This window comes from Azolla caroliniana, unplaced genomic scaffold (genome assembly GCF_043228905.1).
Source record: "Azolla caroliniana isolate FFs.n. ecotype wild unplaced genomic scaffold, voAzoCaro1.0.p SCAF_48, whole genome shotgun sequence".
Classification (NCBI taxonomy): Eukaryota; Viridiplantae; Streptophyta; class Polypodiopsida; order Salviniales; family Salviniaceae; genus Azolla; species Azolla caroliniana.
This window is the reverse complement of record NW_028230483.1, coordinates 14717-146951: the sequence shown is the minus strand read 5'-3', so window position 1 is coordinate 146951 and position 132235 is coordinate 14717. Positions and strand designations below refer to the sequence as shown.

The 132235-nt window shown below is 37.9% G+C and overlaps 11 protein-coding genes, 1 long non-coding RNA gene and 1 other non-coding gene across 14 annotated transcripts; 8 read left to right on the top strand and 5 right to left on the bottom strand.

Moving 5' to 3' along the window:
• Nucleotides 1–9719: 9719 nt before the first annotated feature.
• LOC147849501 (uncharacterized) lies at nt 9720–13855 on the bottom strand. The gene is made up of 2 exons (XM_087337476.1): nt 13443–13855; nt 9720–13241 (listed from the first exon to the last, which is right to left on the bottom strand). Exons 1-2 carry the CDS (start codon nt 13719–13721, stop codon nt 10761–10763), a joined length of 2760 nt encoding a protein of 919 aa, XP_087193602.1. The 5' UTR covers nt 13722–13855; the 3' UTR covers nt 9720–10760.
• Nucleotides 13856–24815: 10960 nt separating this feature from the next.
• Nucleotides 24816–26084, top strand: LOC147849500 (uncharacterized). Its single transcript, XM_087337466.1, has 2 exons — nt 24816–24842; nt 24929–26084. Exons 1-2 carry the CDS (start codon nt 24838–24840, stop codon nt 25665–25667), a joined length of 744 nt encoding a protein of 247 aa, XP_087193592.1. The 5' UTR covers nt 24816–24837; the 3' UTR covers nt 25668–26084.
• Nucleotides 26085–27940: 1856 nt separating this feature from the next.
• On the bottom strand, nt 27941–33194 carry LOC147849499 (pentatricopeptide repeat-containing protein At1g74600, chloroplastic-like). Its single transcript, XM_087337468.1, has one exon. It carries the CDS (start codon nt 32313–32315, stop codon nt 27969–27971), a length of 4347 nt encoding a protein of 1448 aa, XP_087193594.1. The 5' UTR covers nt 32316–33194; the 3' UTR covers nt 27941–27968.
• A 4246-nt stretch (nt 33195–37440) lies between these two features.
• On the top strand, nt 37441–50848 carry LOC147849497 (uncharacterized). Its single transcript, XM_087337475.1, has 22 exons — nt 37441–37945; nt 38609–38962; nt 39364–39496; nt 39583–39758; nt 40706–40779; nt 40867–40902; nt 40980–41070; nt 43823–43882; nt 44184–44427; nt 45379–45569; nt 45674–45775; nt 45891–46001; nt 46898–46963; nt 47052–47150; nt 47541–47831; nt 47910–48224; nt 48327–48511; nt 48785–48887; nt 48992–49137; nt 49231–49310; nt 49403–49581; nt 49670–50848. The coding sequence occupies exons 1-22, from the start codon at nt 37451–37453 to the stop codon at nt 49814–49816; spliced, it is 3678 nt and encodes a 1225-aa protein (XP_087193601.1). The 5' UTR covers nt 37441–37450; the 3' UTR covers nt 49817–50848.
• Nucleotides 42066–43442, top strand: LOC147849498 (uncharacterized). Its single transcript, XM_087337470.1, has 2 exons — nt 42066–42686; nt 43380–43442. The coding sequence occupies exons 1-2, from the start codon at nt 42081–42083 to the stop codon at nt 43440–43442; spliced, it is 669 nt and encodes a 222-aa protein (XP_087193596.1). The 5' UTR covers nt 42066–42080.
• A 911-nt stretch (nt 50849–51759) lies between the features above and the next one.
• Nucleotides 51760–57170, bottom strand: LOC147849496 (uncharacterized). The gene is made up of 4 exons (XM_087337477.1): nt 56881–57170; nt 53651–54192; nt 53393–53568; nt 51760–52387 (listed from the first exon to the last, which is right to left on the bottom strand). The coding sequence occupies exons 1-4, from the start codon at nt 57092–57094 to the stop codon at nt 51847–51849; spliced, it is 1473 nt and encodes a 490-aa protein (XP_087193603.1). The 5' UTR covers nt 57095–57170; the 3' UTR covers nt 51760–51846.
• Nucleotides 57171–58966: 1796 nt separating this feature from the next.
• On the bottom strand, nt 58967–62582 carry LOC147849495 (pentatricopeptide repeat-containing protein At2g39620-like). Its single transcript, XM_087337465.1, has one exon. The coding sequence runs from the start codon at nt 62580–62582 to the stop codon at nt 59991–59993; it is 2592 nt and encodes an 863-aa protein (XP_087193591.1). The 3' UTR covers nt 58967–59990.
• Nucleotides 62583–67762: 5180 nt separating this feature from the next.
• LOC147849494 (FH protein interacting protein FIP2-like) lies at nt 67763–74720 on the top strand. Of its 2 annotated transcripts, XM_087337480.1 has the most exons (12): nt 67763–67958; nt 69875–69981; nt 70296–70430; nt 70538–70690; nt 71669–71752; nt 71848–71894; nt 72183–72256; nt 72964–73022; nt 73119–73178; nt 73494–73574; nt 74299–74387; nt 74480–74720. In XM_087337480.1, exons 1-11 carry the CDS (start codon nt 67910–67912, stop codon nt 74350–74352), a joined length of 903 nt encoding a protein of 300 aa, XP_087193606.1. In that variant the 5' UTR covers nt 67763–67909; the 3' UTR covers nt 74353–74387; nt 74480–74720. The 2 variants fall into 2 exon arrangements, with proteins under 2 accessions (XP_087193606.1, XP_087193604.1); XM_087337478.1 differs by having other exon boundaries at nt 74299–74720.
• Nucleotides 74721–86445: 11725 nt separating this feature from the next.
• LOC147849493 (uncharacterized) lies at nt 86446–89890 on the bottom strand. The gene is made up of 5 exons (XM_087337473.1): nt 89785–89890; nt 88657–89590; nt 87579–88351; nt 87034–87367; nt 86446–86963 (listed from the first exon to the last, which is right to left on the bottom strand). Exons 2-5 carry the CDS (start codon nt 89442–89444, stop codon nt 86786–86788), a joined length of 2073 nt encoding a protein of 690 aa, XP_087193599.1. The 5' UTR covers nt 89445–89590; nt 89785–89890; the 3' UTR covers nt 86446–86785.
• Nucleotides 89891–92403: 2513 nt separating this feature from the next.
• TRNAK-CUU (transfer RNA lysine (anticodon CUU)) lies at nt 92404–92476 on the top strand. The gene has a single exon. It is a non-coding gene; the product is annotated as a tRNA-Lys (tRNA).
• An 11692-nt stretch (nt 92477–104168) lies between these two features.
• LOC147849491 (putative 1-deoxy-D-xylulose-5-phosphate synthase, chloroplastic) lies at nt 104169–110026 on the top strand. Its single transcript, XM_087337467.1, has 10 exons — nt 104169–104396; nt 104955–105068; nt 105222–105386; nt 106009–106159; nt 106623–106894; nt 106993–107266; nt 107350–107657; nt 108295–108576; nt 108690–108974; nt 109377–110026. The coding sequence occupies exons 1-10, from the start codon at nt 104229–104231 to the stop codon at nt 109524–109526; spliced, it is 2169 nt and encodes a 722-aa protein (XP_087193593.1). The 5' UTR covers nt 104169–104228; the 3' UTR covers nt 109527–110026.
• A 1770-nt stretch (nt 110027–111796) lies between these two features.
• Nucleotides 111797–126333, top strand: LOC147849489 (ribose-phosphate pyrophosphokinase 1). The gene is made up of 8 exons (XM_087337471.1): nt 111797–112057; nt 119112–119297; nt 122618–122866; nt 124208–124351; nt 124485–124652; nt 124949–125018; nt 125115–125196; nt 125817–126333. Exons 1-8 carry the CDS (start codon nt 111899–111901, stop codon nt 125995–125997), a joined length of 1239 nt encoding a protein of 412 aa, XP_087193597.1. The 5' UTR covers nt 111797–111898; the 3' UTR covers nt 125998–126333.
• Nucleotides 113912–118546, top strand: LOC147849490 (uncharacterized). Its single transcript, XR_015531777.1, has 2 exons — nt 113912–114166; nt 118493–118546. It is a non-coding gene; the product is annotated as an uncharacterized LOC147849490 (long non-coding RNA).
• Nucleotides 126334–132235: the final 5902 nt, after the last annotated feature.

Below are 132235 nucleotides of genomic sequence, written 5' to 3'. Positions count from 1 at the left end.
GAAAGGGAAGAACCAACAAAGGGGGAGACAAGAGGAAAAAGGAAGCCGGGTCGACGAAGGAAGTCGGCACATCCGAACAAGTTAGAACGAGCGGAAGCGACGGCTGAGTCAAGAAGGATAGAGTCGACGGGAAGGAGAAGGCCAAGACCTAGACATGGTATGATGTGGTGAAGGGCCTAAAACCGGAAGACAAGTTGGAGAACACCAATTCGGACAAGAGTGGGAAGGAATCGGAGACCACCGATTTGCTTCAACAGTTGGATTCGGCGGAGCCGGATCAACTATAGGCCAAGCGGACACAGACGCAGCGGAAGTCGACGCCAACACGATGGAACCGACAAGTCGACAAGTGCCGGAGTCGCAACAACGAGGGAGCTGAAATGGTCCTGTTGAGCACACAAGCCGACTGAGGAGGTCGAGGTGCGTAGAACCAGAAGAGTCGCGGCAAATAGGACATGACCGGACGAGGAGCGCGAGCAAGGCGGAGCGATGCTAGAAGGAGCCAGGTAGCAGAACCGTCTGCCACAGACACGAACACCACGATCCGACCTCAAGTTGAGCTTGAGGGGGAGTGTTGAGCAAGCAAGCTCAACCGGATCCAGATCGGCATCCGAAAGGATGAGCCGGATCGGTATCCGGATGGTATCCGAAAACAACAGGCCGGATTGGGGAGACGTATCGGAGAGTCGGATTCGAGTGCGACTGGAAGCCTAGACTACTAGGTAACCATTGTCTCGTAGTTAGTGTCAGTCGCTCGTATGAGCATTGAAGTACACAGTACTTCTGTCAGTCGCTCGTATGAGCATTGAAGTACATAGTACTTCTGTCAGTCCTTTTGAGGACTTGTATAAATAGTGTTGTTTAGCACGTTGGATGTAAAGAGTTACAAAGTGTTTTGTGATTATTTTGAATCTACGTTCACGTTTTGCTCTCTCTCTGTCTCTCCCACGTATACTCTCTGTGTATTAAGCTTCTCCATTAAACTTATCTTATTCTCTGTTGCTATCCGACTGAGCCGGTTCTGTCTAACGTTTCCGCACGTTAACATTCACAAAGGTCAATAAGTAGCTATGGAGATAACAATTATTCAAACTACCTGAACTCAAACTTGAATATGTTATATAAACATGGGTGATAGGAGAATTTGTGTAACTGTGATAAATATGAGAGGTTGACCTTGGGAATATAACAATCATTATGGATACGCATTTTCTCCTCTTCATGGGTACTAACCTAATTTGTTAGAGATCAGTGTGCTCAAGCAAATTCCTTTTTTCATTCTTCCTAAAGTTATAAACACCTTACAAAATTGATTACATAAATATAAACATTTTGTTTGTGTTATGCATAATTGTTTTTTAGTTTCTCGGATCTAAGCTTACGTTATTCATCTTGAAATTTGTGTTGCTTACATTATTTGACTCGTCACACTCGCATTATTTTTTCATTTGGCTCATCATCATTAATCTTAAAACACCGTGTCATTTTAACTCGAATGCCTATCATAATAATATGCATCTTGTTTCGTTTTCTAAGATATAGTATTAGGTGTGTGCTTACTTGAGCCTTATACATTAAGTTTATGGTTTTATTGGTTTTTGTTTAGGTTGAAGGTCATTTTTACTCATAATAAAGGAAGCCAAAGAAAAACTTTAATACTTAGTCACATCAAATGTCATAGTATAATCTCTTTCAAGCTAGGAACATGTTGTAATGGAAAAAAAACAAAACAAAAAAGTGTATTAGTTAGTCCCATCAAATGTCATATATAATCTTTTCAACCTAGAAATATATATCTTCATAAACGTAACATATTAGGCATGGATTCTCCTTGAAAGACCTATTTCTTTAGTGTTGGCATAAAACTTAGGAGCACACATTTGATGGGTTGTCAATTAAAAGAGAGTGGCCTCGATTTTAACCAAAGACCTCCTTGTTATACTATCTAATAATGTCAAACAGTCATGGTAAGGTAGGCGATCCTAGAGTTATTCAAGATGATTGGGGAAAAGAGTCTATACGTGACTCATTAAGTCTCTTGTTAGTCGTCATATCATAGGGCTCAAGCTTAGAAAAGAACAAAAAAACACTAGGCTAGACAAGAATATCAAGCTAGATTATGGCAGGGGTAGAGGGAAATTTTGTTGGAGGTGGAAAGCGAAGAGATCGAAAAGAACAACAAAGGCACTTTGTTTTGGCCAATGCCAACACTTAGATGTGAAGGTTGGGAGATGAAATGAAATTAGATACCCCACTAGTCCTTTTTAGGGAGCGTTAATGCTTTTTCGGTATTGTGATCTTAAATTTATTGTTCTAAGCCTAGACACAACAAAATTGCATAATATAACTTATGGTATTCTTTTCCAAATAGTGAGGCACGACCAAGCCCATGAGATTACTTCCTTATGTTGGAGTAGGGTTCAGAGTAACTCTCTCCCAAAAGATGAAAATTGGAGTGGGTTTTGTTGTTTCCATTGTGCTTTCTAGAGCTTGAGAATACATGAATCCTCTTGAGAGGGAAGACGGCCTTTGATTAAATCCAATAATTTCTACATGGCTATTGTCAACTTGTGCCATATGGTTCTAGATTAAATCTGGCAAATATTGTGACCATTGTGTTTAGTTGCTACTACCAAGTTTAGAATCCAATAAGGAATACACATATGAAGAGAGTGTCTAATTGAGATCAATGGTGATAAATTGCATGCATGCATTTGGCTCCCCAATATGTATAAACGCTTCTATATTCACAAGGTTTGAACCTACTATATCACCACAAATTTTTGAGCTTGTTAAATTTGTTTGATTACTTCTCTACCTCTTTTGAATTTGTGAGTACTTGAATGGGGAAGATGAAGCCAACTTGTTTCTTTCTAGTTCGAACCATGGGCATTGCCTTCATGTTGAATGTGGGGATCAAAATTGTTGTTTTCCTTTGGAGCTTTGCATTCATTTCATTAGATGATATGTGATCCATAACCATGATTTAATGCCTATAGTGTGGTTACCATCTTCGTAGCATAATAGATGAGATCTAGCCCAAATCCCCTCTTACGCCTCTCTCCCTCTATCTCTCTCTCTACATCACTTACCATGGTCCACTCTCTCTCTTTCTCACCCACAAAGATGGAGTTCTCCTTGAGGATGTCCCACAAACAAAGTATAATAACTCTTTCACAAGCTCACTATACATATGACAAGTCACACAAGACTAGTATATGGTTATAGTAGGGGCTATATTGATTCTACAAGAGCAAATCGTTCATGCCTCTAACATATGTGCCATATTCTAACTTTAAATAACAAAACAAATTCTGAGCTTGAATGATACCCATTATCAGAAGGCTCTATAGAATATATTTCTTGCACACATTTTTCTCATTTCTAGACTACATTTTGCCTCTTGACAAATTACAATGACCATATCAATCTTAAACATCGTGGCTCTCTTGGGTCCACATAAGCCTAAGGTGGTTGAAGATTAAGTCCAAACCATCGGTTCAATAGGTTCATGTGAAAGAACAATTGCGTATTGGCTACATCTTAAATATTTACACACACATACCACATATTTTAATATGTAGGGCTATAAAAGTTGCTACCATGGAACAAAGGATTATGCATACTCATATTTGCATTGAAGTGAAGTTCTTCATCTTATTTCAACTAAACAGAAAGTTCGTCATTGAGCACAAAATGTAAACAATCATAAAATACTCACAACATAAAAACCAACGACCATCAATTTAGCATGCACCATCCATCTCCTCCGCACCTCCTTAATATGAACTTTTTAAATTTAATCACATAAAATATGACTATCTCGAGGAAATTCATGGAATTGTACATATGTTGAATTGTTATTTTGGGGATAAGTTAATCAATTACAAAACCAATGTCTAGTTCCTTTCTAATCATTAATTGTAATTTTGTGGCATATCCATAGGGTAATGCAATTATTAGTACAACTATGTTCTTAGTGCAAAAACTGGGATATCTATTTTCCTTTAGCAAGAGATTATGGTGTGACAACTATTTTCTGCTTGTTTTAAACGTTTGTACATATGTCTCGATTCTTTAATCTATGTTACTTCAAAGAATTGGTGATGAGCTTGATTTCCATCACTCTCGTGCATAGGAGAAACTCTATTGGTCAACCTTTGTTCCACATTGCGTAGTTGTTTTTGTGTTTATTGTCCATCCTCTCATCATCATCATGCTACCAAACACATAAAATTTAGGAATGGAGCAATCAGTACAAACTTAATGTCTAAAAGTTGCATTTCATGAACAAAATCAACTCTAGAATAAGTCCAGGTCAATGAACAATGTCCATCTTTCAAAGGACTGTACGTATACATATGTCGGGAACTCAAGGCTCCTTATACGCAACGCTCGGCCACAACTGAGCTTAGAATCATACACAGAAAAAAAACAGGAAAGAAAGCACGATGCGAAGAAGAGAAGAGTACACAGGATGTTTACGTGGAAAACCCAAACTAAGGGAAAAACCACGGCAGCCCACAGGCTGCAAACTATCACTATATTAGAATGTACAACAGCGAGTTCACGAAGGCAACGACCTCGTGCTCACAATCTTCGCCACAAGCGGTGGTTACAACTGAGGCAACGACCTATTCCTCTCTCTCACTCTCTCTGTACCCAGTTACGCACTCTGATCTCACGCAGACAAGAAAATAACAACAGTTACTAAAAGTTTGCCCTAAGTCATATTTATACTAATATGACTTTTCGGCTATTTACAAATATAGCCTCGATGGACTCTTAGAAACATATTTACGAATATGTCTCTTCATCCGGTGAGCATTCCTCACCGGGTCTGCACCATCCGGCTCTCCGTAGCCGGGTACTCCTCATCCGGTTCTCACCGGGTCTGCACCATCCGGCTCTCCGTAGCCGGGTACTCGTCATCCGGTCTTCACCGGGTCTGCACCATCCGGCTCTCCGTAGCCGGGTACTCGTCATCCGGTTTCGGCCTCGGCCAAGTTTGTTCATCGGCACTATTCTTCTCCCTTCCCATCCGGAGGGACCTGTCTCCCAACAACATATGCTCTTTTCATGGTATTTCATAAGATCTTTCATCACCCTTTGATTAACCAATCATCGAGCCCAATCTTTGTTTCTCCTCGATTCTTTTATTGATTAGTATAGAGTTTCTTAGGCATCAAATACATATGTTATCATCCATTTAAGGGTTGTTTAAGTAAATGTGACACATGTTTCATGAAACGGAACGCATTTATTTGTTTGATCAACAAATTCGGTACACTTATTATGAATCTACATGCAATTATTTGTTAGATCGTCTAGATGGGGACTTTCTATCATTTCTTATATGATTTATAAAGACAATGCTTTCACATTGTGCTTTTTGACAATGATTTCATGCAATATTTTTCAAATTGGGAGGATCTTAAATGGATACCATTCATTTTGATATCCCATCCAATCCCAACCTGTCACTTTACGTCGATCATACTCTTTTAATAGGAGAAATAGATTGATTGACATGAACCATCGAAGGGTAGGGGCTCATAAGTGTTCCCTATGTGACATTGACGTTTCAAGAAGCTCACAAACTTGAAAGAGTGATTGCCAATAGTTGTACATACGTTTTTTATGTAAAGACAATGAGGATTTGTTTAGGAGGCATCATATATATAATCGTAATATACAAAGCATCACGACTTTATAAAGATAGGCACAATATTTAGATATCCATAATGTTCAAAGCATCATATTTTAGTCTTAAAACTCAAAATTCCTAGATGAAGCAATTTTGTGCAGGCATTTCAATAGGCCCTTTCTTGTATTAAAAAAAGTTGTTGCCTGATTTCCAATCCAATTAAAGATGACATGTAATCATCTAGTGTCCACATCACTTAGATAGGTAAATCTCTACTAAAGTTTATGGCACAATTTACTCACATCCAAACCAATGCCTCCATATAAGGGGATGCGGAAAAAACGCATTTAATCAATTTTGGCCTAAAGACCCAATCTATTTCCAACAATTGAATAACAATAACAAAAAATTTGCCTAGTTATCTAAAGATCTCACATGATTGTTGCACGAATAGTATGTACAACCAAGTTACAATACTAGAGGATACCATTATTTCATTGTTTACTCCAAAATTCGATGGTGGATATGGATTCTTCCTCTGCATTGTATTATCATCATCATGATCTATACACATTCACAAAGAGAAACAAAGACATAATTAATATTATTGTAGGAGGAAGCGGTAGTCACTTTTCTTCAAGCTTGACTACTAATTTCGCTCTCCAAACAACATTTAAAGCATAAAAATATCATAGTATGTTATTTCGTTTGTCAATGTATGACTTTATGTCAATCTCAAATATGTAAAAGCAATTATTTTTTACAAAGGTGACGACACTCATATTTACAATAGATGACTAGTATATGCTAGAAGTGGTCATGACCTATTTCCGAATACACCACAATAGTTAATAGACCCATAACAGCTTCAGTTCTCATAATTCCCCTATTTATAGCAACTAGCATGCTATATACATCCATGGTTAGGTGATGCATCTACAATTTCTTGTTCATGTGATCTTACGCCATGTCAACTAGCACAATAACATGACAAGAATGTCTCCATGCATGCTTTACCATTTTATTGGTTTCTAGGTTCTGATTACAAGAAGTTTGAATATGTTTTACACCATAGAGGTGAGGATGCATACATTTTCCAATAGTCATAAACTATTAAGACTTAATTGTATGTTTTTGGGAACTATAATTGAGGTCCAAATGTTAGGTTGCATTTGCTTGAAGCTCAAGAGGTTGATGAGTGAGTTCATGCAAGCTAAGTCTATCGATATTGTGTGGCATTCAAAGGTCTCAACCTGATAATAGATGTAACTATGCAAAAAGGGTTCGACTTTGATTTATACCCCCTAAAGTGTCTATAATGTCAAATTGTGTTTGATATTCATAAATGCTACGAGGATTTCACTGTTATATTAGCTCATTTACTATTTTTGAATGTCGAAAAAGGTTTTGATTTCATAAATGTTGCTCGAATTTCACTATTGTATCTGTTGTATCACCTCTTTACATCATTGGTTCAAAAGTCATAAATACCATTACATTTTAGTGATACATTATTGTTGTTGTTTTGTAGTAAGGAAAAGTATGAGACTGTCTGAGTGTAAGTAGACCATACAAACTTGGACAAGTAGTCATGAAGGCAAAAATAATAATAACAATTCACCTATCTAACTTGGACTTGGAATGAAGTTCAAGTGGTGTGGCCAGTTGACTTGATGTATTGATGTTGTCTAATCCTAAATTTTCTCTTAAGCTATTGCTCGTTATGTAAGGAGTTCTCTAGCTCCTTAATTATATTGAGCAGCTTAGAAAATTGGTTTCATGTTCCATGTTCATTTGTATGCTCTTTGATTGCACTGATTGTTCTCATTTGTGAGTCCTTGGATGATTTTCTCGATAAAGGCTTTTGGAAACCATACGAACTTGGACAAGTAGTCATGAAGGCAAAAATAATAATAACAAGTCACCTATCTAACTTCAACTTGGAATGAAGTTCAAGTGGTGTGGATAGTTGATGTGATATATTGATGTTGTCTGATCCTAAATTTTCTCTTAAGCTATTGCTCGTTATGTAAGGAGTTCTCTAGCTCCTTAATTATGTTGACAAGATTAGAATTTTGGTTTCATGTTCCATGTTCATTTGTATGCTCTTTGATGACACTGATTGTTCTCATTTGTGAGTCCTTGGATGCTTTTCATGATAAGTCTGAGTACCGAGAAACAAGATTGTGAGAAAAGAGATTCAATATCTTACAAAGAAATTTGTCGTATAAGGGGTATTCCACTTGTAGCACACTAGTTGAGTTCTTGAATGAAATTCCACATTATTGTTAGTGTTCTTATCCTTATTATTCTTAAATATCAATAAACATTTTCATTGTACTACTAACTATGCATTGCTATACAATAATTGCATATGCATGATTGCATGCAGTTCATGAGCTTGTACTAAGTTCCTTTTTCTTAAGATCTAGACAAGATATGCAAGAAGTAGTATTTTAGTGTATTGCACACATGAATTGATGGCCAATATAGAATTAAGCCTTGACAAAAATTATTTCTCTCCTTAGGATTTCTATACCTTGAGATACTATACTTTCTATGCAAGTGTCCCTTATTTCGAACAATGAGGTAAGATTTTTTTACACAAATACCAAGGCAAAAAGTTTGGAGCAACACAAAAAGTTGGGTGTTTGAACAAAGAAAGTTCATGTCTTACCATATTACTCGGCCTTTGACGTTAGTAAGTGTAGATACACTCACAATCCTAGGAGGAATAGATTTTCCCTAGGCATGGGATATGATGCCGTGATAAAAGCAATCATTGCACAAAATGTGCTTCATCATACAGCATGTTCAATGCTTGAAAAGAACTAGTTTCTTTTGTTATGATGTCGATAAATATGATTGATTACCAGGACTGCCAATGCAACTCCAAGACTTTATGGAAATATTTGTGGTGTGAACAAAACTATTGTGAACACCGCTCTATCTAAAAGCCGACTAAAGGCAATGAATGCAATAGTGCAGCGTGGCCATCCCCTAAAAGTTGATGGTTTGAGACTTTGGACATAAGTCTACATTCAATTTTCCAATGATGTAACATTTTCTCAATCAATAAAAATACCTCATGCATTTTGTTTCAAGATTTGTGTTTCATTTATCAATCTTGTGGAAACATGAGTTCATATTTTCAAAGTATAAAAGAATCAAATAAAGGGATTTCAAATTGCCATGAATTTTGACTTGCTTGTGATTGATGAAGTACCAAAACATGAGAGCGAAATTTAGAATTTGGCCATGATCGAGGTCCCCAACATAAGCATCCCCATCCCCGAGAACTAAATGATCCCACCTATTGATCCTTTTGTTGAAACTATATGGGAAGACGAGACAAATCCCACGTCGAAAAGCTTTACCAATAAATCATAGGATAAATAAACCCAAAATGACACTCCAAACTATGGACACATGGAAATTGACGCCACTATAATCAAGGTATGCACTATTTAATGCAGAAGGTTGAGTCCCCAGCCTATTGCGTTGAGGTTGTGAACCAACAAAGCCATACAAAGCCTAAATATTGTGGAACGGCTGTGAAAACAAGTGGGTGGACACTTCTTGTTCTTTGCATTTAAATTGAAGTCAAGGCATGATTTACTTCTCAAAGATAGTGTCATGTGGCATCTAGGACATAGTCGAGGAATGTAAAGAGAGGGTCTTCATGATGGGGAGGTTATTTTTCCGTAAGGGTAGGAGGGATACCAAGCTAGAATTGACAGCAAAAGGCTATGCATCCAAAGGTTCAACTTGTGAGCCTTTTTAACTCAAACCATCGTGTAGCTTGATGTGAATCCCAACTCTTACTTTATTGCATCACATTTTGTGTGCATGCATTGATTCTAGGCTGTCTTTATCCTTGGTAGGCTAGTCAAGTAGAGACCTTGTGGCTCATGTAGTACCTTTGCATGACCTAAAGTGGTGCTTTATTGCACCTTCATGTTGCACGAACATCTTATTCTAATTGAAGTGCTCCAAACATGAAGATATTAAAGGATAAGAAAGCGGCTATGACAAAATCAATGTAGCTTGCACATTAGTAGTAATAAAGACATTGTAGGAAATACATGTACAAACCATCACACCACTAGGAGGTGTAGGTCAATATACTAAGACAATATGTTCTTACACATATGTCTAAGAAATAAAATTGACAAATTACTGAAAGGTGACCATTGCTTTTGGTAGTGTTGGCTTTGTCATATGATAGAGGAGCCATGGTATGTTAGCTGGGTTAGCACACTTACAATAGTTGCATCGAGGCATAACATGACAACAAGTTTTGGCTTGTTGATTGAGCATAGTCAACTTTCACATGGACAATAGTGCCAAGGGATAACTTTTAACACAGAGTCCAAGCTCCCCCGGGTGATTATCAAGGTTTGCCGAGCTCGAGATAACACAACGACCAAGGCTCTAGAAAATTGAACATAACACCGAAAGGATAATCGATCAGTAAACCTTTCGAGCATGCGGAAAAACGGTCAAGGTTCTTGCAGTCAGCAATATTTGTTAGGGTTCGCGGAATTAAGTCCTAAAAGTGGTAACACATGTATGGAGCTAGCTAGCTATACTATACACGGTGGCTTATATTTGTGAGGCGACCAGAGAACTGGGCCCATGCCCTCGAGTTCACTCACGTGGCCGGCACCATTAGTTAGTTTCTGTCCTAGTATCCAACAAGACCGGACGGACACACATGATCGCAGTTACTCATCACCGGACAGACGAGGCGGGTATGGAACATCAAGTGCTCATTTGCGAATCCGAGAGGGAGAAGATCGAAGGATGGAAGGAAACGTGATCCGAAGGCCCGCCCGTCTTTCTTCTTCTTCTTTTTCTTTATAAGTGTTGTAGATGAGGTCGGAACGAACAGCATGGTCCACGACCCGATGGGTCCACGAGCAATGGGTTCACGACCGATGGTGCACGACCAGAAATGTAAGTAAAAGGACAAGGTGCAAGGTTGGGCGGGAGGGCGGGTGGGGGCGGAGCGGCAAGAACAAGCGTGGTGGCAAGCTGTCACTGGGCGGGCGGGCGGACAGAGCAGAAGCTTGTCCGGGGACGGGCGGGGACGGGCATACGGGAAGAAGCTTTAGCCAAGCCGAGATGGGCCAGGCAGGGCCGAGGCGTCGTGGCCGCCTGAAAGGCGGGCACCCGGCCGACTTCTCCCTTCTTCTTCTTCTTCTTCTTCTTCTTCTTCTTCTTCTGCTCTGCGGCGGTGGATATGGCTGTTCACCGAGCTCCTCTGCATTCGCCTGCGGCTGCCCCTGCAAATGCTTTCCTGTACCCTCTCCAGCTCCGCTTCCATGGCCGCAGACAGCATCGCCCCTGACCTCTGTATCTTCTCCCTCGCCATCTCCAAGCGGTGCACAGCCCCAGCCATGTTCCTGGCGCCCGCCATAGCCATAGCTTCCGAGATGGCCCTTGCCGCTCGCAGCCTGTTCCTGTGCCGATCCACTTCGCTGACAGACATATGAATCTCATCACTCCCGCTTGTGTCGGGATCCTGCAGCCGATCAGACCACGCATGGATACCAGAGCTTTTCGTGGTATCGTTGTTCTTCCTAGCTGCGATCATCAGTTGGGAGGAGGGCCTGCGATGGAGGAGCACCTGCGTGGGAGCCGTCTGCAAGGAAGCTCCTGTGTTAGGATCTGTGTATCGACAGTAAACCGCCATTAAAGCTTCGCTGGTGCCAGAGGAAGCTACTTTCCGCGCCGCTATACTACCATTTCTAGGGTTCATCATCAGATCAGCGCGACCAGGTTCTGATGCTACAACAGGTAAGCGAACATGAAGAAGAAGCTCCCTCTCTTCGTGTGCGCACAGATCTCCTAAGCTTACTCGGATATGACGACCTGCGGTGATACTATGGCATGGTGATGTTGCCGAGCTATGGAAGCTCGAAGGATTAGCTCCTTCCTCGCCTATCTCGACGCCAAGAATCTCTGCACGAGAACTGCTGTGAGGATTCACCTTCACATCGATCTGCACTTGCACTGCCACCACGCTCAACAGGCTACCCAAGCTTTGTGCGAAAGATTGCTCATGCATACTGTTATTGCTGGTATTGGTAACAAGAAGCTCGCCATCGCTATCGCCATCGCCATGGCTCGCTTCCGTACTGTGCAGAGAGTTGACCACGTCGAAGGTGAAGGAAGAACCGCCAGATTCTTCAGAGATGGATTGTAGCAGCGTGCCATGGCGGCCATATTGGCATGGCGGACTATGATCTGATTGCGACTGTAAACTGAAGGTGTGTACAGGGATTTCAAACGGGACACGAGCTGCAGAGGTAGAAGAGGAAACTGAGGAAGAAGAAGAAGAAACAGACGAGGAGGAAGAAGAAGAAGAAGAAGAAGAAGGGTGGATAGGCGATGACATGGCTATGGCGGAGCTTCCTTTGGATATATGGCGAGATAATCTTCGAGCTTCATCAGCACGAGACGTAGGAGAGTTGGATCCATCTTGGCCATCGGACAGGAGCATAACGGTCGCCACAGGGTTCTTGAACCGCCTCTGCTTCAAAATCTCTGAACCTTTACGCAGACCTTCAGCTATGGCGGTCCCCCCTGTGCAGGCCAACGCATTTACAGCTTCCATGGCGACTCGCTTCCCGTCCTCTGTCATTCTCCGCAGCGCCATCACTCTCCTCGCTCTCGCAGAGAAGCTCACGATGCTCAGACGATCCGCACAGCCCAAGCTCCTCACCACCATCGCCATAGCTCGCTTCAGCAGTCCAAGCTTCGTCCCTTCCATGCTTCTGCTCACATCCAGCACAGCCACCAAGTCCACTGCTGAAGCTCGCCATCGCCTAGGCTGACCAGAATCGTATCCTCCTCGTCCCTGCAGTATCTTGGCGAGCTGTTTCTCTTCATCTCTCGCCCCTGCGCCTCTGAGGTGGATCAAGATCACCATGCTTTCTCTGGCTTCATCGCTACAGACCTCGCTCTCCTCTGCCAAGGCCGTGATTTTCATCGCTGGCTTCCTTCCACGTCCATCTCCACCATTCCCATCTCCTGCTCTCATCGACGGCAACAACGATGAACTTGCTTGATGGTCCGCCATCGCTACGCCAAGATGGCGATCTAGAGAACCTTCGAGAAGCTCTTCATCGTCATCGTATCTCCCTCCTTCTGTTTCTTCTGCTTTTATCTGCTTTTCTGTCTCCTGCGCAGCCTGAAAACGAGCGATGGATTCATCTAACCTTCTGAGGACAGGTTTAAGTGAATATCGACGAGGACGCTGTATATCATGCACTCTAATGAAAGAGGGAAGCTCGCCATAGCCATGACCATTTGGACTAGCAACAGGCTGCGGATGCGGAGTGGCGTTTCTGTAAGTACTGGAGGAGCTTCGGCTGCCAAGGCTATGTCCGTGACGGCGATGGCGATTTAGCAACAGAGCTTGGCATGGAACTTCTTTCCAGGTAGCCCGACACACAGGGCACACCAAGTTTCCATAGCTCACGTTCGAAGCAATGCAGGAGAAATGGAAGGTATGGGAGCATTCTGCTGTGAAAAGCGCGTGTCCATGTCCAGGTCGCATCGTCTCCAAGCAGATCGCACAGGCGCTCTACTCGTCATGATTAGCGAATATGAAGAAGAAGAAGAAGAAGAAGAAGAAGATCAATAGTAGCAGAGAGATTCATATTAATAGCATTTCCATGAGCAGAATCGAAAAATGATAATTGTCAAGCATCCGCCATTAAAACACGGCGAATCTCCATATTGCAGACAAAGAAAAGAAAAGAAAAAAAGCAAAGATTTTTCTTACCCTCAGTGAGGATTTGGAGGCGCGTATGCTGAACACTTTGGGAGCAAATCGTGGAGAGAGAAGATTCGCAGGTATGGAGGTATTACTGATCGAACAAGCAGGGATTGATATGGTGGATGAATTAATCCCATCGCCAGAATTAGACAGATCGTGGGAAATTGTATGAGTCTCGTCTTCAGGGAAGAAGCTTCCATCGCCTCCAGAGGAAGGAGAATGAGGGGAAACGCAGACATGGAGAGCTTGGTAGGCTTTTCTCCAACCAGAAAGGATTGCCATCATATATAGAAGGAACAGGATTATTATGCAAGAAACGAATGGGAGAAGGAGAAGATGGTGGCGATGGTGGGTATCAGACAGGAAATCACAGAAGATAAAGAAGAAGAAGAAGAAGAGGGTCGATATTCATGCAGAGAGAAACAGAGGTCGCCATAGCCACCCTTGAAGCCGCCCACTTCAGCCTGGGACCATAGCCATAGCTTATTTAAAAGAGAAAAGATATAGCTTATTAAACTAGGCTCCAAGTTTAGTAGAAATTCCAAAAGTAGCCTCCTTCCACCCATGGTTAAGTTTAAATTGGAGGTTAACAAGTCCCGAAAGGTTAGTATTTAACCATGGTTAGTTGTGATGTTAAGGTTAGTTGTCCCAAGGTTTTAGTGCTCCTTCTAAGGGCATGTTGTACATACTAACTACTAAGGTTGATTTCCCTCCCAGCCCAGGATTTTACCCTAGGATTATGCCTTAGTTCAACAACAATTACACGTCACGTGTTATACCGCCGCGGCCCTATCGTCTCTTCTATTGATCCAAATGTTGCAAATATGTATGTATGTATGTATGTATGTATACTTATGTGGGGGGTCGTACGTATTTCATGATATATTGAGATATGTGGGTGGTCATACGTATTTCATGATATATCGTCTCTTCTGTTGATCCAAATGTTGCAAATATGTATGTATGTATGTATACTTATGTGGGTGGTCGTACGTATTTCATGATATATCGAGATGTGTATTTATGTCTAGCGTGTACTACCTCATATTTGGCTTGTGCAATGTGAGTTCATCTTAGTGGGATGAGAGTGGATTGCAAGTGGTTCCAAAAAGTGCACAGGTAAAAAAGTGCATTTACGAAAGAGATTTTCACATGGAAATCCAAAAGCCACTCCCCAAAACCATAAACTAAATACATGTGTGTTTTAGCCTTATGTAGTAGTGTAGACAAACCCACCATCGACAACCTCAATCGTTTACGACAATTACCCCTCCCATTGATGAGACTTATATGTGATGTTATGTGTACATGTTTTAACGTACATGTTTGTGTCAATACATATAAGGTTGGGATGAACCCTTTTCAACACTAAGAATGTAAGGTTTCAACCGTATGTAGACAACCAACTCTATTTAAATGTGAGTTCCATTGAAGACTATATGTAGTAAACCTTGGGATGTGTTTATGAATGAGTATAACATGGGCACTCTCTATTGAATCAAGGAGTAAATCACACCCATTCTTCCTTGAGTCATTAAATAGCCCAAATTAGAAAATATACATATAAAGCATGTAAAATATGGACGAAACAAAACATAAATGCCTGTACCAACCGTCACGCATTTTATGTATAGTGTTCCAAATACTTGCAATGTCCTTTGCAGTGAATAAAGTTATGTATTTTGATCAATATGTTAAGTGCGTGCAATGTAGCACGAGGATATGTAGAGCACATGTTATGCGTATTTATATTTACACTTACAATACATGCAATCCCGAAGTGTATGCCATGTTTGCGACTTTGCCTTAATTGCACAACTTTACTACGTTCTTTTATAGCCTAGCATGTAGGTATCCCTAACAAGTGACAAACACCCACCTTGGAATTTTAACCAGCTCAATTCATAGTCCATTTATGTTCTTTTTCCCTCTTTAGAGATGTTAATACACTTGCGAGCCTTCTTCTCCTATTTTCCTTATGTCCCGTACCAAGGGTCACATTTCATCACCATCTCATTCCACTCTCATTTTTAAGCATAAAGGCCTTCCTGTTATACCATTACCAATCACAAAACATGTTGTTGGTTGTTCAATATTTTTTTATACAAATTGGCTACTTTGATTCGGTTGGCAAAAAGGTCATATTACGTGGCGGGGCCTCATTGATTACTTATCCTCCAATTGTTTCTGTAAACAAGCATCTTTGAAGATGACATGGGTCCATTAGAAGGATCTTGTACTAAACAACGATATAGGAAATACACAAGCACATTTCGTGCACAAGAAAGATAGGATAAAGGTAGTTTTCTCGAAGGCCACCAAACAAGCACCTAAAAAAATGATGTGGATTCACCAGATGGGTCTTGTTTTAACAAAATAACGCAAATATGCTAACAAGTTTGGTACTCAAGAAGAATGGAGTAAAGATTGTTTTCGTGAAAGTGATTAAAATCACAGGTATCACCTAGGAATCATACATTGAAAAGGTAAGAAAGAGATCCAATTGTGACCATGGACTTCTGATCCAAGAAGAAACACTTCTTTATCCAACATAAAAACCCACGATTACCCTTCATATGTGTGCATTAGCATCCCTTCTCGTACACTCGTACAACAAGTTGTTAGCTCAAACAACAATGTTATAAAATGTTTCTTGAAGTACCCAAATAGACAATACCTCCTAAAATAGATCTATTTTTTCATCATGAGTAGTTTATCACATGTCAAATAACAAACTAGCCTATACTTAGCTTAACATTAATATAAGTTCATCATTAACTAAGCAACTCTTATGGATGGGATAAAACAAGAGTTAAATGCGTCGAGAGAAACAAATATTATTTACATTAAGTTGCTGCCATCAATTCCTTATTTCAACCAAATGACACTGTGAGCTATCTAGTGAATGATGGTTTTGATAGTCAAACATGTTTCCTTTTTAATCTCACACGCATGTTGTTTATTCATTGCAACTTGTGTTGTATTTGCACCGTGTGCCAGTGTTTAACCATTAAAGTCGTAACAACTTTAATGCGAGACGTTGAGTGTCGAGTTATTTATGTCTATACATATCCTTGTACCCGCATGTTTTCTCGTCCCAAGACCGGATTCCTTGCCAATCTATACTTAAAAAAATGTATGATTGATAGTTTCCTTTGTTGCTTGCCCGTCACAATTTTCTTTTATAAATTGATTGAAACTTCAACTTCAATGCAATAAAGATATAAGATAACTTCTAAATATTTGAGCTTCAGATTTTATATCCAAAGTTAATCATTGCTGCATAATCACTTGGTATCTACACACACAAACATATAAACACTTTTAAAACTCAAAAAACATTTCGATCAAGAAGACGAGTCACGAGACTGAGAAAAGTCTACAATGATGTGTATGATACCAATTACTAATATATATATGTGTGTGTGTGTGTGTGTGTGTGTATGTATGTAGAGCGTCACTCTCAATTGACATGCATTTTGCTCAAAGGTCCACATCAAAGCGCGTTAGTAAGTAAACATAAAAAGCATCACTCTTCTTCTTTTTATTGATAAATTATTATCTCCATGTTAAACTTATCAATACACACATTTAGTGAATAATTTTTTTGCTTTGAATCTAGAGACCATATTCCAAGGAGCACTCAAGTTCCAAAGGAAACGCCTTGGAAGAGGTGATCTCATTACACCATTGTGTGTGTATTGATAGAGGCGTCTTCAGTTTAAATTGATTATAAATTGTCATGACACCATGATTTCATAGTTTAGTATTTCTCATGACACATGTGTATCTAGTGAACTTGAATACCTATATTATCACTTCAATCTCCAACAACACTTCACTTTGCTAACAAGTAATTGGCTAAGGATGATGTAGATGTAGATTTCCATGCATGATTCTCCCTTCCCAACACCAATTCTAACTAGAATGCCTAATTATGGAAATTCATAATGTGCCTTTGATTGATCAGGGTTTATACTCAACAATTAAGCTAACAATCTTTCCTAGGAGAATAAAATTTGAGAGGCATCAAAGTTGACAAATAATCCATATCTCATGGGCTTCATCTAGATCAACTCTAGGATGGGTTGGTTGTGCATGTCCTATATCCTAACATAATGTAGGCTCTATATATAATCTTCTTAGTACTTACATAGAAAAGTAAGGACAAATGTTGGAAATAGCAGAGCTATTCGTAAATTGCGTTAATGCATCAAAGGGTGTGGTGTGCAAGATTTAAGATCGTAACAAAAGGTTTAAGGTTAAATATAAGAATTCAAATGAAGTAGAGATTCGCCCTATTGTTCTTGTGTCATCCTTATAAGCCATGTGCTAAAGTTCAAATCATGTATTCACCCTTAGCAGCAACAAATAACTCCTTCAAATCTAAACATAAAACAACATTTAACGAAAGTATTGACTATGGGATTGGTTTTCGTAGAGGGTTGGTTAGAACATGATGAAGCAAAAAGTCTTGAGTCTTGACTATGGAATTGGATTTTGTTGAGGGTTGGTTAGAACACCATCAAACAAAATGTTTTAGGAGTCACAACAATTGTTTGTTGGTTACTTCAAGCTTAGAGGTTAGAGCATATATTAAACGACTACGTTTAACGTATTATTGACTATAAGTTCCATGAAGCAAAATGCTTCCTTCAACAATGGTTCTTTGCTTTCCAACCTTAACTCAATCTACTTCATGCTTATAACATATTTAAATGAAAACAATGTTCTGTTGTTCATGTTTCATATCTGAAAATCTAGGGTGTTCCATATGGAGTTGATATACCATTCATCAAGTACTAGATAATCTAGGCACGAGACATCATGATATTACTCTTTCTTTTGGGGTACAATGTGCAGAGTTTGTAAACAACCGAGTTTCACTTTGTACCATGATGGTAAAAGAAAAATAAAATACTGCTTACATTTCCATGTAATGTTTGCTTCTTACTCTAACAAGAACTTATGTATACGATAAAAGTCATTGCTAGAGTCAAACAAGAATTTGTGCTAGGGTGTTGCCTATAAAGGTTTTTCTACAAAATATGCAATGCAACTTGTCATCGTTGAAATACACACATTGAACTAATATGAATGCAAGTTGCACACTCCGTAGTAGATACATCAAGCTAGTTTTAAGGGAAAGTGTTCATGGATGCTCTTTCGGTTGTTTGAAGACGGATGTTATGGGAGTGTCATGATTGGTAGCATTTGCGCCTAGACAAAAAAAGTTTTTAGTGTCCAGTCAAGCATAAACACATTAAGTAGTAGTTTAGGGTTCCACAAAAGTTGATAAAGCTACAATATAACTATCTCAAGAATCATTTAGCTTACAATGTTACAAAAATTAACCTAGTTCAACATGGTGATGCAAAGAGACCATGTAGCCACCAAAAAGCATAACAAGAAACAAGGTTAATTGAATAATTGAATATACTTTTGCTCAACACATGTTTGAAAAACTTAATTGTGTGGAGATTCCCACCACAAAAACACACATAGATTTTCTTCTTTATCTAATGATATGCAAAGAGTGGAAATCAACCACTTGCCCAAGATAGCCTAGTTAAAAAATCCTCTTTCACACCAAACTATTCCTAAAGTATACCATGTTATTACATAATATGTGAATGATATCATTAAAATTGTGAGTGGGTATGATTCTATTTAGAAATTCAGTTTCATCAATACTAAGAAAGAGCATTCTATTGAGAGAAAGATAAACAGATGGATAGCCACCTACACGTATTTAGAGATAGATATACAAATATACTTTAGTATTGTTGATATGAGAATCCACGAGAAGTATGTGGAGGATACGAGCGGGACCACTAGAGTCTAGACCCTTGAAATAAGAAAGATGGGATTTGACATTGTTGTCTTCATAGTGTTTGCAGAACCTGCGTATAAGTTGACATGTGTGTGTGCTCTAGCTAATATTCCTTCTTGGTATGTGCACGTGATCCGACTTGTTTGTGGTTTCATAATGTTATATATATGCTTTTAACTTGTGTATACATGTGCTGGTACAAATGTGCTTTTAGAAATATTGTGAGTCTAAAGAAACAGAGAGTGTAGGTATTCTTGTGCATCGGAAGAAAACTGTCTATGTGTGTATGTGCAAGACAAAGAGAGAGAGAGAGAGAGAGAGAGAGAGAGAGAGAGAGAGAGAGAGATAGAGAACAAGAAGCTATATTAGAAAATATGAAATATACATCCAACAATAACTTGGTTACAAAAGAGTTGGTTTAAATACCAACTAACTTAGGGCAACTGCCCTTTCTATTATTTACAAAACTAGCATGGACCTAGTATGTCCGTTGCTAGTGTGAAATCCACTACATTAGGGAAGTTGGATTTGACTCTCAACATGCCCCTTCAAACACAACTTTCGGTCACTGGAAGGTCGTCTTGTTGTTTGGTTCATTTTGGCTTTCTGAATTACTCAACTCTATGTCCGTATGGTTGGCTTCGACTGGTCGATTGGTATATGTTCTCCTTTGTCCGACTACTTTGTGCTCCTTGTTCGAGTAGCCTGTTTCTTCGCGCTTTGTTGAGAATCAAACTCAACTTCATGTGTGTGGGAACACACTCTAAGATACTCAAGTGTGTGACCACCCCATCTCCTTGTATAGTAACTAGTGTGTTATAGAAGTTAATGTCCTATGAGTCCATATATTCTTTAAGTAGTTAAGACATGAGCTCTTTCCCAAGAGGTGGTACTAGTGAGAGAACTTAGAGAGAAGGTGACTACATAGCACCTTGAACCCCTTCTCTTTTGTAATGTCGGTTATTCTTGTTTTTCCTTGTAATATAGTTTTCTGTTTTTCTATAACCTTGAGCTCTCTCTCTCTCTCTCCACACACATAGTTCTTCCATTGCACAAAATCATCACTGATTCTCTACATGGTATCAAAGCGCGTGGTTGCTTGATCGAAGCCCATCGCCTCTACGTGTGTTCTACTCAATCTTGTGTTCGGAAAGAACCGGCTGATCGTTGTAGCAGCAACATGCACAATTCGTATAAAAGAGGAGGAGGAGAAGAAGTTTGACAATGAACTCTCCGATGGGACGTGCTCTTCCTACTGAGAAGCTCGACAGAAATAACTTTGCATGTTGGGAGTACAAGATGCACCAATACCTTGTCGGCCAAAACGCCGAACTCGATGATAACCTCCAACCCGCTAACATTGATCGACAGGAGGACATCACACAACTCCTTGATCTTCAAGGTGTCGTTTCCAATTGACATGTCCCTCTATTGTATACTATTCAACTCTTGACGGAGTTGAAGCTTTCTTGCGGTCATGTTGGCCGCGAAAATCTTCTTGAGGTTCCCCCACGGCTCCTTCGGTGTTTTGGCCTCTTGGATGTATCTTGTACTCAATGTTTGTGATGAGGCACAGATTGAACTCGATGACAGCCTCCAACCCGACCAACATCTCCAAACCAAAAGATGTATGGTTTGTCGACTTGGGTGCATCCAACGACATGACATCCCATGAGGATTGGTTCAAGGAGCTACGAAAGTCTTAACGACCCGGTGTCGTGAAGGATTTGCTTCACGATATAAAAATAAACTTCAAATATTGTATTAAGTAACATTTGAGAGACTTGAACCCATAACCTCACACACCAAGGGCAAAGTATATACCGTTAAGATAAGTTATCTTCTACAATTATATTTTTATCATCATACTTGTGACATGTGTATCTTCATACATTAGAGCTTAGATGAGCACGATGGCTATCATGCATCACATGTAACACATGTGGCCAAATGGCAATCATGCATCACATGCATTACATGCACCCCCCATATCATCATATGCATGAGAGATTTCCCAAGCAAAGAAGCTAGCTCATTTGGGGAAGTGTCTTGTCTCTCGGTGTTGAAGTTGAGGGTTCAAATCAAGAGTTGGTAGAGAAAGGTTTCATTTTGCTATCAAGCATTGTAAAGTTGGTAAAATCTTGTTTTCTTAATATAAATCATGTTCATATCATATATGCTTGCTTCTTAAATCATACATTGTCTCTATCTTTTATCTATACTCCCAGTTTCCACAATTCACCCCATTCAGCATGTCGGCAATGTCCCATTTGGGGAAAAAGGCAACCAAACCTACATAAAAAATGTTTTGCATGTTCCTACAATAATGAAGAACTTGGTCCCAGTTGGCTAGATAGTTGAACAAGGCATGCAAGTCCGTTACAACGATGGAGGATCCTTCATTGAAAAAGAAGGTCGACTTATCACTTGCGGTCGGAGAGAAGGTCGGATGTTCATCCTCGACTCTCACGAGATGAAATCGGCAATGTATGCCAAGGGCCCGAGGCCACATCAACCTCCAAAAGCTCAAGGGAATGTAGTCGAAAGGAATCGTCATCGGACTCTCAACTTCTACCGAAAAGGAAATTGTAGGCGTGTGCGAAGCTTGTCAATTAGGCAAATAGCAACGTTCATTGACGACTTCTCCAGACATACCAAAATTTATCCAATGTGCCAGAAAAATGAAGTGTTCTCGCACTTCCAGAAATTCAAGAACGAAGTCGAAAAGGCAACCAATCGTCATGTACGATGCCTTCGATCAGACGACGACAAAGAGTACTTCTCCGACGCCTTTTCCGCATACCTTCGACAAGAAGGAATTCGGTGAGAGTTTACCTGCCGACACACACCTCAACAGAACGGAGTTACAACTGAACGCAAGAATCGGCACATACTCGAGGTGGCAAGGGCAATTATGAACATCAAGAAACATCTACCAAAATCATACTGGGCTGAAGCAGCGGATATGCCCGTCTATCTGATGAATCGTTGGACAACATTAGGAGTGCACGATGTTACCCCCTGCGAAAAGTGCACTCGGTAGGAAGAGTGCTTCCCATATGAGTGTTCATGGTGTCGTTTTTCTTCTCTATTGTTGAGTTGGTTGTCACGTTTGATTGTCAGCGAGCAATACAACACAGCTACGCGAATTAGACTACCACACACTCTGATACCATGAAAAGAAACGGAGAGTGTAGGTATTCTTGCACAACGGAAGAAAACTATGTGTGTGTGTGTGTGTGTGTGTGTGTGTGTGTGTGTGTGCGTGTGCGTGCAAGACAAACAGAGAGAGATAGAGAACAATAAGCTATATTAGAAAATATGAAATATACATCTAATAGTAACTTGGTTACAAAAGAGTTGGTTTAAATAGCAACTAGACCCTTTCTATTGTTTACAAAACTAGTCTGGACCTAGTATGTCCATTGTTAGTGTGAAAGCCACTACATTAGGGAAGTTGGATTTGACTCTCAATAGTGAGTATGTGTGTTTGTGTTATTCTCCCTTCGCACATGCTACATCACAACATCAACACCTTCAAAATTAAGTATTATGTAAAGAAATAGTGTGCAACGGAAGAAACCTGTGCCTATGTGCCTATGTGCAAGACAAAGAAAGAAAGAGAGAGAGCTTAAAGAGACAGAGAACAAGAAGCTAGATTAGAAAATATAAAATATACATCCAACAGTAACTTGGTTACAAAAGAGTTGGTTAAAATACCAACTAACCTAGGGCAACTGCCCTTTCTACTATTTACAAAACTAGCATGAACCTAAAGTGTCCATTGCTAGTGTGAAGCTACATTAGGGAAGTTGGGTTTGACTCTCAACATATTACTTATGAGAATGAACTCACGCATTTTTCTGTAGTGTCTGTGGAGTTGGCAAGTGACTCTTTGTATTCAACATTCTTGCTAATGGAACATGAAAATTGAGAGTGTGCACGACAACAAGAGAACCATGATAACCTCCATACCATAGTCGAGGTTGGGAAGATTAATAGAGACTAAGAAGAGAGAAGGGAACAATTGAGCGTGACTTCCTACCTAATTGGTTGATTTATTTGTCCATACGATGAGCTTCTTTAGTCAAATTAGGTTGCAATTTGTCGATTCACATCTTGTTTGAACTAGCCTCAAGAGGCGACCAATGAGAACTGTGCAGATCAACATGATACTGCAAGACAAACAAAAGCCTTAAGTATGAACCATGCGTAAGTGTCGTGGTGGCCTAGTCATGCTTGTCTAGTTAGAGGTCGAAGAAGGTCAACCGCGAATGAGAGCTTGGGACAACCAATATCGAAAACGTGAGTCAAAGTCCCGTCCATTCGAGTCCATGCCAGGGAGGCCTATTACGTTTTTCTATTCTTCTTTCGTGCGCGCTCATGGGCACACCTTTTTCCTGGGCCTGGTCTCGATGACAATATTAGATTTATGTCCGGACAAATCTGCATAAAATGTCTAGGCCGAAGAAACTGGGCATGTCACGGCCCTGGCCCGGACAAAAGAATGCGGGAGGTGCCTGGCCAAAAGAGCAAAGGGACATTTTTTTGTAAATTCGAAAAAGCTGTCAAATTGGAAGATTGAGAGCTTCTTCTAGAAGCTTCTAGAAGAGAAGGAGAAAGCTTCCGGAAGTACGCAGACAGATTCTTGGAAGATTTCCATGCCCAAATTTGAACCTCTCCTCCAACTTTCTGTTCTTCTTCTTCTTCTTCTTCTTCTTCTTCTGAGAGCTGTCAAATTGGAAGATGGAGAGCTTCTTCTAGAAGCTTCTAGAAGAGAAGGAGAAATCTTCCGGAAGTACGCAGACCGATTCTTGGAAGATTTCCATGCCCAAATTTGAACCTCTCCTCCAACTTCTGCTCTTTTTCTTCTTCTTCTTCATCTTCATCTTCATCTTCATCTTCTGCTTCCTCGAATCTGTCGTTAGTGTCAGTTTAAAGGGATCCATGGATAATCCTTTCATTGCAGCCTCCGCTTATCGACGCTGTATGAATTCGCTCCTTCGCTCTGTACTATTTAGTTATGGAATTTTTGCAGAAGCTGATGAAGGATGTGTTGAAGAACCATATCAGATCATAGAGCTGAGTCCTTCTTCTTCTTCTTCTTCTTCTTCTGCTTCTCGCTCTTGGTTCCTTAGTAAGTCAACGTTTGACATGGTGAGCCATCTTTCTTCTACAATTCCACACTATGTTTTCCCTTTCAATCTTCTTCTTCTCCATCGGTTCTTCTTCAAACATGAAATCGCTTCCAGATTGATGGCCCAGCAGCTCAGTAGTACACAAGTAAGTTCTTTTCGTACACTCTCTCACTTCGGCATGATCTTAATCATCTTAATTTTGTGGTCTTCTTTTCTCTTACACCTCTTTTGCATCGTGGCAATCTTTCTGCCAGAATTCCTCTGAAGTTTGTGATATTTTCTCGTGACATTTCTCCATTCATCTTTATGATGATCTCTCTCTCTCTCTAGTAGCTATGCAACATTATGGTCTCCTTATCATTACGTTTCTATGTGCATGGATTTCATATGATCTCTGAACATAAGGATCCTAATAACTACAAATTCTGTAATGAGGTATTCGTGAATGGGCAGAAGCACATTGTAGGAAATTTTCGAAGGCAAATATCACCAGCACATTCTTGTTTTTATGGCTGTTGCAGATGCCTTACGATGAGTCAGAGCTGTGGCCATACGAGAGCCGAGTCGCTCTTAATATCTGAGTTGTTCATGCTTATACAGAAAGATCAATATACTTGGAAAGAGATTGTTCTCTTTTCAAAGAGGTTTCAACCAATGGTTGGAGACTGTCAGATTTTGAGCTTTCTGGGAGATAATACGCAGAATACAGAAGCATTTGTGGCCAAGGTCATGGAGCAAAATTACTCAAGAAAGGAGCTAGAATACATCATGAAGGAACAATGGCTTCTGAGTAGTGAAATATTTGGTGATGATGAGTTTGGGATTTCCTCTTATATTGATGCAGTGGAAACAGATTCGGAAGGAACAATTGACGATATTTGTCCCGCTGGTCTGAATTTGGAAATGGAAATTCTTTTGAAGGAAAGAACTTTTAAATGGCTCAGTTACGGAACAAAAGCTTTATACATTGTGAAATCAGCAGATACTCCTAGTTACGTGAATGTAGAAGTGGAAGTACCTCTTAAGGAAACAAATATCAAACTGCTAGATGATGGTACTAAAGCTCCAAATATTAAAGAATCAGGGGATATAAGTGAAGTAATACCAATTCGAGAAGTATGTGAAGTAGAGAAGGCAAATAATTGTGGAGATATTAAGCTAGAGATAGCAGACATGGTCCAATCGCCCAACTGTGAACATTGTGTCGATAGTACTGAGGTAGATGACAGCCTGTTTTGGGAACTTCTGTTAAGTTCTTAACAAGTTCTCTAGACAATATGGAGAAGAGGAGAGCCAAATTCCTCTGTCACTATCTCTATCTGGTCTTGTAAAAATGCCAGATAATCTAACTATGCGAGTGGGTCATTGACATGACCGAGAGTAAAGAAATCATGTGAGCTGTAAGTACTGACAAGATGATGAGGGAAACACATTATAGAAGGCTGAGGTATTCACCGTTCTTTCTTTTTCAACATGGCAAGAGAGATTTCTAACAGTAGTGGATGCGTGGGAGGTGATGCATATAGTTAGCTACTATAAAGATGACCTTGTTGTTATTCTCCACCAAGCAGATGAGTGCAGTATGTGCAAGACATCTCATTGCGCATCTGGATGAACTTCGTTTCATAGATTTCTGTATTTCTGCAGTTTTTGGGTTGATGCATTCAGCCTCCGAGTTTCTTTATTGGATGTTTATGATAATAAACACTCATGACAGAGAATTGACTTATAGCTAGTTTTTTTATGCCATGTGATGATACAATATGTGATTATATGTACATATAGTGTTTTTAGAGAGATATAATGGTGTTGACTACATGATTGGATGCTGTCAAGGAGCTAATTCAGTTTATTCACATCGCACTTTGCTTATACATTTGCAAATAAATGTTGCTTGATGCAATTGTGATAAGGTTCCTTAATGTGGTAGATAGTGTAGGTACATTTGGACACAGAAATGTATGTAACGTTACATGATTATGGAATGTTGCATCACTAACATGGAAGAAACATGGTCCAATAGCCCTCTTGTGGCAGTCACCCTTGATTGACTTAGTATGACTGGTAGCATAAGTAGGTGTCCTTCATTGACTTTGTATAGCAGCATGACTTGTAACATGAGTCGGCATGGCTTGGGATAAAAGGGAAGTTCTGATTCTTCTTTGTTGATAATGAGCTTGAGTTGTGCGGTTATATTTCTGTCCGACAACTTCTTGTTTCTTGAGTTCATGCCAAAAACAGACCCAAGTACCATCGGTGCTTGTATCCAAAGTAACACTATTATTGAATGTTGTCACTAAGGTGATGGAGACCGTCATTCTAAGGAGAAGGTTATGAACACCTACCACTTGCTTGTGGCATGGTTTTATGGGTATGCTACCAGTTAAGGGCATAACCATAACTTATCCTGTGGTAGTTTGTACCATCGTTTTCCTCGTGTGTAGTAACTATGGTACAAACTACCACGAGATAGTTAGGGTTATGCTCTTCATAGGTAGCATCACTAACTTGAAGGATGGAAACATCATTCCAAACAGACATCCATTGCATAACCGAGTGGCATAGTTCCATGGGTGTAAGAAGCATATCACTAACTTGAAGGAAACATCATTCCAAACAAACATTTATACAAATTCCATTGCATAACTCGTGGCATAGTTCTGTGGGTGTAAGAAGCATATCACTAAAAGCATATCACTAACTTGAAGGAAACATCATTCCAAAGAGAGATCAGAGATCTATACAAAATCCATTGCATAACTTGTGGCATATTTTCATGGTTGTAATTATCTTTTCGATGGAGAACCATGTGTATGAAGAACCTTCCATAATAGACCCATTTATGCAAACCAACAATCCCAATATCTAGATACGGTTTCCAATGCATACCTAGCTGTTATATATCTTTTGTACCAATTATGCGCATCCAACATATTTGATTTGAAGTCCAGCGTGGTTATTACTTTTACTTGCTTATCCATCAATGTTGTTCATACTAAACCACCACCTTTTTTTATTGGTTCCATCATTTATTAAATGTGTTGTTGTGGATATATGGAGAGAGGCAAATGTTGGTGTCAATATCCTTCATATAAACACCGAATTTGTTTAACTTTGATCAAACCTACTTATATATTTCATTAACTATTAGCAGCTCGCCTTTAGAAGGTTTCCATCTTTGTATATGTAAACTCTTATGTGGCAGACGTATCATACAAACATCAAATTTGTGAGCTTCCCAATATCTAATGACTTTAGCTTTGATGACACCTACTTATATATTTTGTTAACTATTGGCAGCTCATCTTTAGAAGGTTTACGTCAAGGTCCAATTGTGTAGTTGGTTGCCATATCGATAACACATTGAACATCTCCATGGGGAACTAAGTGTTTTCTGTTAACTTATCACTATTGATTGCGGTATCTTTAGTTCATTACTGGTTTTTGTGCCACATTGAACAAGTATACCATGGTCCGTGACTACTCCTTGACCTGATAACTAATAAAGAAAATTAATACAATGTATTCAAAGAAAGAGAGAGAGAGAGATGTGATAGAGCGCTAAATGTCAATGTAACCTTCTGTTATTGTAATGTCAGATACTGATGCACATGATGTTATGTGCCATTCATCCTGTACTTTAATGAGTTCAAATCTAGGCCTCCAATACTCCAGACATGCCCATTTTTTACAAGCAGCCAAAAGAATAGTCCATGTAACAATATTTGCTAGAGAATGCATGTTCTCGACCATAAAAAAAGCTTCCTCAATATGCCCTGCTCGACTTAGAAGATCAACCACACAATTAAGATGCTTAGTACTTGGGAGTATTCCATAGCCATTTTGCATAGCATCAAAATAAATCAGGCCTTTATCTACAAGACCTGTGTGAGTACATAGAGAGATTATATTGAGGAATGTAACCTCATTTGGATGTATTCCTTCATCAATCATTCTTTCAAATAAATGGACTGCAATACCACAATCGCCGTGACGAGCATATCCCATTATCAAAGTGGTCCATTTGTGGAGATCTTTCAATGGGATCATATCGAATATATGTTTCGCATTGTTCATGCAGCCACATTTTGCATACATGTTAACAAGAGCTGTGGACACACATGGTTCAATTAAGTCTAGACCAAGTTTGTTGATTTGAGAGTGAAATTTTCTTCCGGATTCCAAGGCTGCATCATTCCCACAAGCTTTCAAAAGGCTGGTAAAGATTGGAGAATCTGGTAATAGTCCTCTCTCTTGCATTTGGGCATACAAGAAGAGCCCCTTCTGAGATTCACCATGGTTGATGAGACGTAAAATAATAGTATTCCATGATAATGTATTTGGAGACACGCCTTCCATTTCCATATGTTCCAAACAACTTAATGCTTGAAGTTTGAAACCATATTCAGAATATCCTGCAATGAGAGAATTCCATGAGACTATATCTCGAACATATAGACGATCAAAAACCCTTTGTGCTTCCTTAAGTAAGCCAAGCTTAGCATACATGTCCACTAAAGCAGTTCCAACAATGAGATCTTTGTCAAGGCCAGTTTTACAAACATTAAGATGGACATCTATGCCATTCATCAAAGATCCTACCCCAACACACAGCTTCAAGGTGCAAATATATGTGACAACATTTGGTAACACATCATCTAGCTGCATGTATTGCAAACATCCCAAAGCTTCATTATAAAGACCTTGTTCAACATACCCTATAAGCATTGCATTCCATGACACTACATCTCTACTTGATAAACTCTCCAATACTCTCCATGCTTCAACAAATGAGTGGCATTTTGCATACATGTGGATCAGAGTATTGCCCACATGAAGAAATGCATCAAATCCACTTTTGGCAATTCCTACATGTAATTTCTTCCCTATTTCTATTTCACCTAGCTCTGAACAAGCTTTCAAGCTACAAACATATGTAGTATCATTCAGGGGAAAACCCTCAACTTGCATCAATTCCAAACATTCAAATAGTTCATTGTTAAGTCCATACTCTGCATACCCACAAATCAGTGCATTCCATGATGAGTTGCATCGTATAGATAATCCATCAAACACATGCCTGGCTTCTACAAATGAACCACATTTAACATACATATTCAATAGAGCATTCGTGACAAGTATCTCATTTTCAAACCCTTTCTTGATAACCTCTCCATAGATTTCATGACCATTTTGTATGTCTTTCTCGTCAACACATATGCACAACCAAGAAACACAAGTGATGGCATCAAAAGGTAGAAAGTTTTCTTGCATTTTATCCAGCCAAATCAGTGCTTTTTCAGATAATCCATTGTCTATGTAACCTGCAATAAGAGCATTCCATGTTACCACATCTTGAACAGGAAGTTTATCAAAGACTTCCTGTGATTCAGAAAGGAATCCACATTTTGCATACATATAAATAAGACTAGTGCCGATGAAAGGATCTTTCTCAATACCCAGTTGAACTAATTGGTCATGCACTTCCTGTCCTTTATCAATGTCTCCTGTATGGGCGCAGCCTTTCAAACAGTAAACAAACGTTATTGCATTTGGTAATATGCCTTGCAGTTTCATTCTATCATTAAGCACTGGAAGCTCTTCATCAAACCCATGATCAGCATATGCTGAAAGCATGATATTCCATGAAAGCACATTGTAGACAGGTAAATGTTCAAAGATTTTTATTGCTTCAAACCTCAAACCACACTTCACAAGGGAACCTATAAGCATATTAAGAACAAACGATTCGTTTTCAAGTCCTTGTTTAGCAGCATCTGCATATAGTTGTTGAATTCTCTTTATGTTCCTTAAGAATCCACAAGCTTTGAAGCTAAGACCAACTATTGTTGCATTAGGAGACACTCCTCTTAATTGCATTTCTTCTACACAATCAGTAACTTCCTCAAAGAATCCATTTTCAATATACCCATTAATCAATGCCGTCCATGCAGCACAGTCTTGAGTATCCAGGCGGTTAAATGTTTCTTGTGCTTCTGTAAGTGAACCACACTTTGCATACATTTCTATCAAACTGATTCCAATCACATAATTCTCTGCTTCCTTTTTCATAATCTCAATGTGAATTTCCTGTCCCTTACCTTTAGCACAAAGGTTGCCACAAGCTTTCAGAACGCTAACATATGAGAAAGCATCAGATACCACACCCCTCTGCTCCATCTTTTCAAAGATTGCTATCGCTTTCTCACTCTGACCATGTTCAGAATACCCTGCAATCAGTGTATTCCATGAGACAACATCTTGAATGGGCAGTACATCAAACAGTTGTTCTGCTTCTGAGGTTGAGCCCCATTTAACATACATGGCCAACAAAGCATTACCAATGAGAATATCAGTTTCAAGTTTGAGTTTACTTATCCAAGTATGTAGTTCAAGACCCCTGTCTATGAATCCTAGGTTTCCACAAGCTTTTAGTCCGTAAATGAAGGTTGCTACATCTTGTGGGATATCTCTTATCTGCATCTCTTCTATGCATTTGAGTGCCTCTTGATCAAGGCCATGGTCAATGTATCCTGATATCAAGGCATTCCATGGAATTGCATCATTGGTTGGAAGCTTCACAATGATTAGCAATGATTCTTCAAACAACCCATGTTTAGCATACATATCAACAAGTCCATTTGCAACAAATGAGTCTTTCTCATGTCCCTCTTTGACAATTATAGAATGCATTTCTAGGTTAATGGTCATGATTCCTATGTTACTACATGCTTTCAAAACAAAAACAAATGTGATGGTATCACGTAGCACACCATTGAGATGCATCTCTTGGAAGCAATGCAATGCTTCTTTGTTGTTCCCATTCTCAACATACCCAACAATCAATGCATTCCAAGAGACAGTATTTTGAGTTGGAAGGTCATTAAACACTTTGCAGGCTTCTTCAAGTAAATTGCACTTGCAATACACATCAACCAATGTGTTACCAACGTAAGGATCTCCTTCAAATCCAGTTTTTGCGGCATGTATATGGATTTCTCGTCCCCTTTCTACTGCATTGACATCCCCACAAGCCTTTAAACTGCAAGCATAAGTGATGGCGTTGGGACAGACTTCCTCAAGAAGCATTTGATCTAAGAAGCTAGTTTCTACACTAAAAAGGAATGGATCAGGATATCCAGCAATCAGTGCATTCCAAGAAACTACATCCCGATCAATTATTTGATAAAACATGTGTTGTGCTTCCGCAAACAAGCCACACTTGGCATACATATAGATTAGACTATTTCCAATGAAAGGATCTTTTTCATACTCTTCCCCAATTATCATTATATGAAACTTTAGACCCACATCAAACAATCTTAGCTGAGCACAAGCTTTGAGTAGAGCCACGAATGTAAAACCGCTAGCATCAACAAGGTCTTCTTGCATCGATTTATACAGATCAAGGCCATAGTAGAAGTCACCAGAATCTATATATCCTTTTATCAGAGAAGTCCATGAATACTCATCCCGATCAATCAATCTCCAAAGAACTTGTCGAGCCTTAGGCAAATTATCACATTCAACAAACATAGGGACAATATAGTTCCCTAAAAGACCATATGCATCGAGACCATTACCACACACAAGCATAAATGCACGGTCACTGCATGTTGAACATTTCATGTTTTTGCACTTTTGAAAAATACATGTAAGGTCTTTAACTGATATGAGACCAGATCCTTGATCAAAAGCCCACAATGCTTCCTCAAGGCTTGCAGTTCTCTGATCAGTTCCACTATTATACAAACTTACATTAACTCGACGATTTGATCTGATTTTCCAGTTTTGAGCATACATATATCTTGGGGGAGGCTCATCCCCAATGTTGAGATAGAATGGGGTTGGATGTACATGATCAAACAATGCACTGACATCCATTTGATTCTTAAGGATGAGAACCATTACATTCAGTTCCTATTTTCATGGAGAAGAGGAAGCACCCATCTACGAAATCCATGCAAAATGAAGAAGTCTTTGCGCTTGGAAAGTGTGCTCAAAGAATGCATTGTACCTTGGACTTGTCACCCTATATCTTGTATTTTCGTGCAGAAGAACAAGTACCCATATAAAAACCATTCATACTCCAAGGTTGGGATTTGGTGGAGTTAGAAATGCAGGCTAAAGCAATGCATTGACCATGTCTTGTTCATTTGATTTGTTCATAGTGGGGGCATCCCATTGCTTTATTTTCTCAATTCATGTACAATAATGTTTAGCCAAATATGTATACATCTCAACCGAACTCTGCAAAAGGAAGATACCAGCTCAAAAGACCTTCATTTGTATGATTAGAATGAGAATCTATTTAGTTCATCTGTTCTTCTCATGGAGAAGAACAAGTACCCATATACAGATCCATCATTGCAAAAACCAGCAAAAGGAAGCTACGTGTTCAAAAGACTTTCATTTGGATGCTTATGATGAGATTCAATTTAGCTCATCTGTTCTTTACATAGAAAAGAAGATGTTGAACAATCATGTAGACGAACAAGAACCCATAAACCAAACCCTACACAATCATGTAGAAAAGCAAGAACCCACAGAAACAGAAACAACAAAAGACTTGCAAAAGAAGAAGCTTCCAAATGGTTAGGCGATGGTAATGTTAATCAAAAGCTGGGCTACTCATGGTTTTGATGTCTTAGAATGAGAAGCCATTACCTCATCTCCTGACAGTTTTGTGTGCAAATTCATGTTGTCATGCAATTGCTTCTTGAAATCTTCGTTTCGTTCACTTAAACTACTGATTCTCCATGTAGAAGATCAGAAAAGCTACAATACACACACAATATACATATAGAGACAGAGATCTCAATAAAAGCTAGCTAATCCATGGGAGGAGCTAAAAGATCAAAATATCTATGTATACATATTGTATAGATAGATTCCATTATCGTCTTCGGAGGTCAAATATATGATTTATGAGACCAAAAATATTACATTTCACATGATACATGTGAAAGTGAGTAGTAACTCTCGATGTTCAAGAACTTTACCAATGAATGTTCCAATCGGGGGTGCACATCGTGGTATTGTGAGAGATATTCGTGCAACGATTGGGCTTGATTGAAGATGTGTGCAAAACATAGTCGAATATGATCAAAGGCAAAACATTGTATCAAAGTGTGATACTCAAACTCTTGAACTTGTTTAGGGCAAAGTGTGCATAATCAACCACTCTCATCACTTGTGCCTCGACTCCCCGGCTCACATCGCAATGCATGAGAGCTAAGTCGCATGATGGGCTCTAATATGTATCGATGTGTATGGTTTCCCTATTCTATGAAGAATATGGTTTTGTAGTTAGGTGCAACATGTGCAATATAATGTGTGAAGCGTGAGCCTCCACATTTATCCCATGTCAAGATACATTGACGTTGCAAAAAGGCCTCATTTACAGAGGAATCTAGTGTTACATCATGAAGCAAGTTTGTTTCATCTACTAAACCATTTTTCCATATATTGCACCCAATGCGAACAAATTTTTTTGCTTTTATGCGTCTATTGGATCTTTTTAACCAACTTCCCATGCAATTCGATGAAGTCGATATAAGGAACTTTTTTGAACCTTAGGCATGATATTCAACAACCCTTTCCATGGCCATGATCTCAATGGGAAGTGATCCCATCTCAAGGAGTAGATTACGTCCACTCCATAGAGAAGCATCGATGTCACCAATGTGTCAAAAAGTTATTTCTTGATGACCCAACACTTAATATCTCCATGATTGCATGTGTTCTCAAATGCATAATATGTTTCCTTTCCAGCCTTTAAGTGACGTGTAGTACATTCATTCCATCTATGATTTGAAGGAACTTCAAGATGAAGCTTTCCACACAATCAAGTGGTTCATTACAGTACATAATGTATGGTTTACCCTTTTTTTTAGTTATTCACAAGCAAAATCTTTGTTTTAGAGTTGTTGACACTTGATTTAGTATATATGCAAAAAATTTCCAATGCCTTCATAAGCTTTTGTGCATCTCCTAAAGTATTTGCAAAAAGCACTACATCATCCACATATAACAAAAACATAACGACTACATTCCCATAGAGAGAGAGAGAGAGAGAGGGAGAGAGAGAGAGAGAGAGATAAAGAAATATATATTAACGTCTTCTAAGACCAAAATTGGCCCATGAGACAATTGGTTTACAACAAAATGGGGTGTTTACCCAATCATTGAAATAAAAAAATAATGCAATGTCCAAAGCCGAACTCAAATCGGAAACTTCTAGTGTGTGAGACTAGCATGATAACCAACTACACCATCTAGACATATTGATTGATTAATGCCTATATGTGCCAATGATTGATGTATTTGCCTATCGTGTTCAATTTGATGGGTATGAAGCATGGGAAGTATTTGTTGCAAATGTTCAGAAAATAACTAGATATTATAGAATTCACCATACCTTTAGAGGGAGAAAGATTAAGTCTCCTAGTTAATTTGCTTGATAAATGTAACTCATTGTTAATTTGTTGGCCAACAAATGTAGCGTTGATGAGATATCAAGAGGTATTAATTTTTGTGATGCAGGATCATGATCTTATGGCGAAAAATTATCAACATGCTAGACTACATCGTTTAAGATGAGAACTAGAGGATGTTAATTGCCAATCACATAAGTTTTTGCATGACCTTCATGAATCACATGCACGACATAATGTGGTGTGGTTAGAGGACAATGGTATAATGTGTTTCAATCCTCAAAAAATTGTGAAGAAATGCATAGAATATTATACACAATTGTTGGATGTACAAGTATGTATCGATGATAATGTTAAAAATGATAGAGATGTATTTTTTAATGTAGTGGAAAAGCATGTATTACATGATGTGGCACAATCATTAGATGTTGATATTTCAGAGGATGAGGTGGAAAAACACATCATGTCACATATTGTTAATGATAAGTCATAGGTGGGATGGATTAACAAATGAACTCTTTAAGAAATATATAATTAAGTTAAAGGGGCCTTTTGTGGTCTTATTTCAGAAGGTGTGAACATCATGGGAAATGCCTCATTCTTTGAAGATTGGTTTACCGTTTGATCAAGCTTTTGTCAAAGGTTCTTTCTCTGTCTTCCTTTGTTCTGTGAAGGCCTATTTCATTGATGGGGGGGAATGTACAAGATTTTTGCAAAAGTGACGGCCAATAGATTACATAAGGTTTTACGTTCTCTTATTCATAATGCTCAATATGGGTTCTTAGCAAAAAGAGACATTTTATATAATATATGGCAATTGATTATGGAAAGGAGTCTAAACAAGATTTTGTGTTGTTACAATTGTATACCGCGAAAGCCTATGGCAATGTGGATTGGTCATTTATAAATCAGTTAATGTCTCATATGGGTTTTGGTGATTGTATGTCTGAGTTGGTATACACATTACAGAAGCGTTCGGTTTCACATGTGATGTTTAATGGAGGAGTAACACAACCTATTTCTATTCAAAGTTCAATTAGACAAGGATGCCCAATCAGTCCTATACTATTCACTATTGTGACACGTCATACTCTTGTTATGTTACACAATATGGCTATGGAGGAAGAATTTCTCGGACATAGGTTGCTATCCAAGGAAGCCATGTATTGTTCAAGCACTCACAAATGACCATATCATGTTTTTGGCACCTAATCGGGAAAATATTAGTAAGACAAGAGATGTGTGGGAATGTTTTTCAAATGCTTCAGGGTTGAGAATTAATATGCATAAATTTGCCCTCATTTCATGTACAGAACAAGATGTGTTAGGGTTGGGGTGGTCAGGAAGGATAGTACATCGTGGTATGATTTTTTGTCACCTTGATATCTAATTGGGGTGGAAGTTTCTCATGTGAAACTTATTGAGTGGGTATCCAAAAGGTTGGAGAATAAATTCATGTATTGGAGGTCTCAATTCTAGCCTTTTCATGTACGACTTAAGGGGGTCCAATTGATTATGGTCTCACATGGTGTCACACTCAATGCAAATGTTATGGAAAAGAAAAGGGTAAAGTGTCTTGTCGTGGTTAGCATGGGATCATGTTTACACTTTGAAGCATCTTGGTGGGGCATTAATATTGAATTTATATGAGCATATAGTGGCTCATTGATTCATTTTCATTCCATTCATGTTTGAGGGTATGCAACCTTGGACAGAAATGGTGGCATACTTCATAGAGAAGACATGAATTAACCTCGGAAACAAATTCTTAACCTTTAATTTAATCGGATGGCTAGATTGGGTTTGCTAACAGTCAAGGATGCTATGTTGGTGTCACAAAGAAGATTAATGGCCTTGCAAATGTCAAGATCAACATTTCGTATTCCAAAAGATTATACCCATTTTTTTGGGGACAAGCTACAAGAATTACTAACTTCATATGAGCCAATTCTCGATTTAGATGGGAGATTTCAAGAGCTTGATTGGACATACGTTGGAAATAAGAGATTGACAATGATCTCAACAAACGATGCTTATCACCCATTGATTGACAAAAACGGATTCGGAAAGAAAGAGTTATAAAGATATGGGGTATTCGGAAACCCAATTACCTGAACCGGATTGATGCTAAAAGCTAAGGTATTCATTTGATTTGGAGAGTTATGGTTTGGACTTTGGAGCTTATATGATTGCCAATTGGGGATCCATTAAAAGAAAGAAACAATTTCTTCTCTTTTTTTTTGATCTTTTTTCCTTTCTTTTCTTCTGAGACGCTTTCGCCTCAACGGTCATATATCTCTTCTCTATCGACTCGCTCAATCCCAAGTTCTCCCCGAGGATTGCAGAACCTGCTTAATCCAATCCATCTTCAAAAATTAGGGTGCATTCTAACGGGTCAGAATTTATGGTTAATCTAAACCCACCCCAGGGCTTAAGGCTAGTCCAGTCTAGTTTTAGAAAAGTAGGGTTACTCAAATCCATTAAAACTATCAGGGTTAATCCAAACCAATTCAGCTCTTAAGGTTAAATCCAACCCATTTCGGGAAATTAGGGTTTTTCACTCTTCATTCAAAAAGCGCGATGATTTCTAAAGCTCAGCGCAAGAGAATGGAAGAAAACAAAGCAGCAGCTCTTGCTCGTCTCAACACTAAAACGAATTTACAGAATTCAGCCATAAATAAGATCTCTGAAAATCATCTGTCAACGGATATTCCACAGAAACCTTCCTATATGGGGCAACAACCTCATATAAAAATCGCCCACAAACGGTTTCTTGAAGAAAGTAATGTGAAACGGAGTAATATAGAAAATTCCCATCCTTTATTTCCCGCTAATATGCCTTTATCGCATAAAGATTACATAACAGAAGCAGGGAAGAGATATCCTTCGTATAAAAAGATTCAAACAAGATTGAATGATTCCTTCGTTGGCGAACAAGAAGCTGTTCGGAATATTGTTTCAGGTCCAATTATATCTAAATGTGTGAAAATTGCACCGAAAAAGATCGAAATATCTATTGAGCTTTCAGGTTGGGATCGGGTCATTGTTCAGATTCAAGACTTCGATGCTTCGAAAGATTTCTTCGGTTGGCTTTTCAACTTGGTGAGTGAGAAAATCTGACAAAATACGTTTTCTTGGATCAGATCTTTCCAAAGTACGCCATATTTTCTTACTCTTTTTCACCTAACTAATGTCCAGTTTTCTCATATACATAATTTTGAGAATAATTTTTTTAGTCATTTTGTTGTCTCGTACTACATGCATTCCAAGATATGTTTGTCTGATACTTTAGCATTGATAATTTGCTCATTCCTTTTGACATTGTTAATTTTCTCAATTCATTGGAAAATTTCTCGTTTTCACATACAACATACTTTCCAAGTTATGGTTTCTCATTCTTTAGAAAATTGTTACTCTTGGCATTGAAAATTTTCTCAATAAGCAGGGAAATCTACCCAAATTGTTTGTTTCCCAGTACTGTATACTTTCCAAATCACTCCTTTGAACATTTATATTTTTCTCAAGAAGTCAGGAAAACTACCAATTTCTTGTTTTTTGCAAACTGCATACTTTGCAAATGGTAGTTTTTCCTTCCTTTCATATTGTTTTTTATCTCAATATGGAATACATTGTCTTCTCTTACACCATACATTCCAAGTTATGTTTTCACAATATATGAAGGAATTTAGTCCATACCTTGTTTTCCCATACGACATACTTTCCAAGCTAAGTTTTTGTACTCACACAAGGCATTTGTATCAACAGCTAAGTCCCATAGCTGAAGAGAGCACGGAGAACTGTGCCACATATCATATAAAAGATTACAATTCTGTACTTAACATTGTAAAGGACATACCTGGTGTTGTTTTGAATCAATTGCCACAAAGTACCCTGTCAATCATGCAAAAAATGACACGAGTAAATTACTCTCATCAACAATGGATCCCTTTCATGCCAATCCATGTATCAGACACAGTTGTGGATGAGCTGATGCAACAGATACCTTCCAAATTGAGGTCAATATTGCTGCCATTCCAGGTGGAAGGTGTAAAATATGGGTTGAGAAGGGGTGGACGATGCCTCATAGCTGATGAAATGGGTGTTGGAAAAACAATTCAGGTTTGAAGTTTACATTCCAGAATATCATTTTATAAGATTTCATTAATTTGCATTACTAGTTAATTGTCTCCACACACATGTGAATGAGACGAATGTACACATGTACAACAAGGTGTATCATCCTCATAAGAAATAATTAGAAGAAGAAATTATATCTGTACAACTAGAAACACAGATTGTTATCTAGGAAAGCAATAACTTTTTACCCTGTCCCTGCTATGGAATAAAATGGTGCAATGAGCCACATTTATTATTCCAACTATTTCTTCTTGCTGAATACTTTCTTATAGAGAATTGTTTTCTAATATAAACCATTCATTTCCTGTGGGAAATATTAAGCAAGCAATTACATCTTGTATGGGTTCGATAATTGGTAGCTAATATTATCTTGTCCACTTTAGGCAATAGCATTAGCTGCATGCTATGCAAAAGAAGGCTCTATACTTATCACGTGCCCAGCTAGCCTACGATTGATGTGGGCTGAGGAGCTTGAGAGGTGGCTTCCATTTTGGTTGCCTATTGACATCCATCTTGGTAATGATTTTAGCAAAACATAAATTGAGCAGTTATATTTCTACATTCATATTGGAATTTATCTTCTTAAATGTTTGGCGTTGTAGTGTTTGGCCACAAAAACAATCTGGCTGATAATGTGAAGACTCCTAAAGTTGTGGTTATATCCTACACAATGCTGAAAAGATTGAAAAAAAACATGATGAAGCGTAAGTGGGCAATGCTGATAGTAGACGAGTCACACAATTTACGATGTACAAGAAACAAAGTTGAATGTGAGGAGGTATTTATCTGTGTTAAATAGTTTATTCATTTATATTCTCCAATTTCACACAAAATATTTCTATTTTTAATTCAAGTATAGATGTGGCGTGTGTAGAGTCTTTATGTTGAGAATTACTTTCAATTAGTTTGAAGGAATCGAGTTTCAAATTCTGTTCTAGTATGGTACTATGGGTTTCCTAAATTGCTCAATTATACTGATGCCACTTTTTCAAGACTACTTTATTTTTAGATTGTCCTAGGATCATTGGAACATATGTAGCTCAAAATCAAATTTCACATTGTCATTTTCAGAGTAAGAACTTGGAAGTTTATCAATTGTTAGATGGAAGAGGAACTTGGAAACAATAATAGGAAACTTTTGATGAAATGAGATGCCATAAACAGATTTTCTTGGATTGAGGTGGAGGTTCGTAATTTTCTAAAAGACAAGCATTCGCATTTGTAGGCTTAAAATAGCCATTTCTGTGACCTATTTACAGAAGAGCCACTCATTTTTGACAAGTAATAGTGCTGCCACTTATCCTCTGCTCGAGTTTCTCCTATACAGTTTGAAGTTTGTATACATGGATATAATAAAGTATACATGGATATAATAAATGTATTTACATACCGTACATGCATGTATATCCTTACACACTTCATTTCTAGAGAGAACACCTCCTTTACTAATAGAATGTTCGGCGTGTTTCTTATGGTATACAATTTACTATTTCAATCACTTACAAAGAGGGAATATCAATGGCATTAAAAAATTTACCCTCCAAAGTACTATGATAAATAGTTGCATCATAAGAGACAATGGATTCTATAGTAAAAAAGACACAATAATCTCAGTACATGAATACAATCATAGTGAAGAAAATTCTATTTGATAGTGGATGATAAGGAAAACAAGTTTAGCTTTACTATCTAGTTATAGTTTAACCTGGGAAATTTGACATGTAGACGACAACAATTTTGGATATTGCTCAAAACATAAGGCGCATTGTGCTACTCTCAGGCACTCCATCGTTGTCTAGGTATGTGTTTATAATTCACTAGAAAGAAATGGCTCAGTATGATTGAAAGATAAAACATAGCTGATACACATTTATTTACACTTGCAGGCCTTATGATATTTTCCACCAAGTCAATATGCTAAGGTAACATTTCGAATTACTGTGTGTGTACCTTTTGAGGGGATGTAGACACTGATTCTAAAAGTTGTTGCTTCATGTAGTCCTTGTTTACTTGGAAGAAGCAAGTATGACTTTGCTCAAAATTATTGTTTTACACAATCATCAGCAGAAAGTCAGCCTATTTGGACTAAGGTAAATGTGTGTATTGATAATTATGAAGAAATAATGTCAACCGTATACATCTCAAAGGTCTAGTCAGTCATTTTATCTGTTATTTAACATCTATATTAAGTAATAACTGATGATCACATATCTTTTGTTGCTAAACCTCTTTTTTCTTTTAGATTGAAACTATTTTGATCAGGAAAATTACTGTGAATCATATTTGATTTGACAACGAATCTGAATTATCTATGAATTAGTTTTACATGCTATCTGACATTCACACAAAACATTTCATTCTTGCTGTCTGAAACTATGTTGGGAGAAAAGACCAAAGGTGTAGTTTCACGATGAAGTACATGATCTTTAATATTGGCAAGTTTATTTCTTTGATTTGTGGGAGTGGGTGAACATTGAAATGTGTACATAAGTAAGTGGGAAGTATAATAATAGAAATGCCAAGCGTGGATGTTTAATGCATGGAAATATGGATGATTAAGGGATTAAGCACTAATTTAAGAGGATTATATCTAATGAAGAGACTTCAACACTAATGCTGAGGCTAAAAGAAGGAAGATCTTAGTTAAGAGAGTAAACACTAGCTCATTTACTCGCCAATTTTCTGCTTCATATACTTTGTATTAAGATCATAGTGGTAGAAACAAGAGGAAAATCATGTCGCTAAAAATAATAGGAATTAAATCTAATGGAGAGATTTACCTATAATGCTGAGACCAAAATGAGTAAACACTAATTCACTGATTTTCTCAAGCAAGAGGAACAAGAATGGTATAAGCAAGAGGAAATATCATTGTGGTAAAAATAAGAGGGATTAAGAACCAATGCAAGAGGATTAAATCTAATGAAGAGACTCAACACTAATGCTGAGACCAAAATGAGTAAACACTAACTCACCATTTCTCTCGCTCCCTAAACGAAGGTACCCAAGGTTGGCACTTATGTCATCAAAACAACTGGCTGAAAATGGAGACACTCATTGTTGGTATGCTGAAATGCAGCAATGGTTCGAGTCACATGACATGAGTATAAATGCCCTACCACCGTTCCGATATAGCTTGGACTGTCCCCATCTAAATATGACCAAAGTGGAAAAGAATAGAGTGATCCGAATTGATATTATTAACTTGGAAAACAAGATAACATGGATCAGCCCCAAAATACCACTTGGTACAAAGATGGCCCACTATAAGACACACTTCTTACATACATCGGAGGATGGATTTGTCATCAGACCACTTTATATGGACATACATCTATCCTATGCGCTGCGCAGTGTGATGGGGCAGCTGCAAACTTCATCACATTGGCTACAGATAGAGGTAGGCAGATATACACGACTACCTCTAGAAGAGAGAATTTGCCAATTGTGTCATCAAGGAGTGGAATCTGAAGAACACTATGTTTGTCATTGTAGTGTCTTTTATGAAATCAGAGGGAGATACCATTGCCTCTTTAAACAAGGCTTTGGCCCACTACGCAAGGTAATGGAATATGAGGACCAACGATGCCTAGGACTTTTCTGGCTAGAGCTCAAGAGACATCGGGAAAAGTTATTGAAGAATACAACCATACAAGCTCATCCACAAAGAACAATCATAACTTTCTTTAGCCCCATCACTCCTAATGCTAGAAGTCAACCCCGGGATACACAAATGGGCTTCAGACCAGGACATAACAAAGGGGTTACAATTGATCGGGCAATGACAATTTGTCGTTCACGTAGGCCTCGGCCCCATGGACCACGACCTTGACACCCTTGTCATCGACAGATAAAAGCCATTATCTCCTGTCATCGTAGGTGCTTCCCTTGCTTCGGAGACATTTCCATTTTGGATTGACCTATGCTAGAGATCTTTCGAAGACAAAAGCTACAATATACCTAACTTGAGGATCTCACATGTGCCAAAAACCAGATTCCCTCATTTCTTTTCTTTTCATGTTATTTACTTTTATATTTACTGTGTAATATTTATTTTCTTTTGATTTGTTCTCAAAGATGAGACAACACTTAAGATGTAATCTCTTATTTGGTCTTATAGGCCATTTTGGCCTCTTAAAAGACGTTAATATATCTTTCTTTCTTTTTTCTTTCTCATTCATATATGTCTTACGAAGATCATATTCAAGATCACACTTCAAGTACAAAATATTACAATTGCCATAAACTCAAGCAGCGTATAAACTCACATACTGTGACAAATTTCCCTTTGGTATCCTGAAATGTCCATGTGTACAAGACTCAAGTGCACCTTTTTATAACAACAAAGGGTAGGCGGAAGAATTAGTTAAGTATTAGATGTAGAAAATGTTTGGTGGAGATAAATGCGCGCCGTGGAAAGGTGATAGGATTTATCGCTGAGGAAATTGTTGCTGGAATATGACAAACAAGGCAATGCCATGTAGGATTGTTTGATCTTTGTCATGGTGAATGTTAAGGAAAGTAACTGGGGCAAAGCCGGTTCGGATTTAGAAGTTAATGGTATGTTAAATATGGATGTTGGAGAGGAATTATATTTCTTAATGAATACACTCTTGAACAATGAAAGATGATAGCGCATGAAGTTTTTTGTTACTTTGTTTCACTATTAGAAGTTGGGCCAAGAAACTTTTAAATTTTGGTATTTTGTGCCAATTATTCGTTGTTGGTTATGTATTGTGATTTATAGCACTTCTTAATCTCTACAGAATGAGCTCCATGTCATGAACTTTATTTTATAGGAGCAATCTAAATTACAACTACTTTTTTTTTCATTGTTTGCAGGACTTTTCTAAAGGAAAGCGTTTACATGAATTGAACATATTGCTTAAAGAGACAGTCATGGTACTTTGTCCTCAACATTTATTTTTCCAATCCCAAGCTATAGATAATTGGTCTTAATTAGGTTGTAGACTGCTATCTAGAGCCTGTAACCAGTAAATACCATCCAAGTTTTATAGCAAATGTATCAAAATTTTGTGTCAATCTTCATATCAAATTAACAAGAGGCCCACAGAAATGGTATCAGGTTGCAAGTATGTCGGCAAGCACATACTATGATAGCTCTTTTGAGGAATTTGTTTTAATGAATAACATGTAGACTGGTCTTTTTTAAAAGTTAATTGATTTCATTCTTTTATATCAGATAAGAAGATTGAAAGATGATGTGCTCACACAACTTCCTCCTAAGAGAAGACAAGTTATCAGATTGACATTGGAGGCAGCTGATATAATGGAAGCAAAATCACACATTGTAAAGCGTGATTCAGAAGAAGGTGAACTACAGCCATGTGGTTGTGGTTTTTCTTTCAAAGGATGTTGTGATTGTGATGGCGAAGATATCGGTGATGATGTGAATGGTAGTACAACTAATAGCATGGATGATCAGGGTATGGTACATTTATGTTTTTAAAAGAAAAGTCGAGGATTAAATGGCTCTTAAGTATTTTTGTAAATTAGCATAGTGATACGTTGTCATGGGAAATTCCGGCTACAAGGAGAAAAGGGGGCCAGATGTGCGTGAACGGGGAGGTGCATTGATGCACCCAAAATATGTCATTTGTACAATCACGTGTAATTAAGTTAGTGTTAGTTAAGTGTTGACAAATACTAGGTAGGAGTGATTCGATAGGGACTTCAAGGCCACACGAATAGAGAATAATAATAATAACTGATGGAGGGATTCGAGGGGAAATCTCTGTCCAAAAGCGGATGGCTTTATGACTGATGTAACGGCCTCTCCTTGCTCTATAAAAAGTATGTTGCATGCTTGTATGCATTAGGCTATTTGTAGTGTGTGATTATATTAGAATTTGAAGTTAGATATTGTGATGGTGATCTGAACGATAACATCTATGATCACCAAGAGTTAGACAGAATATTAGAAGGTTTTGCAGCTACCTTGAAGCCTAATGAAATTTGAATGCAATGCAGAACTTCAGAAGATGTTTAAGAAGGAACAAACATATTATAGACATGCTTAAAGTGACTCCAGTTCATGTCGTCGAGGGATTGATCTTTAGAAACAGAATTGAACGTTTTTTGCTAGTTGTGTGTGAGTAAGAATTTGCAGATAATGTACATAACTAAGATGGATTAGCAACATAGCAAGAAACCTACTCCAACTTTTACATCATGATGTAGAAACTCACCTAAAACGTTGCTACTGGTGAAAAAATGTTGCTCATCAAGTGGCTTACATCAGCTAGATAGCCCCTCTATTGAATAGTTCAAATCTAATTTCCTGAGATTTAGGAGCCTAGTTTTGAAAAACCAGCTTTTAGCGTAAAAAACTAACCAGGATTTTACATGTTTGTAATTCCCTCTTTGTGTTCATTCAGGGGAATCTAAAAGTTATCGTGCACCTTTAACCTTATCGTATCAAGAGATTGGCCTTGCCAAGTTAAGAGGTGTGCGAGAATGGCTATCAAATCATCCCCTGCTATCTAACCCCGACAACAGGCTTTTGGGACAAGACGTGCCAAAAATGATCATTTTTGCTCATCATATCAAGGTGTTGGATTCCATTCAAGTAAGCAAATTTCTTTAGTTTTTTTTGCTTACCTTCTTTATGTTTTTATTCATCTTAAATGGTTACCCATGTCCTAATCATTGTCTTCCTGGTTTGGGGAAAAGGAAATGGTGCATGGTAAGGGTCTAGAGTATGTGCGAATTGATGGATCTACTATTGCAAGTGATCGACAAAAGGCTGTGGATGCTTTTCAAGCCAAAGACGAGGTATTCCTTTTGGTTGCACTTATTATTTCACTATCATATCTAACATGTGTAAAGTTTTCTGTGCAATTTATATTTCATTGCTTCAGAGTTCTCATCTTAAGTATATATTTTGCAGGTGAGGATTGCGATCATAGGATTAACTGCTGGGGGTGTAGGACTTAATTTCTCATCTGCCCAATCTGTGGTCTTTGCAGAGCTTCCAAAATCAACATCTGACCTACTACAGGTGATAATGAGTGATTGCTGTTTCAATCCAAATTCGTAATATTGTGAGATAAGAGCTATACGAAATTTCATAACTATTTACGATCCTTCTGTGCATCTGCTCATTGTTATTTCGCAAATGCTGAGTCACATGCCAAAGCATTGGTGTAATATTATATTGTATCTGTATTCTATCTTCGTCCAGGTGGAGATCATAGTACCACGATACAAACTAAATAGAATTTTGAGGTTTCTAAATATCTGTGGCCTAGACTTCATGGCACATGTCAGATTTACGTAAAGTAGACAGTTGGCCACAATAGGGCTTCATTTGTGGATGATGAAGACAGTTTCCTCATGAATATGTTAAGCCTGAGTAAGATGAAGACAGTTTCCATGTGAATAGTGGCTCAGGATTTGTTGTCCCGCAATGCTAAATTCTGGTTATAATTTTGAACCTTTGCACAAAACTTGTTCATGATACTACCTATGTTAGCTGTCATTAACGTAATGGGCAGACGCACCAAATACAAATACTACGAGTATTGAAGAAATTGACTGCCAGATATCCAAAGGTAGTAGGATACTTACAAATGGAATAGAAATACTCTACTCAAAGGCCTAAGAGATGCTTGTACGTTTATATAGATGAGATTATACTAGGACAAACTAATGGCATGATACTATCAATTAAATGAGGCATTGAAGGAAATCCTATTATGGCATTGGAAAAGGGTTATAACTTTATATGATCAATCCGACCATTTTAGGTGTCTGGACTGCATAAATGAACATTTAGATTTGGTGTAGTATTCTAAAACATAGATGAACAAAATCTTAAAATGTTGGAATGCCATGTCAGAACTTTGTTGTTTGAACAATTTTCTCATTTTAATCTTCAATCATCTATCATTTCAGGCAGAGGACAGAGCTCATAGATATGGCCAGAGGAATGCAGTCAATATCTACTTCTTTTGTGCCAAGGTAATCCTTTCATTACATACTAGTAAAAGTAATATATATTGTATATTGTGGTTCTTTAATCCTTAAAGATCCCGTTAGTATCACCCAGGATACAACAGATGAGATGCAATGGCAAAGCTTAAGCAAAAGCATGGAGAGAATCTCTACCATGACCAACGGTTCAGAGAATGCCGTCGCTGAAATCAAGGTGCGTGATCATTATTAAGTACTCTAGTTTATTACATTATGCTTTAAATACTAGTATATTCAGTTACAAATATCCAGTGTGGGTTCTCACTCTCTCCGAATCTCAAGCTCCCTCAAAAATAACTTTCCTGCATTGATAAAATATATTCATAAACTTCCGTTGTTTCTATTCCAATTTTTCAAGTGAAAGAAAGAGAAGGTGAAACCAAGTATCCATCTCGTCTGACGTAGACTAGTTATACATCTGTGATTGAGAAACATTCTTTTTTTACTCTTGTTCCTAGTATTCTCCAGCAACTGCGTGTATTCGGAAACAGAGAGAGACGCCAAACAAATCAATAGTTTGCTAGTCTTTTGTATCTTTGATTCAGAATGGTTACCAATTATGCAGGTTGATGCTGTTTTGGATGGCCCATCAAGAGATAATCACAAAGAAGAGATAGGTTTGAACAAGCTGAACCAAGAGAACAGAAGGATAATGGGCATCTCAGAAAGTTTGATTTCACCAGGAACATTTAAATTGCTAGAACCAAGGGTTGTGATAAACTGTGAAAACGAACAGAGTATCAATGAACACTGTGATAATACTGCAATACTCGAACCCTGTGCAAACAAAGTGGCTAGTACACTAGTTCCAGAAGACACAAAATCTAGCATATCTCCTGATCCTCTTATGTTTGAGGTAAATCTTGATTTAATAGATTGGAAATTATCTTTAGTTAAAGTGCATAACAAAATTGTAATTGTTTCTTGTTTCCAGGTTAGTGCAAATACAGGGAGAATCCATCTATATATAAGATCAATGTCAGATGGATACAGACCTACTCCATTGGAGGATAATTTCCTTCCTGAACATCTAGAGACTGCGAAAGGATTGTCCAGCATAAAGCACTGCATTAACCTTCCGATCTGTCTGAAGGAGAATTTGGAGAACTTCAATTTATCAGTATTGTTCACCCAAGAGTGGAATGCTCTTCGGCCAGTCGATAGGAATTGCTTGCTTGGAAGGCCTTTGCAAATACCTCTGGCACTAGAGTTGGAGTGTATTAAGGCCGAAGGTCCTTATCTTAAGGGAGTAAGTAATAAATAAGTACATAGATTATGGTGCTTTGGAAAAATCCCTGCCATTCTGTACTATAGGAACAATATCCTGATTCCTAACTAAACGTATATACAGGGCTTAGTGAAGGGAGGTTCAAAACGCCGCGTTGTACCTGTCAGTGAAATAGATGCTAATCTTCCTGAGGGTGCAACTTGGAAAGAGGTGACATTGCGTCAGCATTCCTTAAAAGAAAGACAAATAAAACAAGCCTGGAGTGCTACCAAAGAACCTCTTTGTAAACTCTGCTTTAATCCATGTTTGTAAGTAAACTAACTCTTAGGATACCATCAACTTGTGATGAATGTATGTAATACTTGTCAAGAAAACATAACATCATGTGTAAGGTTCTTGACCATCTGAAGACATAAAGTTCTTCCGTCAAGGGGCCTTGCAATATCATGTATCCTAAAAACCAATATCCAGAAATATCCAGCAATAGATGGCTCCATACCATAAGGCACTGATTTGATGGCATGTATGATGTTTAATGTGTATTAATTATCTTATCTAGTCTCAGCATTATCTTTGTCCAGGTTAACGTGTTCAAAGGCACCAGAATATTTCGAAGATTTCTTTTGTGATAAGGAATGCTATCAAAATTACCGTCTAAAAACCAGCCAAGCATATCTCCGGCAGGTGTGGAATCTGCACTGTAACTTATTTCAGTAGAATCTGCAACAATACTTTTCATCTCTACAAAATGCATTTTAAAGCAAAAACTAATGGCATCCCCTATGTAGGAATTGTTTGTGTTGGAAAAAGGAGTCTGCACCATCTGTAAGCTAGATTGTCACACCTTGATAAAGAAGATTCGCCCTTTGCCTCGGGAAAAGCGGAGAGAATACGTCTTGCAAAAAGCTCCGGAGTTCAACACTTATACTCGTTTGTAAGCATTTGTAATGTTTTGAGTGTCATTGTGTATATTTAGGAAGATGTAAAGGATTCAATGGAAATATTTTAATACAAGTGCCATTTCCAGACTGGAGAGGTTGGTGTCTGATCCAAAGGAGGGAAATGCATGGCATGCTGATCATATCGTTGCAGTCTTCCAGGGAGGAGGTAATTTCGGTTTTCATGCATGTTTATTATTTCACAATTTATGTTTCGCTCTCAAGAAAAGAGGTTCTTAGAAGGTGATGAAATCAATGCAGGTGAATGCAATCTGCGTAATCTGAGGACACTTTGTGTGATTTGCCATGCCAAAGTTACGGCAGAGCAATCTCAGAAAAGGCGCAAATCATTAGCAAGAGCCAAACAAGGTTTCCAAGTAACCATTGAGAAATTTATAGAAAAATGGTGCGAAAAACGGATGGAAACATTCACATCTAAGGTCAGGCAAGCATTGCAAATTTGCATCAAAAAGTCTTTCAAATTGTTCTCTTTGATGTCTCTAGCTTAAAGACTTTAAATTTCTTCAGGATGGTTGTCTCCCTCCTATAGAAACACAATTGAGTGAAGATGAGACAGATGATGATATTCTTAATATTCAGATAACTGGCAGCGTATACTCTAGAAAGGACAGGACAAGCAAAGAATACAATAACGGAGAAAGTGTTATTTCCTAAGAGAGAAACTTGATTAAGGTGAAGAGGTTCTCCTGTTGTTGTGCTACTTATTTGTCCAGAACACTTCCAATTTGAACCCGGTGTGATCAATAGCTGCAGGAAAGGCTTTGGACACGAGCACATCAATGAAAAAGGAGCAATAAATACTAAGAATTTGGGTGTGCAAAGTCCGTAATGCTAAAAATGGACAACAAGCCTTCCTAAATTCTGTAGATGAATTTTTCATTGGTGGGTTTCAATGAGGTCGATGAAAGTGAGATAGTTGAGGATCACCATCCTGGGAATGTTGGTTAAATATATTGGTTCAAGTCAAGCATATGATAATGCCCTAAAAATGATGAGCAGATCTGCTGAAAGATGTGGTTGAAACCACACACTTGATCAAGACTTGAAAGCACATTATGATGCCCAAAATGGTCTAAATTCTTATGACTGGTCTTCCTGCGAATGTGAGACATTATAAATATGCAGACAGAACCAAGTGCTCCGACAGAGGACTGTGAGAGCTAAACACTTGTATGGAATCCGCAACTGATTGGCAGCTAAACACTTTCGGTCATTAAGAAAACCACACTTGCCTACAGCTCTTGAAGTAATGTACAAATCAAGGACCATTCAAATAATGAGACTGGAAGCGAAATACTTTCTGTCATTAAGAAAACCACACTTGCCTACAGCTCTTGAAGTAATGTACAAAATAGGACCATTCAAATGATGAAGCAATGGTTGACTCTGCTCTAAAAACAAATGACCTTCCAAATGTTTTTTGGTTATTTTACCAGTCAGATACATTGATTCAGATCAATTTCTCTGATTCGTACATATCGTCATTCTTTGTAGAGATTATTTTATCTGCATTACTAGTACATTATATTACTGGTGTACATGGTACAGATTTGTATTAGGGATGCAGCTTTTTTATTGAAAAAAGTCCGTTCATTGATTTTCTTATGAACTCGTACATATCATCAGTCATTATCATTAATCTTTATAATACTTTCGCAAACAAATACAACTAATCAGTTTGATTTCTTTGGTCTCTTAAATTCATACATATCATCGATTCTTTTATCTGCATTAATATTGCATCATATTGCTGGTGGACATGGTACACATTTGTATTAGAGATGCAGCATACACCTGCTTTTTATCATACACATTTGTGTTAGAGATGCATCATACACCATGTTGCAAAAGCAAACCCACCCAATGTCCAAAACAGAAAAATAAGTGACAACCAAGTACAATTAGATTCTATGAGTAGATGTGTTTGTGCCTTCATTGTAAATATGTTCCTGACCATCCTTTTGAATCCACTCCTCGTCATTAAATAACCTATTAAGTATAGCCTCCTATGTGCTAGACATAATGAGTGCTCGAATGAACATATCAGGAGGCAAATCATCATAATATGTTCGCAATGCATTTCACATGGTAGCAACATATATGCGCTTAACACTTTATTTTCCTTGCTTGGCCCTTTTATGTGGCTATGCCAAACATATCCGTAAGCCACTATGAGAATGAAAATTCTGATAGTGAGCAAGCAATTAAGACATTCAGTTGTATTAAGATTGTTACCCTGTGTGAGCACCGGTTATACCTTAACCTTCTAGTCAACATGCACATATTCAAAATGCATGATCATGCACCTGTGCAGCTATAATTTGCAAATAGATATATCATGTAACGATAGTTGCCTTAAAATTAAAGAGTTATTCCCATTAGAATTAACCGTGCGATGATTGTTATCTGTAGCTCAATTGTGTGTTGCATAGACAGCAGTCACACATTCTCACATTCTCAATAGTCTCCATCGCAATCACACATTCTCACATTCCCAATAGTCTCCATCGCAATCACACATTCTCACATGCAGTCACACATAAACTCAATTGTTTCAATATGATTTGGTCTCACATTCCCCATGTAGGTGACAAATGAAGCATGACAGATTTTACTTCTTGTTACATTTCCAGAATTGGCATAACAATGCCTCAAATTAATATCACATAAAGGAAAAACAAACGTCAAGATACAGCCCATTCAAAGAAACTGCAATGGTCACCATCAGCAATTGTCCATCTCCCACAAGCAAAGAAAAATTTACCACACGTAGGTCCCGGTTTTTTCACCATTCGCTGCTTGCACTGAACACCACAATAGCACACCATGGAATCTATTCCAGTATTTGATGTTCCATTTGTGCTCAAATCACTAGTGCTAGCAATAGAGGTTAGATCCTTATTTCTACTTGTAGCATTTCTTAAAGAATTGTTACCATCTGTACAGTCAAACATTCCTCCACTACTCGCTTGAATGTTGACTACTCCTGGCCATTCAGGACGCCTTATCTTTGTGGCTATAGGTTGGGGATCTATTGAACCTGTAATGCTTAAGTTAGTGCCTCGGCGAATGAGCTCCAATGCAAGCCGGGCTGTATTCAAAGCATCATCAAGACCACAGTGTGCACGTCCATTCCATTTCAAACCAGAAGCTTCGACTGCTTTTCGAAGATTGCATTTTCGCCCATTGAAAACATTTTGGAATAGAACTTTTAAGTTGATCCACCTTAACACATCATTAGCTACATATAAGCAAGTGCTTAATAAGAATAATTTAGCCTGTGATGCTAATAGATTTTACATCCATTAAAATGAAATTTTGGGTAATGCATTGAACTACTGTAAAAAACATCAACCAAATATATCAATAAATTTTATATCCATTAAAATGAAATTTTAGGTAGTGCATTGAGCTACTGTAAAAAACATCAACCAAATATATCAATAGATTTTACGCCCACTAAAAATAAAATTTAGTTAGTGCCTTGTGCTATATTTAAAAAAAACATACACCAAATTCTTAAACCCATTCCTCCACCGAAAGCTATAGCTATAGTCCTCATCATGGGCATTCTACAACAATGACCTCTTAAAAGGTTTGGGAAGACTGAACATTCACTTGATCACATATTGTATCATGTAAATCTCCATTTGTGCTACAAGTAAGCTTGAAGGTAAATGCCTTCAGCACATTCTTTCAGTCCACAGTATTGTGTTGAGAAAGAATCATGAAATGAATATATTTACATATATATACATACAAAGGTATTGCTACCTACTCAAAGGAAAATCTTAAGAGTTGCCTACTTAACGTCAGGTTTGTACATAATTTTTCACCATCTCATACATATATTAGTTATATGAATCTTGATTATTTTTTAAATGTTCACCATCTAGAAATAATGCATATATAAAAATTTGAAGAAGATTTTATCAACTTACACACAATCCAAAAACAATCTGATATCTGGTGCTTCTTAACATCCTAATTTGACTAATCATAAACATACCAGCATTCTAAAATACATGGTTTCGTGTCAGCATACATTATCCATATTGTTCTAGAAATAATGCATATATCAAAATTTGAAGAAGATTTTATCAACTTACACACAATCCAAAAACAATCTGATATCTGGCGCTTCTTAACATCCTAATTTGACTAATCATAAACATACCAGCATTCTAAAATACATGGTTTCGTGTCAGCATACATTATCTATATTGTTACCTGTTGAAATATCGTGGCTTATTGAGACCTTTCAACTTGCATTCGGATTCCAACATAGTCTTGCAATCCCAATCTGACCATATTAAAATTGCAAATTTCTTGTCCTTGACTCCATTATCCTCCAGCCATTTGTCATGCCAATTGAGAGCTTCTGCCAGAGAAATGCCCTTGTCCACCTATAATCACAAGAAATGAATAACGGCAAGACACAATAAATAAATAAAAGACTTCAAACAGCCCTTCAAAAGACACAAGCACCTGATCTTGGTTAATACCCGTAAGGTTTCTGCAAAAATCTGTCAGGATTGGATGATGAACTGGCTTAACATAAGTCTGAAAGCTATCTCCTAAAGTCAGTCTTCGGCAATCCACAATCACAGCTGGAAATTCAATTATTTCTTGCGGTTTCAGACCATTCATGTCCTTATCACAAGTCGCTTCAAAATCAATTACCACTACATAGTCAAAGTCCTGTGCCTTCAGAGCATCCTGACTTTCATGGTTGACATTAGAAGTTTCAATCACCATCTGGCAGGTCGGACTTACTCGAGTGGATCTAACCTTGGGTCCACTCTCCACATTACCAAACAAATTACAATCTTGTTGAATTCCGTTTGTGTCCTCCAAGGGCATATACCTATCTTTCTTAGTATACAATGCATTAGCAATATCAGGCAAGCTTGAGGTTTGGCTCACACTGCAATGAGTAGTTGATATTGCTGTCTCAGAGTGTGCTCGCCCCTTGAACTGCCTACTGTGTAAACGACGAAGTGCTTGCTCCCGATTGCGAGCCATCCTTTCTGGGTTATAGAAATCAAACAAGTGTATTAAATAACCTTTTTAGAGCATTATACAACCCATAAATATGTTAACGAGAGTTAGCCAACTAGTTCTAACAAATCATTTAGCTATCAGACATCAACTTATACCATGAAAGATATCTGAGAGATAATTTGTGTTGCAATAACAACCACTACTTGAATCCTGTATAAGCTAAAATCTGCCACTGATCCAACAAATGGGAAATGCATTTGCATTAATGAAGTGGATATTTTCGATATTCCACACATTCTCCCATCATTATTAAATTGATTGCCACAACTATGTGTACTTACACATACATCCTAAATAAACCAATCCTCTCCACTTGTATCAAATGTTGATTATTGTTTATTTACACTGGATTATAATTTAGTTATATAGTTGCTTAATTGTTATTGTTATATAATCATTCCCCGTTTCGCTAAAATATTTAGTCTTTGTTAACCTGGTTGTATTGTTTATCTCTCTTTTCCCTCACACACACATATACCTTAATCTATTCTGCTGCATAGAACTTTATTCTCTAGCTTTTTACAAGTTCTCTCATGATCTAGACTAATACATTGAGAAGATAAATACCATCTACAAACCTGAATTCTTCGATTACTAAGACATGGAAAGACAAATACTGTTTTGATTTTATATCTTGGAAGAGGGTTTATGGCGCAGCCACACTAGGGAAAGACATTTTCAGCCGTCTATTCTCTATCATGTTTCCTTCTACCATTTCTTGTTCCATTCCCTTGTCTAGATCCACAGACACAAGGGAAAGGCAACTTTTCAGCCGTTTATTGTCTATCATGTTTCCTTCTACCATTTCTTGCTCTATTCCCTCTAATGGTTCATAAAACCATGGAATGGACATTTTAGTGGCATGCGCTTCCCTAACCCTAATGTGTAAACATTCTCAAATTTGGAAATTTGACACCTTGAATTTCAAGATTTGACGGTAATATTTGGAATAAAGTAGAAGCAAATTACTCCAAATTCAGGTTTTGTGCAGGCTTAAAACTAACCCTAAACTGTAACATGGATAAACATATCATCTCGGTTGACATATTGTGATACTGATGTGGGAACACAATTTCAGATAATGTGTGTGAACACGCTTAAGATAGCTAGAACTATTTTTACATCTTTCAGAGTTGTTTACCTTACTACAAAAGTATAACTCTAATCGTTAAGGAACTGAGGCATGCTTCCTTTTGAGAAAGATTTACTCTCATGTTTTCTGCTCCCTATGTGCTTCTCCAATGACAGAATCCAACAGTTGGCTCAGAGCAGGTCACCATTGCTTTTAGGTCGTTGTCAACATCTGAGCTATGCATCTTGTCATCACCTACAGGTATTTGCACTCTGTTCGCTATTTCTGTCTGAATCTCTCTTGAAATATAGTCTTTTTCACATAAGGTTATTTGATCACTTAGCCACTTGCAATGAATGAGAACAATGATGTGTTCCAGATGCTGCCTGTTATGGATAAACGGATGGATCCAACCAATTGTAGGATTATATGATGAGACGTGTATTGGTGGCAAAAGGCTTATGAAACATTGTGCAGGGTGTTGCATACATCCTCCAACACTTGCAAATACAACTTCTGGGCCCTGCTGGCAGACAGTACACATACTTGCATTGACAGCACTGACTACCAAACATGCTATTATTCCTTACACTCGCTCATGCAAAAGGACAAAAAATTCTTGCAATACTATTATTACATTATATCAAGCAAGAAATACAAAACAACATAAGATAATGTTCGAGACCTTTGCACAAAGGCTCTGCTTAGGAAGAAGTTTAAAGCTTTTCGCAAAGCTTTTGGCGTACTACTTTTTGAGGATTGATATCATTCCTCATAGCTTGGCACTTCCTATATATGAGTGGGGGATTTGTTGATAAATGGTGATAGTAATGTGTGAACCAAACTTAGGACGTGGTTATGATCAGGGTTAGAATGACTATGGTATAGGATAAGAATGGTTGTGGTTAGGGGTAGAATGGTTACATTTAGGGCTAGGACCTAGGCATAGAATGGTTACTGTTAGGGTAGTACAGATGGTCAGGGTTGGTTTTGGTTTAAGTGTAGAGTTAAGATGGACAATCGGTGTTCAAAAAGCAGACTATTTTAAAACTAACTTAAACAAATCTTGAAATTGAAAGTAGAGATTGTTGGATTCTGTCACTGATGAAGCACACATCCAGCAGAAAACAGGAGAGTATATCTTTCTCAAAAGGGAGCATGCCTCGGTGCTTTAACCATAAGGGTTATACTTTTAGGGAAATAACTTTAGCAACCCTAACCCTCACCCTCACTATTCTGACCTTAGTCCTAACCCTAGTCATTCTAGCTCAAACTCCAACCATTTTAATCTCATCCTCAACCCTGATCATTGTAGCCCTATCTCTAGTTATTTTAGCCCTAAACCTAAACTTAACCATTCTATCTTAACCCTAACCATTCCGGAACTAATTCTGAATGCTCTAAAATTAACCATAAGCCTATCCTTCACTCTAAATCTAATCATACTGGCCTTAACCCTAACCTAACCATTCGGTCCTAATTCCAAACCAAAAATCTATCCCTGACACTAACCATTGTAACCCTAAGCTTCAAGTATTAAGAAACAAAGAGCACAAACAATAAGAAGAAGAAGCTCAAATACCTTTCTGGGTTTGATCAAGCATTGCAACAGGAGCAGGGTAAGAAAAACCTCCTAACCTACACATGGGAAAATCAGCATGCTCTATCTGAACCTTCCATGGCTGTTGCGCAGGAGGAGCGTGACCATTGCTTCCACTGTTTGGCGTGAGCATCTGAGCTCTTTTAGTAATAGCTCTGCGATGCAAGCGACGAGCTTCCGTGGCTATCAGAGGCATCCCCTGTCGCCATGTAGGCACATGAGGAGAAGAAGGTGAATCACCATCGCTTCCTCCTTCTCCACAAGAAAAGCCAAGAAAAATCTCCTCTTTTTTGTGTTCGCATTTTGATTTTTGCCATTCTTTGCTTTTTCCTTGTTTTCCATTCTTGCTTTTTGCTTTTTGCTTTTTGCTTTTTGCTTTTTGCTTCTTTCTTCTTTCCTCTTCTTGCCTTTTGCTTTTTGCTTTTTGGTTCTTCTTCTTTTATATTCTTGGTTCCCTACTTTTTCATTTTTTGCTTCTTGCTTCCTGCTTGGTGCTTGTTCTTGCTTCTTGCTTCTTGCTTCTTGCTTTTGCATTTGCTTCTTGCTTTTGCATTTGCTTCTTGCTTTTGCTTTTGCTTCTTGCTTCTTGCTTTTTGAGCGCATGCAAGCACGCATTCAGAATCATTCAAACTAAAAACGTCGCCACACATTCTCTTGTTCTTCATGTGAAGGTCGGGACATGCGCCGGTCCACCGGGAAACACTTCCTCTGTAGCATCGTTTCTTACCTCCTCAACTAATGTGCCCCAAGTGACAAGTGCATCTCTGGCACACGTTTGGCGAATACTCGGAGATGTGGTGCATACAATTCATTATGACTCATTGACTTCATAGCATTGCCATCGGTCCCTCCACTCATGATCTTCGGTGCACAAACCTCGCCAAACACACATATAAACCTTTCCGCCTTAAACACCCGATGGGGTGTTTTAACTACACATGCAATTTCGATCTCCTCGAACAAGTTGAATCAAAACATGCCCTTGAATATTAAAGAAATATAATAGGGAATTCTTTCTCCATTAAACCTAGATGCTCATCAACTTTCCAATTTGGTATTTCAATCACGTATATTTTCTTCAATGAAATCCATCTAATCAATGGCCCCAAGCTATATAAGATATCATGTATCACGAGTGTAAAGCAATCGTTTATGAATAAATGCAACACATGTTTTACATAAATAACATATTATTATTAGCACATTGTGTGTTAATTATCATCAGCTTAATATATTGATAATGGTAACGAGTATTACCTCAATAAAATTATGTGCATAATGTGTATTTAGTCATAAGAAAGTAGTGCCATGACCATCCATGGTGAAAATACTCTAGAATAAAGGATTGTGCCGTCTTGATGTTTGGATTAATCTTATCTTGAGATTATTAAAGAGATTTCCTCTTGTTTGAAAACCCACTAAGCTTTAAGTTGTTAATGTAATATGCTTGTATTAGGATTCTCTTTAAGGCCAAAGGTGTGGTTTTAAACCAAACTCTTTTAAGGATGCTCTTGATGCAATTGTCTTTAAAACATATAAGATGCTTCCAAAGAGAGCAGCCTACATTTTAAAAGACATGTATAGAATTTAATAAATAACATATATTTGGGTTCCATTCTCCACATTCTGTTTGATCATGTATGTATCACTTATTAAACGAACGATCTCTTAATGTTCCTTGATGCATTATCATGATGCAATAGTGTGAAGGGAGAAAAACATTAAAAGGGCAAGTTTTAGAAAGTGTCAAGATTTGGTCGAATAGGTTACCAAAGGAAAGAAGAAGAACAAAGGTTTAGGGTTTAGGTTAAGACAACAACAAAGGCTTAGCTCAAACGGTGATCTCTAATAATTGCCCTTGGAGAGGTCAAGGGTTTGAAACCCACTAATTGATTGATCTCTAATTATTGATTGGCGGTTTTGCAACAAGGGAGGCAAGGGTGGCCTACAATGACCGAGGCAACAAAGCCATCGATCATAGAATCAATAATTCGAATCAAATCCCCCCAAGTATTTCTTAGTTTAAATTTCATTTCACCCTATGTAAAGTGGCTCATACATTGTATAATTTGGTTAAATTTGTGAAAAGCCTATTGTAACTTACCGAAATTATAACCACCTTCCTCATAATCTATGAAACTCCTTGAAAATAAACTTAACCTTAGCTTATTTGTAAGCATATACTCATACGTTAAATTAGTAAGCCAACGGTGAGTTTAATCTTCCACTTGGCTCAACAAGAAGGTGTTGTTGGCAAGGAGCTCCAGGAGAAATGTTTGTTTCCTCATGGAACCTATGAAGGCACCCCTTTGTGCCCCTTTGCATAGGCAGAGCTCTCCACAAGTGAAATGTTTGTTTCCTTGTGCATAGGCCGAGCGCACTCATCACCAATAAGGGCTCTACACAATGGAAGTACTCAATAAGTCTCTCAACCAAAAACAAGTTTGTGTTTGTGGAACCTGTGGAGACACTTCCCTTGTGGGCCTTTATGGGTCTGAGCAAAACCACTTGTCATTCAACTCTTAGATTTACGTTTGGCGAAAATTGTTGTTAGGAAATTTAATTATTTCCCTTGATCTTGATACTGTCACAGTTTTGCTACCAGATGCACATGATTGTGACCATGCTTCAAGTCAAAGAGCCCACCAGCTCTATGGTTTGTAGTTCATCAATTTGATTTTCTCACTTGTGGTGACGCGCTCTTTTTTGTGGACACAAGCAAACCACTCGTCATTCTGACTCTTAAATTTATGTCTGGCAAAAATCGTTAATACGAAATTGAATCATTTCCCTTTATCTTGATCTTGTCAAATTTTTGACACTAGATGTGCATGGTTGTGACTATGCTTCTAGTCAGAGAAGAGAGCCCACGAGTTATATGATTTGCAGTTCATCGACTTGATTTTCTCACATACTTTGCTACCCAATGCACATGATTGTGACTATGCTTTTCTAGTCAGGTGCTTTCCAACCATGTAATCCATAGTTTGATGCAAAAGCATTATTACTTGATGAAATGCAACGGATTTTAGGCAAGATCTCCAGAGATGTCCTTGTTTCAAGATTCATCTAAAAAGCATGTTTCTTTCATGTCATCTTATTGACTGCGCAAGAGGGTCTCCATAGCATCCAAATCCGACACGTAAATTACTATGGATTTTGCATGCTGTCAGCAACGATGTCTGACTAGTTGCACTAGGTAGAACCGGAAGGATTTGAAGAAGCTCTTCAGCCTCTTGAAGACACCCTGCTCGGGCAAAAATATCTGATACACAATTAAAGTGCTCTGTTGAGGGTGTAACATGATCATCTTCGACCATAGAATTAAAGAACTTTCTACCTTCTTCAACTTGCCCAGCATGACTGCATGCAGTGAATATACAGTTATATGTCGCATCACTTGGTTTTAAACCTTTTTGTTCCATTTCAACAAGGCAATGTTCTACTAAATGGTACATCCCATGATGAGCGCAAGCAGAGATTATAGAGTTCCAAGAGACCTTGGTTCGTTCAGGTAAAGCATAAAACATTTTCCAAGCATCTTGTAGGCTACCACATTTTGCATACATGTCAACAATGATGTTTCCAGCAACTGAATCTAACACAAGCCCACTTCTAAGGAACTGGTCATGGACGATCTTTCCTTGTTCGATTGACCCCATCGATCCACATGCTCTCAAAACACATGAAAACGCGACATTATCAGGTTCTAGGCCTTCGTCTTGCATTCTCTTAAAGAGGCGGAGAGCATGGTTTCCATGGTCGCATTCAGCATAACCTGCAATTATGATACCCCATGAAACTACATCCTTAATTCTCATCTCATTGAATACTTCATGGGCTTCTTCCAAAGCACCACATTTAACATACATATTGAGAAGAGTATTACCCAAAATCAGATCCAACTCCAATTTTTTCTTTGCTATCCATTTATGGATTTTTTGACCAATCCATAAGTCTTCTTCAGTAGCACATGATTTCAACACGAGTAAAACTGTATCTATTCCCTGGTTCAAGTCATCATATTGCATTCTTCCAAACAGTTTAAGAACCACATCATCCTGTCCTAGTTGAGCATATGCTGAAATCTTCTTATTCAACACATCGGCTCTTTGAAATGGCAACAAGTCACACATTTTCTGGGTATCTTTGAGCATCCCACATTTTGAATACATGTCAACAAGGCCATTTTCAAGCTTTGAATCAGTTTCCAGCCCCATTTCTATAACATAGAAATGTATAATCATACCATCAGGTAAGTACCTAGGGGGGGTAGTAGTACACGCTTGCAAGAGACAAAGAAATGCTACCATATCTGGTTTTATGCCATGTTTATGCATTTCCTCAAAAAGTTGTAGAGCATCAGGTATATGGCCATGCTCAACATATCCTGAAATTATTGCACTCCAAGTAATCACATTTTGACAAGGCAACGCTTTAAACACACTATATGCTGAAGATGGATCTCTACAATTAATATACATGTCAATGAGGGCAGTTCCAAGAACTAAATCTCCATCAAGCCCATAAACTATGATTTGATTGTGTGTTTGCATACCCTTTTCAATCAATCCTATATCAGCCAAACCTTTCAATACACATGAGAACAGAACCTCGTCTGGCTTAATACCCATTTGTTGCATCTCATTAAAACTTTCAATAGCGAGATGACCATACCCGTGTTGAGCATAAGCTGAAATCATAGCTCCCCAAGTTACTTTGTTCTTGTTAGAGATTTTGACGAATGTAGAGTGAGCTTCTTCTATATTTCCACACTTAGAATACATATCCACCAATGCGCTTCCTATGGCAATCTCGGATTCGAACCCACCTTCAATAATAAGATTATGTAACAATCTACCGGAATAAATGGATCGTGATTTGCTACAACATAACTTTAGCAGGCACAGAAATGTCACTTTCCCAGCCTTTACACCATTCTGATGCATTTTTACGAATAGATTCATAGCAGATAAATCATGACCAAATTGGGCATAACCTGAAATCAATGTATTCCACGTAACTTCATTCCGATCGGGCAATTTATCAAACACTTTCTGAGCTTCATATGTATGACCACATTTAGCATACATATCAATCAAGCTACTTCCAATGTAGATTTCACTTTCAAGATTCTCTCTGATAACCTTATCATGGATAAGCATCCCTTCACTTGAAAATCTACCATTACTACATGATTTCAACACACAAGACAATATTTTCTTACCTGGGAAAAGAAACCCATCGTCACTTTGTTCCATCTCCTGATACAGGTAAAGAGCTCTCAAATGCTCTGCCTCCACAGAATGAGAAGAAATCATAGCTTCCCATGTGAATAAAGTCTTCTTCTTCACCTGATGGAACAAAAGGTTAGCTTCAAGAAGCCTATTAAAAGACCCAAACAAGCCAATAAAAACATCAGCCAGAGAAGAAGAAGAAGAAGAAGTCAAAGATTCATGAGAGATGAAGAGAGAATGAAGTCTCTGAGCTTGCGAGAGGTTGATATTAGATCTCTGTATTGAATTGTAAAGCAGGTTTTTGCACAGGGAGAAGCCATTGTGATGTTTCTTCTCCAGAATAGCTATGGCTTCGTCGCCCAAAGTGCTATAATTTGGCATCAAGGAGATGGGAAGCCTCTCAGTGCCATAATTTCTCTGTCTTTTTGTTCCATCTCTTTTATACATCCATCTTTCTCTCTTTCTCTTTCTTTTGTTTTTTTTCTGTGTCTCTCTCTAATTGGTAAGAGCTTGTGCTAAGAGTGAGAGGTCAAGGGTTCGAATCCTAATTGGACCATAAGATTAAGTGAAGGAATAAATAGAATGATGGACAATGGACATTATATTTGGTCTTAGTATGTATTGTATTCAACTAATAAAGGAGAACATTATAGATTAAGAGATCTTTGTATTGAATTGTAAAGGAGGTCTTAGAAGACGTGTATATATATGTATACAGACATCTAATTGCTAAGAGCTTGTGCTAAGAGCGAGAGGTCAAGGGTTTGATTCCTACTTGGAACATAAGATTTAAGTAGCGGAATAAATAGAATGGTGGACAACGGACATCATATTTGGACTTAGCATTGTATTGAACTATAAAGGAAGACATTATAGATTAAGATATCTTTGTATTGAATTGTAAAGGAGGTCTTAGAAGATATATATACACCATAGTGGTAGTGGCAGACAAGATAATTTCAAGGAAGAAGAGTGGACTTAGCATTGTATTAAACTATAAAGGAAGACATTATAGATTAAGATATCTTTGTATTGAATTGTAAAGGAGGTCTTAGAAGATATATATACACCATAGTGGCAGTGGCGGACAAGATAATGACAAGGAAGAAGAGTGTAGAGTCTAGACAAAATCAAGATTGAGATTGGGGAGTTCAAATTGCTCCTTCCTCTCAATTTAACGGGTGTCTATTTTGGTGTTGGATTTATGTATAGAAATCTCATTAATCTTTAACACGCATCGGGTGACGCTTTCTGGCATTTATGTGACCCCCTTCAAAATAAAACCAGCCCCGCATAAATGGTGTCTTAGTACACTCATGGAGATTAATAATTGCCCATGTCATGAAGCTAATGTTTCCACTATCGTACTCATAGGAGGTGTTGTGTATAACACGAATTAAACCCATGATCGCCTTGGTGCATGGCCTTGATTTCAACACATTGTACATTTGATAATATTGTGGTATTATATATACTAGCCAAGTGGTGAAACATGCATGTTACCCAAATGACAAGCATAATTCTTTCTTTTGGGGAATATTCTCGAGTTTTCTAGTAATTAGTAATTATGGCCTCATTAGTCAACAACAATAATAATTATGTATTGTATGCATTTAGGAAAATACTAAAAGTCGGGTTGTGGCGGTTGACACTATTTAGAGAAACTTACAAGTAAGTCAAATGATATAACAACTACCAACAACATAAACAACTAGTCAATTCGCGGTAGACTTTAACTCCTTACAAGTAGTAATTGCGTCGTAACCAAGTAACTAATAAGTAAATTAGTTAAAAGCATTTGATGTTCCTTAACCTCCTTACAACTAGTAGTTTCTTGATCACCAAGAAAATACTAAGAGATAGTCATAAGCTTTTGGTGTTCCTTGATAACACATATGTGACGTGTATGGTTTAAGCTAATGTTTGACCTTATACATGAAAGCCAAGTGGTCTCATGCACACATGCTTTCCTAACCTATGGGCAACTATATAATAGATCTCAATTAGAGGTGATTTGAGGGTGAGGAAAACCAAAACTAATAAAGCTTTCAAATATAATTACAAATGAAAGATAAATATTAATAGAGATTGCCAAAATATTGAAACCTTGACCCAATTGCTCCAATGCTCGACTCTTATCATTCAAGCTATGTTTTGATGATGTGTAGATGTTCTTCTTCTACATTTTCCTTCGTTGATCACTTTGACCCGAATTCCAACTTATAATGAAACTTTCATCACTTCACTACACCACATCATATGATAGTATAACAAACCAATTGAGCAATAAATGCAATAGGGCCAAGGCACTACCCCACTTTAACATACAAGGGAGAACTGATTATACAAGTGGTGCGAAGTTTCAAATATCTCAGTATTAATGTTCCATCAACAAATAGGTGGAATAATTATGTTATAAGTCCAAACTTCTTATGAGCTAGAATGATTAAGATGTGTTTTTTAGAATTAATGCAACCAATGTGATAATTGAGGGTAGAAAAAAAGATCGATGTTATTCAATTCTATGGTGGTCCATGTGTTGCTTTATAGAATGAAAGAGTGCAACTGTGTTATCTCACTTAGGGCATCTAATCCAAATTTTGTTCTTACATTGATAAGTAGGAGTTAAATCCTCAACACGTGCTCAAACCATAACAATGTTACACATGCAAAGAGAATGCGAGTATATCATTAAAAGTCAAGATTATGCCCAAATAGGTTCTAAATATAGGAACAGGCTACAAAAAAACAATAAAAGCAAAACCATCTCTTCTTTGTTGGGTGCTTGGCATTATGAAATGGTAAAAAGTATGGGGAGTAAAAGCTCTACTAGAACTCTCAGGTGATGCTATGAAGTATACAATGTTCTAACTATAGATTATTCGAGAATTCTAAGGATGAAATGGCAAGATGCAAAAATGTCAACATTGGAATATTACATTGCATAAGATATCCAACCGCATCTTACTACCCCCATGTGCCTTGGATATCAAAGAGCCTTAACACTTCTTCAAACTCGCTCGCAAGTGTTGAGGTAGCATCATCACCCATGTACGAGGATAAGCAAAGGCATGCAATGAAAACACAGTGGAGGATGAACACAACGTACTTCTCACATGCTCAACCTATAAGGTAAGCCGCGATAAGTTCAAGAACTTGTTAGACAAGCAAGACTATTTAAAAGCGTCTTACTCAAACTCTCCATCAAGAATGGCGAGCACATGTGTGCGTGCATTACTTCCACATTGAGAGTTTTATTGCTACAGGGCAATAACACCCCTTCTTAGGAAGGAGTCAAATGCGAGATGATATGTTGATATGGTTCTTCCTGGAAGCTAAAATCGGCCTGGATGATGACGAATCTAATTTAATTTAATGCATTCATTTGACCTTAGCTCAGTTGGTAGAGCGGAGGACTATAGCGTTAATAGAAATCCTTAGGTCGTTGGTTCGAATCCGATAGATCGGATCCCCCAATTTGCCTTACATAAGTTCGATAGTATGAGTATCACACTTTGATACAATGTTATGCCTTTGATCATAATCGACCACGCTTTCCACACATCTTTGACCAAACCCAATCCTTACACGGATTTCTCTCACAACCACAATGTGCACTCTCGATTGCAACCTTCATTGGTAAAGTTCTTGAACATCGAGAGTCGCTACTCACTTTCACATCATGTATCATGTGAAATGTAATATTTTTGGTCTCATAGGTCATATTTGACCTTCCGAAGACAATAATAGAATCTCTCTCTCTCTTTCTCTCTCTCTCTCTCTTGTGCACACATACATATATCTTCGGATTTCTCTCACAACCACAATGTGCATTCTTGATTGCAACAATTCATTGGTAAAGTTCTTGAACATCGAGAGTTGCTATTCACTTTCACATAATGTATCACATGAAATGTAATATTTTTGGTCTCATAGGTCATATTTGACCCTTTGAAGACAATAATAGGATATCTCATCAAGCCTTTAAGGCCTCTCGATCATTGTATGAGTCCGGCTATACTAGCTCATGGTATGGCATGATGGTGACTTGGCTTCTTGCGAATGGTCTAGACATTAATAACCTACCTCCCCTTAGGTACAACCACACGAGTGATAACACCTTAATCTCTCATGAGAACCGCAATAAAGTAATACGCCAAGAAATATGGCAAATTTACACTCGGTGTAAATGGATCACCCCACTAGAGCCACTCCCATCTAAAATGTCGTACTATAAGAAACACTTCATGCACTTCTCTGAGTTAGGTTTTATCACGGGGCCAAAATATCTAGATGTATTCTTACCACATGCACTAAGGGTTGCCATTGGACAACTTAGAATATCATCTCACCAACTTGAGATTGAAAATGGCCGTACTAGTGGAGTCCCTAGGGAGGAAAGGATATGTAGGTTATGTCACATAGAGATAGAGGATGAGTACCACTTTACATGCAAGTGTCCAACCTATGCCGAGATAAGGGCAAAATACCAAGACATACTTGGTCCGTCTCCCACCCTCCCCAAACTATCAGATACTCTAGATATAAAGAAATTAGGCAAATACATTCTAGAGCTAAAACAACACAAAGAGAATAAATTACAAAATGTTGACAATAATGTTGCTAATGATCACGAACATGGAACAAAGGCAGTTTTTCAGGAACCTGAGGAGACAACGAATGCCGACACACTTGCACCACTCGGCCTTTCCATTGATGAGGCAGAAAACCAGAGAAGAACCAGACGTCCTCGGGTGCCGGGTTTCAAAGCAACTCAACGTGATGTGGAAGCAATATTGAAAATAAGGGAACGCGAGCTACACCGCCTAGAAGCCATGGCTAGGGCACTCTCTACATTGGAACCCACATCAAGACCCTTTGACCCCCCACTTCTTTTTGAGAGGCTTGGGTGGAAATAAAATTAGGCTTAGTGTATAGTCACTTTCGAGTATACTACATATTGTACACTACTACAACTCTTTTAGTTTAAGTTCTATTTTTTTTACTTAATTTTATTTTTAGTTATGATGACTGGATAAATACTCTATTGTTGTAAACCAATTGTCTCATGGGCCAAATTTGGCCTTAGAAGACGTTAATACATCTTTCTTTCTTTCTTTCTTTCTCTCTCTTGGTCTCATAGGTCATATTTGACCTCCGAAGATGATAATATAATCTATCTATCTCTCGTGTGTGCATACATATATCTTCTAATTATTTCTATTGCACCACGCAACAATCATTTGATAGAAACTAACTGTGTCAGTCTTTACAATCAAGGTGAACCGTTATTCCATTGACTAGAAGCGACGCGCCAATGAACCGATGCCAAGAGCTCCACGACTCTCTAGTCAAGACGAGGGTCCTGATCACACAGCGAAGAGCCAAGCCATCCATGGCCCGAGCCCAGATATAAATAAATAAGTCTACCCCCCAAGGAGCTCCCTACAGACACATATTTTTCAAAAGTACTTCAAAATGGTTGATGTGAAGAAGAAAGAAAGAAGAAAGAAAGAAAGAAAGAAGTAAGAAGAAGAAAAAGAAGAAAGAAGAAGAAGAAGGAAGAAAAAGAAGAAAGAAGAAGAAGAAGAAAGAAGAAGAAGAAGAAGAAGAAAGAAAGAAAGAAAGAAAGAAGAAGAAGCATGTAAATATATATAGTGCTTCAAAGCTTTCCCCTGTTTGTAATGGCCGATCTCCCTCTGTGGGAGAAACCTTCTGTGGCGTAAACACCACCACGAGAGACCTTCACAGCAGAGAGGAATTGGCCGAGCTCCATGGACAGCGAGCAGAATGGTTTCCCCTCCGTGCTTGAGTTGAATGTTGGTGAGTTTTTGGTCTCTCTTGTCTCCATCTTCTGAGGTTGATCCGTCTTTATGGTTTTACTTTTTGGATTTTCGATAAGAGTATGGTGCGAAATCAAGAGGAAGAAAGTGAACAGGAGGTGTCACTGGTATTTCTTGGGTGTATCTCGATCCGAGACAACACAGGAAACTCTGTACACTTCCAAAAAAACTGTTTTTCTTGTCGTAAATCGAACTTCATTTTAGTTGTAGAATTACTTGATTCCCGATTCCTTTGTTAATACTTGAATTCTAAGAGCCACTGCTGAATGACATTCTTATGTTGACACTATTGCACCTTGTTATTCAAATAAGGCATCCATGAAAAGAAGATCTGATGGGATGATTTGCGTCGTGTAAAGTTACTACAATGGTATTTCACGTCCAATGACTAGGGATAGCTCTACCAGATAATTGTCAGTCATGAGATTTTGTGGTGTGAACACAATTTGAAGACCACATCATAAAGGGCCAATGCCTCATCATCATAATCAATGATCATCAGTCAATGCAGAATATGTAAACTCTACCCACAAACCAAAAAGCTGAGTTGAGTAATAGGGAATGTTGTTTTACCCTGTAAGGTAAGGATTGGACATTTTGATATTGAGAGGTTCATCCACTTCAACAGTTTGTAATGGTTTGATAAAATTAACCTTTGTAAAGCAGAAAGGAGAAATCAAACACTAGAATATAGGTTGGACATCAACTCAGTTTTCATCCGCACAATTTATATGATACAAGGAGACACATCACACGATCAGTGCCACAAGCTTTGTGTCTTTACATTTTTTCTCTCTGTTATCATCAGCGAAAACTTTGTAAGAAGGATTTTAATCTGTCACACAACACGAATCACAAATGAGAGCTGACTCACAACAGTACCCCAATTGAATTATCATGAAACCGTAATTTATGATGAATTAGAAAACTCCATTGAAGCCGCAAAGTTATAAGGCTAACCAGAATTTGTATACACAACAAAAATTTCAATTTGAGATTAGATTCATAAGAGCACTCTAATGAATTCTCATGAAACTGTAATTTACGATGAATCATGAAAGTCTATTTGTGTTACTTAGCGTGAACAATCCTTCCTTTATTCCTTGTCTATGGTTTCCAGAAAGTGTGGTGAACCCACGTGTTTTTGCCACAACTATCTTCCCACAGTTTTCATGTTTAATCTTCTAAGAATATGACTTTGTATTATCCCCATTCACATTTATATCCACCGACAAATGTTTCAACTGATTAGGGTCCACCCCACATTGACCAATTATAAAAGTGATCTAGCATCCCCTGACACCATGACATTGTACTTGTCTCCAACAAAGAGCTCATCGTTAGATTTAATGGATTCTTAATTGGAGCAATAGATTGTAGTGTCCGTTGTTCATATGGTGTACTATTTTTTCTACTTTCATTTATTTTTAAATATGTATATCAGCCCGGAGTTCCAGTTTTGTACTTGGACATATGGGATATACATAGGTCTATCAAGTTTCTAGTTTAAAGTGAGTCTCTGATTCTGATTCAGTACTCTGAGCATTCAACTTTATGTGAAATTAAAGTATTATGTTTCTTGTGCTTTTTAATGTAGAGTCTTGAAACCTCATGTTAGGGAGTCTCATCCATATTTATCTTGCAAAAAAGGATGGATATATCTATCTATCTATCTATCTATCAATATATATTATATATACATACATACACACATATAAATATATAGTAATAAAAACTCTGTGCAACTTGTAAGAATCCATTGTGTGCTTGTGTTCTTCCAATCCTTTCCTAAAGGAAGGCTTTTCCATCTCCATTACTTCTGTTCTCTATTTCCTGCCTAAATGAAGGCTTTTTCTCTCCATTTTTAAGTAATATAGAATGCTTTGTGATCTATAGGGGGAAAGCTTTTTGCAACAACAATTGATACATTAACTCAACGAGATTCAGACTCTATGCTTGCTGCCATGTTTAGTGGTCGTCATCGGCTTCACAGGGATTCCAAGGTTTTCATTTTTCTCGCAACTTAGAAAGTTCTATGCTTGATTTTTGAGAGAGCGTTGAAGTAACTACAATAATTGCATTCATCTGATTGAGTGCAGAAGTGGATTGCATTTTCCTTGTGAAATCCATACAGAGGGATAAATTTGTAATATAGTTATAATTTATAGTGTTTTTGACTACTTCAATTCACTTTATATAATGATCATAGTACGACATGGTGATTTGCATGTTTTGAACATATGTCTTGAAATTGGGAGTTTGAGGTCCAAGAACTGCCTGAATAGCTGATATATTTAAGCTTGTTTCTTTGCATCAGGGAATTGTCTTTATTGATAGAGATGGGAAGCATTTTCGCCATGTGTTAAACTGGTTGCGGGATGGTGTTTTGCCCATGTTAGATTTTCCTTCCTACCAGGAACTACAACTAGAAGCGGAATACTATCAATTGGCAGTACGTTTAAAAATGTTTAGTTTGCTGAAAGCATATAATTGATTATATACATTTCTCAAATATTGTCGCGTTGCCTTGCACATGTTTTTCATCCCTGTTTTGAGCAGGGTCTGATTGAAAGTATCAATGTTGCCGTAACAAAAAAAGAAGATGATGAAGATAAGCCTGAACTAACAAGGAAAGAAGTACTAAAGTTCATACAGTCAGAGCATGCACGATTTCGTGGAGTCAACTTGTCTGGCCAAGATCTTTCAAAATTGGTAAGTATGGCTTTCTATATCTGTTTTAACAACATACTGTAATCCTTTGTTCTTCACCTTCATTGTTTGGAAAAAGGGTATGCATGAAATTTTAAGAATTCACACCAACATTGTGCAGCGACTCACTATCCAGAAGTTATTATAATTTTCATGGCATATTTTGCAATTAACGTGATCAAATTTCCCAAATTGAGTCAATCTCTACTTACTTCAAAGAGCTAAAGTGACCTGCCTGTGAAACTGAAGATTGGATAAAGAGCAGATATTGTCTGGACATCCTCTTTTTGAGGGTGGTAGCAAGAAAACAGGTACAAGAGACACCAATTGAGTTATTTCCCTTGATGAGTGAGGCTTTCGGTGTAGGTTCTAGGTAAGAGCAGCAAATGCTTATACTTTTTTGTGATGGAAGTTGCGAATAAAAATGTTGGATATACATGAAACCGTTTGAATATTGACATATGCATATATATTTGAGTGAGATATTGAAAGATTCTTATCCATATATTTCCTTTTAGTGGTTTGGGATCCCAAACCTATCAAAATAATGCAGTATTCTTTCTTGTGGAGTATGCCAAGCGTTTCCTTTAATGGAATCAAGGAACCTCTCATAAAGAAGAAAATTCCATTTTTACTGCAGTTAGAATACATTATCTTTTAAAATATATTGTTTTTGGAGCTGGGATTACAAAAGTAAAGGGTACAATTGTAACTTATGTATGTGTGTCCATGTGAAATATTTATATTGATTTAATATTATTATCTTTATAAAAAAATTATGCATTGTCCAACTATATGAATTGAAACACTTGTAATCAATAGAATAATGATCTACAAATGGTGGGAAATTTTTCTCAAGGATATTTGGTAAGAGATCATGGTGGTTCATGAAAGAAGTTTTTTAGAGTGTTGCTGAGTGTTTTTGTTTTTCATGCCAGTGAGGCCTCTTAGAAGAAAACCTGATTATACCACTGTTTGCAGGATTTATCTCAAGCAGATTTCAGTTTTGCTCGACTGGTCAATACTTTTTTTTCGAGAGCCAATCTTCAATCTGCTAAATTTACAGTAAGCCATGCAAAATATCTTCACCATTGAAAAGTTTATGGATGCAAACTGTCTAAAGCAGCAGGTTTACATTCAGTTGTTTGTAATGATGGCAGGAAGCAGAGGCAGATGGCTCAAACTTCCATAATGCAACTCTTCGCGAGTAAAAAATCATAATCTGTGCTGAACTATGTACTGATAGGAACTAGATTGTTTGTTTTAATCAAGTGCATTCATTTTAGCTTGATTCATAAATATATAATATATACTTTCTTTTTGGCTGGTACAAAGTCTTTACATGCCAAATTATTTGAGATCCAGGATTTAGATACGCATTTATCTCTGATCTATTTTCGTAGTTGGATATAGATTTAAGAGTCATAGTTTAATGTCTCAAAAAACATTTTCTTTTTGTTGTCTAAGATTATGAAGAGGTTAAATGTTTTTGCAGATGTATATTTTACAAAACCAGTCTTCGTGGAGCGCTATTAGCAGGTGCAAACCTGCAGAGTGCAAACCTACAAGGTCTGTTATTTATGCCTTCATCTTCTTTAAAGAACTACAGAAAGCTCTAGGCTTCACTACTGATAGTGTACTACCATACCATGGTTTTGAGTCGCAACCATTTAGAGAGGGTGTCAATACAGTCATTTTCATATACCCCATTGTACATGTGTTTGTGAAGCTTGGGATTTGTTTTTTCCTCTAAAGGAACAAGTGGCTGATTATGTACAAAAAACCATTATGTGAAAAAGCTTACATCATATACACTGAGAGAAACAAAGTGGGCTGAATATATGGCTGTAGAGCCGTGAAACGATCAATAGATACAGCTTTTAAGAATGTAATTCTCATCAGCTAAGTCAGGATTTATTCTGTACGTCATAGTTGACTCACGAAAATAATCTTGAAGGGTTTCTCTGTGCTTTCCGAACACATCCCTTCTGGAGATATTATAGTATGTATGTGTGTAAATATATATATATATATATATATTCCTTTCGGGAGATATTATTGTGTGTATATAGTCTTTCCTGTTGTCAATATTCAAAGTGAGATATGTTTATCTATTATAGACTTGTGCTAATATTTGGTTGCACTAAGAGCGACAGATCCTTAGTTTCAATGATATCAAGGAGTGCATCATCTCCTCAGTGGTCTTCATGAAATAAATATAATCACCAGTGTTTTATGAAGGCATTTTCTAATCTATTTTTCTATACCTAATTCAGATGCTTGCTTAGTTGAATGTAGTTTTTGTGAGGCTAATCTTAGGTCAGCTCATCTTCAGGTAATATAACCATTTCTCTTTCAAATCTATTCTGCATAAATATATTTTGTATTTCCACAGCGATGGGATACTACTTACCGTTTTCTATTTTGACAGGGAGCTGACCTTACAAATGCCAACCTTTATCGTGCAAATTTAGAAGGAGCTAATTTGAAGGTGTCTTTCTTTTTGCTTAATTGAAATGAACATGATATTATATGTCTATTTCTCAAATTTTACCGATTTATCTTTTATGTTTTTTATGCATCCTGGATTTATATGTGATGGATGAGATTTTGAAACACAACTTTTAGTATAACACTGATGGAGGTTATAAACATAATGTTCATTGTCAATATATTTTGGAGGTTATCGTGATGTTTATTATTAATATATTTTGGAGGTTATAAACGTAATGGTCATTGTCAATATATTTTCTAGGTGTAACTTTTTTATTTTATTTGAAATTTGACGTGAATAATCTATTATTAGGGAGCGATATTAATTGGTACAAACCTCCGAGAAGCGAATCTTCAACGTGTGTATCTACGAGATGCTAATCTACGGGATTCGGTATGTTTTATCTTCCTCAATCCCACATTTTTCTCATATTTATATCATAAATATGTAACTGTTTTGATTCAGTATGCTCGCTCTTCCTCTATATTGCATTTTTATCATGTTTATGTGCCATGATGATCTAACTGTTTGATTAAAAATGCTATCTCTTCCTTTGTCCCATTACACACAACCAATTAAATCAACACTCCTGTCATTTTATAAATGACTGAACTTTTAAACTCTGGCATTTTTTTCTTTATTTCGTTCAACTTCCTATCATTTATGATATTAAAATCAACATTCATTTTATAAATGAAGGAACCTTTAATGCTCTGGCACAAATTTAAGTTAACATCTACCAACTTTTTATCATCTCTCAAAAATCTCTCTTTATATAAACCGATTTTGAAATTTTATGATTCTTTTTAACGTTTCTCATTCCCTTTTTTTCTCCTTAGTGAGTTATTAGGATATCAAACAAATTCATGACCTCAAATCCTTCCACACATTTTTAGGTCACTTCTCCTAAACTGCATGCTACATCTGTGTATCGAACTGACAACCTCACAACCTCACGGTCTCCAAACATAGGACTCAACCATCTCAATTTTAATGAATATGGCTTTGTCTCTTACTAACACTGAGGGGCATGCACTCCAACATTTGTGTACTTATTTCTCATATGAAATCTTTCATCTGTTTTCTGATTGTTTTGTTCTAAGATGTTTCATGGCAGATTCTGGAAGGTGCAAATCTTGAAGGTGCCAATCTAGTGAATGCAAGCAGGTGAAAGAGAAGAGGAAGACTGAAAATAAGTCATGATAGGTAGCCCCTTATCTGTCACATTTATATAGATATATACTATATATCAAGATTCTCAATAAGTTGTGGATATTGGCTCTGTTGGAGTTCGTCAGGTGCTTCCAAGGGATTAACAGATACTCATAAAGCATTCTTTCAGATAATTTGGGTTCACATCAAAACAAAAGATGATTTTTTCTCAATGAAACCATTTTTGGCTCCACTGTACAGTTTGTCAATTCATTGCAAAATATTTTATGTTCTCACCCAAGAGTGGCTGGTGTAAAATGTGCTTATATCATATAGATTGAACAATATATATATAAAGCATAAACGAAAGCTTGAAGAGGAAATAAACGGAAGGTTGTCCATGAAGAGAACAAAAGCAAATTCGCGTGTTGTATAGTAGTGATTCTCACAAGGTAGGAGCGAGAGATGCTCAACTCGGTGGCACATTTTGTGTTTAATTATTGCTTTGCTTGTATATCATATCCTTGGACTCAGATAGTTTGATTTCTGCAAGGCGTTTTGGTGTTTATAAAAGAATTAAGAGATCTACCTGCATCCAAATACTTATGTAATATCAATTATATATTCTTGTTACCTATTGATTGTTAGTTGTGGGGCGTCACTCTTCAATTAGGTATCGGGGCAAATATTAACCCGGAATATTGGCCCCAATGCAAGGAAAACAAATTTCAAAATGTATCCAATTGCATCTCACTACTCCCGTGAGCCTTGGCTCTCAGAGAGCATTAACTCTTCTTCAAACTCACTCACACAAGTTAGGTATTGAGGCATCATCACCATTTAGACATGAAAATATTCAAGGTATGTAATGAAAACCTAGTGGAGTATGAAACTCACTTATTGAATGCTCAACCTATAACATAATTTGTGAAAAACATGATTTGTTAAGTGGGCATGATAACGTGAGTGTCATACTCAAATTATCACTGAGATGTGTGCGCACATATATGCATGCATTATTTTCATATTGAGAGTTTCTAGAGTTTTTACTACATAGTAGTAACCCATATTTTAAGGAAAAAAGTCATATACAAGATATGTTGATTTGGTCTGATAGGTTGAAATTGGTCTCATTGTGATAGGTTGAAATTGGTCTCATTGTGAATGATAATTTTTCTATTTTATTTTATTATATTTACATCCCTCCACATATATAGACCGACACCTCCAATATTTGCTCCTATTATGAGTTGCAAAGAAGATGAAAATATTAGTTTGAAAGCACAATGAGGAATTGCCAATATGGTTGTTTTTAAGTGTGGCAATGATGCAAGTATGCTAGTCTTCAATGGGTAAGCTATTGAACAATGGCAAGGGTAGATTGTCAACATAATTACCATGCTTTGCGTTGACATTTATTGGAGAAGACGTGGTTTGATGTATCACATCCATTTTACCATGTTATAAAGTCTTGGGCATTAGAAAACTATTATATTATATAAAACAATTTCATCCTAATGTTTCTTATTGGTTTACCTATTACACACTCTAGTAATGATATGGTGGCACCAAAGGAACCCTATGAAAACACAGCTTCTTGTTTCCCACATTGTATAGTAGATCTAACTCTTCATGCCTCCATGTTTGTGAGCAGTGAATATGTGTTAGTGGTGTTCTCTTCTTGTGCTTTCAAGTATTGAAGTGACATTAAATCCATTATATAGTCATTTTTGTTGATTCATTCAATGCTTCATATTGATATCACTAATTGGTTATTTGCTTTAGAATTCAACACATTTTTTGTTGGTGGGGTTCTAAGGTCTAAGAGCCTAACCAAAAGATAGAAGTTGCCTCTTTAGATCCACTATTGGTGGCCCTTCGGCTTTTATTGCACATTTAGCTCAAACTTCTTTCTTGGTATCCAATATGAGAGTAAGTTGTAACCAATGTGCCTTCTTTTCCAAGTTATATGATCACATCCAAAAACTAATAGTGAATTACCACATTTTTATGGTAATGTTATAGCAACATATTTTTATTTTGTCATGCTTTGCCATGTACATGAATATTTTAGGAGTTACTTGGTCTAATAGACATTTTATGAACCCGAAACCCTTTTGTAACGAGGATAAGTATAAAAGCCAATAAATGTTCACTTCACTTAAAATTGCAGACCAAGATCAAACCAAATACATTGTTGTTATTTCATCATTCTTACATCGTCGAGCAAGGCAATTATACAACAACAAACAATACCAAAATAAGGTTTGCAAACTAATATTAATGATTATCTTAGCTTGTGCCTGAATTCCTTGTCTCACATTAAAGAGACCATGAGCTTAATCAAACAAAGCAATGTTATTGAGTGTGGTTGAGGATGAACTATAACACGTATGGGTGATGGTGGTTTGGCCATCTAGAACCCCCTACCATTCCCACCCATGTGTTGACGAAGTTGCTATTGGGAATGTTATGATTATGCTTTTGCTATATGCAAATGATGTAGTGCTTTTTGCAAATACTTTAGGAGATGCACAAAAGCTTATGAAGGCATTGGAAAAAATTTGCATGCATACTAAATTAAGTGTCAATAGCTGTAAAACAAAGATTATGCTTGTGAAGAGCCAAAAAAGAGATAAACCATGCATTATGTACAACAATGAGCCACTTAGATGTGTGGAAAGCTTCAAATATCTTGGCCTTGAAGTTCCTTCAAATCATAGATGGAATGAATGTGCTAGACGCTGCTTAGAGGCGGGTAAGCAAGCATACTATGCATTTGAGAACACATGCAATCTTGGAGATATTAAGTGTTGGGTCCTTAAGAAATATCTTTTCGACACTTTGGTAACATCGATTCTTCTCTATGGGGTGGAAGTATGGGGCGGTAGCATCCCTAAATCTATGTGGAAAGAGTTTGAAAATGTCCAAAAACATTTTCTTACAAAGTTTCTGCAAGTTAAGAAACAAACACCCTACACCCTCCTCCTTGAGACGGGATCGCTTCCTATTGAGATCATGGCCATGGAAAGGGTTGTTGAATACATGCTTAGGGATAAAAAAAGTCCCTCACATCGACTTCCTAGAATTGTATGGAAAGCAAGCAAAAAGATCCAAAAGACGCATAAAAGCAAAATTTTGTGTTTTGGTTGGATGCAAGCTATAGAAAAATGGTTTGGTAGATGGGATGCGAGACACTTGCTACATGATGCATTAGTAGATTTCTCTATAAATGAGGCCTTTTTGTAATGCCAATGTAATCATGACAGGGACAAATGTGGAGGCTCATGCTTCACACATTATACTACACATGTTGCACCTAACTACAAAACTATATTATATCATATGATATGGCAAGCCTTGAACCCATGACCTTATACTACATGGGTCGAGCTCTTGACCATTAGACCATACATTGTAATACATAAAATATTATTTTCATTTATATTTTATTATAGAAAATTGATGTATATTCCATATTTGTCTAGAACATTCTAGAAACTTCAGGAGTACTCTTGAGAACACTATAAAAGGAGGCACAAGGCATTATTTCGAACCAAATCGGTTCAACGCCAGTCTTAAGCCTCCTAGCTATTATTGTATACTCTCTTCACATAATATATATCTTTTATCATCATTCTCTCACCCTTTCTCTCTCTATCTCTCTCTTGCTCTCACTCTTTCCTTATCTCGAGCGTTCTACACCTCTCTTAGTACTAATCCTTATCTTTTAGTACTAATTCCTTATCTGTCTTAGTACTGATCCTTACAGTTTGAATCTATTTGCCTTCTGTCCTCCTTCCATTTCCTCCTTTCCTCCTCTTCCTTTTATCTTCTTACATATCCCCTTTTTCCGGTCTTCTTTTTTGTTTCCCTCATCTTCTAACCCCTTTCTTCCTTTCATACTAATCCTCTTATCCTCCCTAGTAAAATGGAAATTGTTAGTGCTCAAGAATACCAATATGTTTTCTCGGAGCTCCAGTGCTTAAAGGAGAAATTTGTAGCACTAGAACAAGAAAATCATCGTTTGTTGGGGGATCTTCAACAAATAGTGCTAGAAAAACAACAACAACACGGGGAGCTGATGTTACGTGTGCAACAACTCGAAGCAACCATCGTAGCGATGCAACAATAAGGACCCGGAACACAAGGGATTCATAAAGAACCCAAGATCGGCCTTCCCATGAAATTCGATGGAATGCAATCGCAATTTAGAGGGTTCCTTAATCAGGTATAACTAGTTATTCAAATGCATCCTTCCCGATATCCCACCGATGCATCACGAGTGGGTTTAGTAGGCACATTGTTAAGTGGCTCAACGTTGTCATGGTTCGCTCCGCTGTTAGAAAAAGAATCTCCATTACTAAACAATTTTGAAGAATTTATAAGTGAGTTTAAAGCCTGTTATAGAGATACAGACAGCATAAGGACAACAATCAACAAAATCCGACGACTACGTCAAGGCGATCGTCCAACCTCCACATACGCTGCAGATTTTCGTCTACTTGCCTCCGATATCCCCTGGGATGATCAAGCGTTAATGGAGCAATTTCGTTATGGTCTACGTAACGATGTCAAAGATTTACTCTTGACCTTTCCCGAAGAACCAAAGTCATTAACAAAAGCAATCAGTCACGCAGTGAGATGTGACAATCGCCTCTTCGAACGACGTTCAGAACGTCAGTTCCAGATGCCAAGGGCAAGATTTGAGCCTACTTACGCCTCAGTGGTAGTGAAACCTTTTCCAAGGGAGTCATATAATGCGCCTCCAGTAAGTACTCCAACTCCGATGGAAATTGACACCACACGTCATCGTGGACCGCTATCGGAAGAAGAAAAGCAACGACGCCGAGCAAACCGACTATGTCTTTATTGCGGTGGACCAGGGCATATCAGTGTAAACTGTCCCTATAGGCCAAGAAGGCAGGTAAACCAAATAGTTGCTAATTCTGATTGTACTGAACCTGAGTCTATTTCAGTAGGGATATCTGATAGTCCTAATAGTACTAATAGCCCAAATCTAGCGAACAAATTTGATGTCCTTAGTCAGTTAGAAGAAGAGTTAAACGACTAAGTTCAACCAAAATAGGAGCCGTTTGGTTGGACAACCCTAGATCTTTGCAGCCCATTAGTGGTTCCATTCCCTCTAAGCAAGTTAGCAATGTGTTCGTAGCCCAAGTAACAGTTAGTACTAAAAATACCCCTCCAGTACATGTCTTAGCACTTCTAGATTTCGAAGCTAATTCTTGCTTCATGGATAGGAAATTTTCCCAAGCTCATCAGATATCACTCAAAAAACTCCCGCGTCCAGCCTCTGTAGTAGTCATTGATGGTCGTCCCATTGCTTCCAGAAATATCATAGAAGAGTCAAAGCCCGCTAATATTGTCCTAAATAATCTAGCATGTGTAGTATCATTTAATATAATTAGCATCCCAGAACACCCCATTGTTTTAGGATTACCATGGTTCGAATTACATAACCCAAACATAGATTGGAGAACAAGAGAAATCCAGTATCGAAAAGCCTGAGGGTCTACTCATGAGATTGCAACCATTTCGCTACATCAGTTGCGGGAAGGACGCAAGGAAGAAATGTTTCTCTTCGCAATATCAGTAATGCCCTCAAACACCATTAAAGAGGAGTCCACCGTTCAACTTCCAAAGAAGTATCATCATTATGTTGATGTGTTCGATAAAGTACAAGCCAATACGCTTCCTCACCATTGACCGTATGACTGCCCCATCGATTTACAACCAGGGAAAGAGCCACCATGGGGACCAATCTACAATTTGTCACCAACCAAGCTAGAAGTCCTACGAGCCTATATAGAGGAGAATTTGGAAAATGGTTTCATTCGGCATTCGAAATCTCCAACCGGCGCACCCATTTTCTTCGTCAAGAAAAAGGATGGATCACTTCGTCTCGTTGTAGATTACCATGGCTTGAATAAGGTTACAATCAGAAATAGGTATGCACTTCCCCTTATCTCAAGTCTTTTAGAACGGATCAATGGTGCCAGGTTCTTCACGAAGATCGACTTATGGGGAACCTATAACCTCGTACGGATCCAACCAGGAGATGAATGGAAGACCGCGTTTCGCACCAGATATGGGCACTTCGAGTATACAGTCATGCCGTTCAGCCTCACTAATGCACCATCAGTCTTCCAGCACATGGCAAATGATATATTCCGAGATATCTTGGATGTTTATTTGATCATCTATTTGGATGATCTATTGGTTTATTCGAAGACCCAAGAAGAGCGTGAGTCTCATGTATTATCAGTACTAAAACGACTTCGAGAACATGATCTTTATGCAAAGCTGGAAAAATGTAGTTTTGGGTGCAACCAAGTGGAATTTTTGGGCTATGTCATTTCCTCAGAAGGCATCTCCATGGACCCAGCTAAGGTCAAAACTGTGGTAGAGTGGCAAACTCCGCATTCGATGCGAGATGTGCAATGCTTTTAGGCTTTGCCAATTTTTACCGAAAGTTCATACAAGATTACTCAAAGCTCATTCTGCCTCTCACACAACTTACCAAGAAGGGACAATCATTCGTTTGGTCTAAAGAAACGGACATGGCTTTCGAGAGTCTTAAAAAGGCATTTATATTGGCTCCAATTCTAGCTCATGTCGATCCGGAACAACCATTCATTATGGAAGCAGACGCATCGGATTTCGCATTGGGGAGCATTCTGTCACAACGGGGTAATGATGAGAAGCTACATCCTGTGGCTTTTCACTCACGCAAGTTTGACGCCGCCAAAATCAACTACGAAATTCATGATAAGGAGCTATTGGCAATAGTGGACTCTTTTACGCAATGGAGGCATTTTCTAGAGGGATCCTCTCATTAAATCACCGTATTTAGTGACCACAAAAACCTTGCCTACTTTTAGGACGCTCGTGTGTTAAATCGACGTCAAGCTCGGTGGGCCCACTTCCTCACGCGTTTCGACTTCAAAATTACATATCGTCCGGGGAAGCACCAAGGGAAGGCAGATGCATTATCACAACGTTTGTACCTAGCACCGCGTCCCGGTGAGCCAGCTTTTGATAACCAAAAGCAAGTAATCTTGGGATCGACACAATTGCAAGCAACACAAGTCTTTGGCATGCCCATGGATTCCCACATTATCGATACTATAGGTGAGGACTTGAAGACCGATGCTTTCGCCCAAGCCATTCTAGCACAAATTGATCCCTCTCGTGCATCTTGTTCACAGTCGCAACCACCAGGTACAGACTATCGGCAATTCAAATACCATGATAGATTACTATTCTTTAATGAACTCTTGTATGTTCCTAATGGTTCTTGCCGCCTTCAAGTAGTCCAAAACTATCATGACACATATACAGTTGGGCATTTTGGTAGTATAAAACATTAGATTTAGTACAACGATCATTTTGGTGGCCCTATATTCGACAATTTGTCGAAGATTTTGTTCGGACTTGTGATACATGTTGCAGAGCGAAAATGCCAAGGCATCATCCATATGGTTTATTAGAACCATTACCAATTCCAAGCAAGTCGTGGCAATCCATTGCTCTAGACTTCATCACAAATCTTCCAGTCTCTAAGTCAATGCAATTCTAATAGTCGTAGATCAATATACGAAGATGGCTCATTTCTTGCCATGTACTAAGGAAATATCCAGTGAAGAAACCGTTGAAATTATCATGTGTGAAGTATGTCGGCATCATGGCCTTCCCTATAGTATCATTAGCGACCGTGGACCCCAGTTCGTATCGAAATTCTGGAAGCACCTTTTTAAAATGCTCAAGGTCACTTGTAACCTCTCCTCCCCCTACCACCCACAAATAGATGGCCAAGCAGAACGAACAAATCAAACACTGGAGCAATATCTTCGGTGCTTTCTAAGCTATCATCAGGATGACTGGGTAAATATTCTCCACTTCGCCGAATTTGCCTACAATAATTCAGTCCACGCATCGACTAAAGTTACGCCATTTATGCTTATACGGGTTCTCACCCCCGGTGGTGTGTATTTGAAACCCCAGAGTTGTCCACAAATCCTTGCGCAAAGGATCGTTTAGAGCGGTTACGCAAGATACAAGCCGATTTATCTACTCATCTCCAACAAGCTCAACAAACACACAAGGTTTACGCGGATCGTCATCGACTTCCATCCAGTTTTAACATTGGAGATCGGGTATGGCTACTATGACAACACATCAAGACTACTCACCCATGCGAGAAGTTGGATTATCGGCGATTAGGTCATTTCCGTATTATAGGAAAGATTAATGATGTTGCTTTTCGTCTCGATCTACCTCTGCAACTTCGGATACATCTGGTGTTTCATAGTTCTCTTCTCGAACCCTATCAAGAGAGCACCATCCCAGGACTTATTATACAGCCTCCACCCCCGATCAAGCTTGAAGATGGACCTGAGTACGAGGTTGCCGCCATCCTTGATTCTAAGATTGTTCGCAACAAGCTCTACTATCTAGTCAATTGGCTAGGATATAGTCCCAACGAGCGTACTTGGGAACCGATAGAGAATGTGACAAATGCTCGTGCTCTTCTTGAAGACTTCCATCGTCAATATCCAGACAAACCGGGTCCTCAATCCAAAACGACTCGTGACACTCATCATTTTAAAGGGGGGATAGTGTCATGATATGGCAAGACTCAAACCCATGACCTTATGCTACATGGGTCGAGCTCTTGACCATTAGACCATACATTGTAAGACATAGAGTATTATTTTCATTTATGTTTTATTATAGAAAATTGATGTATATTCCAGATTTCTCTAGAACATTCTAGAAACTTCAGGAGTACTCCTGAGAACACTATAAAAGGAGGCACAAGGCATTATTTCGAACCAAATCGGTTCAACGCTAGTCTTAAGCCTCCTAACTACTATTGTATGCTCTCTTCACATAATATATATCTTTTATCATCATTCTCTCACCCTTTCTCTCTCTCTCTCTCTCTCTCTCTCTCTCTCTCTCTCTCTCTCTCTCTCTCTCTCTCACTCACTCACTCACTCTTTCCTTATCTCAAGAGTTCTATACCTCTCTTAGTACTAATTCCTTATCTGTCTTAGTACTAATCTTGACATATTCTTTGCGAAACGGGGAAACTGTACACATTGATACATGTTAGAGCCCATCCCGTTATCTGCCATTTGAACCATTGCTTCCATGCGACTTAGTTCACATGCATTGCGATGTGAGATAGGGCGTTGGGGCACAAGTGATGAGAGTGATCGGCTATGCACAGTTTGCCCTAAACAAGTTCGTGAGTCTGACTTTGATATAATGCTCTGCTTTTGATCATATTCGACCATGCTTTACACATCTCTAAAATCGAGCCCAATCCTTGCACAAATTTCTCTCACAACCACAATGTGCACTTTCGATTGCAACATTCGTTGGTAAAGTTCTTGAACATCGAGAGTCACTACTCATTTTCACACATATCACGTGAAATGTAATGTTTTTGGTCTCATAGGTCATATTGACCTCCGAAGACGATAATATAATCTCTCTCTCTCTCTCTCTCTCTCTCTCTCTCTCTCTCTCATCCTAGGTGCTTCTCTCGCTTTGGAGACCTCTCCATTTTGGATTGACCTATGCTAGAGATCTTTCGAAGACAAAAGTTATAATATATCTTAACTTGAGAATCTCACATGTGCCAGAAACTAGATTCTTTCATCTCTTTTTTATCTTCTTTATTTTTATATTTACTAAATAATTTTTATTTTATTTTGATTTGTTATTCTCAAAGTCTAACACTTAATATTACTTAATATTATTTATTTTTATATTTACTTAAAAGACATTAATATGTCTTTCTCTCTCTCTCTCTCTCTCTCTCTCTCTCTCTCTCTCTCTCTCTCTCTCTCTCTCTCTCTCTCTCTCTCTCTCTCTCTCTCTCTCTCTCACACACACACACACAACTTACCCTAGCGATAAATTGTTACACTGCTAACTATGGCTTGGGTTCAAACTCAAATTTCTCACCTCTCTATTACTAGATGCCCTTGTGGAATTTAGGGGTTGAACCTTTTCGTCTCCATTAGGTGGCCTTACCAATTGAGCTACATCCATTTGGGTGTTCTCTCAAACCCACAACAAATCTGTAAAAAAACACTAAAATCATACCACAATTGAGTTTGATTATCATTGCAAGGGTTTGGGATATGTTGAAACAAATTAGCAAAACAAACATTCCATTGAGGACAAAATTTCCACTTGTTCCAATAAAGAAAATTGTCATATTAGTACTCCCTTTACCTTTGATAGACATTCTTTGACTCCATGCTTATCATCAAATACAAAAGTGTTGCACATATCCAATTAAGATGCAATCCCCAATATCGCAAAAATAGGAAAACTATATCTATCTCTGTTTTCAACTCAACCTGTGTGAATTATACAAACAAGTTGTCTTTGTGTCAAATAACAATGCTACAAACATGCCAAATTTGAGGAATAGAATACTAAATCTGACAAGCAATTAGACATTGTATGAAACAATGAGTATTATCTTTCACTTGAATAATGGAAAAGACACAATTGCTTATTTCAAGTTCACATCACTTTAGGGCTAATTTGAAAACCTCCCAATCAATACTTTCCAAGTGAAGACATTTGCTACAATTAGCAACTTAAAATGCCAACTATGTTTCACGATCTATGGCCATCCATAACCAAATCTTTGTACCTTTCATTCTCGTTCAACCTTAGATGATAGCCATCAAAGAGACTCTATGGAGCAATGGTACAAGGGATTAGTAATCACTTGTAAACACATCACTCCATAAACACCAATCAACCCATGGTTGCTCTTCAATTTGAAGAGGTAAAGAACCTTAACCAATGTTATATTTTGTTGTTGTTGTGAAATAAACCCATAATTTCGTAGGATGTGTAATAACTTTTATGCTTCAACAAACTCCAAAATTCTTTGAGATTTGAGTCTCAATTACATTTCCCACCTCTTTGACCCCCAAACAAAAGAAACAATTAAACTAAGATTTCTAGGCCAACATAATAACAAAGAATATGTAAATACTCTTTTGCATAATTACAATGCTCTCTATTAGTGCCTATACAAATAAGGAGAGCAACAACTCCTGAGGTCGATAGCAAACAATATGTTGAAACCAAATTGGGGTCCTTCCAAGACAGAAACCCTTCAAAAAATTTGGTTTCAACATATTCAGTTTAAAGGTTTCATGGTTTGATTCAGGGTAAGTTTCAAAAGACATTAACAATTTGAGTTTGAGACTCCTAAACTGAATTGAACCATTGCTTACTACTATTGTATTGTTGGATTTATCAACATAAAAGTTGAGTACTAATGTTTAAAACTTTTACATCTTACCAAACATACAACATCAAAGAGTTGTTAGCTCTAAGTTTTGTACTAGAAAAATATAAACTACTGTGTTTTGTATTTCTGAAAATATTTCCTTTTGCCCGTGGTCAAAACTGCATACAATATTGTAACTGGGAAATATAAAGGTAGGACCAACATAAGCTCTACTGATATTTTTTGCCTATTTTTCAAACCACCAATGGAAGGGTTGAAAGTAGTCAATGCAAAATTGAGTTGATATTAGAATCCATTTCTAATTATTCATCAAGGATTCATCGTACGAGTGGTACTTTCTCTTACATCAACTCTTTGTGCATCATGTGAGTTATCGATATGTCCAAATTTGGATGTTTCAGAGACTAATTAGAGGCATGTCTACATAAGTTCATCGAAGGGCTGAAGTGATCACTTAAGAGAGCAAAACAGAACACATATTGGTTCATCAAAGGAGGTTCAAGCAGGGAATATACTCTTAATTTTAAGGAAGAATTCACTAAACATAAAATAGAAAACATAGCTAATTCTCATTTAAATTACAACACTTCCAAGACCAATGGGATTCCAAGGCCCAATACATCATTAGCTGTAAGAAATCAAAGGACGCGAATAGGGGGTTCATTCTGAGAAAAACTTACTTGAGAAGAAAGGTGCAACTTTTGAGCAATGTTTATAAGAGAAGAAAAGGACATATATTATTATTGTTAATATTATTATTATCATGGATTTTTACAACAGAATCTTTGCAAAACAAAGAAAAGTTAACACTGATTTTGCTTCCTTTGCCAAATTTTTAAATACAACAACTCGCAGCATGGGAATTCCATCATGGCTGATGTTTCTTTCTGTTATATATAAAGAAAAAGAATAGGACAATATAATGGCTCATTCTGCCTTGTCCAGTGCTTAATTAACACGACGAGGAGAGCCAGTATCAATGCATAACATATGTCCCTCTTCACTATTTTCACGTATGTAAAGGTCAATCCATAACCAAGTATGGGTTTTGGCTCAATGAAGTATGTTCTACCATATTCACATGATCTAACAAGCATGCCCCCATGAAGAGGAAAAGACATGATGATCAAGCTTGCTCTCATTGATTGTTGATTGCCTTGAAGGCATCACATGTTTCACAAGAGCAATCTTCAAATCTACATATGGAGCATCCCGTGCATATGCATACAGCACATCCCTGGCATGTTCGTGATCGCATACATCCTCGACTGACTTGCCGTGCCTCTCTCTCTTCTTCCTCTTGACATGACATAAACCTAGAATAGCAGAATCATCAATTAGAAAAGAAATGGAAAAATACATAATTACTGCACTTATCCAACCTACCTATCAAATGGGTAGTTTGCACACTCCCAATCAGGGTTCATCGATGCATTGTGGTATAGACGGCATTCTTCTTGGGTTTTACACCGCATACGGCGTTTCTTCGAGCACTTTTTGCATTGCATAAACTCATCTCGATGATATACTGATTTCACCACATGTACTTGTCTAGACCGAGATCGAGATTCCTTATATCTCTTTACAAATGCATCGAGACCCTTTACCTTTGAAAACATAACTTTCTGATCACCCAGAACTATCCAAATAGTATCCTTCCATTTTTTCGAAGCACCTCGACCGCCATGCTTCTCAAAATTAGCAGGTGTCATTGGTTTTCCTGAAAAATGTATTATACACTGGGCATGATATAATAACACATTGCATTATAGAATACGCAATGCCACACAGGCACAGCATTCATTATACATCACATAAAACAACGGATAAACTCCGCTATCATACATTATGTAAAGAGAGTTAGATCAGTGTAGATTATGTGAAAAAAAGCCAAATGAGCAGAATTGTAAAAAGGAGAAAGGTTTTCGTACCTTCGATACATTCTGAGCAACACTGACAATATATTTCAAGCATCCCACTTTGATATAGACGAAGAATCCCACATGTATCGCCGAACTTCTGACTTGTACATCCACACTTCAAATCAATGTAGCCATCATCTTCACCCTGTTTGCCAGTACCACCATCAAAGGTTTCACAGCTGTTCTGAGCAACATCTCCAATCCTTTCTTCAAAACCATGAACATCAATGTGATTTATTGAATTTTGGCCACCACGTTCAAACATACTTTTCCCTCCTTTTTTATCCCTCGAGGTTTTATGTAAACTTTCCAGGTAATGATCTAGCTCCAGATGTTGTTTTGATACACATTCTTCACTTTGAAACCCTGCAACCTTTTCATCATCTTCCAATCGATCATCCGTCTGTGATGCCAATTCAATACACAAGTGGCACTCTGCATCACTTGCTTCCTCATGACATCCATCAGAATCCTTCCTAACAAAAGTATCTGCCTCCACGGGCTTAGTTAAACTTATCAAAGCTGAAATCAACTCATTCTGGTTTAGTTTTTCTTCCACTTCATGAGATACAATTCTCTTTTCCAGTCTGTCATTACATAAAATCTTCTTCGCGCTTGTGCAACTGTCCATTGGTGATTCAAACAGTCGGGCATCATCAACTAGTAAAGGTTGGACAGTTGGTGAGACAGGAATATTTTCAGCAGCCTGAGTTTTATATGAATCATCTTCACTGGTCATTTCCTTCATCTTTTCCTTAATTAGCTTACAGTGCTGACAATTCCTGAAATAACATCAATAACATAGATTTGATGTTGCAGCTGCAAATCAAAGGTGTATGCCAATATGCACTCATGTTGCCATACAGATAGAAAATAGCAGATTCACTAACAAGGTTTCAAACAAACCAAGTCATATTTACCATTAGATGCAAACACTCACAATCCTACCAGAACTATGTTATCTTTAACATAGCTGCAAATCAAATCAAGATTGAATAACTACCTAAAAATCACATCATGTGACCACAGTGTGCAACTAGAGACAAGTCAGTAAAGATGTGAGCTCAAGTAAATAACACAAACTCACCTGCTTCCTTGTCTTGCCAGAGAATGTACAACTTCCATATGGTTTTGCAAATCATTGACCTCCATTCTTAACTTTTCATTCTCTGCTTTCAGTTGTATGTACATTTCCTCAGATACATTTAATGTTTCTTCTTCAAGTACCTTGGATCGATGCAAAAGGTCGTTTTTCTCTGCTCCATTTTGTCTAGACTTCTTGTTTATAGGAATACCAAATCTTTTATGCTTGCTGGAAAGACCAGAAGAAATATCTAGAGTATTTACATTCGTTCTCTGATGCATATTAGGCCCAGCTCCATTCATTAGATCTGATTCTTTCTTCCACATTCGATTTCGAGTCATGATATCTTTACCTTGCACTGTATTATCATGTGTTTCTCTTGAATCTTTGCTGATCTCCCTGACTTGAGCATAAACCTCGTCAAAACCCACACCAGGGTTTACTCTGTTTATCTCCACACTTTCTTGCTTTCTCTTTCTCCTCCTCCAATTCTGACCAATATCTACTTTTTGTTCAAAATCCGAAGGCACAAATTCCCCAGCCTGATCTCCATCATTGTCACATTTATAAACCCAGCCATTCACAAAAGTCAGTTTCCCCACTTTCTCAGCTTTTCCCACTCTTGCACTCTTGCCAAAAGTTGCTTTTCCTTGCTTTTCTGTTAATGTATGACGATGATTTAGATCTTCCTGCAAACATGCATCGATGCCTCTCATAGTTATCTTTTCTCTGATCCAACAAGGATCTTCGTCCATTTCGTGATAGCCATCACATACATCATCTGATTGCATTAAACCGTGACATGTATTTGCATAAATATAGACACGCGCAACACCTGTTCTTGCAATGCTCTTCTGCGAGCTTCTCTGAGGTGGTTACAAACAAAAGAAAGATGATCGTGCGTGTATCCTTCTGTGCCGTAACTCGAGTTCTCGAGCTGTCGGAAAGAAACAGAGGTAAAAGAAACAACTTAACACGGAAGTGCTAAAATCGAAACCCTAACACGACAGCGGAATCAAACACGGGAACTAGAAAAACCGACACATAACCCTAAACCTAAACCTAAACCTAAACGCAAACCTGACCCTAGCATCAACCCTAACCCTAAGAAACAGAGGAAACAGATGATACCTGCTGCGAATATTGTTAGCTCGTAATCGTTCGAAGGAGACGATCAAAACTCGTGAAGAAGAAGACGGAAGAATAAGAAGGAAATATTTTACAGTAGCCTCACTTTGGGTGACCGGCTACCGCCGGTAAATACTTGGCTCAATCTTGTTTTCTGTTTTTCATTTATGGGGGTGTTGCTTGGCTTCATCATTTTGTCCGGACATTATTAATGTCTCTTGTCCAGGAAGAGCCAGCCCATTTCAATCGTCTCGTTTGATTTGGCTTCGTCATTTTCGTCCGGTCATTGATGCCGCTTGTCCAACAATTGTTTGGGTCTCACTTGGGTTCATCATTCTGTCCAGAGATTAATGTCGCTTATCCGTTTCAATCGCCTGATGCCACACAGGCATTCAATTTGTCTCTCGTCCAGGAAGAGTCGGGTCATTTCAATCATCTAGTTTGATTTGGCTTCATCGTTTTGTTCAGGCATTGATGCCACTTGTCCAAGAGGAGCCAATCCATTTCAATTGCTTGGTTCTCTCATATCATTCTGTTTGGACTCTGGAGATTGATGTCGCTTGTTCGAGAGGAGCTAGGTCATTTCAATCACCTAATGCCACATGGTCTCGAGAGTGCTTGTAACTAAGCTCGAGGCTCGCAAGGGGTGTAAGGGTGGAAGACAAGATTCAAGCTTATCCCCCCTAGGCACATGTGTTTGTGGGTCCCTCAACTTTCTTTATAGTTTTGATTGAGCAACCCTAAATAGTGTTTCGTAAAACAACAAGGAAAGGTTGGTAATTGAACTCAATGTGACATATAACACAAAACCATGGATTAACAACACACTCAAAGAAAAAGGTGGGAGGGGGGATGTCACACTCCCCATGGTAACAATGGAAATGGTCATTCGCAAGGTTCAAAACTATACTCAAGCAACTCTAGAACTTTGAGCCAATATTGATAGCAATAATGTTATTCCTTGCCTCTACCGTAACACTCTCTCTCACCTCCATCTACTTGACATTATACGAGTACATACTTGCCTATGAATTCCATAATTAATTATCTAAATTTGTATATCTATACGCAAACACAAAGTCAGAGAGCCTTCCAAATTAAATGTGACAATAAGTTGTCGAATTACTAAAAGAGAACATGTCTTTTTGCCTCTCCATGGGATTCTAGATCACTAACATTGGGGATGAAATGATCATTTCATTTAACACCCTTCCATATAGGACGAGATAACAAGACTATCAAAGGCATCAAAATGTGAAAGTTATTTTGGTTCCTCAACATTGCCATGGATTTTAACATGGATTGTTGGCATGAACAAGTGGCCAAGGGTGGTACATTGAATATGTAAATGGGTCGAGCATCAATACTAGCCAACTATTGAAAGAAAGTGAATATTAGTGTGTATTATAGGTTCAACTCTCATTTCACTCACTAATTAGTTGTCTTTGTCTCTGCCTTGCCTCATTTAGGAGCACATGAATTAAGAAAGATAAGATTGTGAAATTTATTAGATTAAATTAGTTAAGTTCACGACTACTCGATATCACAATTATCTAGCATATTAGATTCATGATGCTTTATTTACATATTGAGTATATTCTACTTAGTACAAAAAATAATAATTTATTTCTTCCATTTTGACCTACTCGGTGTATTCTAGTTACTTATAAGCACACCATGTGGGGGATGTTTTTGTTCTAGAGGAGATATGTTTGATTTAAAGTTTATAACATGGCATAAAATGTAATGCTTTTGACATTCCACATATGTGCACGAAGTATTCGTAAATTTTGATGTCTAACTAGAGTTATGATTTCTCCACAATATGTGGGGGTTTATTGAATCGTTGACTTCTACAGGAGAAATTAATATCGTTTCCTAGTTCCACATTTCATACGAAACGAAGGTTGCTCACAATTTAGGATTGTGAACACTCATGCCACTAGATGGTGTAGCCTGTAGTTAGAAATATGGATCTTTACTTCCTTTACAAGCTATTTTGAATCATTCATTTGTCTGTCCTTGACTCTCCTCCTCTCTTGTGTAATTTCAATAATATAATTTATGAGCTTGTGAGTCACATACAATTCAAAGAGTCAAGCTTATACGCTTATATATGTGGCTCGAAGAAACTTCGTTATTTTCACAACTCAATTACATTTTATTATTCAGAGGTGTCAAAGAAGATGGATTTGTGATACAACCAAACTTATTCATGCACACACATTGTTCATGCGATTTTCGTGTGGGGGCATGCCACCTCTATAATGAAATTTGTCTACGAAACCTAGTGGTATACTAAACATGATACTCTAGTTCCCATGGTTGCTATCGCAAACTCAAGGATGTTCATGCCGAATTCCAAATTCTTACCATGTTCATACACCAACGAAGGAGAGATAATACACTAATTACACCTTACAACTTTCCACACACAAAGGTGATGCTAACCAATTTAAAGAGGCTCTAAATTGTGCAGTGATCTATGCCAAACCACTAGGAAAAGTCTAATATTCATATACATATCTCTTATGTGCATCTCACTACATATAAGCCCTAAAACGCGTGATTCTAACTACATTTTCATTCAAATTTCTTTTATTTATTTTTAAAAAGCAATAAGCCGGCCTAGCTCAGTTGGTAGAGCGCAAGGCTCTTAACCTTGTGGTCATGGGTTCGAGCCCCATGGCCGGCGAAAGTTTTTTTGTGTCACATATTATTCCTACACATACACATGTTTCGAGGAGTATATTATACATAATCGTTTCGAAATCATGAAACCCCACTTCTTTATCATTTCTAGGTAAGTTCTTCATTAATACGTAGAAAGTGCCCACGTTTTTAACCCCGAGTCCCGACACCTTTTACTATGTAATTTCTTTTGTTTTACTTGTTGTCCCACCTTTTAGTATCGAACAAATGAAATAAGAAAGAAACAAGTAATTGCATTCCTAATAACGAAACTAGAGAGGCTATTGCATGCCGAATCATCCTTGGTTAATAAATAATATCCATATAGGCTACAATATTGACATGTTAGTGAAGGGGGCGAACATCTCGCACATTCGATATGTTTGTGCATTTTCATGGAGAATGGATTATGAATGTGCTCTACCCTCTAGGTAGTCCTAAGTACAACCCTAGAAACACGGAAAGTGAATGATCAACCATCACAAATGGCCACACAAAGCTACTATTTTCATTTTGCCAATAATACAAGGACATGCGACCATTTCTCATATTGCCTAATCTCCTGCCACCTATATCGAGTTTGACTATTTTGAGGTATTTTATGTGTTAGGAGTTTTTTTTCTTCCACCTTGTTTGTGGTGTTGTAATTTCACTCAACCCTTATGGTTACCTTTCGCGTGGTTTCTTTAGAGCATGTGATTTTGATGTTTTTTTTAGTGGAAAACATAGGGACATTTTACATTTAGACTGGTGATAGTCAATTTTGATTATCGTCTGAACAGTTGGAAAGTTGACAAATGATACAAGGTTGGGCATCATAACCCTTTTTTATCAACTTGATTACTGATAACTTTGTGGGATGTGTGCTTTGGTTAGATAACAAAGGAAAAATAAATTAAAAGTACCAAAATACTTCAACATTTATCGTAAAGGACCATACCTTTAATCATCCCTACCTTTATAACAAGTGACAATGATGCATCTCTACCTTCTTTAATCCGTACTAGTAGGTGGCTAAGAGTTTATGAAAATATCACAAGTTTTTTTTCCCCCCAAAACTATCATATCACAAGTTTTTAACTAGATTAACGTGACATTATTGATTATCATGAGTGGTGATTATTTTAGGCTCTAATTAACTCTCTGATTAAGTTGTAATGACATAGTAAAACCTGCCAAGATTTGGGAATAACAAAACTTGTAAGGAATTTTGGGGAAATAAAGAACTAAGGCATGCATCGACAAATTTTGTTATTTTCCGACATCCCCTTAGCCAATCTCCCACTACATCATATTGACATATTATATTGTCATTTCATCACCTTTTTCGCAATTTCATATTCCTTTGAGTAAATATATGGCCTCTCTCTGTCTCTATGGACGATGAAATTGGTCCCATAGGTCAAAATTGGTCTTTTTATGGATGATAAAAATTCTAATTCTCTTTCTCTCTTGGTGAAAACACACAATTATATTAATAAAAGTGTGTGAAAAACTAACAATCAGCAACGGTTTGGTTTGGTTTGGTTTGAGAGGGTCAAAACCGAACCGTTAAAAATTTTTGAAACTTGAACCGAACTGCACCACGAAACTGTTAAAAAAAATTCAAGCCGTTAAAACTTTGGTTTCGGTTTTCAACTGAAGTGAAATTTTAAAATTTAAAATTTAAAATATATCATTTTTTAAAATTTTTAAAATTTTAAAGATGTTCCTAAAATGTGAGAATACGGTCTAAAAATGAAAAGGTTGTTTAAAAATTGTTTTTTTAAATTTTAAAATAAAATAAAATACCATTAAATCGTTTAAACCACGGTTTCTAACGATTGAAACCGAACCGAACCTGAACCTTTAAACTGTTAAGTTGCGGTTCCGCAATTTGGTTCGGTTCAAACCGAACCATTGCCGATTGTTATGAAAAATACTACTTACAATGGGTATCACAATGGAGTATGGTCACCCAGTAGCTACACTACATGGGTAGTGGAACATGTTGAATTACCAATAGGCAATACGATCTCTCTCTCTCTCTCTCTCTCATGGGTCTGACAATGGAGTATGGTGTCAGAACCAAGAGAAAAGATAGAGTGGTGGAAGAAAGATGTAACGAGATCACAAGAAGAGAGGAATGAAGTGATAAGAGAGGAATGAATGTATTAAGATAGAATGAGAATGGATACAAGATAGGCGATAAGAGCTTAAGACTGGTGTTGATTCGAATTGGTTTGAGAAGAATTGTATGTCTATATTTATAGATTATATAGAATAGCCAAGAGAATTCTATATTGTTCTAGAATGTTCTAGACCTAGAATATTCTAAGATGTTCTAGAATGTTCTAGAGTATTTACAATAATCAGCGTATTACAAGAAGTAGTGTGTGTGACTCCATTGACTCAAATCACAAGCTGGAGATAAGAGGACTTGAACCGTTGGCATCCACCACAGGGTAAGCTACTGTCTCTTAGACCTACCCGAATTATTCTACCACGAAGGCCAACGATAGACAATGACTCCCCTCCGAACACGGCCTACAACTTTCATTGTACCGCGCTCTCCAAGGGAGCCACTTTTTTCTTTTTTTACAAGTCAGCAACATGATTGATGACTTCATTGATTCACGCTAACATTAAAAAAAATGTAATGGATAACTTAGGAATTTATTTAGTTTTTAGCTTCGGATCCAACTTTTGTCCACCAAAAGCCAATTTTTATTATTATCACTTTGTAGCTTTGGTAGTGCCTCTAGCCTTCACACCAAATGTCGTGAATTGCCCGTGTTTCACTTTATCATCTCATATGATCGTAGGCTATCTAAATGGTTAGGTTCTTGTTCATGTATTACAAGGTCTTGGGTTCAAGCCCAGGTGAAGCCATGATGTTTATGTATTCATGACTTAATGGTTACCCACTAATTACACTACATGGGTAGTGGAACATGTTGAATTTCCACTTGCTCTAATAAAGAAAATTGTCACATTAGTACTCCCTTCAACTTTCGTACATATGTTTCACTCCATGTCTACCATTGGATACAAAAGCATTAAATGTATGTTACATGCACAAGGCAAGATTCAAACCTTGTACCTCCATGTTAACAATTCCATAGCCTTACCATTGTACTCTCTCTCTCTCTCGATACATATTTACTCTTGAACAACTTAACCTTTAGGCTACTCATCATTTTTAAATAAGTAGAAGGGCATGTTTTTGTCTTAGGTGTTATGTACTTTTTGCCTTGTGCCTTTGGACGATTTTATTCTCGAGTGAGTAGATGACATTTTTCTCGCAAAAGGCAGTGGTAGGGAAAATGCCTCATTGATGGAAACATGAGGGTAAGTGTAATGTTGTCATGCCTCAAATCTCTATTTAAGGTTAAATTAAGCATACTTAGAGGTTTTTTATGCACCAAGAACTTGATAAACTTGTCATAGAGCTAATTTAATGAAATTTAGGGTAAATTATATGATCAGAACATGTTAAAAGGAAGCTGGACATTTTTATAAGTTGTGGTCGTACCATAAAGCACCCATAGGAAAATTGATTTTGATCTCAAGCCTCCGACACTATTGAAATCTTCCAAACTATTATTTTAAAACTGGGTCCATATAAATTTGTTGCACTAAATAAATATTAATGCATGGAAGGGAGGTCGACAACAACACAATCGATCATAATCTAGACTCGAAATCTAATTATTCCATGTACTAAAAGTAATGTTTTTGTGGTTTGTATTCATTCTTTTATTTAGCACATAATGTTGGGACACATTGCTCAAGTCACATGGTTTCAATTCATCATAAAATGGTGTCATTGCAAGGATGATACTTCACTGTCCCCATTGAATCGTTTGCATCCAATGATTGATATTTCAATGGCAGGATGACATTGACTCATTGTAACGCAAATTAAAAGATGAGTAACAAACGTCACTGTGAGTTGGAATTGTGTGCTCATCAGTAACATGATTTGATGTCATGTAGCTCCCTTTTACAACACATTGCCATTTTGTGATATTAAGAGATGCCACATATGGTCATTATCAAGGTGGATGTTAGATCAATATGTTTGCGATTATTAAAGCAATCTCATACAATTAAAACATTATATTATGTCTTTATAAAAGTATAATCACCTTCGTGTCCATGTTACAGTATCGATCACAAGTATCCCAACCTCGCATGCATAATTTTACTAAAACAAACAATAAATTTGGGGTTTGTTTGTAACAAATCTAGATGATATGAAGAAGAAAGACCTCATGAACACACATAAAGTTAATGTCTATCAAAAATTTCTCTCTCTATTATTGTGGGTCAACACGAATGTAAACTCATTTAGTTCGGGCATACATCTTTCAAAGCATTTAAGTTGATTGCATTTGTTAAAATTTATGTATAAATAAAACAAGTTTCCTATGATACCCTAGAAGAAGAAAAAGAGAAATTTGGGATAAAGTGACCAAATATTTGCTCAAATAACAATGTAATTAGGAGGTGGGGATGAATTGACCATGTAATATCTCAAATAGCATTCTCTGGCAAGGGCTGACTAAAGGGTGTATGGAGAAATAATAAGACTTCAAGGGCATCAAGGAAACAATAAGGAAACGTTGGGGGATATTTCTGATTTTTTTTTGCTAAAATACATTCAGAAAAGTCAAGAAGGCATTGTTTCATTGTGCAATACAAGGCCTTGTTCTTGGGGACAAACACAATCTTGTAGCTGAGACTTTGCTTGTTAAACTTTCTTGAAAAGGAAACCAGTCAAGTCATTATTTGAATTATTATTAATCTCAACAACGTGTTCCCATAGTCCGATAAGGACATTACAAATAATGCTTTGGTCTTTCAACATGTGACAATACGGGAGTTTATCAAACTAAAATACTATGATGGTACCATTAATAAAGGCCAAAATGATGTTAAGAATGGCCATTTATTGATTGTAAGTTTGGAATGAGCATACTTCGAGGATTAGGATTTTTTTCCCAAAAACTTATTCTGTTAGTTATAAAATATTAGAATTGAGAATGTTATATACGAATCCTAGAAGGAACTTGATAGTTTCATTTTATGTGGAGGCCCGCTAATTCAAGAAAGGGAGAGGGCGACCATTGTTGGATGAAGGCTAATCATTGTCTTCCGGCTCCATCGAATCCGCTCATGATGCCATCATATTGGCTCTTTAACATGGCTATAGCTTCACTCCATATCTCCTGCAATAACGACGCTTGTGCACAGTTTGATTGGAGAAGACCCACCTATAACATTGTTTCTAGAGAGTTTGTGTGTTATTGGGCTAACCAAGTCCATCACAACTTGAGCTTTGGCATTGATGGGAGTTGAGTGAATATTGTCGGTGGTGGAAAACGGGGATTAGATTATTTATGAATGAATTCATAGAGATATTGTCATGTTTGTGAATCCACTAGGTTGATGTGGATTTATAATATTCAATGAACACATGCAAAGCTCACTAAGCATTTCAATTTATTGAACAATGGGCCATGCCTAAAGTCCATTTGAACTCATATCAGTGATAACACTAAACAATTGTTTAGTGTTGACGTATTAATCCCCAATGGATGAAATAATGGTAGAATAGATAATCGACTAGTTCAACCTTTGTGTTTATATGAATATCTCTCGAACACATTATTTCGTATCATATCAATTTCAACATGTAATATTGTGTTTACTTTTATTTGCACCAATATTTGAACATTGATTTCCGTATAGAACAAAGTATATGTATACATGTGTCTGTTACACGGCACGCCCTACAATCTAGATTATAATATTTAAAGTATTAAAGACCTCAAACATAATTGTCAATAATATTTTAATGCGTTGAAGTTTGAATGATTTAGTTTCCAAATTTCAATACGGTCACAACACATGAATGGCTTTGTTGTTGGGTTAATAACATGGTTATGGGAAATTTGTGCATGTGTGCAAGCTTATCACATGAGAGAGATAGAGCAAGAGATTGTAAGGTTCACATGTTGACACTCTTCTAACATCTCAATAGAGAGAGAGAGAGAGAGAGAGAGAGAGAGAGAGAGAGAGATTGTAGAGCATGATCATCATCCATGACTCACACGGGAATTTGGTAAAAAGTAAGCCTCTAACTCTTCCATCTTAAAAAAGACGGAACCAACCAATGTTCTTTGATACATAAAACTCAAATCTCCATTAGTAAGCAACATGTTTGTGACAAAACATTCAAATCCAATGATTGGATAGGAACAAAAGCCACCTCAGTATTGATGATGATTGTCAACATGCCCATTAGGGTACCTTTTGTACACGACCCACTGTGAGAGATATTTTTGAAAATATCCCTACATTTGTGTGTCATCGACATGAGGGAAATCATACTTTAAAATTTTGAGGGCAAGAAATTGCAAAATAGGAATATATTTCTTTGAAACACTATTGAGATTTACGTAGTATCTGCATGTGGTAAATATCTACAGTATCCATTGCTTTCACTCCTCGTGTGGTCTCTTGGTAATAACATGTGGTAATGTAATCAATTATTGAAGGTACATAATGAAGCTGTAATTTCTCATCACTCTCTTGGCTATAGTCTATACCCTTGCCTACAAATTCAATATAAGCCCATAATTTATTTCATCTATTGATTAGTGAGTGTGATATTGTACAAAATGGAGTTTTATTTCCTCTAATAGTCTATGTATTGGCTCACCCTAATCTATAAAGACTAATTTAAGTTAACCATTTTTTATTTAATCGGTGGTATATGTATCGATCTTGATTGATCACGAAAATGCATAGAATAGAGATATGATCACGCAATTGATCCTTTAATCCAACCTCAGTAACAATAATTATCCAAGTTTGTGACATCATTGCTAGATGTCGATCTTGATTGATCATGAAAATGCATAGAATAGAGATATGATCACGCAATAGATCCTTTAATCCAACCTCAGTAACAATAATTATCCAAGTTTGTGACATCATTGCCAGATGTCAATCATCAACTAAATTTATTATTCATGGAAACAACGTAATAATGAGTTGCAAATAAAACACCACATGTTTAGCTATTGGGAAAGTCACAATCATCTATTTTCATAGAAATATGCTAGGGTGATTCTGTTCATGTGGTAGTGTCTTTTCCAAATAATGACGATTTATCATTCTACGATTTGATTGGGACATTTGATTCCACGATGGATACTGTGGTTTTTTTCATTTGCAATATTAATACAAGTTTGTGTTTCTTGTCACTACCAACTACGTGGTATCATGAACTAATTGAAATAAACCATCCTTCAACCTCATTGGCAATGACGATGCATGTTAACGATTTTTTTCAATGTTGTGGCATCATGAGTTGATATCAATACCAACCAACAACAAACCAAAGGTAACACAAGCACACATCCATTCCTAAAAAATATAGTGTATAAGGCATTATAGGAGGTCATATGAATGTTAATTCCTCCACTTGTCTTCACGTTCACTCTCATCGACAATATGAGTACAAGTTAATGAATGTGCCATTGTAGTGTTTGGATGATCATTCAAAGACAACATGAGAAATATTTAATTTCTTTAAGTATATATATATACATAAGGTACCGCTGGAGGTTGGTTCTTCACATGATTCCTTTGTGCAAGGTAAAATAGTGGTACCCCTTGACCTTCAATTTGATTAATTGAGACGGGTTGTAAATTCATTGAATTCTTGAGGTTTTCGTCAAGTGGAGGGAGGTAAACAAAAGATTTCGATAGACACCCCTAAGGATGTGGTGCATGAGAATCCATATGCAACATTGGAACATGCTTTGACTAGTTTCATGACATCGGTTGCTTTAAAGGAGCAAGTGCACCCATAACACTGTTGATTGAATGAAAGTGGTAACATGGAATGTGAGAGGGGCATGTTCTCCTCATAAGAAGTATATATTATGGGAAACTTTGTTAAGTAAAGTATGGGATGTATTATGTGCAGTTGAACATAAGTGTCATGAGCTAGTAGGATCCACAGTTCATTTGCGTGGATATTCATCATTCTATGCATGACATCTTAATAATCATTATTAAGGCGTGGTATTAATCGTGCGGGATAAATATTATCCTCAAGTGGTGCATAATGATCCTTATGGTTGGTTTTTGGTTCTAAAAATCACGTTTTTGGGCGAGGTTGTGTGGGTGATTGGGATTTATGCCCCTAACCAAGCCACTCAACGTATTGCATTATGGGGCTCACTCCATACCATATGTGTGGGTCATCCAATATTACTTATGGGTGATCTAAACATGTGTGTTGATGCATCTCAATCTACGACGGAACATTCAATCATGGATGATCCTAAGCACCTTGCTTGGGATTCATTGGCTATGGAGATTTTGAAGTTGGATGTTTGGACATGGTTGCATGGGAATGATCTAGGTTTTACTTTCCAATCTGCTCAACATAGACAAACATGGAGTCAGCTAGATAGAATGTATGTGGTGCACTGTGATTCTTTTTTACCGATATCACTTCATATGACAGTTCTATAAGATGTAGGAACTTCATATCACTTTCCTATTTGTTTGGAGGTTTGTTGTCATGCAATTGACATGTATAAATCCTTACTTGGAAAGTCTCCATTACGCTTTAACTCTTCTCTTTTGCTTCAACCTCACTTTGATTCTCTCATGGAGCAAATTTTGGTAAATTTTTCACAAGAAGTGAATCTTAAAGGAATTAAAGCATGGGATATCACGTTACGAAACATTAAGATCATTCATCGTATATATGGAGCAACTAATGCTCAACGAAGAAGAGGTCTTCTTTGACAATTCTCACAAGTTCTTTCCAGGTTTAATGCATTATTGATACATGTACCATTAGATGAGGAATTTTTGGATATCCAAAGTCAATTGCAGGTTATTATTTCTTAGTTGCAATGCCAAAGTTATCGTTATGCGAATAGATAATCAATGTCAATCTCATTTGTTTTTCCAAGCGTTACATCCTACTTATGCTCGATCGAATGTGATACATGTGAAGCAAGAGGATGAATTGATAGTGGATCTTGTAACTAGAATAATTAACATTGTGTTCATTACTTTAAGGAGTTGATTGGCCCACAATTGTTAATGACAAAACGAGGTGAGTAGGGCATGTCATGAGTTTTATGATGTGGTTGGATGTATGTATTGTGCATGACCTCATTAGTCATGAATTGGATGCGGATTTCACTAAGGATGAGGTGGATACGAATTTAAGGCATGTTCCTAGTGGTAAGAGCCCTGACTGGGATGGCTTGACAAATGAAGTTTTTAAGCGATATTCAAACATTTCAAAGGGGCCCTTAACTTTGATGTTTCAACATTGTTGGGATTTTGGTTGCATGCCTCAAGCTTGGAAAGTTGGTCTAATTAAATTAGTTCCAAAGGTAGCATCTTCGGAGTCATTTCATCAATGGGGACCTATTTCTTTGATAGGGGGGTTGTATAAGGTATTTACAAAGGTCTTGCCAAATAGATTACAAAAGTATTCACCAAAGTTGATACATCCTGCCTAATATGGTTTTATTGCAAGTAGGAATATATTGCATAATGTGTTGAATGTTCAAATGACCATGGATTATGCGAGAAACACTCATCAAGAATTGATTATGGTGCAATTGGATTTGGAGAAAGCATTATGATCATGTTAATTGGTCCTTTGTTTCTGGGTTAATGCATACAATGGGCTTTGGACCGTATGTCTCGACTCATATTTTTATTAGGACAAGGTGTGGTGTCTCGAGTAATGCTTAATGGGGGAGTTACATCAGATATTGCCCTCACAATATCCATTCGTCAAGGATGCCCTCTTAACCCATTGTTGTTTGCTATTATTACCCATCCCTTGTTAGTGATGCTAGCAAGGCTTGCAACAAATGGTGACATTGTGGGTCTACACCTTCCGTTTGGAGGGCAATTAGTAGCACAAGCTTTGGCAGATGATTCTTTCATGTTTCTACAAGCCTCACGAGAGAATCTCAAGAAGGGGATGCTTGTATGGAACCAATTCGCATTGGCTACTGGATTACATATTAATTGGAGGAAGTCTAGTCTCATATCATGCACTCAAAGGGATTTGGAATGTTTAGGATGACAAGGATCCATGGTGAAGAAAGGCTCTATTTTTCGATACTTCGGCAATCCATTAGGAATGAATGTTACAAATGGTCAATTGATTGAATGAATGTCTAGTAGGTTAAGGGGCAAATTCATGTATTGGAAGTCACAATCTTGGCCATTTCATGTACGCTTGAATGTTGTACAATGTATTATGGAACCTATGATATTATATTACTTGCCATTGTTGCTATAGACAAAGACGACTTTGCATTCTGGTTTGTAACCTCTTCGATATTTGTTGTGGAAGAAGAGGGATAAGGTGGGAATCACATGGGTTGTGTGGAATCATCTAGAAACCCTGCGGGGGGGGGGGGGGGGGCTAGAATATTGGACTTATCTATGCATATGATGGCTCGTAGATTTTCATTATTGCAAAACATGTGTTCGAACTCACAACCATGGATATCTATTGTTCAATATTTAATTGAGAACAAGGGTTTAACACATGGGAGGACAACGATTAAGGCTTTATGGTGGCAATTATTGAATGGATGTATTTCACTTAAGATTTCGGGCTCTTCATATGTTCAACACTTGGTTATCTCATGGCAAGAAGCCCTCTTGTTATGTGTATGGAAACCATCACCTAGTAGAGAGCAATGTAATTCTTTGCAAAAAGAATTACCCGTGTCTTTCGGTTATTATGTTGGCCAGGAAAGGAGAGATTGCGCTCTAAGTTTAATTGTTTGTTTTGTTTGGGGGTCAAAGAGGTGGGAGATATAGTTGAGGCTTCATCTCAAAGAATTTTGGAGCTTGTCGAAGCGCGACAATTATTACGCATCCCGCCTATTTATGGGTTTATCTAGCAACAATATCAGAATCCCACTTATTTATGGGTTTATCTGGCAACAACATCAAAATATTGCATCAATGCAAGGTCCTTTACATGTACAAACAAAGGGAGGTTTAGGGTTTGATCGGTGTTTACGGGGTCAAGCACCATTTCTTCTTCTTCTTATTATTATTACATGTGCTTACTCTAATCTTCTGTATTATTTGCTCCATCGAGTCGTTGGGATGGCTATCATCTAAGGCCGATGAAGAATGGGAGAGAATACACAGATGTGATCATGGATGGCGGCAGGACGTTATATCTTTAAAAAATGTAGTTTCGCATTCTAAATTGTCACGTGTAGCGAACGAAGGAGGTCTTCATTCGGAGAGTTTCGATCGATCGGGGGGGGGAATATGCCTTTGGGGTTATAGATGTAGGACCATACTTTGGTCCGATGATACCCATTCTAACTCTTAAGTATGTATGAATGCAGTGTTTTTAACACACAGTTATTAATATAATTGTGTGGTTTTCACCAAGAGAGATAGATAAGGCTAAGTAAAGGGGGGCAATCCTTCCCTGACAGAGAGCAGAGATCTCTGATTGGAGGAGAATTGAAAGGGGAAAAGACTCTGCATATAGATAGATATATATATGTATGTATGTATGTATATATATATCTAATCTAATCTATCTCCTTTGGAGCTCAATCCATCGATCACTTACTTTGCCTCCTCCTCCTCCTCCTCTCTCACTGTCCTAACTTGTAACTCCATAGCCATTCCTTGATTTCTTTTAGAGTCTCTCTGTCTCTGTCTCTGTCTCTTCCATGGCTGCCTCTCATTGCCCCGCCATTCCTCTCTCTCCCCAGCCCTGCCTTCATCCTCTTGTGGGCGCCTCCTCTTCTGTATCCTTGGCTTCCTCTCATCTCTTTGGATCGCCATTGCAGCTCAAGAAACAACCGCCCACCAAGGCTTTCAGACGGTCGAATATGGAGGTCTGTGGATATGCTCCCCTAATCCTTTTGTCTTTTGAAAAAAAGCTACGGGCTTCCACCATTAGGTCCTGCAAATTCAAAGATTAGGATCTATACTGTTAGGGTTTGCACGATTAATTCTAGGGGTTTACAATGTCAGAATTTGCAAGATTAAGAATTAGGGATTTAATTTCAGGATTTTCAAGATTAATGTTAGGGTTTCTAAGTTTAGAATCTGCAAGTTTAAGGTTAACCTTGAAAGCCCTAATGTTGCGAGCCATAATGTTACAAATCCTAGCCTTAGAAACCCTAATGTTGTAATTTCTAATCATGCAAACCTTTAACTTTTGAAACCCTATAAATCATACAAACCCTCGTATTAGAAAAGCCCTATTTTATAAACTCTAATCATGCAAAACGTAACCTCTCAAACCCTCATTGTGGAAGCCCTATGAATATTAGAAAAATCTAATGTTGTTCATGTAAACCTTAACCTTAATAACGCCATATTTTCGAAATCCTAATCTATCCGTGCAGTATATGTGGAATGAGGATTTGTTTTGTTGTTTATGAAATCAGGGCTTGATTGTTGGAGCCTTGACAGAGAAAGGAGAGTATTACGCAGAGAAGCCTGATACACCTCTTCTGGATACAATAAATTATCCTTTACACATGAAGAACTTGAAGCTTAAGGTGTGTTATGGAAGAGTGCACTTTTATTTTTTGGCTCTTTCAACAATAAAATGGACTATGTATAAGTCCTTGTGAGAAAGAGATATTTTCAAGTATTGAAGTGGATCATTCATATGTTCTTTAGCTCGATTTGTGGGTTTATTTTGAGTGTAGGAATTGAAACAGCTTTCCGACGAGTTGCGATCGGATATTATCTTCTCCGTGTCGAAAACAGGTGGTCATCTTGGCTCAAGCTTGGGAGTTGTCGAGCTCACTGTAGCTCTCCATTATGTGTTCAACACCCCCGAAGACAAATTCCTATGGGATGTAGGACACCAGGTAAATTCATGCATGCATGCATCTATCCATCCACACACACACACACACACACACATATATATATATATATATACATATATATACATACATAGATGCATTTTTATATGTACATAATTAATACAAACATGTGTGTTCATACACTGTGTCCATACATCCATCCATATACACTCTTGATCCTGTACTTACATGCACTATATCATTATCACATGGGATGCATTTTGAGGATATGGATGAGAGTAAGATGGCCATTTTTCAATTGAGGTTACAAGCATGCTCATAATCATCTACTAAGGAGTCAGTGAGGCCAGTGATATGACCCTTAGCTTGTGGATAACCACATTTCAGATGCCTATGGTTTGGATAGATATGGTCTGGACAGAGGACCTTGGTACAAATAGGTAGTGCCACAGTACTGATTGCTGTGGTCTGGATAAATATGTGGGTTATTTTGTGTAGATAGGGCCATGATTCGGATGGCTATGATTTGGCAACTACGGTCTGGAAACATACACCTATAAGGCTTGCAACCTATGGTGCATTCTTTCTTACTATTTTGCATATAGAGTTCCTTTCCTCACTAGGGCACGGCATCTAGTGATTAATGCCTTTTTCCTCCACATAGGCCTATCCGCACAAGATTTTGACTGGGCGGAGATCAAGAATGAATACACTTCGACAGACGAATGGCCTATCAGGGTTTACAAAGCGGGCAGAAAGTGATCATGATGCCTTTGGTGCTGGCCATAGTTCAACCAGTATATCTGCTGGCTTAGGTAAGTCCTTCCAACACCATATCTTCAATGATGTCTATTTGTATACGTAATAGATGGAACCCAAAACCCAAAACTTCTAATATGTGGAAGCATGGTTGGGTGATACACTAATTTGGATTATTCAATAATTGTTCACTGAGCTCATCTAATAACAACATGTTGCAAATCTCAAGTTTCAAAGCAGAATAAAATTGGGGGTAGTCAAAAAATTATATAATTCTTATCTCATCTTTTCAATACCGTCAACCAGCTATTTCACAGTTTAATTTGTTCAATAGCATCTTTTCAACACCTTCAAACAGCTATTCCAACCCCGCCCCAATAGTCTTGTGCCAAATAAAACTCTTGTGCTATCACTCAACCATGCTTTCTTGGACCACAACCATCATTGATTCTTCATGTGGTATTCTCTTGGTTCAAATGCATTATATAGGAAAGTGAAAGAGGTTTCATGGTTTTGTAGGAATGGCTGTTGGGAGAGATCTCAAAGGGAAGAGAAACCATGTTGTCGCAATTATTGGCGACGGAGCAATGACTGCTGGGCAAGCATATGAAGCAATGAACAATGCTGGGTATCTCGATTCAAATATGATTGTCATATTGAATGACAACAAACAAGTTTCTTTGCCTACGGCAACATTGGATGGCCCAGCACCTCCAGTGGGTGCTTTAAGCAGTGCTCTGAGTAGATTGCAATCAAGCAAACCACTAAGAGAACTTCGAGAAGTGGCAAAGGTTGGGTTTTCAGATTTTATTTCACATGATCCAACCCTTACATTTTCAGGGTAGAAAAAAAATGATAGGTTTAACCAATGTATGTGAATGTTTGTTAGGGTGTTACCAAGCAAATTGGAGGCCCAATGCACTCGCTAGCAGCCAAAGTTGATGAATATGCTCGAGGAATGATAAGTGGCTCTGGATCCACTTTGTTTGAAGAGCTTGGACTCTATTACATTGGTCCAGTCGATGGCCATAATATTGATGACCTCGTGACGATTTTGAATGAAGTGAAAGATACACACACATCTGGCCCAGTCTTGATCCATGTTGTTACCGAGAAAGGGCGTGGATATCCGTATGCTGAAAGAGCTTCCGACAAGTATCATGGTTAGTATTGTCTGAATAATTCCTTTCTGTCAACATGAACACATAAATCATATGGATGTTTTTTTTTACCTTTCTGGATGCAGGAGTGGTTAAATTTGATCCTCCTACCGGGAAGCAATTCAAGGGAAAAAGCCTAACCCAGCCATATACGACTTACTTTGCTGAGGCATTGATTGCTGAAGCCGAAGCCGATTCTAAAGTAATTGCTATTCATGCTGCAATGGGGGGTGGCACTGGCCTCAACATGTTTCAGAAACGGTTTCCTGAACGATGCTTTGATGTAGGCATTGCAGAGCAACACGGTGTCACTTTCGCAGCTGGTTTAGCTTGTGAAGGATTGAAACCTTTCTGTGCTATCTATTCTTCCTTTCTCCAAAGAGCATATGATCAGGTTTAAATTTTCAGCCGCTCTCCACTTTAGGATTTTCTCTGGATTACTGTCTTGGGCAACACATTTAGTTCATATGCAAAATATTCACCTCTCGATCGTAATATTCTTGTATCGAGCTTAACAGGAGGGGGTGCTTCCTGGAAGCACATTTTCCATGGTTGTGATACATTAATCTCATATAGTTGCATTGCACATGATTTTTCAACCAGAAGATTGAATAAGTATCTTAGTTTGTTTCTCTAGCTGGTCCATGATTTGGTCACATATATTTAAGGTGCCTGCAAAGGTTTCATCTCTCTTCCTACCCTAGTCTACTTGTCCCTGAATCCTAAGCCTTAACTTGTATGCCAAAGGATTCTTAACTTTGGTGCTTGGTCCAAGATGTAGATACATATTTCAAGTCGTCTAGTCAAGGATTCATCTCTCATTCTAACTTATTCTAAAACCCAAAATCTAAATCCTAACTTAATCCCTAGTTCCCCAAGCCCTTGGCTGCTCGTGCAAAGGATTCGATCACGTATCCTAAACTTTCTCACAAACACTTTATATGCATATGATGTAGTAAACTGCCATCTATGTTGCCCATGATTGCTCAAGTAGAGGGCTGAAAATGGGTACTTTTGTTGGGTTTCTTCAGGTGGTTCATGATGTAGATCTTCAAAAGTTGCCAGTTCGGTTTGCCATGGATAGGGCAGGGCTTGTGGGTGCGGATGGCCCGACACATTGTGGAGCCTTTGATGTCGCATACATGGCGTGCCTTCCGAACATGATTGTAATGGCACCATCCGATGAAACTGAGCTTTTCCACATGGTGGCCACTGCAGCCGCCATCGATGACCGCCCGAGTTGCTTCCGATATCCTCGAGGCAATGGCATAGGCACGGAACTCCCTCTCGGAAACAAGGGGATTCCTTTAGAGGTAAGCAAATGCCATAAATGCAAAGCTACTGTGAGATAGAAAAACCTCAGTTTTGTCATCGATGATTCATGGACCTTCTTTCCATATGTGGCGATGTTGTTGCTCCCAACCAGATTGGCAAGGGAAGGATATTAGCTGAAGGAACAAGAGTTGCCCTCCTTGGCTATGGGACCATTGTCCAGAACCTTCTCATGGCTCGGAGTCAGTTGGAGAATCACGGGCTTTCCGTGACGGTGGCCGATGCTCGGTTCTGCAAGCCGCTCGATCGGGAGCTTATCCGGGAACTAGCCCGGCATCACGAGATCATCTTCACTGCAGAGGAAGGATCAGTGGGAGGTTTTGGATCACATGTGGCTCAGTTCATGTCTTTGGATGGACTCTTGGACGGGAATGTCAAGGTACAGCTCTTCCGTCGCCCATCATCTCTGCCTTGTACATACGTACAGTCTTACATACATGCATACATACATACACACACACACACATCCATCCATCCATATATACATACCATGCATACATCCATATATACAGACACATACATACATGCATATATACAAATATACATGTACATACATACCACATACTGTATGTATACCTACTTACATACATACATACATACATACATATGCGCGTAGATATGCATGACATGCATGCACATACGTGTAGACACATATGCACATATGTAGACGTACATATATACACATGTATGTATGTATTCATGCCTATATACATGCACATACGCACATATGTATTATTGATGGGTCTTTTTAACAATTCATGTTTGGTCTATCTTTTGACAGTGGAGACCCATTGTTCTCCCGGATGCATATATTGAGCATGGAGCTCCGGCCGATCAACTAGCACAAGCCGGTCTTACATCTGCGCATATTGCCGCATCAGTTTTGAAGATCCTTGGGAGATCAAGGGAAGCATTGGAGATCATGTCATGAGGATGATGTCTTGCCAAGTCGTGTATCAAATGTACCATAGCTTATTAGCTTATTATTGCCACCGATATCCATGAAATAAAACGTTTTGGCACAATGTGTTGGCACGTGAATGTGAGCGAGCACTTATTTTCCCAGTTCATCTATACATATGTGCACAAGTGGCATCAAATGGAGGTATACCATATACACCACCGATGTTAGTTGACAATGAGTGCATGGAATTGAACTGTGGACACGAGGGGTTTTTGTGGTGTTCAACATATTCAGTCACCATGATGGTTAGAATGAATGGAGTAGGTTTAGAGATTAAGATCAACAACTACTTTGCAATACAAGGCAATGTTTTGTTGAAAATGGTACTTATTAGAGGTCTTGCTTAATAAAGACAAGTGCTCTACTTTATTTCCACACATGTAGCCTCTTAACAGGACTCACTGCATCTCTAAGCAAAGACACATTTTGTATCCTCTTTTCTTACAATACTACTTCGCTTTTTTTCATGCAGTCATATTGAATCCTTATGTAACCTCATTAAATCCATTTGAATATGGTGTTTATCAATATGTTGAGTTGTTTAAGTTGTGTATGAACCAAGGTTTGAGTGTTAAAAACAGGCCCAATATTCGGAAACACGGAGTAGTGTTGGCGCTATTAATGTTGATTCAATGGATAGCAAAAGTTTCAAGCTTCCATAGAACAATTCCTAGATCCGAAAACAATTTCACCCAAACCAATATATTGTTGTTTTTTGTGACAACAAACATAGTGTCACGGGTTGTAATGCGGTTTTGTTTTCACTCATTGTTCTATGGAAAATATGGCAATTTTAGTGTCCAAGTTAAACCGTATTGTATGAAGGCAATGTGTTAATATTGTGCTTAAGCACATATTGTTGCATTGTTTATGACATTCACATATACAAATATAATGACATCCCTCACATGATTATTTAAAGCATCTAAAATAGAAAACTCGTCAATGTGACGTCCATTGGTTGTTTTACAAGTGTGAAATGGCTAGGCCAACGTTAGTAGGAAACCTAGGTGATACACATACTATTTATCAATAATGACATTCACATATGGAAGTTTGTATCGTAGTTTTCTACACATGAGGATAAGAGTGCGAGGGTTATTTGAGAATGTAAAGAGGGAGGATTACTTTTAATCCTAGGGATTGAGACAACCCTCGAAGGCCAAGTGTGAACTTGCTTGGGGGCCCTACGTTTGGCATAAATATGAGGCCTAACCAACCTCATTGGGGGATCATTCAACTATGTCAAAATCGTGATCTCATGGTGAACAGACTCTTGCAGCGAGCACATGCTAGTACTAGGTACGATTCGAAGACCATAAAGGTGGTATGGGGCCCCATTTAGGGCTTGAGGGTGGTCAGGTAGATCGACAATTCTCTCTCAGTCTCTTTCTTTTCTTATCAATTTCCTTATTTTCCTGTTTTACATTAGAATATATCTCCGACATCAAGACGAACTCAGAGCAAAAGTGTCTAAGACGGAACGTGGCTTCGGAAATGCCTTGTGATCGTCGGGGTGCGAAATAATCGAAGCTCCTTAACTAGAGTATAACGTGGTTGTGAGGTTTAAGTGCATTTGTGCATGTCAACAAAAAAACAAGGGGTTTGTCATGGGCAGTGCAAAGTCGATATAGACAGACCAAGAGGCCTACAACGATTCTAAGAAGATAATGGTCAATGCAAGCTATCAATGAATGCGCCCCCCCCCCTCCTAATCACGCGAAACCAAACCATAGAGTTGAAACCCTAATTCTCGGATAATGGTAAGAGGAGAGAATTCCCAAGGATCCATATACACATACCAAAAGACCTACAATGATCGTAAGAAGATAACGGGTCAATGCAAGCTATCGATGAATGGTACCTCCCCTCGGTCACACTAAACCAAACCATATAGTTGAAACCCTAATTCTCGGATAATGGTAAGAGCAGAGAAATCCCAAGAGGACCCCTCCGACTCGTTTACTGTAATTTCCGATTTGCCCCCCCTATAAATGCTCATTATTGAATGACCGGAACTTCCGATCGATAAGAAGAGAGAAGATAAATCCGATTGATAAGAAAGGAGAAGATAAATGTGATTGATAAGAAGAGAGAAGATAAGGAGGAAAACATTGTGTTTTGTGTGTTAATTTGGGGGGAGATAAAAAAAAAACAAACAGAAATTCTCAGAGAATTTGATTTCTTCTTTAAACACAGAAAATCAAAGCATCATCAATGTGTGTGTCTGTATGTATGTATATGTTTGTGCGCCTGTAGCAGATCATTCAGATAGAGACAGAGACAGAGACAGAGACAGAGACAGAGACAGAGAGAGGGGAGAGAAAGAGGGCTGAGACATGGCCTTCTCTGCCATGTTTTTCCCATCTTCCTCTTCCTCTTCCTTATCATCTTCTTCTCCTTCCACACACAGATTGTTACCTCTCTCCAGATCATCATGTCAGCAGCGGTGGCGCCCATCTTGGACCTCAGCAAACCGACGCTTGTGTATCTCTACGGTAGCTTTCTCTCTCTCTTCCTGCATGTAGACTGTATTGTGGCTTCACGAAAGGGAAGCAAATCATCCATTAGTATGGCCAAAACAAAACCAGGGTGAACATGATTTCGTCATTTGATGGATATGGTTCTTTGGCATTAACATATGGATGTGATTCTTCCATCCATAATATATGGATGGTTCTTTCATCATAATAGTGAATGTTCCTTCACCATAAGAATGGTAATGGTAATGGATTGTTTGTTCACCACAATTATGGGAGGAAGAAACCATCCATTATTAGAAAAGAAACCATCCATTTCTATTGCATATGAATTATCCATTTACCATGGAGAATGGACCCTCCATTCGTTCCTATGGCGTATAAATCACCTACTGCTATAATGAATGAATTATCCATTATTATAGCAAATGAACCATTCATAGTGTGGCAAATAATGATGGCCTCTTGCTGTATCCTGCTGAAAATGAGAGGATGCATAGAAAGATATTTGGCGCAGAGTTGACAATGTAGAAAACAAAGATTAACATTTTATTAACAGAGCGAGCTCGTGTGCTCCTAAGTGAGGATATATAGATACAATTCGATGGGTGAAATGAGAGCTAACCCATGATATATTCTAAGGCTCGTTTACGTAAATGGATTGTTAGAACCAATGGTTAATCCATCTACCATATTCAATGCACCTCCTTTCTATTGACTGCAGATGTGAGGGTCGTTGGGTTTTCTTCACACCAAAACTGCTCTCAAGCAATTTACATACACCAATCACATCATCTGATTCAATTTGGATTTTGTCTCATCTTTTATGTGATGAACTCCATAATCATTTGACTTTATGGATTCTTGCATTATTCTCTTTGAGCTTTCCAACCATTCAGTTGCCCAAATGTTTGCATCATTTGAGTCTGTCTTTTGTTGGATCTCAATATTGCAAGTCTGGCTATCATATGATATCTGTGTTGGCTTCCCCTTAGTTGGCATCTTGATTTCTGCTAGAAGCATTGATAGCCACATTTCTTCATGTCTTGCATAGCATGCCTCCTTGTATTCTGCATTTATTGAGGACGAGAAGACACTTGGTAGCTTTTTCCTTGTCCAAGAAAATATTCTAGTCTCCAAGGAAAAACCAGAATCCGACAGTTGACCTATTGTTCCCTGGATCCTATGCGCAATTAGAATGATAACAGCACCTTGGAGGATGCATCCAAACTTGCTGTGAACTTTGACAACACTCCCATCAATAAGCTAATTTTGCTCTTGTATTGCATAAATATAAGGGAGGCTGTTGGCCAATGTCTGATATTTATCCTGTCTCTCCCAATCTTCTACAACTTTCAGGTTGACCTCCATAAACATGAGAGAAGTGCAGCAAACCTAGATCCATCATCTTGAACTCAAATCTCAGCCTCTATGTAATTGGATCCAAATCAATCTCAATATTTCCTGAGAGAACTAGATCATCCACACACAACACATGGAACCCAACTCTTTGGCTGGTGGTATTGTAGATTTGAGCTCATGACTCGCAAAAGACTACCTCATATCCAGCATCCTCGAACCTCGAGAATTGACAATAAATTCTGATAGATTAAGGGATTAGAAATACGATGTGTAAGCACTTTGTTTCACCCCCTTGAGTCTTCTCATATGATATCCCTTAAGTTCGAGAACGAATTCCTTGGGCTCATCCTTTGACTTGCTCCACAAACCAAGCGTTTCTCGATGCATCCACATTTGAACTCAGTTGTTAGAGACTTGCAAATCTTACGCTATCCACTTCCTTACTGGCCACAACTCCACCCTTTCTCTTTGGCAGAAAGTAGATGGGAGTAGCCCTATAGTATTGTGAGAAAAGCTGTTAATAGCAGCAACGGAATAATTGTTAGAAAAAATAGACACACAGCCAAGCTGCGAGAAGGCTGTTAGACAGCAGTAGCAAAAATAGTTGCAAAGAGTAGAGACATAGCCAAAGAGTAGAGCCTGTTTTCAAGTAGCAGCAAAAATAAAGTTCTTACAAAGAGGCTCGTATAGCCTATTTATACAAAATTGGGGAACGTGGGTGAAATGGTTGTTTGGTAGTCAAGTGACTCTTGTACTACCAAATAGGTACTAGGAATAAGAGGGAATATCTTGGAAGAAGTGGAAGAGAGAGAAGGCATTTAAAGAGTTGCAGATTCTAGAGAGAGAAGACTTTAGGTAGAGAGATAATGTAGAAGAGAGATAATAAAGATGAAAGAGAGTGCAAGTCTGGAGCTGCCACCCTCCAACACCTCCTCTCAGCTCCAGAACGGTGGTCCAACATTGAGTTGATCAATGGCTTGGCTTGGAAGTGGCTTAGTAAACAAATCGGCCACATTTTCTTGAGTAGGACAACTTGTGATTTCACTAATTCACGAACAAAATGGTAGTGCACTTCAATATGTTTTGTTCTACCATGAAATGCTGAGCTATGTGCCAATGCACATGCAGTTTGGCTGTCGGTGAAAACTGAAATAGGAAAGTCTTGTAAAACACCAATGTGACGAAACAATTGCATTAACCATAGCAACTCACAACAAGTATCCAAGTGTGCTCGATATTCAGCTTCTGTTGCTTAAGTAGAAACTGAGTTTTGCTTCTTTGATTTTCTGAGAAATTAAGCCTAAGTCTAACATAAAACAATAGCCAGATGTGGACCTTCTAGAATCAATATCACCTGCCCAATCAGCGTCGGAGTAGTCAACAAGCTCAATGCTGCCTCTAAAAGAGAGACCATAGTCGAGTGTGTTGGCCAAATACCCAAGAACTCGAATAGCTGCTTGCCAATGACTTTGTCTTGGAGCACTTGAGAATTGGCTGAGAATACTCACACTATAGGACAAATTAGGCTTGGTGTAAGTTAAGTGAAGAAGAGACCCAATTAACCTTCTATATTTCATGACATCTTCAAATATGAGAGAATCGTCTTCACGAGATAGCTTTGAGTTTGGATCCATTGGACAGGAGAGTGGCTTGCAATTTGACATGCTATAGGTCTCAAGGAGCTGCCTGAGATACCTATGTTGGTTGAGGAAGATATCACCATGTGATGACAGACCTCCGTACCTATGAAGTAATGGAGAAGTCCTAGATCAATCATTTCGAATGTGGTTTTAAGGTCAACGTGGAGGTCCTCGATTTTAGAAGTAAGGGACCCTGTAATTAGAAGATCATCAACATATAATATGACCAAAGCATAACAAATTATCTTGGGAAAAGACATAGAGATTGCTGTCAGCATAATAGTGCTGAAACCCAAGGGGAGAGAAAGAAGGTATCAATTTTGTCATGCCAAGCTTTGGGAGCTTGCTTTAAGCCATACAAGGCTTTGTCTAACTTGTAGACCATGTTTTTCCGCGCTGAAATCTCGAAACCTGGAGGTTGTTCTACATAAACTTCCTCTTTCAAGTGACCATGAGGAAGGCTAACTTGACATCCATTTGAAAGATGGGCCATTTGTTGTGAGCAGCAAGTGCAAGCGCACATCGAATAGAGGTGTACCTTGTTGTTGGAGCAAAAGTTTCCTCGTAGTCCACTCCTTCCACTTGTGAGTAGCCTTTTGCAACTAGACGTCCCTTATGCTTATCTAGAGTACCATCAACATGGTACTTGGTCTTGAAAATCCATTTCAATCGAATGACTTGCCTATGTTGAGGCCGAGGAACCAGCTCCCATGTATGATTCCGCTCAATGGAATTAAGTTCAACTTCCATTGTTGCTTTTCACTTTGGAAGAACAAGGGCCTCTTTTGCTGTAGTGGTTTCTTGTGATTGCACAACAATGCACACTGTAAGGCAAAGTTGCATGAGTGAAGAGGCCGTTGTAACCTGTGTGTTTTTTTCATGTTGGTTGGAGAACCAGATGTATACTCATGAAGTTCAGCATTGAAGAGATGGGAATCACGAATGGTGGCTTGAATCCACTTGGGAAGTGGTGGAACCTGGTGTGTAGAGAGAAGGGAAACGATTGGAGTTGAGGGTGAGGTTTGAATTGTTGGCGAAGTTAGATGTTGAGTAGGAGTGGGAGGAGATTGGGGGCATGAAGGTGAGACATCTTCGCCTGAAGTAGGAGATTCTGGAGTAGCTGGATTTCAACCGTGAACTCAGGTGAAAGCCTAGAGTCATCCAGCTTAGATTCCACAAAATGAAAATCCCTAGAGATGACTAGGGACTTTGATTCTAAATCCCATAACCTGTAAGCTTTAGATTGTGTGCAATAACCAAGAAACTTGCATTTCTTGGTTTTGGACTCAAATTTAGTCCTTTTATGATCGGAAATGTGAACATAAGCATCATAACCAAAAAACTTTAAAATGAGAAACTGAGGGATTTACATCTGTAAATGCTTCTAGAGGGGTCATTGGAGCAACTGCTTTGTTGGGCAACAGTTGATGATGTAGACTGCTGTGTTGACAGCGTCACCCCAAAATGAGAAAGGAAGATCAGATTGAGATAGCATTGTATGAACCATCTCTTGGACTGTCCGATTCTTCATCTCCACAACACCATTTTGTTGAGGAGTATTGGGTGTAGAAAATTGGCGAGCAATGCCTTGTTGAGAGCAAAAACAATGGAAAGCTTGGAAGATAAATTCTCCACCATTGTTGGACCTGATCTTTTGAACTTGCTTTGATGTCTCGTTCTCGACAGGAGCTACAAGAAAATAAACCCAAACCTTACGAGAGAAATCATCAATGATAAGCATGAAGTAGGGTGCACCACCAAGAGTAGTGCTTTTCATGGGACCACAATGATCCATGTGCACTAACTCCAAGATAGATGTTGCATGGTGAGTGGCTTGATAAGAGAAAGGCTCTCGATGTTGCTTGGCATGAAGACAAGCCACACATGGGGTATGGGGAGTTTTGAAAATAGGAAGACCCGCAACTAGCTGTGAAGAGGAGAGCTTTTGAAGAGAATCGTAGTTGAAATGACCAAACCTAGCATGCCACAATGTGGGATTTTCTGGTCCTACCATGGCGTGAAAGCCTTGAAGAACATGAAGAAGATGAGATTTGGATTTTTCCAAGGGGCTGTCGGAACTTTTTAGGCGGTATAAATCCCCTTCTTGCGTGCCACTAGCTACAATTCGTTGGTTGTTGGTGTCAATGACTTCCAAAACTGAGCTATCAAAGTAGAGTCCATAACCTTGCTTAATGATTTGGTAGACCGAAGGTAAGTTGGCAGAGATGCGAGGCACATGTAGCACATCTTGAAGAACGACAGGTTTGTCATTTGAAGAAGTGTTAAGAAACACATTACCCACACACAAAGCCTCAATGCGTGAGGCATCTCCTCTGCACATTTGGGAGGAGCTAGGCTTTGCATCATGTAGAATGGATTTGTCATAAGTCATGTTTGGCACCACTGTCTACTAACCACTTATCAATGGTTGAGGTAGTTGGTCCAACCAAATGTGAAGAATGTGAAGAATGTTCCTCAATGCCAAGGAAAACGGTGTAGGTTGACTTTCGGTAGAAGATTTCTTAGCATTGTCCCTTTTCTTTTTTCAACAATTGGGCTGAATGTGACCTTTGTAGTTGGTCCAGCCAAATGTGAAGAATGTTCCTCAATGCCAAGGAGAACTGTTTCTTTGGCTGAGTGGGCTGAGTTTGATTTTGGTGTAGGTTGACTTTCGTTAGAAGATTTCTTAGCATTGTCCCTTTTCTTTTTCCGACAATTGGGCTGAATGTGACCTTTGTAGTTGGTCCAGCCAAATGTGAAGAATGTTCCTCAATGCCAAGGAAAACTGTTTCTTTGGCTGAGTGGGCTGAGTTTGATTTTGGTGTAGGTTGACTTTCGTTAGAAGATTTCTTAGCATTGTCCCTTTTCTTTTTCTGATAATTGGGCTGAATGTGACCTTTGTAGCCACAATAATGACAAGTGAGCTCCTTGTAGGCTGAGTTGTTTGGTGGTCTTGGATTGGGTTTGTTGTAGGAGTTGCCATTTTGTGTCCACTTGCCTTTACTTTTTGCATGGAGAAGCGTTTCATTAGAAGCTTGAGCACTTTAGGGTGGCTGCGAAGAGAACCTCCTCTATAGGGTTGGGAGGGAGGCTGCAATGAAAAGAAAAAATTCCTCTTAAGGGTGGGAGAAAAGAAGATAGGTCTGTGTGCTCTTTGGCAAAAAAAAACAGGCTGAGGTTATGGAGACCTCACTGCTCTGATACCATGTGAGAAAAGCTGTTAATAACAGCAACGGAACAGTTGTTAGAAAAAATAGACACACAGCCAAGCTGTGAGAAGGCTGCTAGACAGCAGTAGCAAAGATAGTTGCAAAGAGTAGAGCCTGCTTACAAGTAACATAAAAAATAAAAGTTCTTACAAAAGATCTTGGTATAGCCTATTTATACAAAATTAGGGAACATGGGTGAAATGGTTGTTTGGTAGTTAAGTGACTCTTGTACTACCAAACAGGTATAATAAATGAGGAATATAAGGGAATATCTTGGAAAAGTGAAAGAGAGAGAAGGCATTTAAAGCGTTGCAAATTCTAGATGGAGAAGGCATTTAAAGAGTTGCAGATTCTAGAGAGAAGAATCTTGGTAGAAAGAGAATATAGAAGAGAGATAATAAAGATGAAAGAGAGTGCAGTTCTGGAGTTGCCAACAGTTTTATCCATTATTATGGTGAATGAATTGTCTGTCATTATGGCGAAGTAAAATGAGAACCATCTATTATGGATTACAGTGAATGGGTCAATTTTTGTTCCTTTGCTAAATTGAAGATCACTATGATAAAGTATAGTATGCTGGATAACTAGTGGAGATTTGGAGTTTTCAAAGAGATAAAGATCTTTAGATGGCAAATGGACTCATTATATGATTCTTTCTTTCTTTCAACATGTTATGCAAGAATATGAAATCTTTCCAGAGGAGGATCCAAAAAGTACTTTGCCCTTGCATCTCAAGCTATCCCTCTAAATCGGTTATACTAAGAGCATTATAATGTGTTCATACAATATGTTGCGAGACATATCTAGATGTGAGTATCCAGGTGTTTTATATTTATTTTGAAAATATTCTTTCTTTTGCAGAGATGCACTCTTGTCAATCCAGGTGTATTTAATGAAAAATCATTACCATCATTGAAAAATATAAAACACTCAGAACCTCAAGGACTCCTCCATCCAAAAGATTTGAAATATGTGAATTTGGGTGACTTTCGTGATACAACACGTCTTCGGATTTTTTCAGGGACTGCAAATCCATCATTGGCCCAGGTATCATAAGTGATTGGTCATTGTTATACTCCACATCTAAAATTTGAAGTAAATCAAGTTCCTCAAAGTTATCAATGCTATTATTTAACTTGGAAATAGCTATACAATACTTTCTCTGTGAATATTATATTGATTAAGATGATTGTTTTCATGGACATTATGCATAGGGGCTGCAAAGTAAGTTCATTTCCATTATGAGCCATGAAAATTCTTAAAATAGGTTTGTGGTCCAAGTGGCGCGAGCTTTTTATCATTGAAAGAGAATTCTTTTCTATCTAATCCTTAGCTTGTGTTTCTTTCCATGCTAGCCTTCATTAGTGTAAGATATGCATTACTTAATTAGTCTACAACACTATAATTTGAGTAGGAATGCCAGAAAATGTCGCTGATCATGTGTTGAAAGATTGTTGGGACATTAGTAAGCCCACATGTCATGAGTGTGTATTCAAAATTTCCATAGAGGGTTTTGAAAGGTAGTCTTCCACTCAGCCAGGTTCAATATGAACCTGGTTGCAGATGCCATATAGGTTGATCTCGGAAAAGACTCTCCAAGTCTGGATACAGTTGAGAAGCTCATGGATCACAGTGGTAAGGAATACCAATCATTGGCAAACTCGATCGGGCCGTTGGGATGCAACAGAGTGCTTGGCAGTAAGTGCTAAAAAGAAAAAGAAAAAAAGTCTATGCGTATCAATCTACAATGCTAAGTGTAGAAGGAGATTTGCTGGTATATAGATTTTGTTTTGATCACATAGTTGAAACAAAGCTGTAGTGATCTGTATTTCTTTTTGGGAAACAAGATGGGTGGCTGGGGAAGGGCCTTAGAGTGGTGGATGAAGCCTTTTCCAAGATTTTTGCTAATGTATGTGCAGAGGACGATGGGCATGGGCTCTGAAAGCTTGTAGATTGGTCCAAATGGAGAGAAAGTGATTCGGGCCCCTCATTTAGACACATTGGAAAAATTGCTATATTTTGTTAGGAGTGAGGTTGACATAATGGGCTCCAAAGGGTGGGTGGGCATGTTGAGGATGATATATAACGAAAAGTGTCAAGCATCACAGAAAAACGGAGTCGCCACAAAAGCATAAATCCAGCTACGTTCCTTGGTCAAAACCAGAGTGGTGAGCGCATAAGCCTGAAGATGCTGCATGGAAACAGGAAGGAATTAAGGTAGGCGAGGGACATGAAGAAATAATACTTAAGACAAAAAACATGAATGAATCCAGGGACAGAAACAAGAGTGGGAATGTCTCGGAGAGTCCTATGTGAATAGAAGCATCAGCCTGAAGAGGAATGGTGGGCATAAGACTTCGAGGAAACAAGAGATTCTGTAGGAATGAAAATAAGGACCCAGAGATGGGAGTGGAAGCAGGATGAGGCACCCAACACTCTTGGCAGGGTGGATGGTCAAGCTCGCCAATCCACCATTAGATTGTGAAACTCAAGCCACTGCAAACCAATGATACTAGGATGAGTTTTAAGGGTGATCTCTTCCTAGTGCAAGCTGACATGGAGAGATAGAGAGACTGTCTCCTGTATAATTGTGTCGCAGGAGAGTGAGGCCATCAATAACCTCAACTAGGGCAAGGACAAATTTTTTCACGACCAATAACCTCAATAACCTCAGCAGGATGTAGCCCTGGAATTGAATCCGGTTTTGAGTAATTTGAGAACATTCACAGTTTTTGATCAGCTTCCTGTACCATATTTTCTTATATAATGTGCCTTAGTTTGACTGTTTATGGAGATCGCTACCTTTCTGGTCTTGTGCCTGTACCCTAGTGGTAAGCCATAATTTTATTTATCCTTGTACCAATAGTCAAATATCATGAATTGCACCAATTGCAGAATGTAAGGGTTGAACACATGACCTTTTGGTTTCTGTTAGACAGCCTTAGCAACTGAGCTACATCTATCAGGTCTAGACATTTCTTCCTCTCGACTTACTTTGCATTGCTGTCCTACAGACACCAAAAGGTCATGTGTTCAATCCTTACATTCTGCAATTGGTGCAATTCATGATGTTTGACAATTGGTAAGTTGGTCAATAAAATTATGGCTTACAGCTTGTGGCTGAGTGGTGGTATACAGTAAGCTCTATTTACCTATGTATAGCTGACCGTTCTTAGGGTCTCAGTAAGTTGGTGAGTACTTTCCTAGTGAGACTATGAAGCATACTATCTCTCCATTTCCTTGTTCTCACCATGTGCTTTATTTGGAGTTACACAGGGCTGAAATTTTAACAACTGTGATGATGATTGATTCTTGTCTCAAGTTAGATAACCTCTAAAAAAAGAGGGGAAGGAAATAATATTCGTTAAACCCCCCAAAATACCATACTGAACATGCAACTGGGGCTTTTGAAAACAAAATTCATTAAAAACTGACTTTGTAAGAAATTGTTAGAAAGAAATTCAAATAGTAAGAAGCATAAATTTTTTGATCAATATATTTTAATGTTTCTGTTTACAAAAGCTCTAGTGTACTTTAAATATGATACTTTGTGAGGTTTTCCCAGTGATGGTTATTTCCTTGCCCCTCTTCTTTTGTAGAGGTTATCGAAATTTAGAAAATAATCACTCATCATTTCATTTTTACTCATACTTACTAAAATTTCAGTGCTTATTATCTTTGAAAACAAGGTTACTGCCAAATAACCTCTAAAAAAAAAGCAAGGAATGCCTTCAACTTCTGAAAAGTGCCATTCCCAGCAGTAGTGCGAACATTTCACCCTTCCACTAAAACTGAGGACGACAGGAAGTTTCTTGGATCTGTTATGTTAAGGACAACTAGGCTTGGAAGGAGATGGGGTTCTTACTAATTCTTTTCCCAAGCGATTGATTAATTCTCAATTTCAATATGGTCACCAATTATGAATGAAGAAGAGATTAAGAGTAAGACATAAAAGAGAAAAAGAGGTTAAAACAATTCTCTCACTCATGCAAAGGAATTAAAACTTGACCTAAGGAAAATGTCTGGTATTCTTCATGAAATGAGGTTTTTATACAAGGCCATGGAGGTCTTTGGCATGTCCATGAAAAAAAATACAAAGGTGGGCTAGTTACTACTAGAAAGACATAGAAAATAACTAATGAGGAACATAAATTATATAATGGCGATGTTTAATTTAGCATTTAGCATGGTCACTAATCAAATAGCTATGTAATGAACATTTACATGCTTGTAAAGTGTGACAAAGTTGATAGATGGAAAAATTCCATGAAATAAGATGGTTTTCTAAGTGTAGTGAGAGTGAAGGGGAATACTCATGAGGACTTGTGGGTTGTCGTTTTGCTACATCTGATTCTGGAAATTTACAGGAGATTGCTTGCTACATGGGCCTTGATCTCAGCAAGATCAACATCAAAAGGTTTGCAGATGGAGAAATCTATGTTCAACTTCAAGAGAGTGTCCGAGGTTGTGATGTTTTTCTGGTGCAGCCAACATGTCCACCTGCAAATGAGAATTTGATGGAGCTTTTGATAATGATTGATGCATGCCGACGTGCCTCTGCAAAAACAGTTACAGCAGTTATTCCATATTTTGGTTATGCAAGAGCGGATCGTAAGGTATAATAGATTTCAAATTGTGCTACAATTATATAGAAAAGTCGAAACAAGAAAAGCCATTGCAAAAAACCATTTATGGTTTTTGGGAGTTATCCTTGATAAATTATTTTTCATATCCATGTTGTATAGTTTGACCCATGACTATGATTTGCACTTGTTTTGCTATTCCTTATATGCATGGTTTGCAGTTTGGCGCGCTGTTTTTTATACTAGCTGACCCTGATTAACCCACAAAGAAACCAAAAGTACTATGAATACCTCAAGATGGGAAACTCAATATCTATCTATATCTATATCTATATATATGTAATATATCTATATATATATATATATATACACCCAATTTCAACTTAGATGAAAATCCATCAACATTTGTTCCATGTGAGATTTGAACATTGACACCCGTTGAATATGATACAGAAAGCCAATTACACCTTAGGTGAACTTCTGACAGCATGTGTTTCAAGAAAGATTCAAACCATTGAAGTCAATGTAGATACTTTTCTACCCTATGAAATACTTTGTTCCTTGATCTCAATTGAGCAGATCCCTCCCATTTCCCGTCTCTTCGTTTGGCTCTGCCTACTGAGGATTCCATTGGTCAAATGCCTCTCCAGCATTGCTTTATGCTACCCCTTGTGTTTCACTGGGCAACGGCATCATTTTTATGATGGTTATGATGATGGATCGAACAAAATGATGGCGATGATGGTTTATGATAGGAATGATGGGAGTGGAATAATGAGCAGCTATAGTGAACTCTCTCTACTTTCTTGCTCGTGGCCCTCATGTTCTCCCCTGCATTTTTTTTCGCCCTGCTATTATATTCCTTCTTCAAATGATTGGATTTAGAAACCACCTCTCCTTTCATTAGTTGACTCTCCCTCCAATTAACTGCTTTCCTCTTATTCTAATGTTTTCAACATTTCAATTCCGCATTTTCAAGTTTGACACTTGCATTTCCACTCACAGATGTGTGCATGTACAGACACACATACAAAATATATTTGCACACAATGCACAAGTTAAAAGGAACATACACATACACAACATTAGCATTAAAGTGTGCACACACTTATTCACATGTGCACATACATTCAACGCACATGAATATAAATCTCAACCACAATATGACCACCGCAGAAAATCATCCATTAGTTGGTAACTCAAAATCTTGTGTTTAATTGTACAGCTAATGTGAACACAAATTAACACAAACCTCCCCCGGACAGATTTCAAATCTCATTAGGCTTGAGTTTTTCAATATCAATACTATTATTGCATGGCATCAATTATGGAACTTTTTTTTCAAATGTCTAATGACATAGACATACTTCTCAGACACATGGTCGTGAATCAATCGCTGCGAAGCTTGTTGCAAATTTGATTACTGAAGCTGGGGCAAATCGTGTCCTTGCATGTGATCTTCATTCTGGGCAATCTATGGGTTATTTTGATATACCGGTAGATCATGTTTATGGTCAGGTATGAACTCTTGCTATCTTATTTTGAATATATATATATATATATATGTGTGTGTGTGTGTGTGTGTGCGTTTATGTGTATATGTATGTGTATTGGCTGATTCATTTTGTTGATTCATTGGTTTTCAAATTAGCCTGTCATATTGGATTATTTAGCGAGCAAGATGATATCATCGCAAGATTTAGTGGTTGTCTCTCCTGATGTTGGCGGTGTTGCACGAGCTCGAACTTTTGCAAAGAAACTATCAGATGCACCTCTGGCCATTGTCGATAAACGTCGACAAGGGCATAATGTGGCAGAGGTATATTATTTTATTTAAAAGTCTGTATGTTACTCAGAGAAATTTAAAATTGATTCAAAATAGGCCTTATAATGTTTATACCAAGATTGATAAATATTAGAGGGCCCATTTTGAATCAATTTTTAATTTCTCCGAGAAACACGTTAGGAGTAGTACAATCTGTGTTTGAAACATGACCATATGTTTAGTTCAAAATTTTTATTTTTTTGAATGATTGTTTTTAGCTTTTTTCCCTGTTTTTGACTTAATCCATTTTCCTACTGGATAAGATGTTGATGCTGGCTGTAAATTCTTAGGTAATGAATCTTATAGGAGATGTAAAAGGGAAGGTTGCAGTTATGGTCGATGACATGATAGACACAGCTGGTAAGCATACTCTTGAATTCTTTATAGGTATTTTGTTTTAATGTTTATATATAACTAAAGTACATGGAATGTTATCTAATTGATATCATGACACAGGGACAATAACTAACGGAGCTGCGCTTCTTCATCAAGAAGGTGCACGTGAGGTGTATGCCTGCAGTACTCATGCAATCTTCAGGTTGGTTATTGCTAATGTTAAAACACGCAAGTGAAGAAGCTAGGAACTGTCTACATCAAGAGGAAGTATTCTTTATTTGGAAAAAATTCAAAATGATTTCTTTTTTGTAGTTATTTTTCTCCTAAATATAGTGGTTCATCTTGATGATGCAAAATAGCCTAGCTTCTATTGTGTTTTATGCCATTGAGATTGTGTTATCTACACCATATTTACCAAGAGACTGTTTTGTACATTTAACATCCTAGTATTATAATCTGGAGTATACCCCCCTCCAAATATTATCCTTCATAGTACGAAAGTCACTATTTGAGGCTTTTTGGCAACATTTAGAAACTCTGGGGGATATATCTGAAATACACTGAAACATTTACAAACTCTTTCTTAAAAACTATTACTATTAGGCCATACCCCCTATGGGATTTTAAACATTACTCTAGGGTATATCTCTAAGTTTCTAAAGAAAACCTCCCTTAATACAAAAGTTACGTCTTGAAGGGGATGATGTTTTGGCAACTTTCGGGAACTTATGGATAAAGCTGGTGTTTTCTGAAAAAGAGTTTAATGTAATTTTCTCTATATATTATTACAGTTAGAATAAAAAAGAATGTTAAACTCTGCAGCCCTCCTGCGATTGAACGACTATCTGGCGGCCTTTTTCAAGAAGTTATCATCACAAACACAATCCCGGTGAAAGAGGAAAACTATTTTCCACAACTAACAGTATTGTCTGTAGCAAACCTCCTTGGTGAGACAATTTGGCGTGTTTACGATGACAGCTCAGTGAGCAGCATTTTTCAATAGAGAGCAATATCTAGCATATAAAGAAACAGTCACTAATTTTGCATCACTACCACAGGAAAACATAACAATTTTTGCATTCACTTCCAATTCATGAGAGGAATTCAAAGGAGTGTTATGAGCCCTATTCTATCAGTAGAGCATGGATAGCATGTCGTGTGTGGATTTGGTGTGCTCTTTATAATGTTTTATAATTGGGAACGTATGCATCATTGCAAAAGGTTATACATACTGATCAAATTTATTCTTGGAAACATGACCTTGAGAGTCCGGGATGCATCTTTTGGTTCAGCAAGATGTTGAAATAAAGTTGTTTTTGTTGGAGCATTTGCTCCTTTACTTTCGTTATCAGACATATCCTTAGCCCAGCACTTAGTCTATTTTATGATGAAATTAACCAAGTGGTATCATTCGGCCTTTGGAGAAGCCCTAATTTGCTATAATTATTCAAACCAGTACTCCACTCAATTGTGAAGTATAATAGGAAATGTGATATAGGATGCGCTTGTTGATTGAATAGAGATGCAAATCAGCCAAGTAGAAGCTGTAAGAAGATTGTTTATTTATTTTTTACTTCATGTAAAGATTCCATGTACAATGCGTGGAGTAAATAAAATATACATGTGTAACTTGCCTAAAAAGGAAATTTTATTTTGTACACTTGGTTATGAAGTTTTGATATATATTATGTCAATTATTTTGACTTTTTGGTTGTCTATGGTTAATCTTTCCATCATTCGGATATGTTTTTTTAAATAATGTAACTTCAAATTTGCTTTAAAATATGGACAAATTCACTACCATGTACTGTTCATATATCCTTGGAGGTCTTATATATACTGGTGGTGTTGATGTTACTAGGTTGTATTTCACTATGGTCTAAATTGGCAGGGTTGCTATTTGTTGCTTCTAAGCGAGCCTTGGTTATGCTCGGCAAGTGTTAATATCCACACCAAGCATATTTCTTGGAGCTTCCTTCATATGGAATCATGGCTCTTCGAGAAGTGACCACACAAGCTTTGATGTATGTAGCACTATTGAGGCCCTCTACAAAACAATTTATTTTTTTGGATGATGGAAGGCTTTACCACATGATAAACGTGCATATAGGATGTTTGAGTCATTCAAAAGGATGTTGCTTGTGCATAGTACCTTATTCAACATGGATCACCCATAAAATTGTAATGACAATACTTGAGAAGCTTAGTTGTTGGATTTGCCCATATCAAAAACATTGGCAACGTTAAGTTGTATCAATTGGGGAGCAAAAGGGCAGGCAGTTCCATCAATTGATGGTGGCTAAATCTGAATGTAAATTTCCCATTGGTAATAGTGCCCCTATTTGTGGTTGTTTCTTGCCCCCCACTTTAGGTACCCAATTTATTGAGAATGGAACAAGAAGGGAAAGCGTATATCTATCGTCTAAATCCTCATGTTTGAAATATGTAAAATACAAAACAGGCTTGTCTCAATCTTGAAGAGAAACATGAATTTTTGTGGAGATAGGATAAGGAAAACATGAATTCATGTTAGATGGCATGTTGATCTTTTCTTCCTTGATTTAAGTGGATGCACTTGTGAATACACTCTATATGGACAAGATAACACAATTGTATTTGGTGGTTGTGTGCATCAGAACATACGGTTAATTTTTCTCGTTCAATTTTCATAAGAAAGGATTTATAATAGCGTATTTAGTTAGTTAAGTGTCTACACGTGCACTATTTTGCGTGCATGTGCATGTGTTCATGGATATGCTTGATTTTGTGAGTATATGTGCAAATGACCTGTGGTTTGAGGAATTGTTTTTTATGTGTTATGTGCAGCCTTTTGTTGACATGGGCTCATATGAACTCACTCGTGCGAATGTGTGTGCAAAGTAGTTGTGTATGTGAAGTAGTGTATAAATTTGTGAATGTTGATATATTTGTGTTAGTTTATATGTGCTCTCAAGAGCATAGTCTTGTGAATGTGTTTGTGTTATACATATATGTAATGTGTATGTGCCTACATGTATATATGTGCCCACATGTATGTGAGTGTAGTTGTGTTTGTGTATGTGCTTGTGCTTGTGCATGTATATTTGTAGATTTGTGTTTGTATGTATGTGTTAGTTTAATTTTAAGGGGGAGGGGAGATGTAGAAATTTGGAAGGTATATGTATCTTATTGAAAAGGAGGTGTTTTGGGAACATAAGTTCCCTTGCTTTGTGGTAGTTAGGGTATAGCTCTCGAGGGGTGGGTGTGAATAGGAAAAAAGGGGAAATGAGAATGTTGAGTGGGTGTGAAGCCCGGGCTTGGAAACACAAAGTTGTAGCCTTGGCATGGTATGTAGGCAATTGACGCCAAGCAACAACACAAGAGTTGTTGCACTTTGTCAGTTGCTCCTTCTTTCTTTGTTGTAGTTTGAAGAATAATCATTTGTTGCTCATAAGCCTTCTTTTTCGCCCAAATCCAAATAATCCATAGGTGAAGCCAATTTGGGATTGCCCTAGATACGAAAAGGGGCACAAGTATGTTTTAGGGGTCCCTAGGTCTGATTTAGGGTCTAGGAGCTGACAAATTTGATTGAAGTTTCACTTCCAATGCTCATATTCTGAGTTCAAACTTTCAATACTTGTAGGAGTGGATCAATGATACAATGTTGATACTCAAACATGCATATGTAAATATCACTTTTTGATGACCGTGTCCATTCACATACACATGTATCACTATAGAACTTGTGATTCATTGCCGCCTAATATTCGGTTTGTTGATAAGCCTTGGGTGCTTGATTCCCAAATTTCTTGAACATAGCAATGAGCTTTGTCGCACATTATATAGCTTTCAAGACCTCCTTCGTCAAATAAAAATAATGTTTTCTTCTTTTTAGTATGCACCATTGCCTTTTCTTTTGGCATGCCCTTATTATTATTCTTGCATGTACATTGATGCTAGCAAAAGTTTCACTAATATGATTGTATATTTCTCACCCTTCATTGTTGCGGCTTACAAATTATAGCTCATCTTTTTCCTCCATCCTCTTTTGTGAGCTTTATGACACTTTTTTCCAATTTAAAGTCTTAGCATTTGAACTATTTTATGATGTTTACTTAATCTTTATAGCCTCTTTTTCTCCCATATACATATCTGCATAATCTTAACCTATTATGAAACTTGACGTTTAGGAGATTTTCCCCTTTCACACCTGCCATATCATGACATCAATCCTAGAACCACCACAAGCGAAGACTTGGGTTGCTACCCTTTTGAGATGACGAGACTAGTTTCATACACCTCATAAAGGTAAATATTAAACAATGTTACCACTCCAATAATATTGTGATCAAGAGTGAAATTTTGTTAGTAGAACTAATTGGGTAATGCTAAGATGGGCAAATGCAATGGTAAATCTCCACAACCCCAATGGTTTGACAACATCTTGAGGGTTTAGCTTTTAGGGTCTAGGGGTATCATATGAACACCCTTCACCATATACGATGTTGAGTACCATATTACTTTTGTAGTAACCATATCGGCCAACTAGGTAGCATATGATTGCATGTTAAGACAATCTTTCCTTTGCATAAGTTAGCTTGTATTATACTTAAGAAACAATGTTCTCCATATGAGAATAAATAACAACTTATCGAGTGCAAATGCACATTTAGAACTTACACGAATAAAAAGCTAGCATTTCTCATGGATGACCATAATATTTGAGGGGGGGTTACTAGCATGTGAAGCAGACAAAGATGAAGATTATATCATAGACAAACGAATATGGTTTCGACCTCATGATACCCATTTTCTGAATCAAGGTATGATTCTATCTTGAAGTTGGTGATATGCTCGCTATTGCCAAATATGGAATGCGCCATATTGGAACCTAGTGTATGATAAGAATTTAGTAATCCTTGATTGGTTCATGATAGATTCATCTCATGCACTTTTAAACACCAATACCTTGTGATCAACATTGGAGAGCACACAAAGCCTAATAAAAGACACCTCATAAATAGTATAAAAGAAATGGTCATGGTAACAAAGCCTCATAAAAGACACCTTCAATAAATGGGGAGATATCATAATGCAATGAATAAAACACAAGCCCAAGAGACAAACTTCAAAGGAAATTAACAACTCACTTGGAAACTTACCCCAATGCTGTCACTAAAATATAGAAAGTGCAAGAATATGTGAGCCTTGTCCAAGAGGAGCAACACCAACGAGTTTCTAATGAAGTACGAAACTTAGGGTATGACCAATAAGAACAAAGGATTAAATACCATAACCAAACAATGTTAGTAGTTCAACACAAGGCGAAGACAAGGTTAATTACTCATTATGGAAGTTTAAGATGGTTGGACCTATGAATTTGGAATATGAAGACCTAGATCATATCTTAGCCAAACAAGTTTTATGGTTGAAAAGCTTTTGAGGCTACATCCTAAACCCTTGACATGATGTGTTGAAGACAGTTAGACTCAAGCTTTGTGCTAGATATGGGGAAGCTATTGCCCCTATACTACAAGGCAACAAAGTTCTTGAAAAGACTCCTGAAAACATCAACCAATAGATGCCTAGTAGTGTTGTCATTCAAGGCCAACAACACTAATTTTACCCTTCTTTTGACATTAAATGGAGTTAGCATCCATTAATAACTAACACAAGTGCGGGAGTTAGTATTGTAACCATTTTGGGGTAGTCCCAAAATGGTAAACACAATTGTAAATTTGTGATTGGAAAATGGTTCCAACCAAAAGTAAAAAGGAGTGATCATTAACCACAACTTTGAGATATGTGGGGTAGATAACTACCTCACCATTGAGATTACGTGGTCACCACCCATGCTTCCTTCTTTCTACACACTCCCAAATGTGTGGCACACTAGAACTTCCAAAAGGATCATTGGCTCCCTCCAACTCAAAATGCACCCCCCAAGAGCAACACACTATCCATACAACCACACATAAAATGGCAATCATAGACCCCTTAAAGAGCAACACAACATGTTTAGAAGAGAAGCACCACCACCCATTCCACATAGGCATGCTTGACTAAGGAGCATGCACCTCTATTGAAGCATGTGGTCAAAAGATCCTATACTCGAAAATGAGCATCCAATCAAGAGAATCCTCGTCTTGACAGAGGTGGGCCCAATGGTGCTAATTGTGCTCTCCTTATCAAGTGTGGAAGCATAACAATGGTTTAAAGATTGAAAGGATGGACTAGTTCTCAAATGGGATGGATGGTCACGTTCATTTAGGAATCCTAGATCGTAAGGTAGGGGATGCAATGGCCATCGGGGCAATGGACAATGTTGTGATGTGAGGTGTGTATGTGTGTGTGTGTGCGCACACACGCACGCACGCATGCGAAGATAGATTTCCATTGTTGAAATGAATTTATCATGACTAAATGACATCCTTTATGGTTTTCCAATAGAGTTTATCAACTCCAATTTCTGAACATAAACTAAGAAATCCAATATCACATGGAAATACTTCGACTTGCTATGTAGCAAATTTATGAGCTATGGAGATCCCTTCTATCAAAGTTGATTTGAGCAACATATATATATATATATATATATTAGATAAGCCCCACTGAACACATCTTTCTCTTTATTGTGGCCGAGTGCCCCAACAAACAAGGAAGCAAATCCTCAACAATGAGTAATAAAGCGGTCAAGCCCCAAGATGAAAGCAGGTCAAGTTTGGTAGGCAGATGATTGATGCCAACTTGGGCTCAGTAAGCAAGCAAGAATACACTACGATAGGTGCATTAGTCCTGAATGAAGTTATATATGCTCTTTGTTAGATCATCCTTCATTCACCTTTTGTTTTTAGCATGTGTTGCCCACCAAAACAAATTTTGAAGTAGATGCCCTTTTGCTTTTTCTTTGCTTCAATATGATATTATATTTGCAACACTCATGTGACACAATTGATGACAAAGGAAGGCAAAAAGCACATATTGAGTTGAAAATGTTGGATTTTCTTGAATTATACATAAAACGATAATTTTTTTAGTACTTCGTTTGATATATGTGTTAGTGATAATGATAATGTCAACATGTTTTTTACCATGTATCCATATTTCTTCATTCAATTGTAAGAATTGTTGATCATAAATTATTATGTTTTGGTCTCATCATCAACAAGAGATAGTATGTCAAATACGGTTTTGGACAATTGTCCTATCAAATGTAATTCTACTATGCACCAATATGGCAAAGATGATAATATGCCTCGTTA

Excerpts from the sequence above, each read along its gene's own strand:
- LOC147849498 (XM_087337470.1), top strand. The coding sequence starts at position 42,081 with ATGAGTATAAATGCCCTACCACCGTTCCGATATAGCTTGGACTGTCCC. Across the intron at positions 42,687-43,379 it reads TTAGCCCCATCACTCCTAAT|ATAAATGCGCGCCGTGGAAA; the intron begins GCTAGAAGTCAA and ends TGTTTGGTGGAG.
- LOC147849499 (XM_087337468.1), bottom strand. The coding sequence starts at position 32,315 with ATGGTTCTCATCCTTAAGAATCAAATGGATGTCAGTGCATTGTTTGAT.
- LOC147849491 (XM_087337467.1), top strand. The coding sequence starts at position 104,229 with ATGGCTGCCTCTCATTGCCCCGCCATTCCTCTCTCTCCCCAGCCCTGC. Across the intron at positions 106,160-106,622 it reads CAGTATATCTGCTGGCTTAG|GAATGGCTGTTGGGAGAGAT; the intron begins GTAAGTCCTTCC and ends ATGGTTTTGTAG. Across the intron at positions 106,895-106,992 it reads AACTTCGAGAAGTGGCAAAG|GGTGTTACCAAGCAAATTGG; the intron begins GTTGGGTTTTCA and ends AATGTTTGTTAG.
- LOC147849501 (XM_087337476.1), bottom strand. The coding sequence starts at position 13,721 with ATGATGGCAATCCTTTCTGGTTGGAGAAAAGCCTACCAAGCTCTCCAT. Across the intron at positions 13,242-13,442 it reads CCTCCAAATCCTCACTGAGG|AGCGCCTGTGCGATCTGCTT; the intron begins GTAAGAAAAATC and ends CATGACGAGTAG.
- LOC147849489 (XM_087337471.1), top strand. The coding sequence starts at position 111,899 with ATGGCCTTCTCTGCCATGTTTTTCCCATCTTCCTCTTCCTCTTCCTTA. Across the intron at positions 119,298-122,617 it reads CAAATCCATCATTGGCCCAG|GAGATTGCTTGCTACATGGG; the intron begins GTATCATAAGTG and ends GGAAATTTACAG. Across the intron at positions 122,867-124,207 it reads ATGCAAGAGCGGATCGTAAG|ACACATGGTCGTGAATCAAT; the intron begins GTATAATAGATT and ends CATACTTCTCAG.
- LOC147849497 (XM_087337475.1), top strand. The coding sequence starts at position 37,451 with ATGGAAGAAAACAAAGCAGCAGCTCTTGCTCGTCTCAACACTAAAACG. Across the intron at positions 39,497-39,582 it reads GCCTATTGACATCCATCTTG|TGTTTGGCCACAAAAACAAT; the intron begins GTAATGATTTTA and ends TTGGCGTTGTAG. Across the intron at positions 48,225-48,326 it reads AAGGTCCTTATCTTAAGGGA|GGCTTAGTGAAGGGAGGTTC; the intron begins GTAAGTAATAAA and ends ACGTATATACAG.
- LOC147849494 (XM_087337480.1), top strand. The coding sequence starts at position 67,910 with ATGGACAGCGAGCAGAATGGTTTCCCCTCCGTGCTTGAGTTGAATGTT. Across the intron at positions 70,691-71,668 it reads GCCAAGATCTTTCAAAATTG|GATTTATCTCAAGCAGATTT; the intron begins GTAAGTATGGCT and ends CACTGTTTGCAG. Across the intron at positions 73,179-73,493 it reads TAGAAGGAGCTAATTTGAAG|GGAGCGATATTAATTGGTAC; the intron begins GTGTCTTTCTTT and ends ATCTATTATTAG.
- LOC147849493 (XM_087337473.1), bottom strand. The coding sequence starts at position 89,444 with ATGCAATCAGATGATGTATGTGATGGCTATCACGAAATGGACGAAGAT. Across the intron at positions 88,352-88,656 it reads CTGGCAAGACAAGGAAGCAG|GAATTGTCAGCACTGTAAGC; the intron begins GTGAGTTTGTGT and ends ATGTTATTTCAG. Across the intron at positions 87,368-87,578 it reads TTGCTCAGAATGTATCGAAG|GAAAACCAATGACACCTGCT; the intron begins GTACGAAAACCT and ends TACATTTTTCAG.
- LOC147849495 (XM_087337465.1), bottom strand. The coding sequence starts at position 62,582 with ATGTATAAAAGAGATGGAACAAAAAGACAGAGAAATTATGGCACTGAG.
- LOC147849496 (XM_087337477.1), bottom strand. The coding sequence starts at position 57,094 with ATGCCTCTGATAGCCACGGAAGCTCGTCGCTTGCATCGCAGAGCTATT. Across the intron at positions 53,569-53,650 it reads CGGGTATTAACCAAGATCAG|GTGGACAAGGGCATTTCTCT; the intron begins GTGCTTGTGTCT and ends TTGTGATTATAG. Across the intron at positions 52,388-53,392 it reads AAGCCACGATATTTCAACAG|GTGGATCAACTTAAAAGTTC; the intron begins GTAACAATATAG and ends TGATGTGTTAAG.